Below are 138,699 nucleotides of genomic sequence, written 5' to 3'. Positions count from 1 at the left end.
TTTAAAGTTTATATGGAGAGGTAAAAGACCCAGAATAGTCAACACAATCTTGAAGGAGAAGAACAAAGTCAGAGGACTGATGCTTCCCAACTTCAAAACTCACTTTAAAACTACAGTAATCAAGATAGTGCGATACTGGAACCAATCAGATAAGTGTACACATTTGCATGTGGGCTGATGTCCACAGTGGAATGTGTGTTTTAAACATGTATAATATTGTTATAATAAAAATATACTAACAAATGAAACAAACAAAATGATAAGATGGATACAAGTCAGCCCTCCCTGACTGTGTTAGATGCCACAGAAACAAAGGACACAGTTCTCTCAGAGCATTTATCCAGTTTTCTTCTAGAGTGAGCATGGTATTAATATCTCTGCTTTTTAAAAATTATTAACTAAACTTCATGATTTATTTGCATTTCATTTTTCCATGAATGTCTTTTTGCTGCTCCAGGTTCCCATCCAGGATATCATATTGCATTTAGTTGTCATGTCTCCTTAGGCCCCTCCAGGAGATTCCTGCATTTTAAACAGGGCTTAACCATCTGTCATTGGACAGTGATTCCTGACAAAGAACCTGGGCCACCCATCCCCATGGAAGGTTGAAGACACTCACCCTGGGTCCTGGGTTCCGAGGACTTGTCTGATCTGCTGTTGCGAGCAGCACCGATTTCTCTGTTCCTCTTCCTCCTTTCTGGGCAATACCGATGGTCTTTGCACCTGAGCTTTCGCACAGCTGTCACCTAGTGGGCAGCGCTGCAGAGCCTGGGGCAGCCAGGCCCATCTGGTAGCTCTGCATTTAGCACACGCCTGGAGACTTCTCTGTCACTTGGGGGTGACTGACCTCTTGAATGAGAGGTCTCAGATGGCAAACAGGCTCCACCTGACTTTCACAATCAGCAAGAACCAGGAGCCCAGTGCTCTCCTTCTTGTCTATCGGCCTCAAGTAGAAAGAAAACATCCAGACCCTCTTGCCAGCCCAGGGGAATGGGCTGGGGAGGACCCTCCATCTGAAGGTCCCGTCATTGCAGGGGGCTGTGTGGTGTGCCCACTCCAGGCCTCTATTTCCTGGTATTATCAATGTTTAACCACGGAGCAGGGAGCCAAGCCTGGCCTTTTACAGCCTCTGCTTTCTCCCAGTGAGGGTCATGGCCTTCTCTGAATTCCTCACAAGATGCTATAAAATAAGACCTTTGGAGAGTCAGGGGTGGGGAAGGCAAGGCACATGAGGCTGTGTGAGTGACCCAGAGAGGAGGAAGCGGGCCAGGTTGAACAGCGTTGAGTGGGAAGGGTTTGGTGGGGAAGCAGGAGTGAGGTGCTCCCCCAACCAGGCCACATGTATTCAATTCTGATCATCAGTGGGCTTTTCTACCCCCGCCCCCCAGGCTCCTTGCATCTCCAGCATCCCTTGGAGTTGGCTCAGTAAGGAGTAGGGTTCCCATTTCCCAAATGAGGAAGCAGGTTGAGTGACGTCACATGACAGGTGCAAGCTCCTCTACGAGTTAATATTCGTCAACGGTGTGAACGACAGAGAAAAGGAGATGCAACAGGGAACCTAGGGCCAGAATGGACTCCAGCTTCTCATCGTTTCGCAACTCATTCATTCAATAAATATTACTTGAACCCTAGCTGTGTGGACACAAGGTAAACAAGACAGGCAAGGACCCTGGTCTCCTGAAGCTCATACTCTAGGGGACAGACAGGCAACAAAAAAGTAAGTAAAACATAAGATAATTTCAGGTACTGACAATTTCTGTGAATAATTTAAACAACGAAATGATGCAGAAATAGATGGGGGGCTGTGATTACTATATTACTTTACTAAAACTGAATGACAAAGAATTAACTATGCAAAGACCTGGGGCGGCAAGTGAAAAGGCACTGAAGAAATAATGAGCTTAATTAGTTTGAGAAACAAAAAAAAAAGGGCAACGTAGCTGAAGCACAGTGATATGGGGAGGTGGCATGGGATAAAGTTGGAGGCTAGACAGAAACAGAACGTGCAGTAAAACAGAATAAGGAGTATGGATGTAGAGAGAAGCCACTGGAGGTGACATGATCTGACTGATATTTATCCAAGATCACTTGGCCTGCTGGGTGGGGAATGGTTTGTAAGGGAGCGAGAGAGGAGATGGGAGACATTGGGAGGCTCTTGCATTCATCCAGGCAATTGACAGTGGTGGTTTGGACCAGGATAATGACAGCAAAGATGGGGAGAAGTGGTCAGATTCAGGGTACATTTTGGAGAGAAAGGCAGTTGATAGATTTCGGAAGAAAGGAACTCTAACTCTCTTAAGCACAAAAGGAATTCGAAAGGAATTCATTGGCTCATATAACTGGGAAGCGCAGAGTGGAGCTGTCCTTACGGATAGCTGGAACCAGGAGTCTGAAGATCCTTTGCTCTTTCTCTCTAGGTCTCTTCCTGCTTCTCTCTGGGTATCAGGCTCATTCCCACAGGCTGGCCATCTCCTGGTAGCTGGACCAGACTGCAGGAAATCCAGGCTCACACCCTTACAGCTAGAGGAGGAAGGAGTCCCTCTTCTCAACTCCAGTTTGGCAGTTCCTGGGACAGGACCCTAATTGTGCTGGCCTGGGTCACATACCCACGTTTTGGATCAGTTGTTATGGCCAAGGGTGAAGTACTATGGATGCTAGCTCAAATCTCATACCCATCGAGTAGCCAAGAGAGAAAGGCTGTGAGCTGGATAGCCATGCCAGTGTGGGTCCCTAAAGTGACCCCTTGACTACAATCCTCCCAGTCTGCCCTGGGGGAGTGTCACTGGGCTCTTAAGGGGGATTGTGTCCCCTTCAAGAGGCGCCTGCCCCATCCCAGGTTTTCCACTCTTCTACCTGTTTCTCTTTTCTTCCTCCTCTTACTTTAGTTCTCTCTGCTATAGCTCATCCAATAACTATTACTCCGTGTCTGCTCTGTGCCAGGATTCTGCTACTGATGAACAATCACAGTCATTGTCCCTGACTTCATGGAGACTGCAGTCTCATGGGAGTCACACAGGTGGTCACACCAGGGATCACGTAATTGATTGCTGTGTGATAAGGGCCATGAAGGAAACAGAGATGAGAGAACATTACCAACCCCTCCCTTCCTCATAGCTTCAAATATCACTTCTGGACAAATCAATCCTACCTTGGACTCTCCTTTCTTGACCTCTCAAGTTCCTTGTCTCCCTCCCTGGGCAATTAGTAGTGGAATGGAGTAGAAAGAGCTTTGGACTTTCCCCTGCTATTCTAAATCTACCACCTCATAATCCTTCTAATCTCAGTTTAAATATCATCCTGTCAGGGAAACCTTCCATATCAGTTAAGACTTGTGATTGGTTCTGGGTAACAAAGACCCAATTTCAATGGTTAAAATACATAGGGTTTATTTTTTCATATAAGAATTTCAGAGGTAGGGACTTCCCTGCTGGCCCAGTGGGTAAGACTCCACACTCCCAGTGCAGGGGGCCCAGGTACGATCCCTTGTCAGGAAACTAGATCCCACATGCATGGCGAAACTAAGAGTTCACATGCCACAACTAAGAAGCCTGCACGCTGCAACTAAAAAAAAAAAAAGATCCCACAGGCCTCAGCGAAGATCCCGCATGCCACAACTAAGACCTGGTGCAGGCTAAATAAATAAATAAATAATTTTTTTTTTTTTTTAAAAGAAGTTCAGAAGTAGACAGTTACTGATGTCAAAAGCTCAAAGAAATCAGTGCTGATTTCTGAGAATTCCCTCATGGTCCCAAGAAGGCTAATGCAGCCCCTGCCATGATGTCCAAGTTCCAAGCAGACAAAAAGGAAAAAGGGAAGAAGGACAAAAAGATGTGGCTATTAAGTATAATGGACAAATAACCTGCAAGAGAGTAAATTCAGACAACACGGAGAACTACAGAGAAGGACGGCATTCCCATAGAACAGTAGCGGGGCAGCCAGTGGGCTAACCAGGAAACTTTATTGTCAGGGGATTGCCACAGGTCATGCCCAGCAGGATTTGATAACCGTCATGGACCATTGATGGCTACGCAGACTGTAACAGAGCCTGCTAATTGTCCCCTAGAATACATTCTTCCCTTCCTCCTTTTCATAAAAGAACCCTCTGAATTTGAGCGTCATATGGCCACCCAGCTAGAGACTGTATTTCCCAGATCGCTTGCAGTTTTGGGTGGTCCTTTGACTAAGTTTTGGACAAGAGATGAGAGTAGTATACTACTTCTGAATTACTCTCTCCTTTTTTTTTTTTTTTTTGCAATTATGTAAACTTTTAAATTGAAGTATAACCTACATGCAGAAAAGTAAACAAATATTAAGATCTGGCTTAGTGGATTTTTACATGTGAACACACCCATGTGTGGGAACATACACCCTCTAGATCAAGAAATAGAACATTGTGAGAACACAGAGTCTTCTTGTGTCCACTTCTGGTTACTACCCCCCACAAAGACAACCACTATCCTGACTTTTAATACCATAGGTTAGTTTGCCTGTTTTTATATTTTATGTAAATGGAATCAATCGATATGTAATCTTTTGTGTCTGCCTTCTTTGCTCAACATTATATTGTGGTATTCACCCATGTTGTGTGTAGTTGTGGCTCATTCATTCTTGTTTTCAGAATATTCCATCATGTGATTATGCCACACTATTTTTATCTATGGATCCTATTTTTATAAGAGAAATTTCAACCCATCCCTTCTTTCCTCTGTCTGGAACATGAGTATAATGGTAGAAAGAACATCTAAAGGCAAGAGTCATTAAATTACAACATATGGGCCAAATCTAACCTGCAGCCTGTTTTTGTAAATACAGTTTTATTGGAACATGGCGGTGCTCATTTGCTTATGTAATGTTTATGGCTGCTTTTGCATTACATTAGAAGAAATGGGCAGTTGTAGCAATGATTGTATTGTCTGCAAAGCCTAAAATACTTACTATGTGGCCCTTTACAGGAAAATTCTGTGGACCCAGACAATAAGTTAGAAGGGCCTGGTTCCCTGGATGACCTCATGGAGCACAGCAGCCTACCTGCCCTGGAGCTGTCCACCTCTGGAGTGTTATGTGTGAGAGAGGTAAACTTTGGTATGATTTGAGGCACTGTGTTTGAGATCTCTTTGTTACAGAAACTTAGTCTGTACTGTAACTAATACATACATTATTTATGCTCAGTGACTGCTGAATTAGTGAATGCCATGCTATCAGAAGAACTAAATTCTAGTCTAGTTCACCTTTGCTATGACCAGCCATAGGGCCTTGGACCTTGAACCTCTTTTTCTTACCAAACCATATAAGCTTCAAAGAGGAGTAAAAAGGAAACGTATCTAAGAAATTATTACCACGAGGGGTCAATTGTGTAATGACAAAATCCAGGCCCTTTAAACTCAGGGGGTTTTTCACCTGGGGTTAACCAGTTAGCTTTTCTGCTAAATGAATAATAGGTAAAACTCAATATGAAGGGAGGAACCCTTTTCCTAAGACAAGGTAGGGAAACACCCATTGAGCTGTCCAAGGTCTTGACCTCTCAGTTCAGGGCACTTTAATCTGATGCCAGGGTTAAAGTGCCAGGTAGGATCCTACCCTAAGCTCCAGGGACCTAAGGGTAAGCATCTTCCTGCTCCTCAACCTCCTGCCTCCCCACTTCGAAGGTGTGATGTTTGCTAAAGCTGACAGCCAGCAAAGGCTTCGAGGTGCTGGAGACTGCTCTATATTTCCAGGTCAGGCTGTTCTGTTCCTTGGGGTGGGTCATTCACTGTCAGCTGATGCCAAGTGGGTGGACAAGCCCTTGGCTTACTGTTTGTTCTTTCCTTCATTTTCACAAACATCACTTACACTCAGAAGCCAATTTAATCGTTCAGTTTGAACAATAATTCTGCCAAGTTCCCCAAAGCAGCACATTCTCTTCTCAGTAAACTTCATAGAAAATGAAATGAAATCCAAAAGTGGTGATATAAGAAAATGACAACACACAGGATAACCCAGCAGAGATACATGTACAAGGATGTTCACTGGAACATTGTTTAAGGAGGTTAAAAAAAAATCTAAATATCCAAGAACAGGGGAGGGGTTAAATTATAGTACATTTGGAACCAATGTTTCTTCTAGGGGCCAATTTTTTTAAATTAATCAATTTATTTATTTATGGCTGTGTTGGGTCTTCATTTCTGCGCGAGGCCTCTCTCCAGTTGTGGCAAGCGGGGGCCACTCTTCATAGCGGTGCGCGGGCCTCTCACTGTCGCGGCCTCTCTTGTTGCGGAGCACAGGCTCCAGACATGCAGGCCCAGTAGTTGTGTCTCACGGGCCCAGTTGCTCCGCGGCATGTGGGATCCTCCCAGACCAGGGCTCGAACCCGCGTCCCCTGCATTGGCAGGCAGATTCTCAACCACTGTGCCACCAGGGAAGCCCTTTAAGGGCCAATTTTTATATTAAACCCAGAGGAGGGAAACATAGTAGAATTAGTGAGGAGATTTTCTGAAAAGGTGTGGCAATTTAGTCCAAAATTATTGGTGCTTAAGCACTTGACTTGATGCCTCCACCTGTGGTAGGGTGGTTGAGAAAAAAGATGGGTATCCAAAGGGAAGACATCGTTGTACTGAAATAAAATCATCTCAGTGATCAGATGCATTTTCAACAGACATAGATTTTGCTGGAAGCATTTCAGAAACATTTGCAAGGTATTGGAAGTTTGGGCAGAAACTGGTGTGAAACAATGGTACAAAGCATGTACTTTCTCCAAGAAAGGACATTCTGTAGCCATCACTTTTTTTCTTTTTCTTTTTTTTTTTTTTTTTGCGGTATGCGGGCCTCTCACTGTTGTGGCCTCTCCCCTTGAGGAGCACAGGCTCCGGACGTGCAGGCCCAGCGGCCACGGCTCACAGGCCTAGCCGCTTCGCGGCATGTGGGATCCTCCCGGACCGGGGCACGAACCCATGTCCCCTGCATCGGCAGGCGAACTCCCACCCACTGCGCCACCAGGAAAGCCCCCATCACTTTTATCTTAGTTATAACATTAGAAACGTTCTATGTCATTGACCCTTATTTACAATCCTTAATTCTGTATCTTTGACCCCTTTTTCCTGGTTATAGGATAACCAAATATCTTCTTCAGTCCCTGACTAAATCAAAGTCCAAGAGTAGAATAAAATCAAAGTCCAGCCTTTCATTTTAATTATATGAGGTACTTGAAGTTTAATCATTCCCCTACACATCACTCTTTGAATAGCTTTGTCTTGAAGAGAGTTGCTCAGTAATGTGTTTGAGGAATGTCTAACAACTTGGTCAATAAGCATTGTGTGTTACTTTGTCTGAATTTTGTTGTTCTCACCTTTACAAGCAAGTTAGCATTTTTTCAGAGGAACTAAGTGGCATACAATTGACCCTACTGTTAACAAGAACACTTCAGACAATTTAGTTAGGACTGCAGTTAAAGTTTTTTTACAATCTTGCTGTAAGGGGAAGGGCTTCTGGTAGTCCCAGTTTAGAAGTTCACTTCTGGTGGGTGATTAATCATTGTGAGACTAGATTTAAAACAAAAACAAAAACCATGTCCAATTAAAAAGTCACTAAGACTCTTGACTGATGTCAGTTGGGTGAGTGGGTGACTAAGTTTTTCAGAATAAGTCTTAATCCTCTTAAATGTATCAGAAAAATTTCTGAGCATTTTAATCAGGAATCATAATTTCTTTCCAGAAGGTTATGAATTAAATCATTCAAAAATAAAAAAATTCTGTCCTCGACCAGATTTGGGACAATTTTTCTTTTGAACAACTCCTCCTTTGGGCTCAGATAATTTTTAAAGATCTGTCTTCATCAAAAAAAGGAACTCTATTTTCATTAAATTTCTTGCCTAGTTGATCACTTTTTACTTTTTTTAAAAAATGGAGGCAAGTAGCCATACAAGAAAATATATAATCATCATTGACAGAAGTATTTATATCCACATTAATATTATTCCTTTAAACCAGCTTCCTATATTGGGAAAGAATTTGTTTAAAAAAATCTTTTTTCCTCAACATATAATTGATTTTTAAAAAAATTTTTATTGGAGTATAGTTTTTTGGTTTTTTTTTCTTTTGTCTGCATTGGGTCTTAGTTGCAGCACATGGGATCTTTTGTTGTAGTGCGCACACTTCTCTCTAGTTGTGGTGCATGGACTCCAGGGCGCGTGGGCTCAGTAGTTGGGCACGTAGGCTTAGTTGCTCCGTGGCATGTGAGATCTTAGTTCCCTGACCAGGGATCGAACCTGTGTCCCCTGTGTTGGAAGGTGGATTCTTAACCACTGCACCACGAGGGAAGTCCCCTCAATGTACAGTTGATTTATAATGTTGTGTTAGTTTCTGCTGTATGGCAAAGTGATTCAGTTATACAAATATGTATATATTCTTTTTCATATTCTTTTCCATTATGGTTTAATCACAGGATGCTGAACATAGTTTCCTGTGCTGTACAGTAGGATCTTGTTTATTCATTGTATATATAATATTTTTTATACACACACATACACACTACATCTTTTTTAAATTTTATATTATTTATATTTTTATACAGTAGGTTCTTATTAGTTATCCATTTTATACATATTAGTATATACATGTCAATCCCAATCTCTCAATTCATCACACCACCCCCCCCACCACTTCCCCCGCTTGGTGTCCATACGTTTGTTCTCTACATCTGTGTCTCAATTTCTGCCCTGCAAACCAGTTCATCTGTACCATTTTTCTAGGTTCCACATACATGCGTTAATATACGATATTTGTTTTTCTCTTTCTGACTTACTTCACTCTGTATGACAGTCTCTAGATCCATCCACGTCTCTATAAATGATCCAATTTCATTCCTTTTTATGGCTGAGTAATATTCCATTGCATATATGTACCACATCTTCTTTATCCATTCGTCTGTCAATGGGCATTTAGGTTGCTTCCATGTCCTGGCTATTTTAAATAGTGCTGCAATGAACATTGGGGTGCACGTGTCTTTTTTTTTTTTCTTTTTTTGCGGTACGCGGGCCTCTCACTGTTGTGGCCTCTCATGTTGTGGAGCACAGGCTCCGGATGCACAGGCTCAGCGGCCATGGCTCATGGGCCCAGCCACTCCGCGGCATGTGGGATCTTCCTGGACCGGGGCACGAACCTGTGTTCCCTGCAACGGCAGGTGGACTCTCAACCACTGCGCCAGCAGGGAAGCCCTGCATGTGTCTTTTTGAATTATGGTTTTCTCTGGGTATATGCCCAGTATTGGGATTGCTGAGTCATATGGTAATTCTATTTTTAGTTTTTTAAGGAACCTCCATACTGTTCTCAATAGTGGCTGTATCAATTTACATTCCCACCAACAGTGCAAGAGGGTTCCCTTTTCTCCACACCCTCTCCAGCATTTGTTGTTTGTAGATTTTCTGATGATGCCCATTCTAACTGGTGAGAGGTGATACCTCATTGTAGTTTTGATTTGCATTTCTCTAATAATTAGTGATGTTGAGCAGCTTTTCATGTGCTTCTTGGCCATCTGTATGTCGTCTTTGGAGAAATGTCTATTTAGGTCTTCTGCCCATTTTTGGATTGGGTTGTTTGTTTTTTTTAATACTGAGCTGCATAAGCTGTTTATGTATTTTGGAGATTAATCTTCTGTCTGTTGATTCATTTGCAAATTTTTTCTCCCATTCTGAGGGGTGTCTTTTCATCTTGTTTGTAGTTTCCTTTGCTGTGCAAAAGTTTTTAAGTTTCATTAGGTCCCATTTGTTTATTTTTGTTTTTATTTCCATTACTCTAGGAGGTGGATCATAAAAGATCTTGCTGTGATTTATGTGAAAGAGTGTTCTTCCTATGTTTTCCTCTAAGAGTTTTATAGTGTCCTGTCTTACATTTAGGTCTCTAATCCATTTTGAGTTTATTTTTGTGTATGGTGTTAGGGAGTGTTCTAATTTCATTCTTTTATATGTAGCTGTCCAGTTTTCCCAGAACCACTTATTGAAGAGACTGTCTTTTCTCCATTGTATATCCTTGCCTCCTTTGTGATAGATTAGTTGACCATAGGTGTGTGGGTTTATCTCTGGGCTTTCTATCCTGTTCCATTGATCTATATTTCTGTTTTTGTGCCAGTACCATATTGTCTTGATGACTGTAGCTTTGTAGTATAGTCTGAAGTCAGGGAGTCTGATTCCTCCGGCTCCATTTTTGTCCCTCAAGACTGCTTTGGCTATTCAGGGTCTTTTGTGTCTCCATACAAATTTTAAGATTTTTTTGTTCTAGTTCTGTAAAAAAATGCCATTGGTAATTAGATAAGGATTGCATTGAATCTGTAGACTGCTTTGGGTACTATAGTCATTTTCACAATGTTGATTCTTCCAATCCAAGAACATGGTATATCTCTCCATCTGTTTGTATCATCTTTAATTTCTTTCATCAGTGTCTTATAGTTTTCTGCATACAGGTCTTTTGTCTCCCTAGGTAAGTTTATTCCTAGGTATTTTATTCTTTTTGTTGCAATGGTAAATGGGAGTGTTTCCTTAATTTCTCTTTCAGATATTTCATCATTAGTGTATAGGAATGAGAGAGATTTATGTGCATTAATTTTGTATCCTGCAACCTTACCAAATTCAATGATTAGCTCTAGTAGTTTTCTGGTGGCATCTTTAGGATTCTCTACGTATAGTATCATGTCGTCTGCAAACAGTGACAGCTTTACTTCTTCTTTTCCAATTTGTATTCCTTTTATTTCTTTTTCTTCTCTGATTGCCGTGGCTAGGACTTCCAAAACTATGTTGAATAATAGTGGTGAGAATGGTAATGGGATAAATCCCACTTGATTATGGTGTATGATCATTTTAATGTGTTGTTATATTCTGTTTGCTAGTATTTTGTTGAGGATTTTTGCATCTATATTCATCAGTGATATTGGTCTGTAATTTTCTTTTTTTGTAGTGTCTTTGTCTGGTTTTGGTATCAGCATGATGGTGGCCTCATAGAATGAGTTTGGGAGTGTTCCTTCCTCTGCAATTTTTTGGAAAAGTTTGAGATGGATGGGTGTTAACTCTTCTTTAAATGTTTGATAGAATTCACCTGTGAAGCCATCTGGTCCTGAACTTTTGTTTGTTGGATTTTTTTTTTTTTTTTTTTTTTTTTTTTTTGTGGTATGCGGGCCTCTCACCACTGTGGCCTCTCCCGTTGCAGAGCACAGGCTCCGGACGCGCAGGCTCAGCAGCCATGGCTCACGGGCCCAGCCGCTCCACTGGCATGTGGGATCTTCCCGGACCGGGGGACGAACCCATGTCCCCTGCATCAGCAGGTGGACTCCCAACCACTGTGCCACCAGGGAAGCCCTGTTGGAAGATTTTTAATCACAGTTTCAATTTCATTACTTGTGATTGGTTTGTTCATATTTTCTATCTCTTCCTGATTCAGTCTTGGAAGGTTATACCTTTCTAAGAACTTGTCCATTTCTTTCAGGTTGTCCATTTTATTGGCATAGAGTTGCTTGTAGTAGTCTCTTAGGATGCTTTGTATTTCTGCAGTGTTTGTTGTAACTTCTCCTTTTTCATTTCTAATTTTATTGATTTGAGTCCTCTCTCTCTTTTCCTTGATGAGTCTGGCTAATGGTTTATCAATTTTGTTTATCTTCTCTAAGAACCAGCTTTTAGTTTTATTGAGCTTTGCTATTGTTTTCTTTGTTTCTATTTCATTTATTTCTGCTCTGATCTTTATGATTTCTTTCCTTCTGCTAACTTTGGGTTTTGTTAGTTCTTCTTTTTCTAGTTCCTTTAGGTGTAAGGTTAGATTGTTTATTTGAGATTTTTCTTGTTTCTTGAGGTAGGCTTGTATAGCTATAAACTTCCCTCTTAGAACTGCTTTTGCTGCATCCCATAGGTTTTGGATTGTCGTGTTTTCATTGTCATTTGTCTCTAGGTAGTTTTTGATTTCCTCTTTGATTTCTTCAGTGATCTCTTGGTTATTTAGTAACATATTGTTTAGCCTCCATGTGTTTGTGTTTTTTACGTTGTTTTCCCTGTAATTCATTTCTAATCTCATAGCATTGTGGTCAGAAAAGATGCTTGATATGATTTCAATTTTCTTAAATTTACTGAGGCTTGATTTGTGACACAAGATATTATCTATCCTGGAGAATGTTCCGTGCGCACTTGAGAAGAAAGTGTAATCTGCTGTTTTTGGATGGAATGTCCTATAAATATTAATGAAATCTATCTGGTCTATTGTGTCATTTAAAGCTTGTGTTTCCTTATTAATTTTCTGTTTGAAAGATCTGTCCACTGGTGTAAGTGAGGTGTTAAAGTCCCTCACTGTTATTGTGTTACTGTCGATTTCCTCTTTTATAGCTGTTAGCAGTTGCCTTATGTATTGAGGTGCTCCTATGTTGGGTGCATATATATTTATAATTGTTATATCTTCTTCTTGGATGGAACCCTTGATCATTATGTAGTGTCTTTCCTTGTCTCTTGTAACATTCGTTATTTAAACGTCTATTTTATCTGATATGAGTATTGCTACTCCAGCTTTCTTTTGATTTCCCTTTGCATGGAATATCTTTTTCCATCCCCTCACTTTCAGTCTGTATGTGTCCCTAGTTCTGAAGTGCGTCTCTTGTAGACAGCATATATATGGGTCTTGTTTTTTTATTCATTCAGCAAGCCTGTGTCTTTTGGCTGGAGCATTTAATCCATTCACGTTTTAGGTAATTATCGATATGTATGTTCCTATGACCATTTTCTTAATTGTTTTGGGTTTGTTTTTGTAGTTCCTTTTCTTCTCTTGTGTTTCCCACTTAGAGAAGTTCCTTTAGCATTTGTTGTAGAGCTGGTTTGGTGGTGCTGAATTCTTTTAGCTTTTGCTTGTCTGTGAAGCTTTTGATTTCTCCATCGAATCTGAATGAGATCCTTGCCAGGTAGAGTAATCTTGGTTGTAGTTTCTTCCCTTTTATCACTTTAAGTATGTCATGCCACTCCCTTCTGGCTTGTAGAGTTTCTGCTGAGAAATCAACTGTTAACCTTATGGGAGTTCCCTTGTATGTTGTCATTTTTCCCTTGATGCTTTCAATAATTTTTCTTTGTCTTTAATTTTTGCCAATTTGATTACTGTGTGTCTCAGTGTGTTTCTCCTTGGGTTTATCCTGTATGGGACTCTCTGCACTTCCTGGACTTGGATGGCTATTTCCTTTTCCATGTTAGGGAAGTTTTTGACTCTAATCTCTTCAAATATTTTCTCCGGTCCTTTTTCTCTCTTTTCTCCTTCTGGGACCCCTATAATGTGAATGTTGTTGTGTTTAATGTTGTCCCAGAGGTCTCTTAGGCTGTTTTCATTTCTTTTCATTCTTTTTTCTTTATTCTGTTCCACAGCAGTGAATTCCACCATTCTGTCTTCCAGGTCACTTATCTGTTCTTCTGCCTCAGTTTTTCTGCTATTGATTCCTTCTAGTGAAGCTTTCATTTCAGTCATTGTATTGCTCATCTGTTTGTTTGTTCTTTAATTCTTCTAGGTGTTTGTTAAACATTTCTTGCATCTTCTCGATCTTTGCCTGCATTCTTTTTCTGAGGTCCTGGATCATCTTCACTATCATTATTCAGAATTCTTTTTCTGGAAGGTTGCCTGTCTCCATTCATTTAGTTGTTTTTCTGGGGTTTTATCTTTTTTTTTTTTTTTAACATCTTTATTGGGGTACAATTGCTTTACAATGGTGTGTTAGTTTCTGCTTTATAACAAAGTGAATCAGTTATACATATACATATGTTCCCATATCTCTTCCCTCTTGCGTCTCCCTCCCTCCCACCCTCCCTATCCCACCCCTCCCTGGGGTTTTATCTTGTTCCTTCATCTGGTACATAGCCCTCTGCCTTTTCATCTTGTCTGTCTTTCTGTAAATGTGGGTTTTTCTCCACAGGCTGCAGGATTGTAGTTCTTTTTTTTTTTTTTTTTTTTTTGTGGTACGCGAGCCTCTCACTGCTGTGGCCTCTCCCTTTGCGGAGCACAGGCTCTGGACGCGCATGCTCAGCGGCCATGGCTCACGGGCCCAGCCGCTCTGCAGCATGTGGGATCTTCCCGGACCGGGGCACGAACCCGTGTTCCCTGCATCGGCAGGCGGACTCTTACCCACTGCGCCACCAGGGAAGCCCCTGTAGTTCTTCTTGCTTCTGCTGTCTGCCCTCTGGTGGATGAGGGCATCTAAAAGGCTTGAGCAAGTTTCCTGATGGGAGGGACTGGTGGTGTGTAGAGCCGGCTGTTGCTCTTTTGGGCAGAGCTCAGTAAAACTTTAATCCACTTGTCTGCTAATGGGTAGGGCTGGGTTCCCTCCCTGTTGGTTGTTTGGCCTGAGGCGACCCAACCCTGGAGCCTACCCAGGCTCTTTGGTGGGGCTAATGGCAGACTCTGGGAGGGCTCACGCCAAGGAGTACTTCCCAGAACTTCTGCTGCCAGTGTCCTTGTCCTCACTGTGAGACACAGCCACCCCCCGCCTCTGCAGGAGACCCTCCAACACTAGCAGGTAGGTCTGGTTCAGTCTCCTATGGGGTCACTGCTCCTTCCCCTGGGTCCCGATGAGTACACTACTTTGTGTGTGCCCTCCAAGAGTAGAGTCTCTGTTTCCCCCAGTCCGCTCGAAGTCCTGCAATCAAATCCCGCTAGCCTTCAAAGTCTGATTCTCTAGGAATTCCTCCTCCCATTGCCGGACCCCCAGGTTGGGAAGCCTGACGTGGGGCTCAGAACCTTCACTCCAGTGGGTGGGCTTCTGTGGTATAAATGTTCTCCAGTTTGAGAGTCACCCACTCAGCAGTTATGGGATTTGATTTTATCGTGATTGTGCCCCTCCTACCCTCTCATTGTGGCTTCTCCTTTGTCTTTGGATGTGGGGTATCTTTTTTGGTGAGTTCCAGCGTCTTCCTGTCAATGGTTGTTCAGCAGTTAGTTGTGAATCCAGTGCTCTCGCGAGAGGGAGTGAGAGCACATCCTTCTTCTCCACCATCTTGAACCAATCTCCCCCCATTCTATATATAATATTATAGTTTGCATCTGCTAACCCCAAACTCTCACTCCATCCCTCCCTCAGCCCCCTCCCCTTTGGTAACCACAAATCTGTTCTCTATATCTGTGAGTCTGTTTCTGTTTCATAGATAAGTTCATTTGTGTCATATTTTAGATTCCACATATAAGTGATATCATGGTATTTGTCTTTCTGACTTACTTCACTTAGTATGATAATCTGTAGGTCCATCCATATTGCTGCAAATATCGTTATTTGGTTCTTTTTCATGGCTGAGTAGTGTTCCATTGTATATTTATACCACATCTTCCCTTTTTTAAAAAAATTTATTTATTTTTTTGGCTGTGTTGGGTCTTCGCTGCTGCATGCAGGCTTTCTCTAGTTGTGGCAAGCGGGGGCTACTCTTTATTGCAGTGCGCGGACTTCTCATTGCGATGGCTTCTCTTGTTGCGGAGCATGGGCTCTAGGTGCACGGACTTCAGTAGTTGTGGCACGGGGGCTCAGTAGTTGTGGTTTTCAGGCTCTAGAGCACAGGCTCAGTAGTTGTGGTGCATGAGCTTAGTTGCTCTGCAGCATGTGGGATCTTCCTGGACCAGAGATTGAACCTGTGTCCCCTGCATCGGCAGGCGGATTTTTAATGACTGCACCACCAGGGAAGTCCCCACATCTTCCTTATCCATTCATCTGTTGACGGACACTTAGGTTGCTTCCACGTCTTGGCTATTGTGAATAGAGCTGCTATGAATATAGGGGTGCATATATCTTTTTTTTTAAATAAATTTATTTATTTTTACTTATTTATTATTTTTGGCTGTGTTCGGTCTTTGTTGCTGTGCGCAGGCTTTCTCTAGTTGCAGCGAGCGGGGGTTACTCTTCATTGTGGTGCGCGGGCTTCTCATTGCGGTGGCTTCTCTTGTTGCAGAGCACAGGCTCTAGAGTGCGTGGGCTTCAGTAGATGTGGTGCGTGGGCTCAGTAGTTGTGGCTCGTGGGCTCTAGAGCGCAGGCTCAGTAGTTGTGGCTCACGGGCTTACTTGCTTCGCGGCATGTGGGATCTTCCCGGACCAGGGCTTGAACCCGTGTCCCCTGCATTGGCAGGCGGATTCTTAACCACTGCGCCACCAGGGAAGCCCTGCATGTATCTTTTTGAATTACACTTTTATCCAAATATATGCCAGGAGTAGGATTGCTGGATCATATGGCAACTGTATTTTTAGTTTTTTGAGGAACCTCCGTACTGTTTTCCATAGTGGCTGCACCAACTTACATTCCCACCAACAGTGTAGGAGGGCTGGGAGGAATTTCTAAACAAATATTGTATGGTATTTCAGTCTGGTGGTAACTATCTCATGCAGTTTATGAGCCTGAATCATGTAAGTGTTATTCTGTGTGTCATGTTTTAATTCAGGGGTGCAACGAGTGGCATCTATAAATGCACAAAGCCTCTTTGCTGAATGGTGAACAAAATTAGACCTATAAGGTTAGAAGCAGAAAGTTAACTTTTGCCTGTAAATGTTACAAAGCCGTAGGGTTGAGTTTCCATTTCTTCCACCAGAAGTGCTTTCTACTGAACTTATCAGTGTGTTTGCTCTGAGGACAGAAATCAAGCACAATCTAATTCACCTCACCAGGTTTGGTCATCAGTTTCCACAACTCTTCTCCAGCTCCCTGAAGTTTGTGAATGTTTCTGGCCTGTCTAGAAGTGTCAGCCTTTACTACCTGTAAGGTTGTGACTCCATAAGCCATTTCCTTGAGGGTTTTACAGCATCATTTCCATATATAAAATGCAGTCCTTGTTTCCTATCCATGGGAAGGTTTAAAACTCATAAAAAGAAATTCATCTCTAAATATGACCCTCCTGGCTGGACTTGGTTACTCATTTGGATTTTCCAATCATACTTTGGTGGGAAGGAGAACCAATTCTTATTGATCTTATGCCAATAACCTCCCTGGAAAGCAGGGGCCTTCCTGACCTCCATTATGGATAGTGCTACAGAGAAGGACATTTTATACCTCCTGGACTCTCATAGGGTATGACAATGTGGGCAGGTATTCTGAGGCATTTAGTCCCTGGCTTCGAAAAACTGGATGATCTGAAGTACACAATATTGTTTCTTTCATGAATCTTGAGGGACCATCTGAAATAAAATACCAGCTAAAGGGAGGATTCACAAAGCTAATAATCAAGGAGATTTAGGGTAATAGTTCCTTTAACTACGCGTGTTGAGAGAGAGCGTTTCTTTCAGTTTGAAGAGTTAAAGCCTGCTAAACTGAAGGTTAGAGATGCAATAAAAAGGCCCTTAATCAATCATATGCCTAGCAGAATATAGAACAGTAGAAAAGTACCAAAAACATTCCAAGACAACGCAATCTACATTCTGTCACTGGTTTCATTCAGTCCTACATGATGAATTCTCTGTAGGCAAATATTGGGTCAGCTGTCCATGTTTAAAAATTTATCTGCTTCTAGATAAAGGAGTTCCAGAAATTCTGGGATTTAAGTGCTGTGGTACAGCCTGCCAGGCAAAGTCAATTCATACCAAAAGGCCAGAACTCATGAGTTAATTCCCTGAAGTATCAGGAAAGATTGCTGGCACGCTGTCATACACTGCTGGTGGGAATATAAAATGGTGCAGCCACTTTGGAAAACACCTTGACAGTTCTTCTAAAAGAAGAATGTGAAGTTACCATTTGACCCGGCAATTCCACTCCTAGGTCTATACCCAAGAAAACTGAAAACATATGTCCACACAAAACCTTGCACATGAATGTTCATAGCAGTATTATTCATAATAATTAACAAGTAGAAACAACCCAATGGCCCTCGACTGATGAATTGAATAAGCAATGGAATATTAATCAGCTATAAAAAGCAATGAAAGGCTTCCCTGGTGTCACAGTGGTTAAGAAACTGCAGTGCAAGGGACACGGGTTCGAGCCCTGGTCGGGGAAGATCCCACATGCCGCGGAGCAGCTAAGCCTGTGCGCCACAACTACTGAGCCTGTGCTCTAGAGCCCTCGAGCCACAACTACTAAGCCCGTGTGCCACAACTACTGAAGCCCTCGCGCCTGGGCCCGTGCTCCACAACAAGAGAAGCCACTGCAATGAGAAGCCCGTGCACAGCAACTAGAGAAAGCCCGCACAGCAACGAAGACCCAATGCAGCCAAAAATAAATAAAAAATGAACAAATTTTTTTTTTAAGTCTTATATAGAAAGATTTCTGAGGGCTAGTCTAATATCTATTTGGATATCTTTCATTTCCTATGATGTCTTAGTAACCAGACACCTTTTTTTTTTAATTAATTAATTTATTCATTTTTGGCTGGTTGGGTCTTTGTTGCTGTGCGCGGGCTTTCTCTAGTTGCTGCGAGTGGGGGCTACTTTTCGTTGTGGTGAGCGGGCTTCTCATTGCAGTGGCTTCTCTTGTTGCAGAGCACAGGCTCTAGGCACACGGGCTTCAGTAGTTGTGGTGCGTGGTCTCCGTAGTTGTGGCGCACGGGCTTAGTTGCTCCGCGGCAGGTGGGATCTTCCCGGACCAGGGCTCGAACCTGTGTCCCCTGCACTGGCAGGCGGATTCTTAGCCACTGCACCACTAGGGAAGTCCCAGACACCTTCTATTAACTAAAATGTATTGTTCTTTTTGCACACTTGTTTCTTTCTTCCTCCTTTTATTTTCCCAAGAGTTCTTGAAACCCTTGTTCTAAATTTATGTAAGTGATAACCAGCCTCTAGACTAGTCAAATTATGAGCTCCATTAAATGTGAGAGGCTTTACTATCTTGTCAATTTCCTTGTGGATAGGCAAAGGTAGTTTATAAAAAGAAATTGTACTCTCCCTTTGTTAATATAGCACAGCTCTTTTGCTTGGGGGGAAGGGGCTGAGAAACAACCAAAGATTTTATGATTTGATCTCTTTAAGCCTATTTTGATATTTCTCTTGCTTTACTAGGTTGACTATGGGCAGCAAAAAGAAACTTTCTTAACCCTTTCTCTTATCCCTAGACTGCTTCTCATTCCTATAATACCACATCTGGCTTCCCTTCCTGGGTCTCTGGCATCCTTCAGCTGTCATGTAACCTCTCCAGTCTCTCTCCTCAAGGACACCCAGTCCTGTGGGCCCACACTGCCTCTTAAGCTCTTCCCTGGGACGCATCCCAGGCCACCCTGGTGGGAGAGAGTCTGTTGCATAGAACTGCCTCTTTAACATTTGTGTATTATCTGTAAGAGCTGAGGCGGGTGTTAAGAGATGGGGGTGGCCAGCATGTCCCGGTCCTTCCCTAGCGGGTGGCCTTGCTGCTTTACAGAGCAGCTGGACAAATTGGGAAGTGATATCTACTGAGACCACAAAGGGCCCTAACAACACAGACGGTCAGACAGACAAACGGGAGTCAGAAGCTCTGAAGCGTGTGTAATTGTTCACCACGCTGTGATGGGAAATTAGTGCGCAGCGCCCCCTTGTGGGCTTCTGTTGCAACCACAGGCAGTAGATGGCCGTATATGGAACTTCGCACTAAGGGGCCGCATCCCAGAAGGCATCACTGGCCTGCGTCCCTCCGTTCAGTTCCTGCCGCTGACATTGGCGCGATGCCTGTGTATGGCAACTCTCCCCCTGGTCACATGTGGCATTGCTTCCCAGGGCACATGCAGGAATTCTGTGGACTCAAGCATCAGCCACATACCAACCAGAATCCCCCCCCCCCCCCTTTTTTGGCCTCACCGCGCGGCATGTGGCACTTCCCCGACCAGGCATTGAACACTTGCCCCCCGCAGTGGAAGCGCAAGTCTTAAACACTGGACCATGGGGGAAGTCCTTCTGACCACTTTCCTCTCATGCCCCTGCTTCATCTTTCCCAGGGCTCCGGCTGCTCCCCTTTTTGACTCTCAACACCAACGGGCTAATTACACACACACACACACACACACACACACACACACACACACTCTCTCTCTCTCTCTCTCTCTCTCTCTCTCTCTCTCTCTCTTTCTGTGGCAGGTCTCCCGACTCCTCAGAAATCATACACACATAGGTTTAGGGTGGGATGATGGGGAATAGGGAGAGGGGATGTTTCCTGCTTCCTCACACTCCAGGATCAGCTCTCTCACCCGCCCTAGTCATGGAAGCCAGTCTCACATTCTAGATTTCTACCAGACATCTCCACTTGCTTGTCTCATCACTTCAGTTTCAAAGCAAAGCTGAAAGTCATCATGGTTACCACCAAGCAGTTCTTCCTCTCTGTCAACCTCTTGTCACCCAGACTCAGAAACTGGAGTAATTTCACTGATTCAAATGCACACATACTCCATTCATCAGGGGAGAGAAATTTCTGGAAACTGGAGCACCAGCCAAATTAGCATTATCTGGGTTCTATTATAGCCCAGTCCTCTTGGATGTGCTTTCTGGGCGTCTTAACTTCTTACCTAAATTCCTTGCCGTTAGGAGCTAACGTCCTCATTTTCTCTGTGTGCTTTATAGTAGCTCCAGACGTGGATTTGTCTGGGCTTGGAAATGGACTCCCCCACCCCCAATACAAACCCAATTTACCACCAAGAGTTTCAGAAAGATTTCCATTTTAGCATCCTGGGAAAACTTAAGCCGTTACAATAAAATCATGTTCAGTTTTAAAAAAATAAGTTTACTAAAAATCAAAAGACCACCCACTAGAAAATTAGATGTCGGCGGTAGGAGCCAACTCTATGGAGGAAAGAAAGCAGACTGGCGTTGGCCCTTCAGACTGAGCCGTCGGTATGTGCTCGGCAGAGGGCGCTGTGAGTGGCTCAAGGCAGCTCTGTGGGGCGGGGCTACCTGTGGAGAATTTGGGCTGCCAAAAATAAATTGTAGCATAATTCAGGCTCTCTAACTCAAGGAGAGAAATTACATAAAGACAAATACGAAGAGTCACTCTTTAGACAGCAGCCAGAGTCTAAGGCGAAAACCTAAATGAGTATTTGGGTTGTATTTATAGATCATGTTGTATGGGAAAAGACCATTTTTAAAATATTAGAATCATATTTCACTTACCCTAAGAGAGGATACTAAAAGAGAACTTGATTGTAGGAATAGAAGGTTGGGATCTCAGTTAGCTCCTCATCTCATATATGATCAGATGAACAGAATCACTGGAAATACACTCCCTCCCTTCCTCTTTGCCTCTCTCTTTTCTATTCAACACACAGGTGAAATTGTCAATGTCTATGCATACATTAGACAACTCCCTCAGTAATTCCAAATTGTGTGAGAAGCAGAGGTCCCCACAGAGCATTAAAAGGGCACATAGAGAAAGACATTAAGTCCATGCAAGTCTTCAGGAAGGATGTCTGACCTTGGCATTGAAGAATGGATAGCATTTAGAGAGGAAGAGAGGTGGAGAGGGCAGTAAAACTAGAAGAGAATCTGGTCTCCACTCAACAGCCAGGATGTGTGACCATCCTCAAGGAGAAGGCCACTGCATAGGCCTCAGGAATACAGAATCTAAGCACTAAAGATCTTTAGAGGTCTTCTGAGGACAGCTTCCCCTGCCCATTTTCCTTAAGAGTCTCTTCTATGATATCCCTCGGTGTGGGAGGGAATCCACGGGGTACGGGCAAGAGCAGGCCTTTGATTCACCAGAGTGACTACGAACAAGAATTAAGCCTCCGTTTCCTCAGGGGCAAAAAGGGGACATTGACTTCCCTAGTACATAGGATTGCTATGAAGGCCAAATGGTTAGGATCACAGAGTTTGGAGCTACATGGGGCTAGCTGTGAGGATCCTACATAGGTAATTACCTTAATTTCACGGAGCCTCAGATCCTCTTCAGTAAAATGGTTGTAATAATATCTACCTGGTACAGTTGATATGAGGATTAACTAAACTAACAGATATATAAAATGCTTAGCCAAAGCATGGCTTCTAGTAAATATTAGTTATAATGGCTGAGAAAATGATACAGAAATAAATAAATAAATGAGATTTCGTCGTCTGAAAACTCATATGATTTGTTCCAAAAGAGTTGTTTGGGGAGATTGGCTAAATCGTGCAAACAAATGCAACAAAAGTCACGGGGACACTTGAACCGGCAAATTCCTTCATCTGCCGCGCCTGCAATCAGGCAAGCCCCGCCCCAGTCGCTGAAAGACCTCGCCCATCGCGTTTCCTCCCCGGCCCCGCCCCTCCTGCCTAGCTCCTGCTCCGCCCACCACAACGCGCGTGCGCAGGGTCGGCCGCCCGCGGAGGCAATGAGGGTTCTAGTACGCTGCTGCTGGGGGCCCCTGCCAGGCGGCGGCGGCAGCAGCGGCGGCGGCGGCGCGGGCAGGAGGCCGAGCCCTCAGTGGCGAACCCTGCTCGGCCTGAGCGGATCCTCTGGCGGGGAGGACGGCCGGGGCGCTCGAGTCCGCGAGAAGCCGCCTTGGCGGGTGCTCTTTTTCGGCACTGACCAGTTCGCCCGCGAAACGCTGCGGGCGCTGCAGGCCGCCAGGTACCGGGGCCAGGGATTGGGAGGCCCGGGGGTCGAGGACGCGGCTGTGGAGCCACTGCGGCCGGCCTCGAGGGTTTAGACTCCTAGTCGGGGAAAGCAGCTGCGCCGGAGGGGTGTGGGCCCAGATCTCGGCGTCTCCGGGCTCCCGGAAGGTGCTCGGTCAGCCCTTGGGCGCCCGCCTGGTCCTGTCCGGTCTACACGCCCGACTCCTTCCGCGCTCTGAGCGCCACCGGGCGCCCCGCGGTGCCAAGGCCGCGCTCGTTGCTTTACCTGCATCATCTCCGTCCAGTCCCACCACCTCCCTGCCCGTTTAGCATGTAAACCGTAGCCCAGAGAGGTTAAGAGATTGCCCAGGGTCATCAGCTGAGCAGGTTGGTACTAAAACGGGCTCTGACTTCAAAGACCTCCCCTTTCCACTTCTTCCTACTCACCTGATTTGTATCATCTAATCCTTTGGGCTTCTTCCCAGGCACAGGCATCCATCCCTCTGCACACGCTTGCCTCACGCCTTCGCTCCCCATCGCCTCCCTGTATACAACCGGATCCAGTTTTCTGAGACTGAAATGAAGACATAGTACAAAAACGAACTGTTTTCCTATGAATAAATTTATAAATCAGAACTCTTAGGTATACATTTAGTATTTCTAAAATTTAACAAATTGTGTTTCCTGGACAAAAATAATTGAGATCCAGCCTGTCCTGAAAGTCCATGGTATGTGGTGGCTATGCCCATATATCCTGCTCTGTCTCCTTTCCCCAGCCTCCATTTTTTATTTCCCCACTCCGTTTTTTCCTGATGCACCCTCACACTCATTTCTGTCATCTCCCTCCATCAAGTCTTCTCTACAAATACTTCCCAGCAGACCCTGATGTTGACTCATTCATGAATCCCCTTGTATTTCCCCCTTCACACACTCCCCTCTGTAACACACCCTGAAACACTTCCTTCACACATGTTCCCTTTGCACACCTCCGTAATACACTCTCTACATGCTACTTTCCGTGTATGGCCTCCTGCATCTCTCACTGCATGTATCCTGACGCTTCTGCTGATGCTTCACTTGGCAGCTCCAGTACTTCTGCACTTTTTCTTTTGGGCCCTCCTGTCTATTCCTTTTCTCATAAATCCTCAACATTTATGATGATGTACCTGCATGATGCAGTACCTGCTAAATAAATAAATAAACAGCCCCAGGCACTGGAATACTTTGCAGCAGGTTAAAAAAATGAGGTAGTGCTACATATAATGTCATGGAATGATGCCCATGGTGTGTGTGTATATATATATATATATATATATATATACACACACACACATATATATGTATATATATATTTTTTTAAGTATTGTTTGAATAACGTCGTTATAGTAAAAAATTCAAAAGATATAAAATGGAAAGTCAGTTCCTTCCATCTCTTTCTCCCAGTCCCCAGTTCTCTTCAAAGATAGCCACTGTTTTCAGTTTCCTGTTCTAGAAATGTTTGATGCATATACAAACAAATGTATATTTAACCCATTTTTTAAAAAGACTCACATAATAGCATACATAGTGTTAAGAGAAAAAAACAAAATGCAGGAGAGTATATATAATATTACAATTGTGTAAAATGTCTGTACTGTATATGTTTCTGCATGCACAGGAAATTTCTACAACCATAACAGTCCAAACAGTAGCCAGTAGCCACTTGTGGCTCTTTAAATTTAAAACAATTAAAATTAAATAAAAATAAAACTTTAGTCTCTCAGTTGCACTAGTTTTAATCATTTACCCTTAAATGCTTTCTTAATTTAATCATAAAAATGCCTTAGAAATGTGTGAAGTAGTTTAGCTTTCCGACATTTTCTTAACACTGTCACATTTTCTTCTAATCTTTCCATTTTAGGGAAAACAAAGGGGAAGAGTTAATTGAAAACTTGGAGGTGGTCACAGTTCCCTCCCCATCACCAAAAAGACTGCCGGTGAAGCAATATGCTATCCAATCTCAGCTTCCAGTGTATGAGTGGCCAGATGTGGGATCTGGAGAATATGATGTTGGAGTGGTAGCTTCATTTGGCCGGCTTTTGAGTGAGGCTCTTATTCTTAAATTTCCCTAGTAAGTTTTATTTGTAAGGAAAAACAGTGTAGAGACCTCGGTCTTTATATATGGATCTGGTATCTATAAAGTGCATTAACTTGAACTTAATTCTGCTTTCTTTAGTATTTTCTCTTAAAATAAAAGGTTTTATTAGTGGCATGAATTGTTAAAATGTGTGATACTCTTTATCACTATCTATGGGCTCTCACCCACCCTCATTTAAATTCCATATGTATGCTAATAACTGCCAGATGTGTCCCTCCAGTTCTCTCTCCCTGAACTCCAGGCCCCTGATACCCCCTGCCTCCTCCGCAGCTCTGCTTGGATGTCTGATAGGCACCTTACATGTAAGATGTCCAAAACAACATTCCTGAACTTTCACCCCAAAACCTGCTCCTTCCCAAAATCTTCATCTCAGTACATGGTAACTCCAGCCTTTAAGTTGCTCGGACCCAAAGCCTTGGCATTATTCTTAATTCCTTATCTCACACCACGCATCCAATCTATCAGGAAATCCTATTGGCTGTGCCTTTGAAATCTCTCTAGAATGTCTGATTCTCATCACTTCCTCTGCCACCACTCTTGGCTGTCATACTGCAGTAGCCTCCTAAGTGGTCTCCACTTTTGTCTTTGGCCCTCTCAGTCTTTTACCACCCAACACCAAAGTGATCCTTTTAAAACATAAGTCAGGTCATGTCACTCTGCTCAAAATTCTCTGGTGGTTTTCCATCTTGCTCAGAATACAAGTCAGGTCCTTATATTGGCCTGTGAGGGCAGAATTTTTTTTTTTTCTGTGTGGTTCACTGTTGCTTATATCCCCAGCACTTAGTGCCAGAACATGGATTGTGCTCAGTAAATATTTGTTGGAGGAATGAGACTGGGCTGAACAGTGGAATTTAGAATATATGTATACACATAGGCACTGTCAAGTGTATACTCATGCTGATGGAGACATTAAACTAATGACAGATGAGTAAATTATTAAAATTGCTCACTAATGGGTAAAAGGTGTATAGGGATAAACAGCAAAGGTGAATAAATCATTAGATGGGGATTTAAGAAGCTTGTCTTAGGAACTCTATATACAAACTAAGTGAAGTGAGGGTAATTATGTAACTAAGCTATACGTATAATTCACATCGTCCATGAGATGCTCGATTGGATTTGAGTGGTTTTTCTCATATAGTAAAAAACACATTTTTTGTCTTTAAAAACTCCCAGACATTGCGAGCTATGTCTCAAATTGCGAAGCTGGAACATCTTCAGAACAATGAATAGTTGTTCCTGCTCTTTTTTTAATTGAGTTTCATTGGTCTCTTATGGTAAGAAAGTTGAACTTAGCTCTGACTCCTGCTTCAGTTGGTATGAGACTAGATTTAACTGTTTTTCAACATTTCTGGGCAAGTTTAATGATGAAAAGTGCATATTAGTTTAGGTAGCAGTAAATTAAATGGTAAAAAGCCCACTTGCATACTAATTTCCTGCCTTTTCTAACTCAGTGGCATCTTGAATGTCCATCCCAGTTGCCTCCCGAGGTGGCGTGGTCCAGCCCCTATAATCCATACGGTCTTGCACGGAGACACAGTTGCTGGAGTAACGATTATGCAAATTAGACCTAAAAGGTAGAGCATATTTTCTTGAGACTTTTTGTGATGTTGAATGTTGATGTCAGTCTGCCTGGGGGGAAGTGGAGGTGGATGAGTGGGTACTAATCACTCTAATTTATTACTAATTTCTAACTCCTAATTTCTAATCAGGAGTTAGAAATTAGTAATAAATTAGAGTGTACTAGAGTACTAATTTCTCTAACTCCTGGGTTTCTTCCTGGTTTCTAACATAAACCACATGTGTTTTGGCATTTACACAGTGTCTCTTTAAACTTGTTAATTGAAATAAATTATTAACAACTGGATTTCTATAAACGATGTTGTGTAGATGAGAGATGGATTTTTGTATATTAGTTATGAATCTCTGTTCTGCTGGCTTTGGTTTCTATGGTCAAAAATTTTTTCGAACCTGAAGTAAGAATACATTGTATACCAATGTGTTATATAATTGTCTTAAATGTTTTTTAAAATTATACCTACAATCTAAGAAACAATTATTTTAAATTGTTTTAGGAGTGTATTATGCCTCTGCCTATTATCACCTAACGTCCCCATAGATAAGAAAAATTCACCAGTTCACAAGACCAAGTCAATATCTGGGATTTGCTTTAACTTACTTCAAAAAAAAAAAAAAAGGGGGGGGCAGATGAAACAAGAGTGGCGAAACTTTGGTAATTCTCAAATCTGGGCGATGTGTATATGGCAATTCCTTAGACTGTTCATTCTGTTTTTGGAATGTTTGTAACTTTTCATAATAAGCATTTTATTAAAGCTCATAGGTTAAAAATAGAGTTAACAGAACACAAAGTTAAGTATTTAAAACAAAATATATTTCTAATAAAAGCTGATGGCCAATATTTGCAGAGCTTGATATAAAATATTGAATATAAGACTTATGGGAATGCAAATACCCTTGCACCTACTTATAATCACTATTGATTATAATTCAGGCAAAACTCTTGTCCTTTGAGAAAGGAAATACAGGAAGGAATGATTGTAAATTCCTAGTTGTACTTCCTTGGAAAACATATTCTTTGCTCTGTACTTTCATTATATAATTAGAGATTTTTTTTGTACTATTTACTACTAATGATAGAATTATTTGTAGTTGCAATTAAATCCCTGATATGCAACCTTTTTCCTTTCTGAAATAATAAACCTAAAATCTAAATATAGGCCAGATTTTGCTCTCCCTTCTTTCTTTTTTTTTAATTTTATGGATTTTAATTTTTAAAATTTTAATGGCTTAGTAAAATGACTGTATTAGAATTTAATTTTGTTAAGCTCAAGTATTGACTCCATAAATGACCAGAAAATGGTACTTGAGAATAAAGCAGATGAAAATGCAGAGAATGGTGAAAAGTTAATGTGCTTAAACTATCTAGTTGATAGACTAAAGTGATATTAGTAACATGCTAATGTTGCTCTCCCTTCTTTCAGACTTACATTTCTCCCTTGCCAATGGCTAATAGTCACATTCATGGCCACCGTTAAACTATCCTTGTGGGGGAATTTCCTGGCCTTCCAGTGGTTAGGACTCTGCACTTCCACTGCAGCGGGCCCGGGTTCGATCCCTGGTCAGGGAACTAAGATCCCATAAGCTGCACTGTGTGGCCTAAAAAAACAAAACAAAACAAAACCCACCTGAACGAACAAAAAAACTATCCTTGTGGTATATAAACATTCATGTAGACAAACATATTGACCTTAAGAAATAGTCAGTAATCATGTTATTATTTGCTTTTGATTTTTTGGTAGGTTTGATGTAGGCCCAATTCTCAAACAGGAAACGGTTCCTGTACCACCCAAGAGCACCACAAAGGATTTGGAAGCAGTGCTGTCAAGACTGGGTGCCAACATGGTACAGTTTTCCAATATCCCCCTGCTTATTTCCTAAGTGGTTATGATGAAAAGAACAATTTTATGATGTGTGATTCTAAGCTTCTCTTTAAAAAGTGGTTTCTATCCCTGGCTTCCTAAAAATTAGCATGGCTTTTGTGATCTTATGTTAGTCTTTGAGAATTTACACAGAGTATATACTTAATCAAAGCTTTTGAATGAAATATGTGATTTTATATGGTCTGTTACATTTCATGGTGAGGCTTTTAGACTATTCTTCCCATTTTCACTCTCCTTAGTCTCATAGACGTACCATTCACCCCTGTCGAACTGAACTAACATCATTTCCTAAGTAAGTCTCTGTTTTCCTCCCACTTCTGTCCCTGTGTTCCAGTCATTTGCATCTGTACCATTGGAATTCTGCTGACCCCCTAGCTGTGAATGAACTCTGAGACTTTTTTTTGAGTCTGCATACAATAGGGTGTGAATAAAGGTTTAATGACCCAATTAATGATTTTCATCTGAACTAAATTTTCTGTAGAGGAACCCCCCTCCACCCCACCCCACCCCCCGCTGTATAGATGATGCTTCCCATTCTAGGCACTCACCTCGGAAATTCTGTTATTATAGTGTCTGTCGTTTATTGAGCACTGGCTTGTGTGCCAAGACTGTTTTAGATACTTTCATAGACTTATTTTTTTTTTACCTTCTCAAGAAACCTTTGAGGTAGCTATTGCTTTCACCTGTTTTATAGATAATGACATTGAAGGCCACAGACAAGTAAAATAACTTTTCCACAGTGACACAGCTAGCAGGTGGTAGAACTGGGATTTGAACCCAGAACTATGTGACTCCAGAGTACGAAGTCCCCACTGCCTTCCTTCAGAGTGAGAGTGAGAGTGTGGATGGCCAAGCACCGGCTGTTCTGATAGCCAGTCGAGGCTCAGTATTCTCTGGAAGGAAATCAATGACCTGTACTCTACAGAGAGCAACATCTCCACTGAAACTCCACCAAGTAGATGGATCCTCACAGCTTAAGCCAATTTACTGCTTTACCCTGCCACACAGCTCTTAAAGCTGTAATTTCATGGTACTGAATTGTAATGTATTTCTGCTTTCGTTCTTTTCATCCTGAATATACTCTCTTTTTTTTTAAGCTTATTTCAGTTTTGAAAACTTTGCCTGACAGTTTGAACAATGGAAGGCAGCAGCCAGCCGAGGGGGTGACACATGGTAAGTGCAGACGGCAGAGACTCTTACATGTTTCCTAAGGTTTTGTTTGTTGTGATGGCACCTGAACACTGTGGCTTCCTCACTTGCAAGTTTCCCTTAATTTTGACTAAAGATTCAATGTCCACTTGCATGTCCTTTTCCAGAGAATGATTGGTAAGGGGTCTCTCTCCCTCTTCACATTTAGCCTTATGAAAGATTAGAACCATTTTCTCTATTCTTTATATTGAAAAGTACCAAACACAAAGGTAAGTTGAAAGAGAGTGAATACCTGTTTAACCCAGAGTCAACAATTATTAATGTTTGGCCATATTTTCTTTATATATGTGTTTATGTAGCATATATATTTTAATTTTTGCTATACCATTTGGAAGTATGCATCATGACCTTTCATCCCTAAATATTTCAACATGCATCTCCTAGGAAAAATGAACAGTTCCCTAATAGCATCGAATAGCCAGTCCATATTTAAATTTTCCTGACACTCTAAAAACATATTGTATAGCTGTATATTTTTTCAAACTAGGATCCAATTATAATTAGTCGTATGTCTCTTTAGTCTCATTAGAGTAATTCCTCCACTATTTTTTTCCCTCCATGTCATTAACTTTTTGAAGAGACCAGGCCAATTGTCTCTTTCCTTCCAGTGTTGTTTAATGTATTTTTCTAGCCCTTAAAGTTCCTGTAAATCGGAAGTTCTAAAGGCTTGATGAGATTCGGGCTTAAAGTTTGTGGAAAGAGTATTTCATAGATGATACTGCGTTCCAGTGATATTTGTTTCAGTTTGTTTTTTAACCTTAAGGGTTGCTTTTTATTTTTATTTATGATGTAATTTTTTTTCTTGACTATGTAAGACATTTACACGACTCGAAAGTTAAAACTGTTTAAAGGATCTACTCGGAGAAGCCCCCGCCTCCGTCCCCTACAGTCTTAGGGAGTCATATCAGTAAGCCATAATACCAGGTTGCATCAAGGCTAGTGAAGCTAAATTTGATCACTTGGTGGAGGTGGTGACCACCAGATCTTTCCAGTGTAAAGATGTGTTTCTCCCTTTGCAAATGGCAGGTAATCCCTGCGGTAATACTTTGGCACTATGCAAATATCCGGTTCCCCACTAGCCTTTCACGTAACAATTTTAGCATGGATTGATGCTCCTTCCCTGAATGAATTATTTCAATGAAAATCAAAATGGTTATTTTCCAATTCCTTTTATATTTAATAGTTGGCATTGTTCTGTAAAGAAGAGCTTTTCCTTATTAATTGCGGATGAATTTTAATTCATCCTAAAATGGCAGGATAAATGCTTAATTCTTTCTCTAATTATCAATTTTTAAAATAGGGAGTTGGTGCCATAGTCACCTTCAATTATGGTGGCGAGTGAGTTTTTTTAGTCATTTGACTTGTGGATTTTTATTTACTGTGTTTTATAGTTAATTACATTCATAATGCTTTGTGCTGTTCAGGTTGTCCCAAATTTAGCTAGAGGTAGCCTCTTAAAGTTGGCTCCTGAATCCTTTTGATATCCCTCCACCCCCAGCTAGTTTTTGAGCTCTTCCTTGTTTCTATCGCAAAATGTCCCAGGCTCACCTTGTAAATTCTCTGTCCCATGTTGGAATCAGCCACCTCTCCCTTGTTTATTTTAGTTGAGGGATAGTATTTAGAAACCGTCTAATACAATGATGTGTTCCAAAATGAAGTGTTAGTGGTGAAGGGTAGGCATTATATTTTTTAAAAATGTTTGAGTTCAGGGACTTCCCTGGCTGTCCAGTGGTTAAGACTTCACGTTCCAATGCAGAGGGTGCAGGTTCCATCCCTGGTTGGGGGATCCCACATGCCTCAGGGCCAAAAAAACAAAACATAAAACAGAAGCAGTATTGTAACAAATTCAGTAAAGCCTTTAAAAAAATATATTTGAGCTCATATTGTTTCTGATTCAAATTTTAAAGTACAGCGTTTTTCTGGTATTTTCTCTTACACAGAAAATCTTTTTTAAATCAATGCTGACCTGTTTTTTATTTGCTGTGCATAAAATAATTTTAAGATTACAACACCAATATCACTACAGAAAGTGTAACTACTAAGTGAGAGTTAATATTTTTCTGCAGTTTTTTTTTTCCTGCAGTTTTTAAAAATATATTCTACGAAGGGTATATAGTCAGAGTACTGTGTTCAAAACTTACTGGAGATAATTATTTTTTCCATGTGGTTTTGTTATCTAGTTTGATATATAGTTAAGTTCCTTTGTTTCAGTTTGTTTTTAATTTTCAGGGTTGCATTTTCCTCTTTACAACTAATTATTATTATTATTATTTGCGGCACGCGGGCCTCTCACTGTTGTGGCCTCTCCCGTTGAGAAGCACAGGCTCCGGACGCACAGGCTCAGCAGCCATGGCTCACGGGCGCAGCCACTCCGCAGCATGTGGGATCTTCCCGGACCAGGGCTCGAACCTGTGTCCCCTGCATCAGCAGGCGGACTCTCAACCACTGCGCCACCAGGAAAGCCCTGAAGAGCTTTTCATATGTTTAAGGACTATTTGCATTTCTTTTTTTCTGAGAAGGGTCTGTTATATCTTTTGCCCATTTTTCTATCTGGTTTTTGGTCTTTTCTGTCTCAGTTTTTAGGAGTACTTTGTGTAATAGATATAAATAAACCTATATAATAGATACAAAGTACTCCTAAATATAATATAAATATATATAACACATATATAGTAATTACATATAAATATTTATATTTATTATAGATATATCTCTCATGGAATATATATAAACAGATATAAAGTACTGTGATATAAGTTGCAAATAACTTGTTTGTCATTTGTTTTTTGGCTTGATTTATGACACTTCTTTTTGTCTTACAAAAGTTTAATTTTTTGTAGTCACATTTATCATTCTTTAATTGCTTCTGGATTTTGAGTCATAGAAGAACTTTTTCTATTCCTAGGTTATAAAGAAATTTACCCATGTTTTCTTCTAGTACTTTTATTTACTATGTATGTATGTGTATACCTTATATTATGGAAAATTTAAAACATGCAAAAGTTGAGAAAATAATATAATGAATTCTCTTGTATCTGTCATTCAGTATCAGTAATTAACAATTTATGGTCACTGATCTGATATTCATTCTTGCTATTGGCTTTATCTTATAGCCCCTAAGATTTCTGCTGCTACCAGCTGTATAAAATGGGAGGAACAAACTTCAGAGCAAATATTCAGACTTCATCGTGCCATTGGAAATATAGTAAGTTGGAAGTCAAATTGCAGTTTTACCTAATTGTGTGTGTGAGTGTGTGTGTGTGTGTGTGTGTGTAATTTACTTTTGAAATATTTTAATTTAGGAATAAATCTCATAAACAAAACCAAAGGATCCTGAAGTTCATTTATTTTTAAATAACTATTTTTTGGTTCTTTTGAAGCTAGGGGCAGGACAGGAATAAAGACACAGTAGAGAATGGACTTGAGGACAAGGGGAGGGGGACAGGTAAGCTGGGAGGAAGTGAGAGAGTAGCATTGACATATATACAACACCAAATGTAAAATAGATAGCTAGTGGGAAGCAGCTTCATGGCACAGGGAGATCTGCTCTGTGCTTTGCGACCACTAGGAGGGGTGGGATAAGGAGGGTGGGAGGGAGATGCAAGAGGGAGGTGATATGGGGATATACATGTGCATATAGCTGATTCATTTTGTTATGCAGCAGAAACTAACACAACATTGTAAAGCAATTATACTCCAATAAAGATGTTAAAAAAAGAAACTATTTTTTATTGGGATAAAATATATATAACATAAAATTTACCATTTAAACCATTTTTAAGTGTATACTTCAGTGACATTAAGTACATTTACATTGTTATGCAACCATCACCAGTATCCATTTCCAGAACTTTTTCATCATCTCAAACTGAAACTCTATACCCATTAAATAACAACTCCTCATTCCCCCTGCCCCACAGTCCCTGGTAATCACTATTCTACTTCCTGTCTCTATGAATCTGCCTTTTATAGGTACCTCATATAAGTGGAATCATACAATATTTATCCTTCTGTGTCTGGCTTATCTCACCTAGCATAATGTTTTCAAGTTTCATTCATGTTGTACCATGTATCAGAATGTCATTCCTTTTTTAGTCTGAATAATATTCCATTGTATGTATGTAGCACATTTTGTTTATGCATTTGTCTATCAATGGACATTGTCTATCAATGGACATTTCTACCTTTTAGCTAATGTGAATAATGCTTCATGAACTTGGGTGTACACATATCTGAGTCCCTGTTTCAATTCTTTTGAATATATGACATTCATTTTTTAAATATTCTTTAAACTTCAAGTTTTCATAGGGGCCTTAGAATTCACAAGGTACTTTAAACTAGATATTTTGCCATCTCCCATAGCCAAATTTTATTATCCTGTTTCATAGATGAGGAGAATGAAAATGAAGTGACTAACTTCGGGTGCCCAGTCTCTGAATAATGAACCTAAATCTTCTAACTCCTAGTCCAATGCTTTTACTAGTATGTCTTTCTGCCTTTGGCCCATTTTTTACAACTGAATTCTTAAATCCTTGATTTTCACATATGGCATATAAAATCTAGTTGTAATAACTTGTTAAAATATCTGAATTAAATTCTCAGTTCTTTGACAAATTTATTGGGGTTTTTTTCCCTTCATTTTGATAGCATCTTATGTTGTTGGAACTCTGAGTCTACCAAGTGTGGGGTTTTTAATGGACCTCCTCTGTAGGTTAAAATGGAGAACTGCCATTGAATATCTGTAGCATGCCAGGTTCTTCGGTGAGGATTACAGCCTCCTGTTATGGGTATTATCCCATTTTAAGTTGATGAAATTGAGGCTTAAAGAAGATACTCAGTGAATGGCTGTTGAATGTTGCTCAAGGTCACATTGCTAGTTAGTGAGAGTCAGGTTTTGAACCAGATCTGCCTGACGTCAAACCCTGTACTTTCCCCACTGTAAGAGAACGGCATAGGGCAAGGAACATTGACTTTAGAGCCAGACGGAGCAGGGTTCCATCTTCTCTCTGCTACTTCCTAGCTTTGTAGACTTGAGAAGGTTATTTAATCTCTGAGCTTTAGTTAATTCATTTGAAAATTAGAATGATATAATGTATATAAAGCATCTAGTACAGTATCTGAGTAGGTACTCACTAACTGATATCTGCTCTTATTCATTCATTAAACAAAATATTTATTGAAAGCCTATTATATGTCAGGCATTGTTCTAGGTATTAGAGGTGATGTGAGAAGATGGAAACAAATAAATAAATAAGAAAAATATCAGAAGGTGTGATAAGCTCTTTGATGAAAATTAAAATAACGTGATAGATTAACTGGTGGCTATTTTAGCCTGAATATCTAAATGGGGACGGCCACTTTGAACTGACATTTAAGCTGAGGTCGGAAAGACAATAAGGAGCAAGTCATGCCAAGGTCAGGAAAAGACCATTCCAGGCAGAGGGAGCAGCTAGTACAAAAGTCAAGTAAGCTAAACCAGATAAAGATCTTACAAGAAAAGAAAACTACAAATCAATAGCCCTTATTAATATAGAGGCAAAAATCCTTAACAGAATTAGCAAAGTGAATCAAACAACATGTAGAAAAGGATTATACACTATGACCAAGTGGGATGTAGCCCAGGAATGTAAGGCTGGTTCAACATACAAAAATCAATCCACGTAATATACCATATTAATAGAATAAAGGACAAAAGCCACATAATTATCTCAGTAGGTGCAGAAACAGCATTTGAAAAATCCAGTACCTTTTCATGATAAAAATGTTCAACAAACTAAGAATAGATGGGAACTTCCTCAACCTGATGAAGAATATCTACAAAAAAATCCAAATCTAACATCATATTTGATGGCGAAAGATTGAAAGTGTTCCCTCTAAGATCAGGAACAAGACCAAGATGTCCACTCTCACCACTTCTATTCAACATTGTACTGGAGGTTATAGCCGGGGTGATTAGGCAAGAAAAAAGGAACAATGTAAAACTATATTTGCAGATGGTGTAATCTTATATACAGAAAATTATAAATAATTCCACCCCCCAAAACTAATAGGGCTAATAAACAGTAAAGAAGACCTAAGTAAATGGAAGGGCCTCTGTGTTTATGGATTAGAAGACTTAATATTGTTAAGATGGCACTATTCCCCAAATTGATCTACAGACTGAACACCATTCCTATAAAATTCCTAGTTGACTTCTTTGCAGAAATTGACAGGCTTATCCTAAAATTCGTATGGAATCCCAAGAGGCCCAGAATAGACAGAAAATCTTGAAAAAGAAGAGCGAAGTTCCAATTTCAAAGTTCCTATGAAATCAGGACGCATAGTTCCTGTAATCAAGGCAGTGTGATACTGACAAAGCTCAGTGGGATAGAATTCAGAGTCCAGAAATAAACCCATACATTTATGGTCACTTGATTTTTGATAAGGGTGCCAAGGCAATTTGATGGGGAAAGAAGAATCTTTTTACCACATGGTGCTTGGACACCTGGATATCCACAATCAGAAGAAATGGATTTGGATCCCTACCTCATACCACATATAAAAATGAACTCTAAATGGATCAGAAACCTAAATGTAAGAGCTGAAACTATGAAAACTCTTGGAAGAAGATATAGGGGCATATCTTCATGACCTTGAAGTAGGCAGTGGTTCTTAGATATAATGCCTGAAGCATAAGCAACGAACTAAAAATAGAGATGTTGGACTTCAAAATTTAAAACCGTTGGGCTTCAAAGAACACTAACAAGAAAATGAAAAGACAACCTACATAATAAATGAAGATATTTGCAAATCATATATCTGATGAGGGTCTAGTATCCAGAGTATATAAAGAACTTTTATAGCAAAAAGATAAATAACATGATTAGAAAATCAGCAAAGGATCTACATAGACATTTATCCTAAGAAAATATATAAATGGCCACTACGCATATGGAAAGATAATTTCATTTGTCATTAGGGAAATGCAAATCAAAACTATACTGAGATACCACTTCACAGTCACTAGGATTACTGTGATTTTTAAAAACAGACAATAACAAGTGTTGACAGGGATATGGAGAAATTTGGAACCCTCATTCATTGTTGGTAGAAATGTAAAATGGGGCAGCTGCTTTAGAAAACAGTTTGACAGTTCCCCAAAAAGTTAAACACTGCATAATAATTCTGATCTTCTGCAATTCACCTTTCCTCTCCACTGAGAAATTCTTGTGCTACAACAGAAGGAGTTCCTATCTTGGAGCCAGAAGGTGAAATTTGATTCCTAGAGTTGGCATGTATTAACCAAGAGCAAGATCCTTATCTTCCCTGAACTTCCGCTTTTCTATCTCTAAAATGGGGTTAATGACCTGGTCCACAACTGTCAAGATCAAAGGAGATAAACTGTGAATTTAAATCCACGCCAACATATGATTTTGACAGTAATGACAGTGGGCACAGAAATGACTGTTTTCTTACCATCACTTTCCTTTCTTCAGTGCTCTGATGATAAGGTGAAGATGAGCTTTACCTCAAGAACAAGAAGGGGATATTCTGATTCTATACCTATCATATTTATAGTTCTCAGTAAATATAAACATTTTTCAAACAGTAATTATGTTTCAGAAGTATTTTGAGTTCTTTGAAAGAAAAAAGTTGCACACATGAAAGTCATTTCATAACTTTTATTAGAAGCAGATGAAAGAAAAACAAGCAAATTATAGAAGAGGATATTTTACCAAAGTATGACATATATAAGGTTGTGAATACTTTTCTTCAAATTTACTTAATTCTGATTTCTTTAATTCTCTGATTAATCGTTCACATCTTTGAAATAACCTAACTGTTCTGAAAGTAAAATGTCCTCTTTAGAGAATGTCATCAAAAGAGCACTGAGCTGAGAATGAGAAAGCATAGCTTCTGATCCTTGGCTCTGCCACTAACTAGCTGTGTCACCTTGGGAAAACAGCTGCATTTCTCTGGGCCTCACTATCCTCGTCTATGAAATAGAGGAGTGAACTGCAGTCTGAAAATCTGTTTCTTTACTTCAGAAATTTGAGAGAACTTATTTCCTGGTGTGTATTAATTTCTGTTAGCCTATTTAAATCAAAATGTAATAAAGGTAGCATTTCACACTGAGTGGAAGGGTGAGATGGATTATTCAATAAATAGTGTTGGGACAGCTGGTCAGCCTTTAAAAGGGGGAACCCTCAAGTCTCACCTTTTCAAATCAAAATAAAATCTAGATGGATCAAGGATTTAAGTGTTTTCAAAAAATGAAACCACAAAGAACTGGGAAAAAGAACAGTTGAATAATTTTATAATATTTGATAAACGTGGATAGGGCTTTTTAAGCATGACATGAACCAATGAAGTCATGAGAGAAAAGAGTGATAAATATTACTCCATAAAATTAAAAAATTATGCATGGAAAAAAATTACCCAATATTTAAAGTCAACAAACTAGAAAAATATTCATAATACATCTGAGAACTAAAGGGCTAATTTCCTAAAAATATAAAAGCCTTTCACAAATTAATAAGAAAGAGATGAATAACTCAGATTTTGTTGTTGTTGTTTTTGTTGTTTTTTTTTTAATGGGCAAAGGGCATAAATAGGCCTAAGAAATAAATAAAATGTGCAGGTAGATATGGACTGCTCCTCAGCCTCACTAATAATAAACAGCAATAGACTGTCATTTTTCTTCTCTTATCAAGGCAGTTTAACAATAAAATGTTGATACTCTTTAACCCTGATGGTCCACTTAAAAAACAACTATTCTCCAGAAATATAAAAGTCCTCAAAGATATATCTACCAGGCTATTTATCACATTTAAAATTTTTCATAATTTTGTAATGTGTTATGAAATATCCATCATAAAGGCATTTGTTGCATAAATTATGGTACATTTTATAAAATGGAATACTGTGCAGCAGATTAAAGAGTGAAATAGATAAGTGTGTACTGATGAAAATTTGTCCACAGTTTATGGTTAAGTAAAAAAAGTTCCTTGTCAAACAGTATGTTCTAGATTTTTGTGATAATTATATTTGTAGGAGAAATACAAGGATATACACATTGAACTATTAGCAGTGGTTACCTCTGGGGATGGGAGTACAGAATACTTTCACATTCTAATTTTTTTTTAATATAGTTGTTGTAATGGTTGCATTTTTTAAAATGAGCATGATTTTTAACTAGAAGTATTAATGAAGATATAAACATTGATTTTAAAATAGTGTTTAATTTTAAGATCTAATGAATCCTGGAGGCTGATGTAGAGGGTCATGTTATGTTCTATTCTGTAAGGTTTAGAGACTGAGTTCCCAATTCCTCTGTAATTGGGAGAGAAGTCAGACCGGATTAACACAAAATAGTAGTTGAAAAGGGTTTCAGGGTTGAGTGTATTTATTTATCATCCTTCTTTCATTTTGTTTGCAGATTCCGTTGCAGACACTCTGGATGAATAGTACCATTAAACTCCTGGATGTGGTAGAAGTCAATAGTTCAGTCCTCACTGGTACTTATTTTTGAATAGCTGACATGGAAAATGTTTTCAGTATAGTCTATTTGAAAATGTGTCTGTTTTTTTCCATAGGTCCCATTTACTAAAAATAAGGATTCTTTTAGCTTGTTTCAGTTCAATAATGGTAATACTTTACATTCATTTATAGTCTTATTCTTTACAGTGTCCATTCACGTGTATTTTCTCTTCTGATCATCATAAGAACCTGAGAAGTAGGCAGATCAGTGTTACTATCCCATTTTAAGCTCTGTGATTCCCTATATTAAGGTTTTCAGGGAATGCAGAGTTCCTAGGTTGATTTTATTCTGGTGAATATCATAATGAAAATCTCTGGGCACCCCAGTGAGAATCTTAGGCCAGGGTGTAGCATTTCATGACCCTGGTCCATTCAGAGGCCCATCAGTGCCCTCCCATTCTGGTGGACTGAAGGAATGTGAGCCACAAAGGCAGAGAGTTCCCCAGAAATCTGGGAATTGGGACTTGTTTAGTCATGGATGGAAGGGCCAGCTTAGATCCTAAGTCTCCTGTATGTCTCTCCACTGGTAGCTAGTTATTTCCCCCAAATGGTCAAAACTTCTAGATTCAACATTTTAGGTTGATCTCTGGGACACTGGGTAAAGGACTCATAGCTTCTTGTGTATATGGAAAGCTTCCCTTTGGGTTCAAGATACACACAGAGCACCACAGCTCTATCGTAAGTTTTAGATTACAAAGTCAGGGCGTCAGCAGATGTGTACCCTCCGATATTAGTACTGTCTTGCAGAATGTTTTTTGATTTTTAAGAAGCATCGTGAAGTTGCATAATTATTTATTCTCTCTCTCATATCCCTCTTTTCCCCTCCCCTGTCTTTAGATCCAAAATTAACAGGACAGGCTGTTATTCCAGGATCAGTAATATACCACAGACAGTCACAAATACTGCTGGTTTGTTGCAAGGTACATTTTCCTTTAGTTTCACATTATCACACTTGTTTTACTGAGTTTATAGTTGGTATCATTTGTCATTTTGAGCTGAGACTTCACTCAACTGCCTGCCCATCAGATTGAGCCAATGGACAGTTTAATTTTCTTAAGAAATAGTAGAATCTCTAGTATAATTTTTTTCAAGAGATGAAGTTTTACCAAGGCGTTATTATTACTCAGACCATGAAAGAAGATTCAGTAACTTTAGTTCTTTCTCAAAAGAAACTTGTATATTCTTAGTAATCCAATTTAATTAACAAGTCATCTTGTTAATAGGACTATCACAAAAAAATAGTAATGTCAGAGTATCTCACTGAACTACAACAGTGCCTGTATCCTACTTGCTTCTACTGTTTAATGTGGCTAGAGAGGAGATTTCTTAACTATTTAAAATGACTTTGAAACCATTATCATTTTTAAGACAATGGCATTATCCTGAGAAGTGTTCCATGTTCCTTCCATTTCCTGAGTATTTTCCTTCATGTGGTATTTATGTGCAATGTTCCATGCTCAAGAAAGAGTATTTAAAATGTGTGATAGATTGATCTGACCTACACAAGACTGTAGATACAGAATGCCTACAGCAACCTCTCTTCAACTTATTCTGGAATAGCACTGGGTGCATACGTCTGGGTCTGTATACATCTATACTGCAAATCCATAGTTTGCTCTCATAGAAGAAGTGGGTTGTCTCAACATGTGAGTTTAAGTCCCACCAGTTATGTCACCTTGGACAAATCACTCACACTCTCTGGGCATCAGTTTTCTCTTGTAAAATCAGTTTTCTCTGGGGATAATATTGGATCTGCCTACTTTTTAGAGTGCTTGTATTTTGACAGCCAGTAACAATAAGATACATGCACATACTCTGAAAACTGTCAAGCACCACACAAATACAACGTACCTTTTTATTCTTCCCTGTCTATGTTTAAATAGATTTAAGTAGGTCTATACATTTGTTATCACTCCTCGGTAATAAACTTTTAGAGTCAAAGAATCGTATATGTTACTTAGTGCTGTTTGTAGCCTGGCATTTAGTAAAGATTTGTTGGTTTATTTTTTTCATGATAAAAATTTTATAAACTAAAATTTACCACCAGTTTTGCCAGCACCGCGTATTCACTATTTGTCTTTTGCCCTTTAGGATGGCTGGATTGGTGTTCGATCAGTGATGCTCAAGAAAACACTAACAGCTACTGATTTCTACAATGGATATTTACATCCCTGGTACCAAAAAAATTCCCTGGCTCAACCAAGCCAGTGCAGATTTCAGACTCTCAGACTTCCACTGAAGAAGAAGCAGGAAAAAAAAATTGTTGCTATGCAATAGTGCACCAAGTAGGAAGAAGATGGACAAGTACCTACTACATATTTGTAATTTGTTAAAAGCCTTATTTACAAGGAATTACCTTGACTTTCAGAGAAGATGACACTGTTGGAAGGAAAGGTTATTGTCAAAAAGATGAATTACCTCACTTTCCACTTTTCATTTAACAGTAGTTAAAAACAGCTTTTTCTATTTCAATAACAAAAGAAACTTGAAATTAAATTTTTATTTATAATATCAGATTCATGGAGATTGTATCCTTCCCTAAGAGCAAGTACAACTAACTGTTATGTGTATATACTGAAGAGAGGTTCTTTTAAAAAGTGCATCTATTAAATTTTAAAAATCATGTGTCCCCATTGACTGTTACCATTTCAGTAGTATTTAATCTGCATTTTGGATTTCCAACAAGGAGTAAAGTCAGCTCTTTAAATTTAGCTACCATCTAGTTCTCACCAAGTCATAAACATTCATAATGTGTAATAATCTGTGTCACATTGGTCTGTCCAATAAATTCAGATTTTACATCTAGATTTTCTTAAAGTACGAATACAGTAACATTCTTCAACGTATTTGTGCAGTAAAGGTTATTGAGCATCTGGTCTGTGCAAACTCATCTCCGTCTCCAGGAGAGTCAGGCACTTCTGGAGGAGGAAGGAGGTGCAGTGGCCAGCTGTTGAATTTTTTAATATCTTTACATAATCAGCTTTTCCTGCCTAGATTCTATCAGTTAAAATCTTTCTGCAATCATTAATTCGTCCATTCAACAACATTTATTGATAGCGTGATCAGATAATTGGTCATCTAAATTAGGACATGGTCATGAGTAAAAAGAAGCAGGTTATATTAATTATTTCTGGACAACAGGCATAAACAGGACTCTCCCAGGCAAACCAGGTTGTGTAAACATCCTATTTATTGAACACTTGCAGTGTACCCAGACTTTATGCTGATTGCTGGAGATTCAGAGATTAAATAATATTTGGTGTGTTCAATCTCCTGGGGAGGCAAGCATAAGCAAATATAATACTGTTATAAATGCCATAATGAAGGTATAGTGGAAGCAGTAAGTCACCCTCAAGGGAGTCATTAGAGGCTTCCCAGAGGAGGCAAAGCTGAATCTGAGGTTCCAAATGATGAGTTCATTATGCAGACTAAGGCCTGGAAGAAGATTCTAGCATGTGCAGAGGAACAGAGGCATACAAGAACACTATCCCATAGGGGGTTGGTAACGTGGTTCTTAAACTGGGAACATGATTGCCTTTTATTATCATTCTTTAAACCATAAATCTGCTATGCCCTCCTCCGCGTATGAGCTAGTTATACACTTACGTAAGTGTATATGTAGATGGCTTGGAGAACGCTAACGGTGGATCATGGAAGAGAAACAAATGGCATGTTAAACACAGGAAAAAAGAGCTGTGTTTTAAAGAAACTGGAAGAATTGATAGAAATGGAGTAGGACGATGGAAATGAGTCTGGAAGACCAGATCATGGAGGGCTTGAAGACCATGAGAATTTGGACCTTTGTCTTGTAGTGCAATAGACAATCAAGGAAGTGACACGACTACAGATTTGCATTTTGGTAAGTTAACTCTGGTGGTGGAGTGGAAGGTAGGTTGGAGGTAAAACCTGGGGCAGGAAGATCTGTTGGGAGGTTAGAAACATGAAGATATGAACTATGGCAGCAGTTAATGGGGGTGGGGGAAATGGTTTAAAAGATTTTGCTGTGGAAGTAAGAACTTGAGTTATCAGTTGGTTATTATATTCTTATGAAGAGTTTTGGCTTCACCACTGATTAGCTCTTTGATCTCTAACAAGTTACTAAACATCACTGAACTTTAGTTTCCTCATATGTGAAATGGGGCTGAAGATAAAAAAGAACACTCCCAAAATAGTTTTGAGAATCAATGACTGTGTGAAAGTGCCTTTTTGTTGTTGTTTTTCAGTTGATGTGTATTGAGCACTCGCTCCTCTCTCCAGGCACTAAGCTCACGTTATGGATTTCAGAGAGAGCGAGAGTCAGTGTCGCCTGGGAGCTTACTGGTGATTTCTGCAGGGAATCTCGGGAGGTACCCACTCAGACATTGCCACGGGGAGTGGGGAACCTTAGTGAGGGCACAGATTTCTGCTATAAGTTCTCATCTCTTACTACATGGTGGTAAGTGGTCTCAGGTCTGCCTCCCTGCATTCTTGGTGGAGCCTATCTGATTGTTTAGCCTATTACCATTGCCCTTGCTGGGCAGAATCTTTTTGCCAGACCACCCCTAGCCCTTGGCCAGACAGTGAGTCAAGGCCTACCCCAGTCCAGTGATGCCACCTGCATAAACAATTCAGCCTAATGCCAAGTAGGGGGCTGTGGGTGAGACTGTGTGAGCTGGAAAGGGAAGCTGGTCATCATGATTGACATGGTTGGTACACTTAGGACAACATGAAATACCGTTTATACGTATGAAATCTTGAGTCAGGAGTGCAAGGCCCATCTCATAGAGGGCAGTTTCCCATCCAGGGAGCCTCAAGCCCATCATGGGACTGGAAGACAAACACCAGGTTTAGAATGCCATCTCTATGTTAACAGCCAATTCTTTGAAAAATTAAATGGTGCACATCCCAGATAGGCCTCAGGAAATGAGATGACCCACTCTTTCAGGCCCCCTGTAGAGACCACAACCCAGTATGACTGAGCAGTTTCTCATCTGAACCAGAATCACCTGGAGTACTTGTTTAAAATGTAGATTCCTGGGCCCTACTCCAGCGGTTGAATCAGAATCTCTGGATATGGGAATCTGCATTTGATCACACTCAACAAATAATTTGTATGTTAGAGTAGTAACAGCTTTAACTAGCAAGAGGTACACATGGGGCCACATGTTGGGCCTTAGGTCCGGGGTCCTCCCAGAAAGGGTGGAACACAGCCTTTCCTGCACTCTGGCTGAAAGGATGGATTTGCAAACACATTGCCTCCTTGTACAAGATGCTTCTCTTTTGATTCTTGTCATTGCTGAAAAAACATCAGACTCAAAACAGTTCAGTTACTCATGGCTAATTGGGTGACCCAGGACAAATTTAAAAAAATTTAAATTCTGGGAATTCCCTGGTGGTCCAGTGGTTAGGACTCCGTGCTTCCACTGCAGGGGGCACGGGTTCAATCCCTGCTTGGGGAACTAAGATCCCGCATGCCGTGTGTGGCACAACCAAAATAAATTTTTTTTAATTCTGATTTCTCAGTTTAAAAACAAGGGTAGAATGTAAAAGCATTCTATCTTGCAGAATAGAAATACATATAGAATATGCCCAGGGAAGCACGGGGCAAACGGTAGACAATAAATGGTAGCTATTTTTGTCACCACAGTCTAACACTGCTATAATGACTTCTTTGGGCCTGCAACAATATTTTCTCCTCTGGATGGCAGCAGCAACTTGCTGAGTTGCCTTTAGACTAACAGGAGGAAAAGAATTTTAGAGCGGGAAAGGCTCAATGATTTAGTACTCAAAATTTCAGTTTGGAGATGATGAAACGGGGGTCCAGCAGCAGCTAGCTAGTGACAATATTAGAACCCAAAGACTACCGTAGATTTTGTTTAAAAAGGATTTTATTCTTGGTTCGATTTGAGGGACAAAAGAAATGTTCCTGAGCATAAAATTGAGCTCTTGAAAAAGCCTGCTGAAAGAATGTTTATTGCTTTTAAACGTTGTGTTAAAGGAAGTACAACCTATTTTCACCATTTTTCTTTATATTTATCAAACAATTTCAAGGTAAAGAGATATGATTTTGAGAGGTAGAGTCTTAGATTCAACAAACATGGCATGAGCCCTGCCACTGACCTTAAGCTGAGGCTGATTACACACCCTCTCTGAATCTATTTCCTTATCTATGAAATGAAAATTGTACCTGCTTTGCAAGGATTCTCATGAGGAATAAAAATAGTATACGTAATGTACCTAGCACAGTGCCTGGAACACAGCAGGCTCTCAATACCATTATTATTAGCCAACATTTATTGATTGCTAGTCTCGTTGATAAGGACTCGACCTGAACTATCTCATTTTATATTTACGGTAATCCTATGAGTTAGGTAATGTTATTGATCCTCATTTTTCCAGACTGTTAGATAGCTAATAAGTGGTAGAGCTAGAATTCACACTCCAGTAGTCTGACACCAGTCTGTGGGCCTAACCACTTTCGTACCCTACCTCTATTGCAAATGTTTTTATCCTTGATCAAGGAATTTAATATATTAGGCTTTTGTGCTCAGAAATGTAGAAGTAGGAGCACATGTTAATTGAGTGCCCATCATATGCATGCACTAGGCTAGACAATTTCAAAAAGATTTTCCCATTTTAGTTACTATTTAATCACTGTCTTTATTACCTCTAAGAATTCATAAAGTTTTCTAGAGCCCTACGGATAGAAGCTGCTTTATTGTATAGTATAATAGTGCAGCTCTTGTTTCCCAGGATTTTTAAATTGCAGCTCTTTTTCCGGAAGGTTATCGCATTGTTATTTATGGAAGAAACATTAATGAGATGCTAGGTTGGCAGATGATACAAAAGATGTGGTACCTTTGCTTAGGAACTTTTATTTTACCAAGTTGATAATGGTCAGACATTAACTTATCAAAGAAGTCAAAATACTGTTTCCATAAGCAGGCATTTTTGTGTGCAGGATACTTTTTTTTTGCAGTACGTGGGCCTCTCACTGTTGTGGCCTCTCCCACTGCAGAGCACAGGTTCCGGAGTTGCAGGCTCAGCAGCCATGGCTCACGGGCCTAGCTGCTCCGCGGCATGTGGGATCTTCCCGGACCAGGGCATGAACCCACGTCCCCTGCATCGGCAGGCAGACTCTCAACCACTGCGCCACCAGGGAAGCCCCAGGATACTTTTTTTTTTTTTAATATTTGTTTTATTTGTTTATTTATTTGGTTACGCCGGGTCTTAGTTGTGGCAGGCGAGCTCCTTAGTTGCAACTCACTGGCCAGGTTACTTTTTTTTTTTTAAGTTTGATTGGAAGGGAGTGACGGTGGGGGGATTATCAGAGAAGAACAGCTTTGAGGAAAGGCTGTTGTAAAGATTCTGTAATGTAGCTCTCAGAAGTACATAGAATCTAAAATCTTAGAATTGGAAAGAACTTAGAGATCATTTAGTCTTAACTTTGGACTCATTTTACAGAAAAGAAAACCACACCTAGAGAGAGGAAATGTCTTGCCCAAGGATAGAACTCAGGTTTCTTAACTCCCGAATGATAATAAATTATTAATTATAAATAACTGTATATAACTTGTTTGATAGGACCTTTAGGTAGCAAACTATAGAAGAGTCATGTTGGTATCTTTCTTGGGCAGTTTTAGAATCCCCACTCTGTGTCTGATCCCTCTAATCCAGTATAGTATGTGTATGTCACAGACTGGGTCTGGCAATGAGGAAACAGCATTCATTTTCAATCTTGGTTCTTAGCATAATTTGATATATAACACTACAGTCGATTGTACCCTGGAAAGCTTAAAAGGCTGGTATTCCAAGAATTGGTATTAGTGTGAAAAACTAAGTGTTTTGCTCCTCTTTTACTTGTTCACACATGGTTCCTGGGAGCAAAATAGGGGAGATTCACTCTGGTGGAGGGGGGACACTCTGAGTGGAGGGAAGAGCATACACAAATGCCTAGAGGTTTGAGACCTCATAGGGTGTAATGGGCCCTTTGGGAGAGTCAGACCTGCTGTAGCCCATACACTTTGGACTTTAGCTTGAAGGCAATGGGGAGCTATTGAAGGATTTAGAGCAGGTTTACAGCAGCATTTAAAGCACAAATATAGTTGCTTTTAAGTAATTTTTTGTCACACAATAACATATGGATACATGCTTATATAAATTCAAATACTAACTCTAAAGTCAGCCTCTCCTTCAACACCCCTTCTATTCCCAGTTTCCCCTCAGAGGTAACCACTACTCTGTTTGGTATGTATATGTGCATAAGAGAGATACCTAGGCTTATTTTGCACATGTGTTTTTAAAACAAATATTATCCTGTCAAAAGATAAATTTGAGGAAAAGAGCTTGGGTTTGGGCAATTTTGAGAACCAGCTGGCCACCTGTTTACTTTGCTCGGTGTTCACAGAGTATTTTGTGAACATTCCAGTTTGTAAAGTGAGATTCTCACACAGGGACTGGTGCTGTGGGAACCATCTAGCAGGCCCCAACCATGACAGCTGCAAACCCTCCCAGCCATATCCACCAGGTCTGCCTGCACTGTGGCCTGCCCTGGGTTAAAAGTTTGCTTCTTGCAGTTGTGCAATTACAGGACAGCTGGAATTCACAGATACTAAATGTTTCTTGTTCAGATTAGGGAATGGACAATGTGCTTGCTATGTGTTATGGACCAGCCGAAGATCCAAACATGACCATGGGTTCCTTTTCTAAGGGAAACAAAACATTATTTTGGGTTTGATCTTTTAATAAAAGTATACATATAACAAAACATATCTACATAGCGAAATAGTTTTCCATTATCAACAGTCAAGTTAAGAATTATTATTACCAAACTAACAGAATAAGGACTTCTAATACATTTGGGCACATCCATAGTTCATGTCTCTTCAGGGCTGATACTCAAGTGAGGTCTGGAAGTATGGGATATAAGGAATACAGCTTTAGGAATACAAGCAGATAAATTTCTTTATTTGCTAATTAGTTCATTCAGCACACATTTAGTACTTATTATGAACCAGGTCATAATAGCTAAGGCACTGGTTAAATCACTCCGTTCACTTTGCTCTAAATGAAAGCTCCCAGCCCACTGGGGGAGACAGATAAACAATGTAATGAGTACCCATGATGGATTTTACATAAATACAACCAGTGATTTGCCAGGTATTCCATTCATTAAACCTCTCCAAGTTTTTTAGAAAAAGCCCCAAAGTTAAAAATCTTCCACAAAAACATTCCCTGTATAGCAGCTATGTGGTGCTTATAATAGAAGACCATTTTCTGTTACTGACTCAAAATTCCGAAAAGGTGATTTGGGGGAAAAAAAGGCGGATACGTTACTGTGCTCTTGGGAAATTCGTTTGGGATTTGTCCAAGTTCTAGACTGGGAACCAAGGCTCCTGAGCAGGAGGGCAGATGTCATGATTTAGGATGCAGTTTACTTGGATTCTCCCCTGACCTTAATCCCCAAAACAGTTGCCAGGGTAAAGGCAAAGGCCTTTAATAGGGTACACGTTTTCCCTAACACAGATTAGGGAGAGGCATTTTCAGCAGGATCTTGTTGAAGGATCATTAAAAAACTTCCAACAAGGAGATTTACATGTTATTCAACCTTTTCATACCTCCAAATATTTTACTGAAAAGGAGAGTCGTGACCTCTGCAACATCTTAAGAAAAATGATTATAAATAGATTAATATTCTCTATTCCTTTAAGGGAAAGTGATGAAGGAGCTGGAGGCTCAGTGGGAGCTGTTCCCGGAAATCCCCAGGACCTCAGCACAAGTCAGGGAAGGGAGGTGGGGGCGTTACAGTGGAGGATTAGGGAGGGCGTCTGTAGCTGTGCCAAAGGAAAAAAATCTTGCCAAGAAAAGAGAGTATACAAAGCCCTGTTCATCAAAGCCTGTAACCCAAAGGGATCCCCTCAAAGCTTTACACGGCGGAGAGAAAAGGTCGGCATCTGCTTCCTCCAAGAGGGCGCGAACTGCAGGCGGAGGCAGATCTCAAGGGTCAGGCGCCCCTTTCTTCCAGTCCCACGACCTCTCCCTAGGTGCTCACGTCACATGGGTGACCTAGAACTGACCCAGAGGCTCCTCGGACCTCTTCCCTGCGCCCGCCGCCACCGCCAGAGCCGATGCCGACTCCGCACCCGGCAGGATGTACGCGCCGGAGTCTCACCCTGTGGTCCAACCCTCCCCGTCGCCATGGTGACCGCCGGAGTCACGCAGCTCCACCCCTTCCTCGCTGCGTGGCCCCGCCCCTCCGAACGCGGAAACGCGAGGCTTGAGCCAGCTGCGCGAACCATTCGGGAGGAGGGAGGGCGGTGGCCGAGGCTCGGTTGGCTGCGCTCCCCGCCCCTCGAAGGCCGGCCCTCCAGCGCGCCCCAAAGGTCCACAGCGCTTGCGGTTACTGAGCGCTCAAGCCGCCGGCCCCGACCCAGGCCCAGCAGCTTCCCAGGCCCGCACCCGTAGTGGAGGGAAGAGCCGCCTAGGGGAGGAGGGAAAGGGACTTGGGGGCGGCCACGGCAGGTGAGGGGTGAGCGAGGCCCTGGGAAGCGGGGGATGTGGGTGTGTGACGCGTTTGTGGCTGCAGGTGAGTATGGTTTGTAGTGTGCGCGGCTGCCTCTGTCGGTGTGACTTTGTGAGTGTGGCCCTGAGTGGGTCGGTTCATGTGACCATGCACGTGATTGCACGTCCCTGTGTGTGTCTGAGGTCGAGTCTGAGTTCATGGGGGTGATTGGTGTGCCTGTGCCCCTGCCTTTGTGTAGCTGTCATCAGTGGGACTGGGAGAAGGTGGAGGTCTGTGTGTGGGTCGCCTGGGGTGGGCAGTGGAGCGCTTGACCTGGGCATACAACTGTAATACCATTTTTGGGCTACAGTGCTGCAGCCCAGGAACATATTTTTCCTGTAAACTTTTAAGAACTCTGAGCAGACTAGTTATTTTGGAGATTGCACCTCAGCCTGAAAGTGATAAATGCCTTTGTCATTGCTGAGTACGGGCCAGGTGTGAGGCTTGTGAAGGAGGCATGAGGAGAGTAGCAGGGCTAGGCTGTCTCACTTTTCCTAGGGAGTCATAAGTTCTGCATTTATGCTGCTTCTTTGTCTCCACCTACAATGTTCCAGCTCCTGTTGGCACAAAGCTTCAAGAGACTGAGGGGTGATAGAATAGCTGTGTGCAAATTTTCAAAAGCTTTTATACTAAGACAGAGTACAAGATGAGGTGTCACCGTCAAAATGTCAAGTAGTCAGCTTTTCCTCCCATGAGGTTTAGAAGATAATGGAATAAGTTTCTGAAGAAAGGAGGGGTAAATCTCCCCCTGAGGAAACTTAAAAAAAGAATAGCTCTGTACTGGTGTGGTGAGGTATGGAGGCTTGCATTAAAAAGCCAATGGCATTGCCCAGAGACTCTCAGGTTCTAATATTTCGTTATTGCTGGTGTTAATAATAATCACAGATTGTCCATACGAAGATCATATGATTGAGATAAAGGATAAGAAAACATCTGACTAGTTAAACTGGTTAGATGACTTACACATTTGTAAAGGCAATTTCACTGATTGTAAATTGGCAGGGTCTGTTGAAACCCTGAGGGATAAGTGGACTGTAAACTGGCTGGTTCTGCTGAAACCTTGAGGAATAAGTACATGTAATTCTTGGTGCACACTCACAACTAGCAGTTTAATTGTCGAGCAGTACAAGGGCCAGAGAGGCCCCGGTGTCCAGAGCACTCCCTGAGGAGGGGTTTTCTTAGGCAGGATTAAGGCAAAATTCCTGCAGCCCTTTTCCCAGCAACATGAACAGGTGCTTTTGTTTTTGTGAAGAATTGTGAGAGATCAAATCAGCATTGAGTTCGTGGTCCACATTCTTTCTTATTTAATACTGACCAGTTGAGTTACAGTCTCAGTGAACCTTTTTTTTTTTTTTTTTTTTGCCCTATGCAGAATGTTCCCCTTGTGACTTGGAAAAGTATTCCCCTGAAGTGGATGAAAGAGAGCTGGGAGAACAAACTTCCTTTTCATACCACTCACAGCTGCTTTCCCTTTGCAGCAGTTTTTTTTTTTTTTTTTTCACTTAAACGTCAGTTGGTCAGATGCAACATTTGGTATCTATCTTAGCTTTCATGTACTGCCAAACTAGCACAAGTGTTAAAATCACTTGCCTCTACAAAAATTTAGTCACAGTTGGGTGGAATCTCTCCATCCAGCAAGATTAGTTATAAAATATTATAATATTAGGTGGTAGTGGATAATACTGAGGACTGTGGTGAGGAACATCTTTCTACTTACTGCTGAGGGAAGAAGTGGATGACAGTGAATGTGTGTGCCTGTGAATGATGTGTGTATATGTATTTGTATGGTAGTTTGTTTTGTAGATTGCAACTGATTCAAACTATGAATACTTTATTTTATCCCAAGTTTGGTGAATCTAGAAGCATACTTTCTGGCTTTAATTAGCTAAAGTGTTTTATAAATCTGTTGAGTAGGTTTTTTTCTAAACATGTTTTTGATATTTCCTCCTGTCGAATAGTGATTGTTTATAGTATTGCAATACTAGAAAATGTCTCCATTAGGCAATATTTAGATGATATAGAAATATTTCAAGTCTGTCTAGGTAGAAAATATTCTGGAATTAACTATATGGGCTAGTTGCTTTCAATTAAAAGCAGTGACCAGCTCAGAGAAAGGCTGTAGTTCAAATGGCTTCAATTTTTAACATGTTAATATTTGTTAAGAGAAAATGAATATGCAAAGAATGATTTTCTTTATTTCAGTATGAATAAGAAATACATCTGTGCACACTGATTTTCAGCATAAGACTGGCTGATAATTTTCTTGATATTTTAGAGCCACTTAAGATTTTAATAAACTTTTCTAAGTACCATCCTAGCCTTGAGAGAAGAGACCATTATTACAGTGTCAAGGTTGTAAACCTAGTTTAATATTGGATGTCTACATTTACCATCTCCTTGGGGTTCAGTTTAGTAACCCCCAAGGTTAGTTTGCAGTTGAGATTGCTCAGTGCCCTGCGTACTTGAGGGAGAAGATTTGGAGGGCCAAGGAGGAAGATTCGTTGGTTTTAGAATCCCCAGCTCCTGACCAGTCCAGAGAAGCAGCCCCTCTAAAATGGCAGTTCAGAGTCATCGCAGGATTTAAGTCCTAGGGTCTCAAACTCATCCTAGCCCTGCTAGGAAAATCCAGGCTTGTGCTGGGGTAGAGGACATGATGCAAACAAGCATTTGAATCCTTCCAAACTGATGGGTGGAAGTTCTCCATTGGGCAATAAGAATCTGCAACAAGGAACTATAATTTTCAGGTTCCTGTTACAACACAACATAGATCCCTGAGCAAAGAGGGGTAGACTTTAAGTTGAAGATGCCCAGCTAATGGAAAGCTCATAGGTACCCGGGTTAAAAGGGACTCTAGGATTGCCTAGTTTGGCCTGCTTAGGATGTAGTCATTTATTTAGTCAACAGATAATGCCTGCTGTGTACCAAGCACTGTCCAACGCTTTGGAGAGAGAGTGGTGAAATAGTCACAGATGAGAAAACAGCCCCAAAAGGGTCAGTGACTTTTCCAACGTCACAGAGCTATAAAAGCTGGAAATCACTAATCTCACAACAGAAGACCACACATTTTTTCTAAAGGCACATGTTTTGTTTTGTTGCTAGTTATTGTGCCTTCAGGTCTATTCTGGTATCTTATCATGGATCTTTCAGAGTACATTATATCACTTTTAACCACATCCATATGAACAGCAAGTTTTCCTGTATTTTGCATTAAAAACTATGTGTGAGTTTCTGAAGCTATGTTCCCCTAGAGTGAGATTTACGGCATTTTATGAATTTATGAGGAGGCAGGCTTACATTAACTCCTTTTTCTAGTATGGACTGTTCTCTAGAATTTTATCAGACAGGAATATCTTTATTAGCATAGATTCTTAAGATCTTGTCAAAAGATAGGTTATGCTACTGCATTTGGAATCATTTAACTAGGACAGACAGTCAGGTGTCAGAAAAGGCTGTCCTGTGTCTGGTCCTGGTTTTGCAATAGCCGTGGAATCTTGGGTAAGTCATTAAAATTTTCTAGACCAGACTCTTCTTCTGGAGGAACTAAGAGGGTTGGAATAATTCTCTCTTGGGGCCCTTCCTGCTCCATGATTATAGGTTTTCACCAAATTGTTTTCTGTAGTTTAAGTATACGCCGACAAGGTGAAATAGCCCATTTCCTCAGTTTTATCCTTTAAAGTATTGTTGGTAGAGCTAGACCAGACTCTACATTTAGTGCTGATGTAAACATGAATTCTTGACATGAAACATCACATGCTTTTATTTCAGGGTTAACCTCCATTTCAGCTAATCATGGGAGAGATTAAAGTCTCTCCTGATTATAACTGGTTTAGAAGTACAGTCCCCCTTAAAAAGGTATGTATGGTTTTACTACACCTCTTATTTGCAAAATCTTGTAATTGTTTTTATGTGTGATTTAGGTGTTATGTCTTAGTAGTGTTCGAGAGTAAAGGTTATTGCCAAGTATTGTGACTGGGTTGGAGAGCCTAAAGTTCACCCCTTCCCTGTCAAGTACAATCAACTTTTGAGACTCATTCAAGAGTAAAAGTGAGAATAACTGTACTCATTATTTTATAATTGTTTTTACATATTCAAGCAAGCAGGAATATGTGTACTCCTCTGTATAGTTTAGTAGAAAGCTGACAGCAACTGCAACTGTACAGTAAGTGCAGTTAGATTCTATTAGAAAGCATTTTCCTGTTCCTCAGATTTAAGATTTACAGTGAGTCACATTATAGGTCCTCTGTTTGCCATGATATATACTCATTCTGCCATAGTCATCTTTTGGAAACTTTATATGCCTGGGATGTCTAAAAACGCTAAACACTTCTATTGAAGTTTGTTGACTCTGAGTCCCAAGTTAATCCCAAATGTTTGGGGATCACACTAGACAAAAGTTGTGTCAGAATAAAATCTTTGCTGATCCCCTTGCAGAAATATTAGAGTACTATGATCTGAAGAACATCTGTGTCTCTGTTGTAATTATTTTGTCAGGATAGATAGCTGTGGAAGTATCATGCAAGTTTGAATTGATAACAGAATTACACTTCATATAGAAATTTGAGATACAGTCTCCAAGTATAGACAGAATACCTGCTATATACCTGGCACTGTTGTAGGAAGTCCCCAAATATCTTATTTAATTCTTTCAACAGTTTAACAAAGTGGATAGTGGTGTGCCCACTTAGCAGATGGGAAAACTGAGGTTCATGGAGGTTAACATGTTAAAGTCACACAGTCTAGTTGAGTTTAAATTAAAATCAAATTAATCTGGCTTCACAGCCAGAACTGGGCTTCCCTGGTGGCACAGCGGTTAAGAATCCGCCTGCCAGTGCAGGGGACATGGGTTCGATCCCTGGTCCAGGAAGATCCCATGTGCCGCTGAGCAGCTAAGCCTGTGCGCCACAACTACTGAGCCTGCGTGCCACAACTACTGAGGCCCGTGCGCCTAGAACCCATGCTCTGCAACAAGAGTAGCCACGGCAATGAGAAGCCCACGCACCACAATAAAGAGTAGCCCCTGCTCTCCGCAACTAGAGAAAGCCCGCAGTCAGCAACAAAGACCCAACGCAGCCAAAAAATTAATTAACTTCTTTAAAAAAAAGAAAAAATTCCTTAAAAAAAAGCCAGAACTAATTGGCAGCTTACCAAAGGGAACCCGCCTTTCTTCTTGCTACCCCAGGAACTACTGCCCATGCTAGGAGAATTGCCCCCAGAGTCCCTCTGCCTTGTCCCATCCCCTCAAGTGATTCATGTGAGCTCCTCTTGATGGACTCACTCAGCAAGCTAATCACCAGACCCAAAACAACACAAACTTACCTAAATATTCTTGGAAGTAGTAGTTTCATTGATGTAATTTTCTCCTTTGGTCAGTTTGGCCCACAAGACGTGAAAAGTTTGCTTGAAATTTCATAGTGCTAGATTTTCATTTCAGAGATCTGAATATCTTATCTCATATGAATTTTATTATTATAAGGTTGGAATTTACCGCATACCACTGTCAGAGGTTACTGAGATTTTGTTTACTACAATCATAGCAAAAAGAAACAGGAAAAGCAAAAATGTGAGTGGCAAATACAAAGGGCAAAAACATAATCATGAGATATACTGTCACCCGAGGAAGTCCAGAAGGTGTTGGTTAGGGCCCTTTGGGCTTTGCCCTGCCCTGTTTGTCTGCTCCCAGTGATGCCAGTGGCCGCGGTTAGTGTGCCGCCACCCACATTGGCACCATGGGCCCCACAGCACTGCCAGTTAGGAGCTGTCAGAAAATAGAACCTTGAACTTTTTAATGTAAAAAGGATAAGTGTTGATTTGCATTGGCAAAAGTTCAAGCAGTTAATGTACTTTTCCAAATACCAAAAAGTCAGCCAAAGAGAACAAAAATTAAACTATCATGCAGTGCATACTGTAGCTAACACTCTTGACACTGTTGAACACTCAGTATCTGCCAAACTCTGTGCTAAACACCTGATTTGTCTCGGTTCATGTAATGCTCATCTGTTTCCCTTTTTGGGTCAAGAACCACTAAATCAGGAAGGTTTCTGATGACCTTCCTCCTTCTTACCCCCTTTTCCCCCAAAAGCCAGTTTTTCCCTGAGCCCATTCCCCACACTGACTGAATGGTTTGAAACATTCTCTGGGGACAGTGATGCCTATACCTGCCTCGTCCCTCCTCTCTAGCAGAGGTCTCCCCTTCAGAGTCTTGGTCTAGAGCAGGCTCCTGAAGCATCTCTTTGAGAGGTCCCATCTCTACCCAGTTTCTCCCTGGAGGCTGGAGTCGTTTCTTCCCCTCACTTCCCCTGGTCACACACTGACCCTGCTGATCCCAGCCCGCCCTCTGGGCCAGCACCCAAGGATGACTCTGCAAATTGTCCTCCTCCTATGTGCACACATGCATGTGCACATGCACGCGTGTGCGTGCGCGCACGTGCGCGCGTGCACACACACACACACACACAGAGGCAGAAGTATGGGGAAGAAATCAGATGCCATGTACAGAGTTTACTGTTTAATGGTAAATGATAAATTTCATATAATCATGGCTGGGGAGGAAAATTCAAAACTGATAGAGAAAACAGCTCTTGGGAGAAGTATAAAGCAGTTCCATGGACTATGTCAGCACTGAAGAGGGAAGTGGAGACAGCCGTTCTTTATATGTGCTAGTCTGGTGTGATCCCCTCATTAGCTTGTAACAACCAAGGCAGTAATATTAAAATTGTCAGTGAAACTATAGTGCTGAAATAACTATATAAAACCCAATGCATGAGGTTTTTCATTTTGTTTCTTATAATTTTCCCTCCAGATTATTGTGGATGATGACGACAGTAAGATCTGGTCGCTCTACGATGCAGGCCCCAGAAATATCAGGTGTCCTCTCATATTTCTCCCTCCCGTCAGCGGAACTGCTGATGTATTTTTCCGGCAGATTTTGGCTTTGACTGGATGGGGTTACCGGGTTATAGCTGTAAGTATTATTGATTCAGGATTGAAATTAAGTCCACATTTTCTGGTTTTCTGTGTGTGTGTGTGCATGTGCGCTTCTGTTTCTGATTAACTGTAGTAATAGGCGTGTTTTTTTATTGAGGTAAGATACTGTTTTCCTTTGTTAAAATGTGAAAGGGAGTTTTTTGAAGGAAGGTGGTGTGGTTCACCAACATACAGAGGCTCAGAGGGGACAAACCTCTATTGGAAGCCTTCTTTACCCTCAGCTTGAACATGCATTTTCTGAATAGGTCTGACCAGCAGGAAGCATTGTCCTTGTTTATAGTTAAGGAGACTGAGGTCCGGACCGTTTTAGTGATCACCGAGGGTCACACAGCCAGTAGGCCATGGAGGGAGAGCCCAGCTCAGTCTTCTGACCCCATTCACCCTCCCCTTTTATTACATCACTGCTTCGGGGGCAGCAGAGGGATCAGCTGACATCCAGGGGACTGAAAGCTTGCTTTAATGTGAGTCTTTGATAGGTGAGGTGAGGCTCATTAATTAGCTCATATCCTTCGCATTTGGTTTTTTGTTTCTAATCTTTATCACTGAGTTCGGTCCAAATCTAGTTTCGCATTGATCATTCTCTAAGCTTCTTCTCTGGGAGGTGGGCGTAGGTAGGAAGGCACTGTTTGTTTTTTTGTTTTTGTTTTGGCCACACGGCGTGGCAGCGAGATCTTAGTTCCCTGACCAGGGATTGAACCCATGCCCCGTGCAGTAGAAGCACAGAGTCCTAACCACTGCACTGCCAGGGAATTCCCAGGAAGGCACTGTTGCTCACAGTGGAGTGTTTGGTGTGCCTCGATCGGATCAGGACAATGGATGTTGGTTTCCTAACTTCCCCTGGAAGGAGAGGCTCTGGCTTTGGAGCCAGCAGTTGTTTTTGGGACCTGGAATGTTAACATGTAAACATTACTCCCCTTGGAAGTACTGCTGTTAGTATACATTTTATTTACTGCCTAGAAGAGAGAAAACGTGGACCAGATCTCTTCTCTTGGTTGATAACTGAAAATTCCAATGGGGTTACCACTAATTGGGGTCATAAAAGACAAATCCAATTCCTCTTCATCCAGGCAGCCCTTCTCTTTCTTGAAAAAACTAGTTATTATCGGTGGCCTACTGCCTTCCGCCCCCAGGTCTTTTCTTCTCCAGCTAAATTTCTCCAGATTCTTTAACCATTCCTCGTATTGTGTGTTTGAATCCCTGCAGCATAATCCTCCCTTGTTCTGGGTTTTCAGTAATCCCTCTCAGTGGACAGCATTGCAGGAGAGCAGAGTGGTAACCGCCCTCATTCCAGTCCACTGCAGCCTAAGTCGTGACACTTTCTGTCCTTGTGGTCCCTGTTGATCAGCCAGGGAGGGGGAACCTGAGCAGCCCCTGGGTGTCTGTCTCACTTTAGAGTGCTGTCCAAAGCGAACAGTGTGGTTATCACTCTAAACTGACAGGGCACATAGCCTTGCCTTCTGGCTGGATGTTTCTTCTTGCTTCTTGATGTAGGCTTTTGCTATTTCTTAGCTAGATAATGAATCAAGAAAAAGGCCAGCAATGTCTTCAAAATTACTTTGTCCTTCTTAAGATTTGATCAGAATGCCCAACCCCAGGAGGTTCTGAAATTTACTAGGTATTTGTTAAATACCTAGCAGTTAAAATGCATGGATCCTCTTTTCATTTACGTATTTATTGAGATAATTATAGGTTCACATGCAGTAAGAAATACTAGAGAGATATCCCTTATATACTTTGCCCAGTTTCTCCCAATAGTAACATTTTATAAAACTGTAGTAGGATATCACAACCAAGACATTGATGTTAATGTAATCCACCAGCCTTGTTCAGATTTCCCAGTTTTACTCGTACTCAGTTGTGTGTGTGTGTATCAAGTCATATACAGTTTTATTACCTGTCTAGGGCACAGATTTTTTAAATTTAATTTTTATTTTATATTATAGTTGATTTACAATGTTGTGTTAGTTTCAGGTGTACAGCAAAGTGATTCAGTTATACATATACATATATCCATTCTTTTTCAGATGGTTTTCCCATATAGATTATTAGAGAATATTGAGTAGAGTTTCCTGAGCTATACAGTAGGTTCTTGTTGATTATCTATTTTATATATAGTAACACTACTATATATATATTTTAATCCCAAACTTCTAATTCATCCCTCCCCCTACCATTGCCCTTTGGTAACAGTAAGTTTGTTTTCGAAGTCTGTGAGTCTGTTTCTGTTTTAAGTTCATTTGTATCTTTTTTTTTTTTTTTTTTTTTTTGCGATGCGTGGGCCTCCCACTGTTGTGGCCTCTCCCGTTGCGGAGCACAGGCTCCGGACGCGCAGGCTCAGCAGCCATGGCTCACGGGCCTAGCTGCTCCGCGGCATGTGGGATCTTCCCGGACTGGGGCACGAACCCGTATCCCCTGCATTGGCAGGCGGACTCTCAACCACTGCGCCACCAGGGAAGCCCCTGTATCATTTTTTTAACTTCCACATATAAATGTTATCCTATGATATTTGTCTTTCTGTGTCTGACTTAACTTCACTTAGTATGATAATCTCTAGATCCATCCATGGTGCTGCAAATGGCATTATTTCATTCATTTTTATGGCTGAGTAGTATTCCATTGTATATATGTACCACATCTTCTTTATCCATTCCTCTCGATGGACATTTAGGTTGCTTCCATGTCTTGGCTGTTGTGAACAGTGCTGCACTGAACATTGGAGTGCATGTATCGTTTTGAATTATGATTTTTTCTGGATATATGCCCAGGAGTGAGATTGCTGGATAAAATGGTAGTTCTTAGTCTTTTTTTTTTTTTTTTTTTTTTTTGCGGTACGCAGGCCTCTCACTGTTGTGGCCTCTCCCGTTATGGAGCACAGGCTCCGGACGCGCAGGCTCAACGGCCATGGCTCACAGGCCCAGCCGCTCTGCGGCATGTGGGATCTTCCCGTACTGGGGCACGAACCCATGTCCCCTGCATCGGCAGGCGGACTCTCAACCACTGTGCCACCAGGGAAGCCTGGTAGTTCTTAGTTTTTTAAGGAACCTCCATACTGTTCTCCACAGTAGTTGTACCAATTTAGATTCCCACCAACAGTGTAGGAGAGTTCTCTTTTCTCCACACCCTCTTTAGCATTTATTGTTTGTAGACTTTTTGATGATGGCCATTCTGACTCATGTGAGGTGATACCTCATTGTAGTTTTGATTTGCATTTCTCTAATAATTAGCAGTGTTGAGCATCTTTTCATGTGCTTTTTGGCTATCTGTATGTCTTCTTTGGAGAAATGTCTACTCAGGTCTTCTGCCCATTTTTCAATCAGGTTGTTTGTTTTTTGATATTGAGCTGCATGAGCTGTTTGTATATTTTGGAGAGTAATCCCTTGTCAGTTGCTTCGTTTGCAAATATTTTCTCCCATCCTGTGGATTGTCTTTTCATTTTGTTTATGGTTTCCTTTGCTGTGCAAAAGCTTTTAAGGTTAATTAGGTCCCATTTGTTTATTTTTATTTTCATTACTCTAGATGGTGGATCCAAAAAGATATTGCTGTGATTTATGTCAGAGTGTTCTGCCTATGTTTTCCTCTGAGAGTTTTACAGTATCCAGTCTTCATTTAGGTCTTTGATCTATTTTGAGTTTATTTTTGTGTATGGTATTAGAGAATGTTCTAGTTTCATTCTTTTACGTGTAGCTGTCCAGTTTTCCCAGCACCATTTCTCCATTGTATATTCTTGTCTCCTTTGTCATAGATTAATTGACTATAGGCACGTGGGTTTATTTCTGGGCTTTCTATCCTGTTCCACTAATCTATATTTCTGTTTTTGTGCCAGTACCATACTGTTTTGATTACTGTAGCTTTGTAGTATAGTCTGAAATCAGGGAGACCGGATCCTCCAGCTCCATTTTTCTTTCTCAGGATTGCTTTGGCTATTCGGGTCTTTTGTGTTTCCATACAGATTTTTAAATTTTTTGTTCTAGTTCTGTGAAACATGCCATTGGTAATTTAATAGGGATTGCATTGAATCTGTAGATTGCCTAGAGTAGTATAGTCATTTTGACAATATTGATTCTTCCAATCCAAGAACACAGTCTATCTTTCAATTTGTTTGTGTCACCTTCAGTTTCTTTCATCAGCATCTTATAGTTTTCAGAGTATAGGCCTTTTTCCTCCTTAGGCAGGTTTATTCCTAGATATTTTATTCTTTTTGATGCATTGGTAAATGGGATTGTTTCTTTAATTTCTCTTTCTGATCTTTCATTGTTAATGTATAGAAATGCAACAGATTTCTGTGTATTAATTTTGTATCCTGCAACTTTACCGAATTCATTGATGAGCTCTAGTAGTTTTATGATAGCATCTTTAGGATTTTCTCTGAATACTATCGCATCATCTGCAAACAGTGACAGTTTTACTTCTTTTCCAATTTGGATTCCTTTTATTTCTTTTACTTCTCTAATTCCCGTGGCTAGGAATTCCAAAACTATGTTGAAAAAAAGTGGCAAGAGTGGACATCCTCGTCTTGTTTCTGATCCTAGAGAAAATGCTTTCAGCTTTTCACCGTTGAGTCTGATGTTGGTGTGGGTTTGTCATATATGGCCTTTATTATGTTGAGGTAGGTTCTATGCCTACTTTCTGGAGAGTTTTTATAATAAATGGGTGTTGAGTTTTGTCAAGAGCTTTTTCTGCATCTATTAGATGATCATATGGTTTTTCTTCTTCAGTTTGTTAATGTGGTGTATCACACTGATTGATTTGTGGATATTGAAAAATCCTTGCATCCCACTTGATCATGGTGTATTATCCTTTTAATGTATTGTTGGATTCAGTTTGCTATTATTTTTTTGAGGACTTTTGCATCTATGTTAATCAGTGATATTGGTTTCTTTCTATTTTTGTGGTATCTTTGTCTGGTTTTGGTATCAGGGTGATGATGGCCTCATAGAATGAGTTTGGGAGTGTTCCTTTCTCTGCAGTTTTTTGGAATAGTTTCAGAAGGATAGGTGTTAACTCTTGTCTAAATACTTGATAGAATTCCCCTGTGAAGCCATCTGGTCCTGGACTTTTGTTTGTTGGAAGTTGTTGTTTTTTTTTAACATCTTTATTGGGGTATAATTGCTTTACAATGGTGTGTTAGTTTCTGCTTTATAACAAAGTGAATCAGTTATACATATACATATGTTCCCATATCTCTTCCCTCTTGCATTTCCCTCCCTCCCACCCTCCCTATCCCACCACTCTAGGCGGTCACAAATCACCAAGCTGATATCCCTGTGCCATGCGGCTGCTTCCCACTAGCTATCTACCTTACGTTTGGTAGTGTATATATGTCCATGCCTCTCGCTCGCTTTATCACAGCTCACCCTTCCCCCTCCCCATATCTTCAAGTCCGTTCTCCAGTAGGTCTGTGTCTTTCTTCCTGTCTTATCCCTAGGCTCTTCATGACATTTTTTTTTCTTAAATTCCATATATATGTCTTAGCATACGGTATTTGTCTTTCTCTTTCTGACTTACTTCACTCTGTATGACAGACTCTAGGTCTATCCACCTCATTACAAATAGCTCAATTTCGTTTCTTTTTATGGCTGAGTAATATTCCATTGTATATATGTGCCACATCTTCTTTATCCATTCATCCGATGATGGGCACTTAGGTTGCTTCCATCTCCGGGCTATTGTAAATAGAGCTGCAATGAACATTTTGGTACATGACTCTTTTTTTTTTTTTTTTTACTTAAAAGTTTAATCATATCAGGTTATTTTCCCTGTTGACAAATTTCATAACAGAAACAATATGCATTTATTGACTTTCAATAGCCCTAGGTACAATGAAACTATTGTGCTTAATGCTGATGTCTCTAAAGACAGGTCTGTATTAATTAAGACCACAAGCTTAAGCTAGCTCTAATACCAAATATTAATTCAATATTAAATATGTCCCAGATCACACGAACCTGAAATGTATTCTAGTGAGCTTCTTTTATATTTCTGAGAATGTATATAAGCACTCAATTTCTTTTAAGCAAATTAAATACAGCTCATTTACAAGTTAATTTTTTTTTTATATATATACATATGTTCCCATATCTCTTCCCTCTTGCGTCTCCCTCCCTCCCACCCTCCCTATCCCACCCCTCCAGGCAGTCACAAAGCACCAAGCCGATATCCCTGTGCCATGCGGCTGCTTCCCACTAGCTATCTACCTTACGTTTGGTAGTGTATATATGTCCATGCCTCTCTCTCGCTTTGTCACCGTTTACCCTTCCCCCGCCCCATAGCCTCAAGTCCATTCTCTAGTAAGTCTGTGTCTTTATTCCTGTTTCACCCCTAGGTTTTTCATGACATTTTTTTTTCTTAAATTCCATATATATGTGTTAGCATATGGTATTTGTCTCTCTCTTTCTGACTTACTTCACTCTGTATGACAGACTCTAGGTCTATCCACCTCATTACAAATAGCTCAATTTCGTTTCTTTTTATGGCTGAGTAATATTCCATTGTATATATGTGCCACATCTTCTTTATCCATTCGTCCGATGATGGACACTTAGGTTGTTTCCATCTCTGGGCTATTGTAAATAGAGCTGCAATGAACATTTTGGTACATGACTGTTTTTGAATTATGGTTTTCTCAGGGTATATGCCCAGTAGTAAGATTGCTGGGTCATATGGTAGTTCTATTTGTAGTTTTTTAAGGAACCTCCATACTGTTCTCCACAGTGGCTGTATCAATTTACATTCCCACCAACAGTGTAAGAGGGTTCCCTTTTCTCCACACCCTCTCCAGCATTTATTGTTTCTAGATTTTTTGATGATGGCCATTCTGACTGGTGTGAGATGATATCTCATTGTAGTTTTGATTTGCATTTCTCTAATGATTAGTGATGTTGAGCATTCTTTCATGTGTTTGTTGGCACTCTGTATATCTTCTTTGGAGAAATGTCTATTTAGGTCTTCTGCCCATTTTTGGATTGGGTTGTTTGTTTTTTTGTTATTAAGCTGCATGAGCTGCTTATAAATTTTGGAGATTAATCCTTTGTCAGTTGCTTCATTTGCAAATATTTTCTCCCATTCTGAGGGTTGTCTTTTGGTCTTGTTTATGGTTTCCTTTGCTGTGCAAAAGCTTTGAAGTTTCATTAGGTCCCATTTGTTTACTTTTGTTTTTATTTCCATTTCTCTAGGAGGTGGGTCAAAAAGGACCTTGCTGTGTTTATGTCATAGAGTGTCCTGCCTATGTTTTCCTCTAAGAGTTTGATAGTTTCTGGCCTTACATTTAGGTCTTTAATCCCTTTTGAGCTTATTTTTGTGTATGGTGTTAGGGAGTGATCTAATCTCATACTTTTACATGTACCTGTCCAGTTTTCCCAGCACCACTTATTGAATAGGCTGTCCTTTCTCCATTGTACATTCCTGCCTCCTTTGTCAAAGATAAGGTGACCATATGTGCGTGGGTTTATCTCTGGGCTTTCTATCCTGTTCCATTGATCTATATTTCTGTTTTTGTGCCAGTACCATACTGTCTTGATTACTGTAGCTTTGTAGTATAGTCTGAAGTCAGGAAGCCTGATTCCTCCAGCTCCGTTTTTCATTCTCAAGATTGCTTTGGCTATTCGGGGTCTTTTGTGTTTCCATACAAAGTGTGAAATTTTTTGTTGTAGTTCTGTGAAAAATGCCAGTGGTAGTTTGATAGGGATTGCATTGAATCTATAGATTGCTTTGGGTAGTAGAGTCATTTTCACAATGTTGATTCTTCCAATCCAAGAACATGGTATATCTCGCCATCTATTTGTATCATCTTTAATTTCTTTCATCAGTGTCTTATAATTTTCTGCATACAGGTCTTTTGTCTCCTTAGGTAGGTTTATTCCTAGATATTTTATTCTTTTTGCTAAAATGGTAAATGGGAGTGTTTTCTTGATTTCACTTTCAGATTTTTCATCATTAGTGTATAGGAATGCCAGAGATTTCTGTGCATTAATTTTGTATCCTGCTACTTCACCAAATTCATTGATTAGCTCTAGTAGTTTTCTGGTAGCATCTTTAGGATTCTCTATGTATAGTATCATGTCATCTGCAAACAGTGACAGCTTTACTTCTTCTTTTCTGATTTGGATTCCTTTTATTTCCTTTTCTTCTCTGATTGCTGTGGCTAAAACTTCCAAAACTATGTTGAATAAGAGTGGTGAGAGTGGGCAACCTTGTCTTGTTCCTGATCTTAGTGGAAATGCTTTCAGTTTTTCACCATTGAGGACGATGTTGGCTGTGGGTTTGTCATATATGGCCTTTATTATGTTGAGGAAAGTTCCCTCTATGCCTACTTTCTGCAGGGTTTTTATCATAAATGGGTGTTGAATTTTGTCAAAAGCTTTCTCTGCATCTATTGAGATGATCATATGGTTTTTCTCCTTCAATTTGTTAATATGGTGTGTCACGTTGATTGATTTGCATATATTGAAGAATCCTTGCATTCCTGGAATAAACCCCACTTGATCATGGTGTATGATCCTTTTAATGTGCTGTTGGATTCTGTTCGCTAGTATTTTGTTGAGGATTTTTGCATCTATGTTCATCAGTGATATTGGCCTGTAGTTTTCTTTCTTTGTGACATCCTTGTCTGGTTTTGGTATCAAGGTGATGGTGGCCTCGTAGAATGAGTTTGGGAGTGTTCCTCCCTCTGCTATATTTTGGAAGAGTTTGAGAAGGATAGGTGATAGCTCTTCTCTAAATGTTTGATAGAATTCGCCTGTGAAGCCATCTGGTCCTGGACTTTTGCTTGTTGGCAGATTCTTAATCACAGTTTCAATTTCAGTGCTTGTGTTTGGTCTGTTCATATTTTCTATTTCTTCCTGATTCAGTCTTGGCAAGTTGTGCCTTTCTAAGAATGTGTCCATTTCTTCCAGGTTGTCCATTTTATTGGCATAGAGTTGCTTGTAGTAATCTCTCATGATCTTTTGTATTTCTGCAGTGTCAGTTGTTACTTCTCCTTTTTCATTTCTAATTCTATTGATTTGAGTCTTCTCCCTTTTATCTTGATGAGTCTGGCTAATGGTTTATCAATTTTGTTTATCCTTTCAAAGAACCAGCTTTTAGTTTTATTGATCTTTGCTATCGTTTCCGTCATTTCTTTTTCATTTATTTCTGATCTGATTTTTATGATTTCTTTCCTTCTGCTAACTTTGGGGGTTTTTTTGTTCTTCTTTCTCTAATTGCTTTAGGTGCAAGGTTAGGTTGTTTATTCGAGATGTTTCCTGTTTCTTGAGGTAGGATTGTATTGCTATAAACTTCCCTCTTAGAACTGCTTTTGCTGCATCCCATAGATTTTGAGTTGTGTCTCCATTGTCATTTGTTTCTGGGTATTTTTTGATTTCCTCTTTGATTTCTTCAGTGATCACTTCGTTATTAAGTAGTGTGTTGTTTAGCCTCCGTGTGTTTGTATTTTTTACAGATCTTTTCCTGTAATTGATATCTAGTCTCATAGCGTTGTGGTTGGAAAAGATACTTGATACAATTTCAATTTTCTTAAATTTACCAAGGCTTGATTTGTGACCCAAGATATGATCTATTCTGGAGAATGTTCCATGAGCACTTGAGAAAAATGTGTATTCTGTTGTTTTTGGATGGAATGTCCTATAAATATCAATTAACTCCATCTCGTTTAATGTATCATTTAAAGCTTGTGTTTCCTTATTTATTTTCATTTTGGATGATCTGTCCATTGGTGAAAGTGGGGTGTTAAAGTCCCCTACTATGAATGTGTTACTGTCGATTTCCCCTTTTATGGCTCTCAGTATTTGCCTTATGTATTGAGGTGCTCCTATGTTGGGTGCATAAATATTTACAATTGTTATATCTTCTTCTTGGATCGATCCCTTGATCATTATGTAGTGTCCTTCTTTGTCTCTTCTAATAGTCTTTGTTTTAAAGTCTATTTTGTCTGATATGAGAATTGCTACTCCAGCTTTCTTTTGGTTTCCATTTGCATGAAATACCTTTTTCCATCCCCTTACTTTCAGTCTGTATGTGTCTCTAAGTCTGAAGTGGGTCTGTTGTAGACAGCAAATATATGGGTCTTGTTTTTGTATCCATTCAGCCAGTCTGTGTCTTTTGGTGGGAGCATTTAGTCCATTTACATTTAAGGTAATTATCGATATGTGTGTTCCCATTCCCATTTTCTTAATTGTTTTGGGTTCGTTATTGTAGGTCTTTTCCTTCTTTTGTGTTTCTTGCCTAGAGAAGTTCCTTTAGCAGTTGTTGTAGAGCTGGTTTGGTGGTGCTGAACTCTCTCAGCTTTTGCTTGTCTGTAAAGGTTTTAATTTCTCCATCAGATCTGAATGAGATCCTTGCTGGGTACAGTAATCTTGGTTGCAGGTTTTTCTCCTTCAACACTTTCTATATGTCATGCCACTCCCTTCTGGCTTGCAGAGTTTCTGCTGAAAGATCAGCTGTTAACCTTATGGGGATTCCCTTGTGTGTTATTTGTTGTTTTTCCCTTGCTGCTTTTAATATGTTTTCTTTGTATTTAATTTTTGACAGTTTGATTAATATGTGTCTTGGCGTATTTCTCCTTGGATTTATCCTGTATGGGACTCTCTGTGCTTCCTGGACTTGATTAACTATTTCCTTTCCCATATTAGGGAAGTTTTCAACTATAATCTCTTCAAATATTTTCTCAGTCCCTTTCTTTTTCTCTTCTTCTTCTGGAACCCCTATAATTCGAATGTTGGTGCGTTTAATGTTGTCCCTGACGTCTCTGAGACTGTCCTCAGTTCTTTTCATTCTTTTTTCTTTATTCTGCTCTGCAGTAGTTATTTCCACTATTTTATCTTCCAGGTCACTTATCCGTTCTTCTGCCTCAGTTATTCTGCTATTGATCCCATCTAGAGTATTTTTCATTTCATTTATTGTGTTGTTCATCATTGTTTGTTTCATCTTTAGTTCTTCTAGGTCCTTGTTAACTGATTCTTGCATTTTGTCTATTCTATTTCCAAGATTTTGGATCATCTTTACTATCATTATTCTGAATTCTTTTTCAGGTAGACTGCCTATTTCCTCTTCATTTGTTAGGTCTGGTGGGTTTTTATCTTGCTCCTTCATCTGCTGTGTGTTTTTCTGTCTTTTCATTTTGCTTATCTTACTGTGTTTGGGGTCTCCTTTTTGCAGGCTGAAGGTTCGTAGTTCCTGTTGTTTTTGGTGTCTGTCCCCAGTGGCTAAGGTTGGTTCAGTGGGTTGTGTAGGCTTCCTGATGGAGGGTACTAGTGCCTGTGTTCTGGTGGATGAGGCTGGATCTTGACTTTCTGGTGGGCAGGTCCACGTCTGGTGGTGTGTTTTGAGGTGTCTGTAGACTTTTGATTTGGGCAGCCTCTCTGCTAATGGGTGGGGTTGTGTTCCTGTCTTGCTAGTTGTTTGGCATAGGATGTCCAGCACTGTAGCTTGCTGGTCGTTGAGTGAAGCTGGGTGCTGGCGTTGAGATGGAGATCTCTGGGAGATTTTCGCTGTTTGATATTATGTGCAGCTGGGAGGCCTCTTGTGGACCAGTGTCCTGAAGTTGGCTCTCCCACCTCAGAGGCTCAGCACTGACTCCTGGCTGCAGCACCAAGAGCCTTTCATCCACAGGGCTCCTTAATTTGGGATGATTTGTTGTCTATTCATGTATTCCACAGATGCAGGGTACATCAAGTTGATTGTGGAGCTTTAATCCGCTGCTTCTGAGGCTGCTGGGAGAGATTTCCCTTTCTCTTCTTTGTTCTCACAGCTCCCAGGGGCTCAGCTTTGGATTTGGCCCCGCCTGTGCGTGTAGGTCGCCGGAGGGCGTCTGTTCTTTGCTCAGACAGGACGGGGTTAAAGGAGCCGCTGATTTGGAGGCTCTGGCTCACTCAGGCCGGGGTGGGGGTGGGGGAGTAGGGAGGGTCACGGAGTGTGGGGCGGGCCTGCGGCGGCAGAGGCCGGCATGACGTTGCTAGCCTGAGGTGTGCCGTGCGTTCTCCCGGGGGAGTTGTCCCTGGATCCCGGGACCCTGGCAGTGGCGGGCTGCACAGGCTCCCCAGAAGGGGGTGTGGACACTGACCTGCGTTCGCACACAGGCTTCTTGGTGGCGGCGCAGCGGCCTTAGCGCCTCATGTCTGTCTCTGGGCTCCGCACTTTTAGCCGCGAGCCGCCCGTCTCTGGAGCTCTCTTAAGCAGCGTTCTTAATCCCCTCTCCTCGTGCACCAGGAAACAAAGAGGGAAGAAAAAGTCTCCTGCCTCTTCGGCAGGTCCAGACTTTTCCCCGGACTCCCTCCTGGCTAGCCGCGGTGCACTAACGCCCTGTAGGCTGTGTTCACGCCACCAACCTCAGTCCTTTCCCGGTGCTCCGACAGAAGCCGAAGCCTCAGCTCCCAGCCCTGCCCGCCCCGGCGGGCGAGCAGACAAGCCTCTCGGCTGGTGAGTGCCGGTCGGCCCGATCCTCTGCGCTGGAATCTCTCCGCTTTGCCCTCTGCACCCCTGTTACTGTGCTCTCCTCCGCGGCTCCCAAGCTCCCCCACTCCGCCACCCAAAGTCTCCGCCCGCGAAGGGGCCTCCCAGTGTGCGGACACCTTTCCTCCTTCACAGCTCTCCCGCTGGTGCAGGACCCGTCCCTATCCCTTTGTCTCTGTTTATTTTTTTCTTTTGCCCTAACCACATACGTGGGGGCTTCCTTGCCTTTTGGGAGGTCTGAGGTCTTCTGCCAGCATTCAGTAGGTGCTCCGTGGGAGTTGTTCCACGCGTAGATGTATTTCTGGTGTATCTGTGGGGAGGAAGGTGATCTCCGCGTCTTACTCTTCCGCCATCTTCCCGGAAGTCGCATGACTCTTTTTGAATTATGGTTTTCTCAGGGTGTATGCCCAGTAGTGGGATTGCTGGGTCATATGGTAGTTCTATTTTTAGTTTTTTAAGGAACCTCCATACTGTTCTCCATAGTGGCTGTACCAATTCACATTCCCACCAGCAATGCAGAAGTGTTCCCTTTTCTCCACACCCTCTCCAGCATTTATTGTTTCTAGATTTTTTGATGATGGCCATTCTGACTGGTGTGAGATGATATCTCATTGTAGTTTTGATTTGCATTTCCCTAATGATTAATGATGTTGAGCATTCTTTCATGTGTTTGTTGGCAGTCTGTATATCTTCTTTGGAGAAATGTCTATTTAGGTCTTCTGCCCATTTTTGGATTGGGTTGTTTGTTTTTTTGTTATTGAGCTGCATGAGCTGCTTGTAAATTTTGGAAATTAATCCTTTGTTAGTTGCTTCATTTGCAAATATTTTCTCCCATTCTGAGGGTTGTCTTTTGGTCTTGTTTATGGTTTCCTTTGCTGTGCAAAAGCTTTGAAGTTTCATTAGGTCCCATTTGTTTATTTTTGTTTTTATTTCCATTACTTTAGGAGGTGGGTCAAAAAGGATCTTGCTGTGATTTATGTCATAGAGTGTTCTGCCTATGTTTTCCTCTAAGAGTTTGATAGTTTCTGGCCTTACATTTAGGTCTTTAATCCCTTTTGAGCTTATTTTTGTGTATGGTGTTAGGGAGTGATCTAATCTCATACTTTTACATGTACCTGTCCAGTTTTCCCAGCACCCCTTATTGAAGAGGCTGTCCTTTTTCCACTGTACGTTCCTGCCTCCTTTATCAAAGATAAGGTGACCATATGTGTGTGGGTTTATCTCTGGTCTTTCTATCCTGTTCCATTGATCTATCTTTCTGTTTTTGTGCCAGTACCATACTGTCTTGATTACTGTAGCTTTGTAGTATAGTCTGAAGTCAGGGAGCCTGATTCCTCCAGCTCTGTTTTTCGTTCTCAAGATTGCTTTGGCTATTCGGGGTCTTTTGTGTTTCCATACAAATTGTGAAATTTTTTGTTGTAGTTTTGTGAAAATGCCAGTGGTAGTTTGATAGGGATTGCATTGAACCTGCAGATTGCTTTGTGTAGTAGAGTCATTTTCACAATGTTGATTCTTCCAATCCAAGAACATGGTATATCTCTCCCTCTATTTGTATCATCTTTAATTTGTTGGAAGTTTTTAAATCACTGTTTCAATTTCAGTACTTGTGATAGGTCTGTTCTTATTTTCTATTTCTTCCTGGTTCAGTCTTGGAAGATTGTACCTTTCTAAGAATTTGTCCACTTCTTCTAGGTTGTCCATTTTATTGGCATATAGTTGCTTGTAGTAGTGTGTTATTATCCTTAGTATTTCTGTGGTGTCCATTGTAACTTCTTTTTCATTGCTAATTTTATTGATTTGAGCCCTCTCCCTTTTTTTCTTGATGAGTCTGGCTAAAGGTTTATCAAGTTTGTTTATCCTTTCAAAGAACCAGCTTTTAGTTTCATTGATCTTTCCTATTGTTTTCTTCACCTCTATTTCATTTATTTCTGCTCTGATTTTTATGATTTCTTTCCTTCTACTAACTTTGGGTTTTGTTTGTTTTTCATTCTCTAATTGCTTTAGGTGTAAGGTTAGGTTGTTTGAGATTTTTCTTGTTTCCTGAGGTCAGATTATATTGCTGTGAACTTCCCTCATAGAACTGCTTTTGCTGCATCCCATCAGTTTTGGATTATCGTGTTTTCATTTTCTTTTGTCTCTAGATATTTTTTGATTTCCTCTTTGATTTTTTCAGCAATCCATTGGTTGTTTAGTAACATATTGTTTAGCTTCCATGTGTTTGTGTTTTTCAGGTTTTTTTCTTGTAGTTGATTTCTAATCTCATAGCATTGTGGTTGGAGAAGATGCTTGATATGATTTTAGTTTTCTTAAATTTACCAAGGCTTGCTTTGTGGCCCAGCATGTAATCTGTCCTGGAGAATGGGACATATGCACTTGAGAAGAATGTATATTCTGCTTTCAGATGGAATGTTCTATAAATATCAATTAAGTTCATTTGCTCTAATGTGTCATTTAAGCCTTGTGTTTCCTTATTTGATTTTCTGTCTGGATGTTCTGTCCACTGATGTAAGTGGGGTGTTAAAGTCCCCTACTATTATTGTGTTACTGTTAATTTCTCCTTTTATGGCTGTTAGCATTTGCCTATATATTGAGGTGCTCCTATCTTGGGTGCATATACATTTACAATTGTTATATCTTTTTCTTGGATTGATCCATTGATCATTATGCAGTGTCCTTCTTTGTCTCTTGTAACAGTCTTTATTTTAAAGTCTGTTTTGTCTGATATGAGAATTGCTACTCCAGCTTTCTTTTAATTTCCATTTGCATGGAATACCTTTTTCCATCCCCTCACTTTCAGTCTGTATGTGTCCCTATGTCTGAAGTGGGTCTCTTGTAGACAGCATATATATGGATGTTGCTTTTGTATCCATTCAGCCAGTCTGTGTCTTTTGGTGGGAGCATTTAATCCATTTACATTTAAGGTAATTATCGATATGTATGCTCTTATTGCTGTTTTGTTAATTGTTTTGGATTTGTTTTTGTAGGTCTTTTTTCTTCCCTTCCTCTTTTGTTCTCTTCTCTTGTGATTTGATGACTATCTTTAGTGTTTTGTTTGGATTGCTGCTGCTTTTTTGTGTGTGTATCTATTGTAGATTTTTGGTTTGCAGTTACCATGAGGTTTTGTTATAGTAGTCTATATATACAAGATTGTTTTAAGTGCTGGTCTCCTAATTTCAAATGCATTTCTAACATCCTGTATTTGTACTCTCTTCTCACGATTGCTGGTGTTATCTATCTATCTGTTTGTTTATTTATTTATTTATTTTGGCTGTGCTGGGTCTTAGTTGCAGCACACGGGATCTTTGTTGCAGCATGTGAGATCTTTTAGTTGTGGCATGCAGAGTTCTTAGTTGCAGCATGTGGACTCTTAGTTGTGGCATGCTTAGTTGTGACATGCATGTGGGATCTAGTTCCCCCACTAAGGATCGAACCCGGGCCTCCTGCATTGGTAGCACAGAGCCTTACCCACTGGACCACCAGGGAAGTCCCATGATTGCTGGTTTTCATATCATATTTGTGTGTGGATGATTTCCTACCTTTACTGTATGTTTGCCTTTACTGGTGAACTTTCCCGTTTGTAATTTTCTTGTTTCTAGTTGTGGCCTTTCTTTTCCATCTAGAGAAGTTCCTTTAGCATTTGTTGTAAAGCAGGTTTGGTGGTGCTGAATTCTCTTAGCTTTTGCTTGTCCATAAAGCTTTTCATTTCTCCGTCGAATCTGAGTGGGAGTCTTGCTGGGTAGAGTATTCTGGGTTGCATCACTTTAAATATATTGTGCGACTCCCTTCTGGTCTGCAGAGTTTCTGCTGTAAAATCAGCTGATAACCATATGGGGAGTCCTTGTATATGATTTGTTGCTTTTAATATTTTGTCTTTAATTTTTATAAATTTGATTAATGCATTTCTTGGTGTGTTCCTCCTTGGGTTTATCCTATATGGAACTCTCTGGATTTGAGTGTTTCCTTTCCCATGTTAGGGAAGTTTTTGGCTATTATCTCTGCAAATATTTTTTCAGGCCCTTTCTCTCCCTCTTCTTCTGGGACCCCTATAATGTGAATGTTGGTGTGTTTAATGTTGTCCCAGAGGTCTCTCAGACTGTCCTCATTTCTTTTCATTCTTCTGTCTTTATTCTGTTCTGCAGCAGTGATTTCCACCAACCTGTCTTACAACTCACTTATTCGTTCTTTTATCTCATTTATTCTGCTATCAATTCCTTCTATTCTATTTTTCATTTCAGTTGTATTGTTCATCTCTGTTTGTTTGTTCTTTAAAGCTTCTAGCTCTTTCTTAAACATTTCTTGTATCTTCTCGATCTGTGCCTCCATTCTTTTACCAAGATCTTAGATCATCTTTACTATCATTACTCTGAATTCTTTTTCAGGTAGCTTGCCTATCTCCACTTCACTTAGTTGTTCTTCTGGGGTTTTGTCTTGTTCTCTCAACTGGAACATATTTCTCTGCATCTCATTTTGTCTAATTTTCTGTGTTTGTGGTCTCTGTTCCTCAGGTGTCTCGTTATGGCTTCTTTGTCTTTGGGTATAGAATATCTTTTTTGGTAGGCTCAAGTTTTTTTTGTCAGCAGTTAGTTGTGATTTTGGTGTTTTCATAAGAGGAGGTGAGCTCAAGTCCTTCTCCACCATCTTGTCTCCAGTTTTTTTTTTTCCCTTTGTGCTTCCAGTCTCACTTGCTCATAGAGTCCTGCATGCAGAGGCCTTCCACCTGGTACTTCAAGCCAGAGTTTCTAGTGTGAAATGGCTGTGCTTGACACCTCAGCTCTGCTACACTCCGTAAGGCACAGACATTTTTAAATTAAAGGATTCATAAAAATGTCATCTCCTTTCTTTTAGGCTGTCATCTGACTCAAATTCTCAAATTTGCAGCTAGGAGAGTCTGTTCTCCATCCTGCTTCAGAAAAGTGGAATCCTATCCACAAGTGGAATTTTAGTAGTAAAAGTAACATATTACATCATATCTGAAATTATCCCATAATTTACATGGCAGTATCTATCCCAGTGATATGTCAATGGCAAAATGAATCTAAGTGCTTAAAACAGCAAGCCTTTAAGATGGGTTTTACACGTATTAAAGAGAGGGGAACTCTTAGGTGACAAGCCTGAGCCTCCTAGAAAGGAATTAATGACTTGTGTTTCTTTTTCTTCATTATTGTCAACATTAATAGTTTACTTAGGGTCAAGCATCTGAAATTTTTGGTCACAAACAAAAGTACTACAAGAAATCAGTTAGAATGACTAAGTCATTAAAAGTAGAGGAACAATTTTATTGAATACTGCCTTAAAGAAATGCTACCAAAAAGAGAGGAAACTCTCCTTAGAACAGATTTTATTTCTAGTTCTCCTGAGCCATAATTCAGAACGAAATTGGTTTAAAGGGGAAAAAGAATTTCTTCATTTGAATGGGTTCTGCTCTGTTCATCCTTGAACCTCAGAGTTTCTTAGCTATTTGGAAAGGAAATTGATGTGACTTAAAATTGTGTACATAATATCACTAAAGTGTGCTTTTTTTATTTTTATTTTTTAAGTTGTTCTATTAGATAAAATGTGAATTTTGAAGTTTAGGATAAGATGAGAGCTTATTTTCCACATATTTTGAATGAGGAGCAGAGATTAAGCAAATGAGAAATGCTATTATGAAAGTCCTGAATTTTTCATATATATATGAGTTGTATTTTACCTCTGCAGTTTTTAAAATAAATTTTAAATTTATTGTTATTATTCTAGTTGCAGTATCCAGTTTATTGGGACCATCTTGAATTCTGTGATGGATTCAGAAAACTTTTAGACCATTTACAGTTGGATAAAGTGAGTCCCTTGAAACTAATTACTCACATGTGATTTTAATGCAACATTTATTGATACATTGTTAAGTCTGGTGTTGTCTTTTATTTTTTAATAACAGCTCTTTTGAGATAGAATTCACATACTGTACAGTTTACCCTTTTAAAGTGTAGAATTCACCGTTTTTTAATATATTCACAGTATGTACAACCATCACCACAGTCAATTTCTGAACATTTTTCCACCCCTAAAAGAAACCCCATACTTAGCAGTCACTCCCCACCCTTCCTCCCTGGAGCCCTGTTTCTATGGATTTGCCTATTTTGGATATTTTATGTAAATGGAATAATGTAATCTGTGGTCTTTTGTGACTGGCTTTTTTCACTTAGCATAACACTTTCAGGGTTCATCAGTGTTGCAGATTATATCACTATTTCATTCCTTTTTATTGTCAAATAATATCCTATTGTATGGATATAACACATTTTATTTATCCATTCATCATTTGGTTTGTTTCCATTGGTTAGGTATTATGAGTAATGTTGCTATGAACATTCTTATACAAGTTTTTGTGTAGACAGATGTTTTCAGTTCTCTTGGGTACGTGTCTAGGAGTGGAATTACCGAATCATAGTTTTCTGAAACAGAAATGACAAAGTAGTTTAATTTTCTAATGTAATCTATGAATAATATTTTTTAACTTGTGTAATTTATATGCACAGTTGTATTTCTTCTTGACAGGGTGTAGACATTGCATTTAAATACAGTATTTTCTAAACTTCTAACTGCTGTAAATATTTCAGTCTAATGACTGGTGATGACATTGTATTCTGTGGTTGGTGATAATTAAAACAATTTTTTTTGATACTTCAAGATCATTGTTTTTAGGATCCTTGTGTTTGTTTCCAATTAGGTTCATCTCTTTGGGGCTTCTTTGGGAGGCTTTTTGGCCCAGAAGTTTGCTGAATACACTCACAAATCTCCCAGAGTCCATTCTCTCATCCTCTGCAATTCCTTCAGTGACACTTCTATCTTTAACCAAACATGGACTGCAAACAGGTAAGAATGTAAACATTCAACCAACATTTTTTTATTTTCAGTGGAATTTTGAAAATGTTGGCTTTTGGTTTTTCAATGCATTAGGGAGGGAGAGGCCATCTATACTTGTGTCTTTTGAAACCACCCTGGCTTTTAAAATTAGAAACAATCACCTTTGGAAAAGAAAAGAATTGAAAGAGTTCTAAACTCAGTTGTTTCCACTACTCTAAATCATTGTCTAGCTTTATTTACTATATGTTCACATGCCTTTACAGTTTAGTGCATATGTAACTGATACTGTGTTCTGCTTGATCCACTTAGTATTTTGTGTACACAGTCCTGTTGTAGTTTTTTAAGGCCTTTGGCTTCTCCCAATTTTTCATCATGTTCTACTGTAAATCTTTGTATAAATTACTTTTGTTCCTTCCCTTTCTGAGTTATTTTCTTGAGACATGTTCCCCAAAAGGGAGAGATTAGAGCATTTAGTCTGTCAGCAGATGTTCTGCACATCTTGACACTTTTACAACGTTAGTCTGCTTTTTAGAAAGATGGAAATGGTGGAATGCTTTGTGGGGCAACTAGTGGGGTACCTGTTTCCTCTGAGCCATCCCTTTATTGATTTTATCATTTTAATTAACTTGATAGATGTCTAATGGTACCTTAAAGCTGACTTCATGATATTTCTTTCATTGCTAGCAAGGCTAGGCTCTACCGCAGAAAGCAACCTAGTAACTAAACCTACCTGTGTGATCAGATTGGTTTTCATATAATGTTCTAGGTAAACATTGTTTTCATGGTTTTCACATCTACTCAACATTCACTCTGATTTTTAAAATATTTCTCCTGATATTTTCTCAGTTGTTTACTCAGCATTCGTGCAGCAATTTCTTGTATGCATCAGACACAGATACTTCATGTCCAGATAATGCACTAAGTCATTGATTATTTTTGATGATTTTTCATGTTTTAATTGTCAGAAGCCAAGACTTCCCCCACTTCGTTTGTGCTCTTGCCTATCAGCTACTTTTTATCAAATGTCTGAGTGCTTACCGTGTGCCACACAGAGGCTGCAGGGGCAAACAGAGCCAAGAGGATGCGCCCTCTACAGAGCACACCTAGGCAGCATCACCTTTAGAATATAAGGAGCTGTGGGGTAGAGAACTTAGAAACATCCCTGAAGGTGACTGGAAGATGGCTGTCTGGTCCTTGTGAGGGAAGCCCACTGAGAATATGCATCAGAAGGTGGTCTGCACGTGTTTTGTGGTTTTTTGTTTTGTTTTGTTTTGTTTTTCGGCTGCGGCCTGTGGGATCTTAGTTCCCCAACCAGGGATCGAACCCATGTGCCCTGCATTGGAAGCATGGAGTCTTAACCATTGGACCACCAGGGAAGTCCCTGGTCTACACCTTTTATAAGTCATTTTCAGCATAGGGTAGAGAAATTCATGTTTACCCTGTATAATGGCTCTCAGTGTAATTAGTGGAGTAAATACTAATGACAGATCACATATAGAAATACATAAAGATTGAATTGCCTTGAATTAGCCCAATTGAACCCAGTAGTAGCAATAGGCGGTATAATAACTCTGATTTTCCTATTTTGAAATCTATCTTTAATCAAAAGGTGAAATAAACCTTAAGGCTGATATGGTAAGCGTTCAGTTTACCGCAAATAGGTTAGCCATTGGAATAAGACCAAATAGAAAATAAAATCTTGGAATCATCAGAATGTCTACCTCTGTAAAGGCATTTTTGAAATATTGCTTATAATTATTCCAAATCCCCCAAAGTTGGATCATATTAAACCATAACTCGGAGCTTGAGAAAATGTATACAAAAACTAGGTGCTTCAAAACTAGCTCTTTAAAGGGAAGGGACTAGGTTTTTTTTAATCTCTAGGTCCCAAGTACCTAGCTAATACGAAGCTCCAGTGTTGAATGAATATTTGCCATTTATGTGCAGTCTTGGAAATTTAAATTATCAGGTCTTTTTTTTTTTTTTTTTAACAGCTTTTGGCTGATGCCGTCATTTATGCTCAAAAAAATCGTTCTTGGAAACTTTTCATCTGGCCCAGTGGACCCTATGATGGCTGATGCCATTGATTTCATGGTGGACAGGGTAAGGATCATGGCCTTGGGGTGGGGACACCTTGTACTCGGAATTTTCATGTCTGCTTGGTTCCTGAAGAAATACCTGTCTCACTGTGTACCAGAGGTATTTGTTAAGCATTCTTCCATATTAACTTTACTACATCCAGACAGATATTCCTGCTGCTGAGTAATTCATCAGAATCACTTGGGGGAGCTTTTAAAAATACAGATTCTAAGGCCTCACACCAGACCATTGAACTAGAATCCCTGGCCGAGGGCGCTGGGTATCTGTGTTTTTACCTCACCCCTCCTCTTCCACCTCCCCAGGTAAGTGTGATGGAGCAGGTCTGTGGACTTGCATTTAGGGACTACTGGGATAGACGTTTTTCTTTGGAGGCCTCTACTTAAATGTCTCCCTGTCCTCTTGGAGCTGCTGGAATTGGCTTGGCGCCCACAGGCACCTGGTGGAAGCGTCGGCTCAGGCTGAGGGCTGTGGAAGGCCAGGTGCCCAGAATAGAAAAATGTCACCACTTGCAAGGCCCAGTTATGGTCTCAAATACACTGTGTTTCCTCAGTGGTGACCATACTGGCCCCACCACACATAATACCACCTTTCTAAGCACAGACATTATCTGTGGATTTAATGTAAATGTACAAAACAAAATTAATTTTTTAAAAATTCACCTTTGTTTGTTTCTTTCTGCAGCTGGAAAGTTTGGGGCAGAGTGAACTGGCTTCAAGACTTACCCTGAATTGTCAAAATTCTTATGTGGAACCTCATAAAATTCGGGACATCCCTGTAACCATCATGGACGTAAGTTTTCTTTTAAGTAAAATAGATGCTTTGCCTTTTCTATATGTATATGTCAAGATCCACCTTGTAATTATTTTATGATTTTTCAGTGTGCCTCTTCAAATACTGCCTTGGATTTTCTTTATTTTTACCCCCCAGCTTTTTCAAATCCAAAATAATCTTTTATTGCTTATCCTGTATTTTTCCTGGCAGGAATAACACCATTGAAATCAAAGTAAATTTAAACAAACATGGTAGTCCTGACCCATTTTGGTTTGCTTTGCTATTCTCATCAACAGATATTGCTCTTTAGCCGAAATTACAAATCTGGGCAGTAAAGTGAAGGTGCCTCGTGAGTGCAGAGAATCAAGAATTCCATAAAGTCTAACACAAAAACTTGCTTCTTATATATTTTTTAATTGTAGTGAAATATACATAACAAAATTCACCATTTAAATCACTTTTAAGTGTACAGAGCAGTGACATTAAATACATTTACAGTGTGGTCCAACTGCCACTGTTATCTATCTCCAGAACTTTCCATCATCCCAAACTGAAACTCTGTACCCATTAAACAATAATTCCCCATTCCCCCCCCAATCCCTACTACTAACCTTTATCTTACTTCTTTTCTCTATGACTTTGCCTATTCTAGATACCTCATACAAGTGGAATCATATAATTATCTTTTTGTATCTGGCTTGTTTCACTTACTTAGCATAATGTTTTCAAGGTTCATCCATGTTACAGTATCATTCCCTTTTAAGGTTGAATTATACTCCATTGTACGTATATACCACCTTTTGTTTATCTTCTCATCTACTGACACATTTGAGTTGTTTCCACCTTTTGGCTATTGTGAACATTGGTGTACAAATACCCATTTGAGTTCCTGCTTTCAATCCTTTTGGGTAGTGCATACCTAGAAGTAGAATTGCTGAAATGTTTGGTAATTCTATATTTAACTTTTTGAGGAACTGCCTTATTGTCTTCCACAGGGGCTGTACCATTTTACATTCCCACTAGCAATGCATAAGGTTTCCAATTTCTCCATATCCTCTCCAGCACTTGTTATTTTCTGTTTTTCTTGGTAGTAGTAGCCACCCTAATGGATGTGAAGTGGTATCTCACTGTGGCTTTGACTTTTTATTTTAATCACATAACTGTTCTGTCTCATAATGGATTTATTCCTAAGTGCAAGTAACATGGTATGTTTAAGAACTGATTTTTATCAGGAAATTATCCATTACAAACATGTACAAGAACTTATCATTCTCCACTATAATTCCAACATTTACCATGACACAGAGCAGACTTTTCAGTACTCTCAGTGAAATATATGGTCCTCACAGGGCATTTGCTCTGCCTGCCCTTTCAAAGTTATGTTCACAACTTAGGTACATAGTCACTTAAAACTGTCTACAAGTTTTAGCAAGGTGGAGATGCACCTATTTTTATTTTCATGGGTTCTTTTGTTTCTTTTAAATTACTTTGAATAATTTTTTGCACGTGCATAAACATAAATTTGTATGAATACTGAAAGATTCTAGAGTCATATATTCCAAACTTCTAACAGTGGCTCCCCCAGAAAAGGGTTTGGGCTTCTTATCTTATACTATAAAAAATTTTTTTTGAATTCTTTTTCACTGAGTATATGCTACTTATATAACTGTTTTAATTTTTTTAATAAAATTTTCTTTTTTCTCTTTTTTTTATAAATTTATTTATTTATGGCTGCACTGAATCTTCATTGTTGTGCCCAGGCCTAGTTGTGGCAAGCGGGGGCTACTCTTTGTTGCGGTGCGTGGGCTTCTCATCGCGGTGGCTTCTCTTGTTGCGGAGCACAGGCTCAGTTTTTGGCGCATGGGCTTAGTTGCTCTGTGGCATGTGGGATGTTCCCAGGCCAGGGCATGAACCCATGTCCCTGCGTTGGCAGGCGAATTCTTAACCACTGCGCCACCAGGGAAGTCCCTTTTGGGGTTTCGTGATCTTTTTGAAATTAGTGTTTTCAATGATTGTTCATGGGACTTCCCTGGTGGCTCAATGGTTAAGAATCCGCCTGCCAATGCAGGGGACATGGGTTGGATCATTGGTCCGGGAAGATCCCAGCCCTGCGCCACAACTCCTGTGCCTGCGCTCTAGAGCCCGTGCTCCACAAGAGAAGCCACTGCAATGAGAAGCCACACACCACATCCCGCTCGCCGCAACTAGAGAAAGCCCACACACAGCAACGAAGACCCAACTCAGCCAGAAAAAAAAAAAGATTGCTATTAATATTCTGTTAATTTACTTATGTTTGAGGACAAAGGAAATTCATGGTAGAATTTTTTCCGCTAAACAGTGCAAGAGACATTTGGCAAAAAAATCTGTATTAATGTTTGACATTGGAGTTAGAGTCTAGAGCAAGAGGGCTCTAGAAGGGTTCAGCCATGTCTGTTGAAAGGAATGCGTGGCGGGTGGGGGGTAAGTATTAGGGTAAGGGTTACGGAACGGGTACAGTTTAGGGTACAGGTAAGTGTACGAAAACGGGTTAGGGATAGGGTACGTGTTAAGGTACGGCTTAGTGTTAGGTTAAGGGTTAGTGTTAGGGTACAGGTTAGGGTACAACAACGGGTTAGGTTTAGGGTATGTGTTAGGGTATGGGTTGGTGTTAGTGTACGGCTTAGGCTTAGGGTATGGGTTAGGGTTAGGGAACGGGTACGGTTTAGGTTACACGTTAGGGTACGACAACGGGTTAGGCTTAGGGTACATGTTAGGGTACCAATGTTAGGGTACCAACTAGTGTTAGGGTACGGGTTAGGATTAGGGTGCGGTTCGGGTAAGGGTTTTGGTTAGGGATAGGGAACGAGTACAGTTTAGGGTACAGGTTATTGCACGACAACAGGTTAGGGCTAGGGTACATGTTAGGGTATGGGTTAGTTTTAGTGTACAGGTTAGAATTAGGGTAAGGGTTAGGGTACGACAACAGGTTAGGCGTAGGGTATGGATTAGTGTCAGTGTACGGGTTAGGGTAAGGGTGAGGGTTAGGGTTACGGAACGGGCACGGGTTAGGGTACAGGTTAGAGTACGTGTTAAGGTATGGGCGTTAGTGTATGGGTTAGGATTAGGGTATGGGCTAGGGTAAGGATTAGGGTAAGGATTAGATTTAGTTTTAGGGTTAGGGAACGGGTACGGTTAAGGTTACAGGTTAGGATACAACAACGGGTTAGGGTATGTGTTAGGGTATGGGTTAGTTTTAGTGTATGGGTTAGGATTGCAGTACTGGTTAAGGTAAAGGGTTAGGGAATGGGTACGGTTTCGGGTACAGGTTAGGGTACGAGAACGGGTTAGGCTTAGGGTATGTGTTAGGGTAAGGATTAATGTTAGTGTACGGGTTAGGATTAGGGTACCATTAAGGTAAGGGTTAGGGTAAGGGTTAGGTACGGTTTAGGGTACAGGTTAGGGTACGACAATGGCTTAGGGTACCCGTTAGGGTACGGACTAGTGTTAGTGTACGGTTTAGGATTAGGGTACGGTTAAGGTAAGGGTTAGTGTACGGGTTATGGTTAGGGCTAGGGAACGGGTACGGTTTCGGTACAGGTAAGGGTACCAAAACGTATTAGGGTTACACTATGTATTAGGATTAGGGTAAAGTTAGGGTATGTGTTAGGGTACATGTTAGTGTACGGATTAGGTTTAGGGTATGGGTTAGGTTTAGGTTTAAGGTTAGGGAACCAGTAAGGTTTAGGGTGCAGGTTAGGTTATGACAACGGGTTAGAGTTAGCGTACGTGTTAGGGTATGGGTTAGTGTACAAGTTAGGATAGGGGTATGGGTTAGCGTAAGGTTTTGGGTTCGGGTTAGGGTTCAGTTTGGGGTACAACAATGGGTTTGGGTTAGGGTCCGTGTTAGGGTAAGGGTTATTAGTATTAGTATATGGGTTAGGATTAGGGTACTGTTTAGGGTAAGGGTTAGGGAACAGGTACAGTTTAGGATACAGGTTAGGGTACAACAAAGGATTAGGGTTAGGGTACAGATTAGTGTTAGTGTACGGGTTATAATTAGGGAATGGGTGCGGTTTAGGGTACAGGTTAGTGTATGACAACGGGTAGGGTTAGGGTACGGGTTATTGTTAGTGTACGGATTAGGATTACGGTACAGGTTAGGTTAGGGTTAGGGAACGGTTACAGTTTAGCATGCAGGTTAGGATACGACAACGGGTTAGGGTTACTGTACGTGTTAGGGTATTCGTTAATGTACGGGTTAGGATTAGGGTATGGGTTAGCGTAAGGTTTAGGATACAGTTTGGGGTACAATGGGTTTGGGTTAGGGTAAGGATTTGTATTAGCATATGGGTTAGGGTTAGGGTACTGGTTAGGGTAAGGTTAAGGTTAGGGAATGGATTAGTGTTATTGTACGGGTTAGGGTTAGGGAACGGGTATGGTTTAGGGTACAGGTTAGGGTACGACAACGGTTTAGGGTTAGGGTACATGTTAGGGTATGGGTTAGTTTTAGTTTACTGTTTAGGATTATGGTGTGGGTTACGGTAAGGTTTAGATTAAGGGTTAGGGTTAGTGTTAGCGTTGGGTACGGTTACGGTTTAGGGTACTGCAGCGGGTTAGGCTTAGGGTACGTGTTATGGTACGGATTAGTGTTAGTGTACAGGTTAGGATTAGGGTACAGTTAGGGTAAGGATTAGGGTAAGGGTTATGGTTAGGGTTAGGCCTAGGGAACAGGTACGGCTTAGCATATAGATTAAGGTACGACAAAGGGTTAGGCTTAGGGTACATCTTAGGGTACGAATTAGTGTTAGTGTACTGGTTAGATTAGGGTACGGTTAGGGTAAGAGTTAGGATAAAGATTAGAGTTAGGGTTAGGGAACGGGTATGGTTTAGGGTACAGGTCAGAGTAGGACAATGGGTTAAGTTTAGGGTACGTGTTAGGGTGCGGGTTAGGATTAGGGTATGACTTAGGGTAAGGGTTAGGGTATGGGGTTAGCATTAGTGTATGGGTTAGAGTAAGGGTGAGGGTTAGGGTTATGGAGCGGGTACGGTTTAGGGTATGGATTAGGATTAGGGTACGAGTTAGCATAAGGGTTAGGATAAGGGTTAGGGATAGGGAACGGGTACCAGATAAGGTACAGGTTAGGGTATGACAACTGTTTAGGGTACGCGTCAGTGTTAGTGTACTGGTTATGATTAGGATACGAGTTAGGGTTAGGGGAATGAGTACAGGTTAGCATATGATAACTGGTTAGGTTTAGGGTACGTTTTAGGGTATGGATTAGTGTTAGTGTACAGGTTATGATTAGGGTACGAGTTAGGGTAAGGGTTATGGTACGAAAACGGGTTAGGGTACGTGTTAAGCTACGGGTTAGTGGTGTTTTACGGGCTAGGATTAGGGTACCAGTTAGGGTAAGGGTTAGGATAAGGATTAGAGTTAGGGTTAGAGAATGGGTACAGTTTAGGGTACAGGTTAGAGTACAAAAACGGGATAGGATTAGGGTACGTTATAGGGAATGGGTTAATGTTAGTGTATGGGTTAGGGTAAGGGTTAGGGAACAGGTATGGTTTAAGGTACAGCTTAGGGTACGACAACGGGTTAGGGTTAGGGTATGGGTTAGTTTTAGTGTACGGGTTACAATTAGGGTACGGGTTAGGGTAAGGATTACAGTAAGGATTAATTTTAGGGTTAGGGCCAGGGAATGGGTACGGTTTAGGGTACAAGTTAGGGTACGACAACGGGTGAGGGTTAGGGTATGTGTTAGGGTATGGGATAGTTTTAGTGTACGGGTCAGGATTAGGGTAAGGGTTAGGTTGAGGGTTAGGGAATGGGTATGGTTTAGGGTACCATTTATGGTACGACAATGGGTTAGGGTACGTGTTAGTGTATGGGTATTAGTATGTGGGTTACGATTAGGGTACGGGTTAGGATAAGGCTTAGGGTTAGGGTTAACGTTAATGAACGGGTGTGGTTTAGGGTACAGGTTAGTGTATGACAACGTGTTAGGGTTAGGGTACATGTTAGTGTTAGCCTACAGGTTAGGATTAGGGTATGGGTTAGGGTGAGGGTTGGGGTTAGGGAACGTGTACGGTTTAGGGTACAAGTTAAGGTAGTACATCATGTTAGAGTTAGGATACGTGTTAGGATTAGGGTACGCATTAGGGTAAGGGTTAGGGAACGGGTACGGCTTAGGGTAGGACAACGGGTTAGGCTTAGGGTACGTGTTGGGGTACGGATTTACTGTTAGTGTATGGTTTAGGATTAGGGTATGGTCAGGGTAAGTGTTAGGGTAAGGGTTAGGGTTAGGGAATGGGTAGGGTTTAGGTTACAGGTTAGGGTATGACAACGGGTTAGGGTATGTGTTATAGTACGGGTTAGTTTTACTGTACGGATTAGGATTAGCATACGTGTTAGGGTTACAGAACAGGTACGGTTTAGGGTACAGGTTAGGGTACGACAACATGTTAGGGTTCAGGTTAGGGTATGGGTTAGGATATCGGTACGGATAACGGTAAGGTTAAGGGTTAGGGTTGGGGAACAGGTATGGTTTAGGGTACAGGATAGAGTATGACAACAATTTACTGTTAGCGTACATGTTAGGGTATGGGTTAGTGTTAGTATACAGGTTAGGATTAGGGTATACGTTAGGGTTAGGGTCTGGGTTCAGATTAGGATTAGTGCACGGGTTAGGGTAAGGGTTAGGGATCGGGTACGGTTTAGGTACAGGTTAGGGTAAGATAACGGGTTAGGCTTAGGGTACTTATTAGGTTACAGATTAGTGTTAGTGTACAGGTTAGTATCAGGGTGTGGTAAGGGTAAGGGTTATAGTTAGGGTTAGGGAACGGGTACAGTTTAGGGTGCAGGTTAGCGTACGACAACAGGTTAGGGTACGTGTTAGGGTACGGGTTGGTGTACAGGTTAGTATTAGGTTACGGGTTAGAGTAATGGTTAGGGATTGGGCTCAGTTTAGGGTACAGGTTAGGGTATGACAACGTGTTAGGTTTAGGGTACTGTTAGGGTAAGTGTTAGTGTATGAATTAGTATTAGGGTACGGGTTGCAGTAGGATTAGGGTAAGGGTTAGGGTTACGGAACGGGTACGGTTTAGGGTACAGGTAAGGGTACATGTTACAGTATGGGTGAGTGTTAGTGTACGGGTTAGGTTAAGGTTAGCGTTAATGTTAGGGAACGGGTACAGCTTAAGTTACAGTTTAGGGTACAACAATGGATTAGGGTTAGGGTAGGTGTTATGGTATGGGTGTTAGTGTACCGGTTAGATTTTGGTACGGCTTAGTGTAAGGGTTAGGGTAACGGTTAGGGTAGGGAACGTGAACGGTTTAGGGTACAGGTTAGGGTATGGGTTAGTGTTAGTGTATGGGTTAGGATTAGGTTACGGGTTAGGGTTGGGGGACGGGTACGGTTTAGGGTACGAAAACGGGTTAGGGATAGGGTACGTGTTAAGGTACGGCTTAGTTTTAGTGCATGGGTTAGGATTAGGGTACGGGTTAGGGAACGTGTACGGTTTAGGTTACACGTTAGGGTACGACAACGGGTTAGGCTTAGGGTACGTGTTAGGGTACTGACTACTGTTAGTGTACGGGTTAGGATTAGGGTACAGTTTAGGGTACAGGTTAGAGTACGTGTTAAGGTATGGGTGTTAGTGTACGGGTTAGGATTAGGGTATGGGCTAGGGTAAGGATTAGATTTAGTGTTAGGGTTAGGGTTAGGGAACGGGTACGGTTTCGGGTACAGGTTAGGGTACGAGAACGGGTTAGGCTTAGGGTATGTGTTAGGGTACGGATTAATGTTAGTATACGGGTTAGGATTAGGGTACTGTTAAGGTAAGGGTACGGGTACGGTTTAGGGTACGACAATGGTTTAGGCTTAGGGTACCCGTTAGGGTATGGACTAGTGTTAGTGTATGGTTAGGGTAAGGGTTAGTGTAAGGGTTAGGGTTAGGGCTAGGGCTAGGGAACGGGTATGGTTTCGGTACAGGTAAGGGTACCAAAACGTATTAGGGTTAGGGTACGTCTTAGGATTAGGGTAAAGTTAGGGTACGTGTTAGGGTACATGTTAGTGTACGGATTAGGTTTAGGGTATGGGTTAGGTTTAGGTTTAGGGTGCAGGTTAGGTTATGACAACGGGTTAGAGTTAGCGTACGTGTTAGGGTATGGGTTAGTGTACAGGTTAGGATAGGGGTACGGGTTAGCGTAAGGTTTTGGGTTCAGGTTAGGGTTCAGTTTGAGGTACAACAGTGGGTTTGGGTTAGGGTCCATGTTAGAGTAAGGGTTAGTATTAGTATATGGGTTAGGATTAGGGTACTGTTTAGGGTAAGGGTTAGGGAATGGGTATGATTTAGGGTACAGGTTAGGGTACTACACTGGGTTAGGCTTAGGGTACTTGTTAGGGTATGGGTTAGTGTTAGTGCATGGGGTAGGATTAGGGTACCGTTAAGGTAAGAGTTAGGATTATGGTTAGGGAATGGTTTAGGGTACAGGTTAGGGTACGACAACGTGTTAGGATTAGGGTACTGGTTAGTGTTTGGGTTAGGATTAGGTTATGGGTTAGGGTAAGCTTTAGGGTAAGGGTTAGGGAATGACAAGGGGTTAGGGATAGGGTACGTGTTAGGGTACGGGTTAGTGTATGGGTTAGGATATTGGTGCAGGTAACGGTAAGTTTAAGGGTAAGGGTTAGGGTTGGGGAACGGCTACGGTTTAGGGTACAGATTATGGTAGAACAACAGGTTAGGTCTAGGGTATGTGTTAGGGTACGGGTTAGGATTAGGGCACCATTTAGGGTCAGGTTAGGGTGAGGGTTAGGGTTAGGGAACGGGTACACTTTAGGGTACAGGTTAGGGCACGACAACAGTTTAGGGTTAGGGTACGTGTTAGGGTACATGTTAGTCATAGTGCTTCGGTTACGATTAGGTTAGGGAACGGGTACAGTTTAGGGTACAGGTTAGGGCACGACAACAGTTTAGGGTTAGGGTACATGTTAGGGTACCGATTAGTGTTACTGTATGGGTTAGGATTAGGGTATGGTTACGGAAAGGGTTAGGGCTAGGGTACGCAAATGGTGTAGGGTACAGGTTAGGGTATGACAACGGGTTTGGGTTAGGGCACGTGTTAGGGTACGGATTAGTATTAGTGTACACATTAGGATAGGAGTAAGGTTAGGGTAAGGGTTATTGTTAGAGTTACGGTTAGGGAACGGGTATGGTTTAGAGTACAGGTAAGGTTATGACAACAGGTTAGGGTACAGATTAGTGTTAGGGTACGGGTTGGGGTAAGGGTTAGGTTTATGGGTAGGCAATGGTACGGTTTCGGGTACAGGTTAGGGTACGAAAACGGTTTAGGGTTAGGGTACGTCCTAAGGTAAGGTTAGTGTACGGGTTAGGGAATGGGTACGGTTTAGGGTGCAGGTTAGGGTATGACAACGGATTAGGGTTAGGGTACGTGTTAGGGTAAGAGTGTTAGTGTTTGGGTTAGGATTTGGGTACGGGTTAGGGAACGTGTACGGTTAAGGGTACAGGTTAGGGTATGACAACCTGTTAGGGTTAGGGTACGGGTTAGTGTTAGTGTACGGTTTAGGATTAGGGTAGGGGTTAGGGTAAGGGTTAGGGTTATAGATAGGGAAAGGGTATGGTTTAGTGTACAGGTTAGGGTACAAAAACGGGTTTGAGTTAGGGTACGTGTTAAGGTACGGTTTAGGTTAGGGTACCGGTTAGGGTAAGTGTTAGAGTAAGGATTAGATTTAGGGTTAAGGTTCGGTTAAGGTACGGTTTAGGTTAGGGTACCGGTTAGGGTAAGTGTTAGAGTAAGGATTAGATTTAGGGTTAAGGTTCGGTTTAGGGAACGGAAACGGTTTAGAGTGCAGTTTACGGTATAACAAGGGAGTAGGGTTAGGGTATGTGTTAGGGTAAGGGTTAGTGTTAGTGTACGGTTAGGATTAGGGTACGGGTTAGGGTACGACAAAGGGTTAGGCTTAGGGTACATGTTAGGGTACGGATTAGCGTTAGTGTACAGGTTAGGTTAGGGTACAGTTAGGGTAAGGGATAGGGTAATGGTTAAGTTTAGGGAATGGGTATGGTTTAGGGTAAAGGTTAGGTTATGACAATGGGTTAGGGTACGTCTTAGGATATGGGTTAGTTTTTATGAGCTAGGATTAGAGTATGGGTTAGAGTTAGTGTTAGGGTTAGGGTACGGGTACAGTTAGGGTGTGACAATGGGTTAGGCTTAGGGTACATGTTAGGGTACAGATTAGTGTTAGTGTACGGGTTAGGATTACGGTACAGTTTAGTGTACAACTGGTTAGGTTTAGGGTACATGTTAAGGTTAGGGTAAGGGTTAGGATTAGGGTTAGGGCTAGGGAATGGGTAGAGTTTGGATACAGGTAAGGGTACGACAACGTGTTAGGGTTAGGGTACGTCTTAGGATTAGGGTAAAGTTAAGGTAAGGCTTAGGGTAAGGGTTAGAGTTAGGGTTAGTTTTAGGGAATAGGTACGGTTTAGGGTACGACAATGGGTTAGGGTTAGCGTACATGTTAGGGTATGGGTTAGTGTTAGTGTACAGTTTAGGGTGAGGATACGGGTTAGCATAAGGTTTAGGGTTCAGGTTAGGGTTAGGGAATGGGTACGGTTTAGGGTACAGTTTGGGGTACAACAATGGGTTTGGGTTAGGGTACTGGTTAGGGTAAGGGTTAGTATTAGCATATGGGTTAGGAGTAGGGTACGGTTTAGGGTACAGGTTAGTGTACGACGGTGCGTTAGGCTTAGGGTATATGTTATGGTATAGGTTAGTGTTAGTGTACGGTTTAGGGTAAGGGTTAGGTTAAGGGTGAGGGTTAGGGTTTGGGTTATGGAACGGTTTAGGGTACAGGTTAGGGTATGACAGCAGGTTAGGGTTAGCAAACGGGTACGCTTTAGGGTACAGGTTAGGGCACGACAGGTTAAGGTTAGGTTACGTGTTAGTGTACGGTTTAGGATTAGTGTACGGTTAGGGTAAGGGTTAGGGATCGGGTACTGTTTAGGGTACAGTTGAGGGTACGACAACGGGTTAGGGTACATTTTAGGGTATGGGTTAGTGTTAGCATATGGGTTAGGATTAGGGTACAAGTTAGTGTAAGGGTTATGTTTAGAGTAAGGATTAGGGAACAAGTACGGCTTAGGGTACAGGTTAGGGTATGACAACAGGATAGGGTTAGGGTACGTGTTAGGGTACAGGTTAGGATTAGGGTATATGTTAGAATAAGAGTAAGGGTTAGAGTTAGGTTTAGGGAATGGGTGTGGTTTAGCGTACCGGTTAGGGTATGACAAAGGGTTAGGTTTTGGGTACGTGTTAGGGTACACAGTAGTGTTAGTGTATGGGTTAGGATTAGCATATGAGTTAGGGTAAGGGTTTGGGTTAGGGTATGGTTTAGAGTATGGGTTAGTTTTGGTGTACAGGTTAGGAATAGTGTATGGGTTAGGGTAAGGATTAGGGTAAGGGTAAGGGTTAGGGATTGGGTATGGTTTAGGTACAGGTTAGGGTACGGTAATGGGTTAGCCTTAGGATATTTATTGGGGTACGGATTAGCGTTAGTGTATGGGTTCGGATTAGGGTACGGTTCGGGTAAGGGTAAGGGTTATTGTTAGGTATAGGGAACTGATACGGTTTAGGGTACAGGTTAGGGTACGTGTTGTGGTATGGGTTAGTGTATGGGTTATTGTTAGTGTATGGGTTAGGATGACGGTTAGGGTAAGGGTGAGTGTTAGGGTTACAGAACAGGTACAGTTTAGGGTACAGGTTAGGGTATGACAACGTGTTAGGGTACGGTTATGTACGGGTTAGGATATTGGAACGGGTATGTTTTAGGGTACAAGATAGGGTATGACAACAGGTTAGGGTACGTGTTAGGGTATGGATTCGTGTTAGTGTATGGGTTAGGATTGGGGTATACGTTAGGGTAAGGTTTAGAGTCCGGGTTTGGGTGTTAGGGAATGGGTATGGATTAGGGTACAGATTAGGGTACCACAATGGGTTAGGATTAGGGTACGTGTTAGGGTATGGGTTAGGATTACAGTACAGATTAGGGTAAGGGTTCGGGTTAGGGAACGGGTACAGTTTAGGGTACGACAACGGGTTAGGTTTAGGGTACGTGTTAGGGTACGGATCAGTGTTAGTGTATGGGTTAGGGTTAAGGTTAGGGTTAGGGAACGGGTAAGGTTTAGGTTACCGGTTAGGGTATGAGAACGGGTTAGAGTTAGGGTACGTGTTAAGTTACAGGTTAGTGTTAGTGTACGGGTTAGGGTAAGGATTAGGGTATTAGGACTAGGGAATGTATACGTTTTAGGCTACAGAATAGGATATGACAATGGGTTATAGTCAGGGTATGTGTTAGGGTACGGGTCATTGTTAGTATATGGTTTAGGATTAGGGTACACGTTAGGGCACGAGTGCGATTTAGGGTACAGTTTAGTGTATGACAGCAGGTTAGTGTTAGGATATGGGTTAGGGAATGGGCACAGTTTAGGTTACAGGTTAGGGTACTACAACGAGTTAGGTTTAGGGTATGTGTTAGGGTACGTGTTAGTGTACGGATTAGTATTAGGGTAAGGTTTAGGGTAAGGTTACGGTCAGCATTAGGGAACAGGTACGGTTTAGGGTACAGGTTAGGGTACGACAACGGGTTAGGATTACGGTACGTGTTAGGGAACGGGTTAGTGTTAGTGTATGGGTTAGGATTAGGGTATGGGTTAAGGAACGAGTAGTTTAGAGAAAAGGTTAGGGAATGACAATGTGTTATGGTTAGGGTACGTGTTAGGGTATGGGTTAGTGTTAGGATTAAGGTATGGGTACGGTTTAGGATACAGGATAGGGTATGACAACGGGTTAGGGTATGTATTAGGGTATGGGTTAGTGTCAGGGTACGGGTTAGGGTAAGGCTTCTGGTAAGGGTTAGGTTAAGGGTTAGGATTAGGGAAAGGGTAGAGTGTAGGGTACAAGTTAGGGTACAACAACAGGTTAGGCTTAGGCTATGTTATGGGTACCGATTAGTATAGTGTACGGGTTAGGATTAGGGTACGTATCAGGTAAGGGTTTGGGTTAGGTTTAGGGTTAGAGAACTGGTACGGTTTACAGTACAGGTTAGGGTACGACAACGGGTTAGGTTACGTGGTAGTGTAAGGGTTAGTATTAGTGTATGAGTTAGGATTAGGATAAGCGTTAGGGTAAGGATTAGGGTTAGGGAACCAGTAAGGTTTAGGGTACTGGTTAGGGTACGAAAACAGGTTAGAGTTAGGGTATTTGTTAAGTTATGGGTTAGTGTTACAGATTAGGATTAGGGTAAGGGTTAGAGTAAGGAATAGGAATAGGATTAGTGTTAGGGAACGAGTATGGTTTAAGGTACAGGTTAGGCTACGACAACGAATTAGGGTTAGGGTACTTGTTAGGGTACAGGTTAGTGTTAGTGTATGGGTTATGATTAGGGTACGGATTAGGGTTACGGTTAGGGAATGGGTGCGGTTTAGGGTACAGGTTAGTGTAGGGTTATGGTATGTGTTGGGTATGGGTTATTGTTAGTGTACGGATTAGGGTACGGGTTAGGGTAAGGTTTAGGGTTAGGGTTACGGAATGGGTACTGTTTAGGGTGCAGGTTAGGGTATGACAACGGGTTAGCGTATGTGTTAGGGTATTCATTAGTGTATAGGTTACGATGAGGGTACGGGTTAGAGTAAGGTGTAGGGTTCAGGTTAGGGTTAGGGAACGGGTACGGTTTAGGCTACAGGTTATGTACGACAATGGGTTAGGGTCAGGGTACGTGTTAGGGTATGTGTTAGTGTATGGGTTTGGATTAGGGTACAGGTTAGCATAAGGTTTAGGGTTAGGGATAGAGTTAGGAGACGGGTACAGTTTAGGGTATACTTTAGGATACAACAAGGAGTTTGGGTTAGGGCACGTGTTAGGGTATGGGTTAGTATTAGTATATGGGTTAGGATTAGGGTATGGAATAGCGTAAGGTTTGGGGTAAGGCTTAGGTTTAGGGTTAGCGTTAGGGAACAGGTACATTTTAGGGTACAGGTTAGGGTACGACAACGGGTTAGGATTAGGGTACGTGTTAGGGAATGGGTTAGTGTATGGGTTAGGGTAAGGGTTAGGGTTAGGGAACGAGTATAGTTTAGAAAAAAGGTTAGAGAATGACAATGTGTTATGGTTAGGGTATGGGTTAGTGTTAAGGTATGGGTTAGGGTAAGGGTTATGGTAGGATTAGGGTTAGAGATCAGGTACTGTTTAGGGTACAACAGGTTAGGGTACGTTTTAGGGTATGGGTTACTGTTAGTGTTCAGGTTAGTATTAGGGTACGGATAAGGTTTAAGGTACAGGTAAGGTACGTCAATGGTTTAGAGTTAGGGTATGTGTTAGGATTAGGGTACGGGTTAGGGTAAGGGTTAGTGTTATGGGATTGCTGCGGTTGAGGGTACGGGTTAGGGTATGTGTTAGGGTACACGTTAGTGTTGGTGTAAGGGTTAGGATAAGAGTATGAGCTAAGGTTAGGGTTAGGGAACGGGTATGGTTTAGGGCATAAGTTAGGGTATGGCAATGAGTTAGGGTATGTATTGGGGTATGGGTTAGTTTATGGTTAGGATTAGGGTACGGATTAGGGTTAGTGTTAGGATTAGAGTACAGGTTAGGGAACATGTACGGTTTAGGGTACACGTTAGGGTATGACAACGGGTTAGGTTGTGTGTTAGAGCACGCGTTAGTGTTAGTGTATGGTTAGGATTAGGGTATGGGTTAGGGAATGGGTACGGTTTAGGGTACAGGTTAGGGCACCACAATGGGTTAGGCTTAGGGTACGTTATGGGTACCGATTAGTGTACGGGTTAGGATTAGGGAACAGGTTAGTGTGTTAGGGTTAGGATTAGGATAAGCGTTAGGGTAAGGGTTAAGGTTAGGGTTAGGGAATGGGTGCGGTTTAGGGTACAGGTTAGTGTATAACAACGGGTAGGGTATGGGTTATTGTTAGTGTACGGATTAGGATTACAGTACAGGTTAGGTTAGAAAACGGTTACAGTTTAGCATGCAGGTTAGGGTTACCGTACGTGTTAGGGTATTCGTTAGTGTTAGCGTACGGGTTAGGATGACGGTACAGGTTAGCGTAAGGTTTAGGGTTCAGGTTAGGGTTAAGGAACGGGTACGGTTTAGGGTACAGTTTGGGGTACAATGGGTTTGGGTTAGGGTACGTGTTAGGATAAGGATTTGTATTAGCATATGGGTTAGGATTAGGGTAATGGTTAGGGTAAGGTTAAGGTTAGGGAATGGATTAGTGTTATTGTATGGGTTAGGATTAGGGTACACATAAGGTAAGGGTTAGGGAACGGATATGGTTTAGGGTACAGTTTAGGGTATGACAACGGTTTAGGGTTAGGGTACGTGTTAGGGTAAGGGTTAGTTTAGGATTATGGTGTGGGTTATGGTAAGGGTTAGATTAAGGGTTAGTGTTAGCGTTGGGTACGGTTTAGGGTTGCAGCGGGTTAGGCTTAGGGTACGTGTTACGGTACGGATTAGTGTTAGTGTACAGGTTAGGATTAGGGTACGGTTAGGGTAAGGATTAGGGTAAGGGTTATGGTTAGGGCTAGGGAACGGGTACGGCTTAGCGTATAGGTTAGGGTATGACAAAGCGTTAGGCTTAGGGAATGGATTAGTGTTAGTGTACTGGTTAGAGTACAGTTAGGGTAAGAGTTAGGATAAAGGTTAAGGTTAGAGTTAGGGAACAGGTATGGTTTAGGGTACAGGTCAGAGTAGGATAATGGGTTAAGTTTAGGGTACGTGTTAGTGTACGGGTTAGGATTAGGGTAAGGGTTAGGGTATGGGGTTAGCATTAGTGTATGGGTTAGGATTAGGGTACAGGTTAGGGGAAGGGTTAGGGTAAGGGTGAGGGTTAGAGTTAGGGTTATGGAGCGGGTACGGTTTAGGGTACAGGTTAGAGTAGGACAATGGATTAAGTTTAGGGTATGTGTTAGGGTGCAGGTTAGTGTTGGCGTATGGGTTAAGATTAGGATATGAGTTAGCGTAAGGGTTAGGATAAGGGTTAGGGATAGAGATAGGGATCGGGTACCATATAAGGTACAGGTTAGGGTACGACAACGGTTTAGGGTACATGTCAGTGTTAGTGTACTGGTTACGATTAGGATATGAGTTAGGTTTAGGGTTAGTGTTAGGGAACGGGTACAGTTTAGGGTACAGGTTAGCATATGATAACTGGTTAGGTTTAGGGTACGTTTTAGGATATGGATTAGTGTTAGTGTACAGGTTATGATTAGGGTACGAGTTAAGGTAAGGGTTATGGTTAGGGAACTGTTATGGTTTAGGGTACAGGTTAGGGTACGTGTTAAGCTACAGGTTAGTGTTGTTTTACGGGCTAGGATTAGGGTACCAGTTAGGGTAAGGGTTAGGATAAGGATTAGATTTAGAGTTAGGATTAGAGAATGGGTATAGTTTAGGGTGCAGGTTAGGGTACGAAAACGGGATAGGATTAGGGTACATTTTAGGAAGTGGGTTAATGTTAGTGTATAGGTTAGGATTAGCGTACGGGATAGATTAAGGGTCACTGTAAGGGTTAGGGCTAGTGTTAGGGATCGGGTACTGTTCAGGGTATGACAACGGGTTAGGTACGTTTTAAGGTACGGGTTAGTATTAAGTTATGGGTTAGGGTAAGGGTTAGGGATAGGGAACGGGTACGGTTTAAGGTACAGCTTAGGGTACGACAACAGGTTAGAGTATGGGTTAGTTTTAGTGTACGGATTAAGGTAAGGGTTACGGTAAGGATTAAATTTAGGGTTAGGGCCAGGGAACGGGTACGACAATGGGTGAGAGTTAGGGTATGGGATAGTTTTAGTGTACGGGTTAGGATTACGGTACGGGTTAGGGTATGACAACAGGTGAGGTTTCGGGTATGTTAGGGTATGGAATAGTGGTAGTGGACGGGTTAGTATTAGGGTATTGGTTAGGGTAAGGGTTAGGATTACGAAACGTGTGTGGTTTAGGGTACAGGTTATGGTACGACATTGGGTTAGGGAGAGGGTATGTTAGGGTATGGGTTAGTGTTGCGTACAGGTTAGGATTAGTTATGGCTTAGGGTAAGGTTAGGGTTAGGGAATGGATATGGTGTAGGGTACAGTTTAGGGTATGACAATGGGTTAGGATTAGGGTACGTGGGTTAGGATTAGGGTACATTTTAGGATACGGGTTAGTGTTAGGGTTAGGGTTAGGTTTAGTGTAGGGAATGGGTACGGTTTAGGGTACGTTAGGGTATGGGTTAGTGTTAGCATACGCGTTAGGATTAGGATACAGGTTAGGGTACGTGTTAGGGTTAGTGTTAGTGTACGGGTTAGGATTAGGGTACAGTTTGGGTAAGGGTTATGGTTAGGATTAGGGAACGGGTAGAGTTTAGGGTACAGGTTAGTTTTGGTGTACAAATTAGGATTAGTGCATGGGTTACGGTAAGGGTTAGGGATCGGGTATGGTTTAGGTACAGGTTAGGGTAAGATAACGGGTTAGGCTTAGGGTACTTATTAGGTTACAGATTAGTGTTAGTGTACAGGTTAGTATTAGGGTATGGTAAGGGTAAGGGTTATAGTTAGGGAACGGGTACAGTTTAGGGTGCAGGTTAGCGTACAACAGGGTAGGGTTAGGGTATGTGTTAGGGTATGGGTTATTATTAGGTTACGGGTTAGAGTAACGGTTAGGGTTAGGGATCGGGCTCAGTTTAGGGTACAGGTTAGGGTATGACAACGGGTTAGGTTTAGGGTACTGTTAGGGTATGTGTTAGTGTATGAATTAGTAATAGGGTATGAGTTGCGGTAAGGATTAGGGTAAGGCTTATGGTTAGGGTTACGGAACAGGTATGGTTTAGGATACAGGTTAGGGTACAACAACTGTTTAGGGTTAGGGTACGGTTTAGTGTTAGTGTATGGGTTAGAGTAAGGGTTAGAGTTAAGATTAGGCTTAGGGAATGGGTATGGTGTAGGGTACCATTTAGGGTACGACAATGGGTTAGGGTTACAGTACGTTTTAGGTTACGGGTTAGTGTTAGGGTATGGGTTAAGGTGAGGGTTAGGGAACGGGTATGGTTTAGGATACAGGTTAGGGTACAACAACTGTTTAGGGTTAGGGTACGGTTTAGTGTTAGTGTATGGGTTAGGGTAAGGGTTAGAGTTAAGATTAGGCTTAGGGAATGGGTATGGTGTAGGGTACCATTTAGGGTACGACAATGGGTTAGGGTTACAGTACGTTTTAGGTTACGGGTTAGTGTTAGGGTATGGGTTAAGGTGAGGGTTAGGGAACGGGTATGGTTTAAGGTACAGATTACCATACGTCAACAGTTTATGGTTAGGGTACGTGTTGCAGTATGGGTTAGTGTTAGTGTACTGGTTACGATTAGGATACAAGTTAGGGTAAGGGTTAGCGTTAGGATTAGTGTTAGAGAACGGGTATGGTTTAGGGTCCAGGTTAGGGTATGACAACGGGTTACACTTAGGGTATGGGTTAGGGAATGGGTACAGTTTAGGGTACTGGTTAGGGTACCACAATGAGTTAGGGCTAGGGTACGTGTTAGAGTACAGGTTAGTGTTAGTGTATGGGTTAGGATTAGGGTACGGGTTAGGGTAAGGGTTAGGGTTAGGATTGGGGATTGGTACGCTTTAGGGCACAGGTTAGGGTACAACGACGGGTTAGGGTACATGTTAGGGTACGGGTTAGTGTTAGTGTACGGGTTAGGTTAAGGTTAGGGTTAGCGTCAGTGTTAGGGAACGGGTATGGTTTTGGTTACAGTTTAGGGTACAACAATGGGTTAGGGTAGGGAAGGGGAATGGTTTAGGGTACAGGTTAGAGTACAACAGGTTAGTGTTAGGGTATGTTAGGGTATGGTTTACTGTTAGGGTACTGGTTAGGGTTGGTGAATGGGTACGGTTTAGGTTACAGATTAGGGTATGACAACAGGTTAGGGTATGTGTTAGGCTATGGGTTAGTGTATGGGTTAGGATTAGGTTACGGGTTAGGGTAAGCTTAGGGTGAGGGTTAGGGTTAGCGAACGGGTATGGTTTAGGGTACAGGTTAGGCTAGTGTTAGTGTACAGGTTAGGATTAGGGTATGGATTAGGTTAGGATACGACAACAGGTTACCGTTAGGGTACAGGTTAGGGAAAGGGTATGGTTTAGGGTACAGCAGGTTAGGATACAACAATGGTTTAGAGTTAGCGTACATGTTAGGGTATGGGATAGTGTTGGTTAGGATTAGGGTAAGGTTAGTGTAAGGGTTAGGGCAAGGATAGGGTTAGGGTTAAGGTTACAAAACAGGTACAGTTTAGGGTACAGGTTAGGGTACCACAATGAGTTACACTTAGGGTATGTGTTAGGGTATGGGTTAGGATTAGGGTTGGGGAATGGGTACTCTTTAGGGTACAGGTTAGGGTCTGATGGGTTAGTGTACGTGTTAGAGAATGGGTTAGTGTATGGTTTAGGATTAGGGTTCAGGTTAGGGTAAAGGTTAGGTTAAGGGTTAGTGTTAGGGAAGGGTACGGTTTAGGGTACAGCATAGGGTACGACAACAGGGTAGGCTTAGGGTACAGATTAGTGTTAGTGTACGGGTTAGGATTAGGGTATGGTTAGGGTAAGGGTACGACAATGTTTTAGGGTTAGTGTACGTGTTACGGTATGGGTTAGGATTAGGTTAAGGTTAGGGTAAGGGTGAGGGTTAGGTTTAGGAAATGGGTACGCTTTAGGGTACAGGTTGGGGTATGACAACGGGTTAGGGTACGTGTTAAGTTACGGGTTAGTGTATGGGTTAGGATGAGAGTACGGGTTAGCATAATGTTTGGGGTTTGGGTTAGGGAATGGGTATGGTTTAGGGTACAGTTTAGAGTACAATGGGTTTGGGTTAGGGTATGTGTTAGGGTAAGGGTTAGTATTAGTATATGGGATAGCATTAGGGTACGGGTTAGGGTTTCGGTTAGGGAATGGGTATGGTTTAGGGTGCAGATTAGGGTGCAACGTGTTAGTGCTAGGGTATGTGTTAGGGTACAGGTTAGTGATAGTGTACGGGTTAGGATTACGGTATGGGTTAGGGTAACCATTAGATTTAGGATTAGGATTAGGTTTAGACGGGTTATTTTTAGTGTACAGGTTCAGATTAGGGTACTGGTTAGGGTCAGGGTTAGGTTTAGTGTTAGGGAACGGGTACAGTTTAGGGTACGAAAACGGGTTAGGGTACGTGTTAAGGTATGGCTTAGCATTAGTGTATGGGTTAGGATTAGGGTTAGGAACATGTACGGTTTAGGGTACAGATTAGGGTATGACAACAGGTTAGGTTTAGGGTGTTAGGATACAGGTTAATGTTAGTGTATGGGTAAGGGTTAGGGTTAGGGAATGGGTACGGTTTAGGTTACACATTAGGGTACGACAACAGGTTAGGCTTAGGGTACATGTTAGGGTACCAACTAGTGTTAGTGTATGGGTTAGGATTATGGTACGGTTCGGGTAAGGGTTAGGGTAAGGGTTTTGGTTAGGGAACGGGTACGGTTTAGGGTACAGGTTATGGCACGACAGCAGGTTAGGGTTAGGGTACATGTTAGAGTATGGGTTAGTTTTAGCGTACGGGTTAGGGTAAGGTTTAGGGTTAGGGAATGGGTTAGGGTACATGTTAAGGTATGGGTGTTAGTGTACGCGGTAGGATTACGGTACGGGTTAGGGTAAGAATTAGGGTAAGGATTAGTTTTAGTTTTAGGGTTAGGTAATGGGTAGGGTTAAGGTTACAGGTTAGGATATGACAAAAGGTTAGGGTTAGGGTATGTGTTAGGGTATGGGTTAGTTTTAGTGTATGGGTTAGAATTGCAGTACTGGTTAAGGTAAAGGGTTAGGGAATGGGTACGGTTTCGGGTACAGGTTACGGTACGAGAACGGGTTAGGCTTAGGGTATGTGTTAGGGTACGAATTGTTAGTGTACGGGTTAGGATTAGGGTACCGTTAAGGTAAGGGTTAGGGTTAGGGAATGTTTTAGGGTACGGGTTAGTTTTAGTTTACAGGTTAGGATCAGGGTATGGGTTAGGGTAAGGATTAGGTTAAGGGTTAGGGTTAGGTGCAGGTACGGGTTAGGTTACGACAATGCCTTAGGCTTAGGGTACCCGTTAGGGTATGGACTAGTGTTAGTGTACGGTTTAGGATTAGGGTATGGTTAGGGCTAGGAAGCGGGTTAGGGTACGTGTTAGTGTACGGGTTAGGTTTAGGGTATGGGTTAGGTTTAAGGTTAGGGAACCGGTAAGGTTTAGGGTGCAGGTTAGGTTACGACAACAGGTTAGGGTTAGCGTACGTGTTAGGGTATGGGTTAGTGTTAGTGTACAGGTTAGGATAGGGGTACGGGTTAGCGTAAGGTTTTGGGTTCGGGTTAGGGTACGGTTTAGGGTTCAGTTTGGGGTACAACAATGGGTTTGGGTTAGGGTCCGTGTTAGGGTAAGGGTTAGTATATGGGTTAGAATTAGGGTACGGTTTAGGATACAGGTAAAGGTACTACAATGGGTTAGGTTTAGGGTACTTGTTAAGGTATGGATTACTGTTTGTGTACGGGGTAGGATTAGGGTACTGTTAAGGTTAGGGTTAGGATTATGGTTAGGGAGTGGGAATGGTTTAGGGTATATGTTAGGGTATGACAACGTGTTAGGATTAGGGTACTGGTTAGTGTTCGGGTTAGGGTTAGGTTACGGGTAAGGGTAAGCTTTAGGGTAAGGATTAGGGCTAGGGTTAGGGAATGACAAGGGGTTAGGTATAGGGTACGTGTTAGGGTATGGGTTAGTTCTAGTTTACGGTTTATTATTAGGGTATGGGTTAGTGTAAGGGTTAGGTTAAGGATTAGAGTTAGTGTTAGGGTTAGATATGGTTTAGGGTGTAGGTTAGGGTAGGACAACGGGTTAGGCTTAGGGTACGTGTTAGGGTACGGATTAGTGTTAGTGTACGGATTAGAATTAGGGTAAAGTTAGGGTAAGGGTTAGGTTTAGGGAATGGGTACAGGTAAGTATACGACAATGGGTTAGGGTATGTGTTATGGTATAGGTGAGTGTTTGTTAGTGTATGGGTTAGGATTAGGGTAAGGGTTAGTGTTAGGGTTCAGGAATGGGTACGGTTTAGGGTACAGGTTAGGGTATGACAGGGTTAGGCTTAGGGTACATGTTAGGGTACGGATTAGTGTTAGTGCACAGGTTAGGTTAGAGTACAGTTAGGGCAAGGGATAGGGTAATGGTTAAGTTTAGGGAATGGGTATGGTTTAGGGTAAAGGTTAGGTTATGACAATGGGTTAGGATATGGGTTCTAGTTTATGAACTAGGATTAGAGTATGGGTTAGGGTAAGGTTTAGGTTAAGGATTAGTGTTAGGGTTAGGGTATTGTTAGGGTACGACAATGGGTTAGGCTTAGGGTACGTGTTAAGATACAGATTAGTGTTAGTGTACGGGTTAGTATTACGGTACGGTTTGGGTAAGGGTTAGGGAACGGGTACAGTTTAGGGTACGGGTTCGGGTTAGGGCTAGGGAATGGGTACGGTTTGGATACACGTAAGGGTATGACAACGTGTTAGGGTTAGGGTACGTGTTAGGGTACAGATTAGTCTTAGTGTACAGTTTAGTATTAGGGAAATGGTTAGTGTAAGGATTAGGGCTAGGGAACGGGTACAGTTTGGGTACAGGTAAGGGTACAACAATGTTTTAGGGTTAGGGTACGTCTTAAGATTAGGGTAAAGTTAGGGTAAGGTTTACGGTAAGGGTTACAGTTAGGGTTAGTTTTAGGGAACGGGTACGGTTTAGGGTACAGGTTAGGGTACAATGGATTAGGCTTAGGGTATGTGTTAGGGTACGGGTTAGTGTTAGTGTATGGAGTAGGATTAGGGTACTGATTAGGTTAAGGATTAACTTTAGGATTAGGGAATGGTACAGTTTAGGGTGCAGGTTAGGGTACGACAACGGGTTAGTGTACATGTTAGGGTATGGGTTAGTGTTAGTGTACAGTTTGGGATACAACAGTGGGTTATGGTACATGTTAGGGTAAGGGTTAGGGAACAGGCACGGTTTAAGGTACAGATTAGGATATGAAAACGGGTTAGGCTTATGGTACGTGTTAGGATAAGGGAAAGGGTTAGGGAACAGGTACAGTTTAGGGTACAGGTTAGTGTACTGACAGCAGGTTAGGCTTACGGTGTGTGTTATGGTACAGGATAGTGTTAGTGCACGGTTTAGGATTAGGGCACGGGTTAGGGCAAGGGTTAGGTTAAGGGTGAGGGTTAGGGTTTGGGTTACGGAATGGGTACGGTTTAGGGTACAGGATAGGGTATGACAGCAGGTTAGGGTTAGCGAACAGGTATGCTTTAGGGTACAGGTTAGGGCACGACAACAGGTTAAGGTTAGGTTACGTGTTAGTGTATGGTTTAGAATTAGTGTACGGTTAGGGTAAGGGTTAGGGTGAGGAATCGGGTGCTGTTTAGGTTACAGTTTAGGGTACGACAACGGGTTAGGGTACATTTTAGAGTATCGGTTACTGTTAGCGTATGGGTTAGGATTAGGGTACGAGTTAGGGTAATGGTTAGGGACAGGGAACGGGTACGGTTTAAGGTACAGGTTAGGGTATGACAACAGGTTAGGGTTATGGTACGTGTTAGGGTACGGGTGTTTAGTTTATGGATTAGGATAGGGGTTAGGGTAAGGGTTATGTTTAGATTAAGGGTTAGGATTAGGGTTAGAAAACGAGTATGGCTTAGGGTACAGGTTAGGGTATGACAAAGGATTAGGTTTTGGGTACATGTTAGGGTATGTGGTAGTGTATGGGTTAGGATTAGCGTACAAGTTAGGGTAAGGGTTTGGGTTAGGGTTAGGGAACGGGTACGGTTTAGGATACAGGTTAGGGTACGATAACGGGTTAGGGTATGGGTTAGTTTTGGTGTACAGGTTAGGGTAAGACTTAGGGTAAGGATTAGGGTTAGGGTTAGGGATTGGGTACGGATTAGCGTTAGTGTACAGCTTCGGATTAGGGTACGGTTCGGGTAAGGGTTATTGTTAGGATTAGGGAACTGATACGGTTTAGGGTACAGGTTAGTGTATGACAACAGGTTAGGGTTAGGGTACATGTTGTGGTACGGGTTAGTGTTAGTGTACAGCTTAGGGTACAGGTTATTGTTAGTGTATGGGTTAGGATTAGGGTACGGGTTAGGGTGACGGTTGGGGTAAGGGTGAATGTTAGGGTTAGGGTTACAGAACAGGTACAGTTTAGGGTACAGGTTAGGGTATGACAACATGTTAGGATACAGTTATGGTATGGGTTAGGATATTGGTACGGGTAATGGTAAGGGTTAGGGTTGGGGAACAGGTGTGTTTTAGGGTACAGGATAGGGTATGACGACAGGTTAGGGTTAGGGTATGTGTTAGGGTATGGGTTCGTATTAGTGTATGGGTTAGAATTGGGGTATACATTAGGAAAAGGGTTAGAGTAAGGTTTAGGGTTTGGGTCCGGGTTAGTGTTAGGGAACGGGTATGGATTAGGGTACAGGTTAGGGTACCACAATGGGTTAGGATTAGGGCACGTGTTAGGGTATGGGTTAGTGTTAGTGTATAGCTTAGGATTACGGTACAGATTAGGGTAAGAGTAAGGGTTCGGGTTAGGGAACAGGTACAGTTTAGGGTACGACAATGGGTTAGGTTTAGGATACATGTTAGGGTACAGATCAGTGTTAGTGTACGGGTTAGGATTAGGCTTAGGGTTAGAGTTAGGGAACAGGTAAGGTTTCTGTTACCGGTTAGGGTATGAAAACGGTTTAGAGTTAGGATACATGTTAAGTTACAGGTTAGTGTTAGTGTACGGGTTAGGATTACTGTACGGGTTAGGGTAAGGGTTAGGGTATTAGGGTTAGGGAATGTATACGTTTTAGGGTACAGGATAGGATATGACAATGGGTTATAATTATGGTACATGTTAGCGTACATGTTAGGGTAAGGGTTAGGGCACAGGAACAGTTCAGTGTATGACAGTGGGTTAGTGTTAGGGTACGTGTTAGGGTATGGGTGTTAGTGTACGGGTTAGGGAATGGGCACGGTAGGGTACTACAACGAGTTAGGTTTACGGTATGTGTTAGGGTACATGTTAGTGTACGGATTAGTATTAAGGTACGGTTTGGGGTAAGGTTTAGCATAAGGCTAGAGTTAGGGTTAGCGTTAGGGAACAGGTACTGTTTAGGGTACAGGTTAGGGTACGACAACGGGTTAGGATTACGGTACGTGTTAGGGAATGGGTTAGTGTTAGCGTATGGGTTAGGATTAGGGTACGGCTTAGGGAACGAGTACAGTTTAGAGAAAAGGTTAGGGAACGACAACGTTTTATGGTTAGGGTACGAGTTAGTGTTAAGGTATGGGTTAGGGTTAGGGTACGGGTTAGGATAAGGCTTCTGGTAAGGGTTAGGTTAAGGGTTAGGGTTAGGATTAGGGAAAGGATAGGGTTTAGGGTACAAATTAGGATACAACAGGTTAGGCTTAGGGTATGTTATGGGTACCAATTAGTATAGTGTACAGGTTAGGATTAGGGTATGGATCAGGTAAGGGTTAGGGTAAGGGTTTTGGTTAGGTTTAGGGTTAGAGAACTGGTATGGTTTACAGTATAGGTTAGGGTACAACGGGTTAGGGTACATGTTAATGTAAGGGTTAGTGTTAGTGTACGGGTTAGGATTAAGATAAGCGTTAGGGTAAGGGTTAGGGTTAAGGTTAGGGAACTGGTAAGGTTTAGGGTACTGGTTAAGGTACGAAAACGGGTTAGAGTTAGGGTATGTGTTAAGTTACGGGTTAGTGTTAGTGTACAGATTAGGATTAGGGTGTGGATTAGGGAAGGGTTGGAGTAAGGATTAGGAATAGGGTTAGTGTTAGGGAACGAGTATGGTTTAAGGTACATGTTAGGCTACGACAACGGATTAGGGTTAGGGTACTTGTTAGGGTACAGGTTAGTGTTAGTGTATGGGTTATGATTAGGATACGGGTTAGGGAACGGGTGTGGTTTAGGGTACAGGTTAGTGTATGAGAACGGGTTAGGGTTATGGTATGTTTTAGGGTATGGGTTAGGTTAGGGTAAGGTTTAGGGTTAGGGTTAGCGTACATGTTAGGGTGTTCGTTAGTATTAGTGTACGGGTTAGGATGAGGATACGAGTTAGTGTAAGGTTTAGGGTTCAGTTTAGGGTTAGGAAACGGTTTAGGGTACAGTTTGGGGTAGAATGGGTTTTGGTTAGGGTACGTGTTAGGGTAAGGGTTTGTATTAGCATATGTGTTAGGATCAGGGTACTGGTTAGGGTAAGGGTTAGCGTTAGGGTTAGGGAACGGGTATGGTTTAGGCTACAGGTTATGTACAACAACGGGTTAGGCTTAGGGTATGGATTAGTGTTATCGTATGCGTTAGGATTAGGGTACAGATAAGGTAAGGGTACAGGTTAGGGTACAACAACGGTTTAGAGTTAGGATATGTTAGGGTATGGGTTACTTTTGGTTTACGGTTTAGGATTATGGTGTGGGTTACGGTAAGGGTTAGATTAAGGGTTAGGGTTAGCATTGGGTACGGTTACGGTTTAGGGTACTGCAGCAGGTTAGGCTTAGGGTACGTGTTATGGTACGGATTAGTGTCAGTGTATGGGTTAGGATTAGGGTACGGTTAGGGTAAAGATTAGGGTTAGGGCTAGGGAATGGGTATGGCTTAGCGTATAGGTTAGGGTATGACAAAAGGTTAGGCTTAGAGTGCGTCTTAGGGTACGGATTAGTGTTAGTGTACTGGTTAGGTTAGGGTACGGTTAGGGTAAGAGTTAGGATAAAGGTTAAGGTTAGGGTTAGGAAATGGGTATGGTTTAGGGTACAGGTCAGAGTAGGACAATGGGTTAAGTTTAGGGTACGTGTTAGGGTGCGGGTTAGTGTACGGGTTAGGGTTAGGGTACGGGTTAGCGTAAGGGTTAGTGTTAGGGTTAGGGAACAGGTACGGTTTAGGGTACAGGTTAGGGTATGACAACAGGACGGGCTTACGGTATGGGTTAGGATAAGGGTTAGTGTAAGGGTGAGAGTCAGTGTTAGTGTATGCGTTAGGATTAGGGTACGGTAGGTTAAGGGTTATGGTTAGGGAATGGATGTGGTTTAGGATACAGGTAAGGGTACGACAATGGGTTAAGGTTAGGGTACATGTTAGGATATGGGTTAGTGTTAGTGTACAGGTTAGGATTAGTTTATGGATCAGGGCAAGGGTTAGGTTTAGGGTTACAGTTAGGGAACAGATATGGGTTACAGTTAGGGTATGTGTTAGGGTACGGGTTAGTGTACAGATTAGGATTAGGGTATGGTTTGGGTAAGAGTTAGGGTAAGGGTTTTTGGTTAGGTTTAGGGTACAGGTTAGGGTACGACAAAGAGTTAGGCTTAGAGTACTTGTTAGGGTATGGGTTAGTGTTAGTGTAAAGATTAGGATTAGGGTACCAGCTAGGATAAGGGTTAGAGTTAGGGTTAGGGAATGGATACGCTTTAGGGTACAGTTTAGGGTACGACAACAGGTCAGGCTTAGGGTACGCATTAGGGTACAGATTAGTGTTAGTGTATGGATTAGCGTAAGGTTTAGGGTTATGGTTAGGATTTTGGTTAGGTTTAGGGTACAGGTTAGGGTACGACAAAGAGTTAGGCTTAGAGTACTTGTTAGGGTATGGGTTAGTGTTAGTGTAAAGATTAGGATTAGGGTACCAGCTAGGATAAGGGTTAGAGTTAGGGTTAGGGAATGGGTACGCTTTAGGGTACAGTTTAGGGTACGACAGCAAGTCAGGCTTAGGGTACGCATTAGGGTACAGATTAGTGTTAGTGTATGGATTAGTGTAAGGTTTAGGGTTACGGTTAGGATTAGTGAACAGGTATGGTTTAGTGTACAGTTTAGGGTACAAAAAGGAATTTGAGCTAGGGTACGTGTTAGGGTATGGGGTAGTATTAGTATATTGGTTAGGATTAGGATACAGGTTAGGGTATGGGTTAGGGTTTGGGTTAGTCTACGGGTTAGAATTAGGGTACGGGTTAGTGTATGTGTTACGGTAAAGGTTAGGATTAGGGTAGGGAACGGATACGGTTTAGGGTACGACAAGGGGTTAGGATTAGGGTACATGTTAGGGTATGGGTTAGTGTACAGGTTACGATTAGGGTACGGATTAGGGCAAGGGTTAGGGTAAGGGTTAGGGAACGGGTACGGTTTACGGTACAGTTTAGGGTACGACAACGGGTTAGTGTTGGCGTATGTGTTAGGTACAGGTTAGTGTTAGTGTATGGGTTAGTTTTAGGGTACGAGTAAGGGTTAGGATAACGTTTAGGGTTAGGGAATGGGTACGGTTTAGGGTACGGGTTAGGGTTAAGGTTAGGGTTAGGGTTAAGGTTAGGGTTAGGGAACTTGTCAGGTTTATTTAGAGTACTGGTTAGGGTATGAAAATGGGTTAGAGTTAGGGTACGTGTTAACTTACGTGTTAGTGTACAGATTAGGGTAAAGGTTAGAGTTAGGATTAGGTATAAGATTAGGGAAGGAGTACAGTTTAGGGTATGAAAACGGATTAGGGTAGGAGTTAGGGTACGGGTAAGTGTTAGTGTATGGTTTAGGGTTAGGATACGGGTTAGGATGAGGATTAGGGTTAGGGTACTGTTAGACTACGGGTTACTGTTAGTGTACGAATTAGTATTAGGGTACGGGTTGGGGTAACGGTTAGGGGTACGAGAATGGGTTAGGGTACGTGTTAGTATACGGGTTAGATTATGTTACATGTTAGGGTAAGGGTTAGAATTAGGGTTAGGGAACAGGTAATGGTGTAGGGTACAGTTTAGGGTACGACAATGGGTTAGGATTAGGGTACGTTTTAGGGTATGAGTTAGGGTTAAGGTAAGGGTTAGAGTTAGGGTTACAGCTAAGGAGTGGGTATGGCTTAAGGTACAGATTAGGGTACAACTGTTTAGGGTACGGGTTAGTGTTAGTGTACTGGTTATGACAAGGATACAAGTTAGGGTAAGGATTAGGGTTAGTGTTAGGGAATGGGTATCGTTTAGGGTACAGGTTAGGGTATGACAACAGGTTAGGGTTAGGATAGGGTTAGGGTATGGGTATGGTTTAGGGTACAGGTTAGGGTACGAAAATGGGTTAGGTTTAGGGTACGTATTAGAGTATGAGTTAGTGTTAGTGTACGGGTTAGGATTAGGGTACAGTTTGGGTAAGGGTAAGGGTTATGGTTAGGATTAGGAAATGGGTAGAGTTTAGGATACAGGTTAGTGTAGGACATGGGTTAGGGTTAGGGTATGTGTTAGGGGTACGGGTTAGTTTTGGTGTACAGATTAGGATTAGTGCATGGGTAAGGGTTAGGGATCGGGTACGGGTTAGGTACGGGTTAGGGTAAGAGAATGGGTTAGGCTTAGGGTACTTATTAGGGTACAGATTAGTGTTTGTGTATGGGTTAGGATTAGGGTATGGTTCGGGTAAGGGTACGGGTTAGTGTTAGGGTACGTATTAGGGTACGGGTTAGTGTTAGTGCACAGGTTAGTATTAGGTTATGGGTTAGAGTAAGGGTTAGGGAACTGGTGAGGTTTAGGGTACAGGTTAGTGTACGACATCGGGTTGGGGTTAGCGTACATGTTATGGCATGGGGTTCGGGTTAGGGTAAGGGTTAATGTTAGGGTTAGGGAACAGGTATGGTTTAGGGTACAGGTAAGGGTACGACAATGGGTTAGGGTACGTGTTAGTTTTAGTGTATGGTTTAGGATTAGGTTACAGCTTAGAGTAAGGGTTAGGGTATGGGTCCAGTTTAGGGTACAGGTTAGGTTATGACAACGGGTTAGACTTAGGGTATGTGTTAGGGTACAGCTTTGTGTTAGTGTAAGGGTTAGGATTCGGGTACGGATTAGGGTTGGGTTAGGGAATGGGTACAGGTTAGGGTTCAACAACAGGTTAAGCTTAGGGTACGTGTTAGGGTACGGATTAGTGTTAGTGTACGGGTTAGGATGAGGGTACGGTTTGGCGTAAGGTTTAGGGTTATAGTTAGGATTAGGGAAGAGGTGCGGTTTAGTGTACAGTTTAGGGTACAACAAGGGATTTGGTTTACGGTATGTGTTAGGGTATGGGTTAGTATTAGTACATTGGTTAGGATTAGGGTACGGGTTAGGGTAAGGTTTAGGGTAACGATTAGGGTTAGCGTTAGGGAACGGGTATGGTTTAGGGTACCGGTTAGGCTATGAGAATGGAATAGAGATAGGGTATGTGTTAGTGTTTGTGTACAGGTTAGGATATTGGTGTGGTTTACAGTATGGTCAAGGGTTAGGGAACGGGTACAGTTTAGGGTACAGGATAGGGCATGATGATGGGTTAGGGTTAGGGTACGTGTTAGGGTACGGGTTAGGGTAAGGGTTAGGTTTAGGGTAGGGAACGGATACGGTTTAGGGTACAGGTTAGCGTACGATAAGGAGTTAGGGTACGTGTTAGTGTACAGGTTAGGATTAAGGTACGTGTTAGGGTAAGGGTTATGGTAAGGCTTAGGGTTAGGTTTAGGGTTAGCGAATGGGTATGGTTTAGGGTACAGGTTAGGGTACGACAGCGGGTTAGGGTATATGTTAATGTACAGGTTAGTGTTAGTGTATGGCTTAGGATTAGGGTATACGTTAGGATAAGAGTTAGGATAAGGCTTCGGGTTAGGGTTAGGGTCATGGTTAGGTTTAGTGTTAGGGAACGGGTATGGATTAGGGTACAGGTTAGGGTACAAGAACGGGTTAGGATTAGGGTACATGTTAGGGTATGAGTTAGTGTTAGTGTATGGGTTAAGATTAGGGCACAGGTTAGCGTAAGGGTTAGGGTTAGGGAACATGTATGGTTTAGATCACAGTTTAAAGTACAACAACGGATTAGAGTATGTGTCTGGGTACAGGTTAGTGTTAGTGTACGGGTTAGGATTAGGGTATGTTTAGGGTAAGGATTAGGATTATAATTAGGGTTAGGGTATCAGTACAGTTTAGGGTACCAGTTAGTGTATGACAACAGGTTAGGATTAGGATACGTGATATGGTACGGGTTACTGTTAGTGTATGGGTTAGCATTAGGGTACAGGTTAGGATAAGGGTTAGGGAATGGGTACGGATTAGGGTACAGCTTAGGGTATGACAATGGGTTAGGGATCGGGTACGTGTTAGGGTATGGGTTAGTGTTGCTGTACAGGTTAGGATTAAGGTACAGATAAGGGTAAGGGTTAGGGTAAGGGTTAGGTTTGGTGAACAGGTGCGGTTAAGGTACAGGTTAGGGTATGACAACGGGTTAGGGTATGGGTTAGTATTAGTGTACAGGTTAGGATTAGGGTACGGGTTAGGTCAAGTTTAGGTTAGTGTTAGGGTACGGTTTAGGGTACAGGTTAGGGTCCGACCACGGGTTAGGTTTAGGATACGTATTAGGGTACCAGTTAGGGTTAGGGAGCGGGTACTGTTTAGGGTACAGTTTAGGGTATGATGACGGTTTAGAGTTAGGGTATGTTTTAGGGTACGGGTTAGTGTTAGTGTACGGGTTAGTATTAGGATACAGGTTAGGGTAAGGGTTAGGGAATGGGTAGGGTGTAGGGTACAGGTTAGGGTATGACAGCAGGTTAGGGTTAGCGAACAGGTACGCTTTAGGGTACAGGTTAGGGCCCGACAACAGGTTAAGGTTAGATTACGTGTTAGTGTACGGTTTAGGATTAGTGTACGGTTAGGGTAAGGGTTAGGGATCGGATACTGTTTAGGGTACAGTTGAGGGTACGACAACGGGTTAGGGTACATTTTAGGGTATGGGTTAGGATTAGGGTACGAGTTAGTGTAAGGGTTATGTTTGGAGTAAGGGTTAGGGAACAAGTATGGCTTAGGGTACAGGTTAGGGTATGACAATGAGATAGGGTTAGGGTACGTGTTAGGGTACAGGTTAGTGTACGGGTTAGGATTAGGGTATATGTTAGAATAAGAGTAAGGGTTAGAGTTAGGTTTAGGGAACGGGTATGGTTTAGCGTACCAGTTAGGGTATGACAAAGGGTTAGGTTTTGGGTACGTGTTAGGGTACACAGTAGTGTCAGTGTATGGGTTAGGATTAGCATATGAGTTAGGGTAAGGGTTTGGGTTAGGGTACGGTTTAGAGTATGGGTTAGTTTTGGTGTACAGGTTAGGAATAGTGTATGGGTTAGGGTAAGGATTAGGGTAAGGGTAAGGGTTAGGGTTTGGGTATGGTTTAGGTACAGGTTAGGGTACAGTAATGGGTTAGCCTTAGGGTACTTATCGGGGTACAGATTAGCGTTAGTGTACAGGTTTGGATTAGGGTACGGTTTGGGTAAGGGTAAGGGTTATTGTTAGGGTTAGGGAACTGATAGTTTAGGGTACAGGTTAGGGTACGTGTTGTGGTATGGGTTAGTGTATGGGTTAGGATTAGGGTATGGGTTAGGGTGACGGTAAGGGTGAGTGTTAGGCTTAGGGTTACAAAACAGGTACAGTTTAGGGTACAGGTTAGGGTATGACAACATGTTAGGGTATGGTTATGGTACAGGTTAGGATATTGGAACAGGTAAGGGTAAGGGTTAGGGTTGGGGAACAGGTACGTTTTAGGGTACAGGATAGGGTATGACAACAGGTTAGGGTATGTGTTAGGGTATGGATTCATGTTAGTGTATGGGTTAGGATTGGGGTATACGTTAGGGTAAGGTTTAGGGTCCGGGTTCGGGTTAGCGTTAGGGAACGGGTATGAATTAGGGTACCACAATGGATTAGGATTAGGGTACATGTTAGGGTATGGGTTAGTGTTAGTGTATGGGTTAGGATTATGGTACGGATTAGGGTAAGGGTTCGGATTAGGGAACGGGTACAGTTTAGGATACGACAACAGGTTAGGTTTAGGGTACATGTTAGGGTACGGATCAGTGTTAGTATATGGGTTAGGGTTAAGGTTAGGGAATGAGTAAGGTTTAGGTTACCGGTTAGGGTATGAAAACAGGTTAGAGTTAGGGTATGTGTTAAGTTACGGGTTAGTGTTAGTGTACGGGTTACGATTACTGTACGGGTTAGGGTAAGGGTTAGGGTGTTAGAATTAGGGAATGTATACGTTTTAGGATACAGGATAGGATATGACAATGGGTTATAATTATGGTATGTGTTAGGGTATGGGTCATTGTTAGTATACGGTTTAGGATTAGGGTACGCGTTAGGGCACGGGTGCAATTTAGGGTACAGTTTAGTGTATGACAGGTTAGTGTTAGGGTATGGGTTCGGGTACGGGTTAGGGAATGGGCACGGTTTAGGTTACAGGTTAGGGTACTACAACGAGCTAGGTTTAGGGTATGTGTTAGGGTACGTGTTAGTGTACAGATTAGTGTTAGGGTAAGGTTTAGGGTAAGTTTAGGGTTAGCATTAGGGAACGTACGGTTTAGGATACAAGTTAGGGTACGACAATGGGTTAGGATTAGGGTATGGGTTAGGGAACGGGTTAGTGTTAGTGTATGGGTTAGGATTAGGGTATGGGTTAGGGAACGAGTACAGTTTAGAGAAAAGGTTACGGAACGACAACATGTTATGGTTAGGGTACAGGTTAGTGTTAAGGTACGAGTTAGGATTAGGGTATGGGTATGGTTTAGGGTACAGGTACGGTGTAGGGTACAGGATAGGGTATGACAAGGGTTAGGGTATGTGTTAGGGTATGGGTTAGTGTTAGTGTACGGGTTAGGATTAGGGTACGGGTTAGGGTAAGGCTTCTGGTAAGGGTTAGGTTAAGTGTTAGGATTAGGGAAAGGGTAGAGTTTAGGGTACAAGTTAGGGTACAACAGGTTAGGCTTAGGGTATGTTATGGGTACCGATTAGTATAGTGTATGGGTTAGGGTTAGGGTACAACAACGGGTTAGGGTACATGGTAGTCTAAGGGTTAGTATTAGTGTATGGGTTAGAATTAGGATAAGCGTTAGGGTAAGGATTAGGGTTAGGGAACCAGTAAGGTTTAGGGTACTGGTTAGGGTACGAAAACAGGTTAGAGTTAGGGTACCTGTTAAGTTATGGGTTAGTGTTACAGATTAGGATTAGGGTAAGGGTTAGAGTAAGGAATAGGGATAGGATTAGTGTTAGGGAACGAGTATGGTTTAAGGTACAGGTTAGGCTACGACAACGGATTAGGATTAGGGTACTTGTTAGGGTACAGGTTAGTGTTAGTGTATGGGTTACGATTAGGGTATGGATTAGGGTTAGGGAACGGGTGCGGTTTACGATACAGGTTAGTGTATGAGAATGGGTTAGGGTTAGGGTACGTGTTGGGTGTGGGTTATTGTTAGTGTACGGATTAGGGTACGGGTTAGGTTAGGGTACGTTTTAGGGTATGGGTTACTATTAGTGTTCAGGTTAGTATTAGGGTACAGGTTAGGGTTAGGGACAGGGAACGGGTGAGGTTTAAGGTACAGGTAAGGGTACGTCAATGGTTTAGAGTTAGGGTATGTGTTAGGATTAGGGTATGGGTTAGGGTAAGGGTTAGTGTTATGGGATCGCTACGGTTGAGGGTATGGGTTAGGGTTAGACAATGGGTTAGGCTTAGGGTATGTGTTAGGGTACGTGTTAGTGTTGGTGTAAGGGTTAGGATAAGAGTATGAGTTAAGGTTAGGGAACGGGTATAGTTTAGGGCATGAGTTAGGGTATGGCAATGAGTTAGGGTTAGGGTACGTATAGAGGTATGGGTTAGTTTTAGTTTATGGTTAGGATTAGGGTACGGGTTAGGGTTAGTGTTAGGATTAGGGATAGGGTTAGGGAATGTGTACGGTTTAGGGTACACGTTAGGGTACGACAATGGGTTAGGTTGTGTGTTAGAGTACGTGTTAGTGTATGGTTAGGATTAGGGTACGGGTTAGGGCACCACAATGGGTTAGGCTTAGGGTACGTTATAGGTAACGATTAGTGTAGTGTACGGGTTAGGATTAGGAGACGGGTTAATGTAAGTGTTAGTGTTAGGGTTAGGATTAGAATAAGCGTTAGAATAAGGGTTAGGGTTAAGGTTAGGGTTAGGGAATGGGTGCGGTTTAGGATACAGGTTAGTGTATGACAACAGGTAGGGTTAGGGTATGGGTTATTGTAAGTGTACGGATTAGGATTACGGTAGGGGTTAGGTTAGGGTTACCGTATGTGTTAGGATATTCGTTAGTGTTAGTGTATGGGTTAGGATGAGGGTACAGGTTAGCGTAAGGTTTAGGGTTCAGGTTAGGGTTAAGGAACGGGTACGGTTTAGGGTACAGTTTGGGGTACAATGGGTTTGGGTTAGGGTACGTGTTAGGGTAAGGATTTGTATTAGCATATGGGTTAGGATTAGAGTACTGGTTAGGGTAAGGTTAGGGAATGGATTAGTGTTATTGTATGGGTTAGGATTAGGGTACAGATAAGATAAGGGTTAGGGAACGGATATGGTTTAGAGTACAGGTTAGGGTATGACAACGGTTTAGGGTTAGGGTACGTGTTAGGGTAAGGGTTAGCTTACTGTTTAGGATTATGGTGTGGGTTATGGTAAGGGTTAGATTAACGGTTAGCGTTAGCATTGGGTACGGTTTAGGGTACTGCAGTGGGTTAGGCTTAGGGAATGTGTTACGGTACAGATTAGTGTTAGTGTACGGGTTAGGATTAGGGTACGGTTAGGGTTAGGGTTATGGTTAGGGCTAGGGAACGGGTACGGCTTAGCGTATAGGTTAGGGTATGACAAAGGGTTAGGCTTAGGGTACGGATTAGTGTTAGTGTACTGATTAGAGTACAGTTAGGGTAACAGTTAGGATAAAGGTTAAGGTTAGAGTTAGGGAACGGGTATGGTTTAGGGTACAGGTCAGAGTAGGACAACGGGTTAAGTTTAGGGTACGTGTTAGGGTGCAGGTTAGTGTTAGTGTACGGGTTAGGATTAGGGTATGGTATGTTAAGGATTATGGTTAGGGAACGGGTATGGTTTAGGGTACAGGTCAGAGTAGGACAACGGGTTAAGTTTAGGGTACATGTTAGGGTGCAGGTTAGTGTTAGTGTATGGGTTAGGATTAAGGTACGACTTAGGGTAAGGGTTAGGGTATGGGGTTAGGATTAGGGTACGGGTTAGGAGAAGGGTTAGGGTAAGGGTTAGGGTTATGGAGCAGGTACGGTTTAGGGTACAGGTTAGAGTAGGACAACAGGTTAAGTTTAGGGTATGTGTTAGGGTGCAGATTAGTGTTGGTGTACGGGTTAAGATTAGGGTATGAGTTAGGGTAAGGGTTAAGATAAGGGTTAGGGATAGGGATAGGGATCGGGTACCATATAAGGTACAGGTTAGGGTATGACAGCAGTTTAGGGTATGTGTTAGAGTACGTGTCAGTGTTAGTGTACTGGTTATGATTAGGATACGAGTTAGGGTAAGGGTTAGTGTTAGGGAACGGGTACAGGTTAGCATATGATAACTGGTTAGGTTTAGGGTACGTTTTAGGGTATGGATTAGTGTTAGTGTACAGGTATATTAAGGGTAAGGGTTAAGGACTGCTATGTTTAGTGTTGATTAGAGTAAGAAGGAAGTTAGATTAGAGTTAGGGAGGGAATGGGTACAGTTTAGGGTGCAGGATTAGGGTACATTTTAGGAAATGGGTTAATGTTAGTGTATGGGTTAGGATTAGGGTATGGGATAGTTAAGGGTCATTGTATGGGTTAGGGCTAGTATTAGGGATCAGGTACTGTTTAGGGTACAGTTTAGGGTATGACAACGTGTTAGGGTTAGGGTACTGGTTAGTGTTTGGGTTAGGGTTAGGTTACGGGTTAGGGTAAGCTTTAGGGTAAGGGTTAGGGTTAGGGAATGACAAGGGGTTAGGTATAGGGTACGTGTTAGGGTATGGGTTAGTTCTAGTTTACGGCTTATTATTAGGGTATGGGTTAGTGTAAGGGTTAGGTTAAGGATTACGGTTAGTGTTAGGGTTAGGTACAGTTTAGGGTGTAGGTTAGAATAGGACAACGGGTTAGGCTTAGGGTACGGATTAGTGTTAGTGTACGGGTTAGAATTAGGGTAAAGTTAGGGTAAGGGTTAGGGTTAGGTTTACGGAATGGGTACAGGTAAGTGTAGGACAATGGGTTAGGGTGTGTGTTATGGTATAGGTGAGTGTTTATTAGTGTATGGGTTAGGATTAGGGTACGGGTTAGCGTAAGTGTTAGGGTAAGGGTTAGTGTTAGGGTTCGGGAACGGGTACGGTTTACGGTAGAGGTTAGGGTACAACAACGGATTAGGGTACCCGTTAGTTTTAGTGTATGGGTTAGGATTAGGGTACAGGTTAAGATAAGGGTTAGGGTTAGGGAACAGGTGCAGTTTAGGGTACGACAATGGGTTAGGCTTAGGGTAAGTGTTAGAGTACGGGTTAGTGTTAGTTTGTGGGTTAGGATTAGGATACATGTTAGCGTAAGGGTTATGGTAAGGGTGAGGGTTACGGAACAGGTATGGTTTAGGGTACAGGTTAGGGTATGACAGTGTGTTAGGATTAGGGTACTGGTTAGTGTTAGTGTTCAGGTTAGGATTAGGTTATGGGTTAGGGTAAGCTTTAGGGTTAGGGAATGACAAGGGGTTAGGGATAGGGTACGTGTTAGGGTACAGGTTAGGATATTGGTGCAGGTAACGGTAAGTTTAAGAGTAAGAGTAAGGGTTAGAGTTGGGGAACAGGTACAGTTTAGAGTACAGATTATGGTAGAACAACACGTTAGGTTTAGGGTATGTGTTAGGGTACAGATTAGTGTAAGTGTACGCGTTAGGGTGAGGGTTAGGGAATGGGTACACTTTAGGGTACAGGTTAGGGCACGACAGCAGTTTAGGGTTAAGATACGTGTTAGGGTACATGTTAGTCTTAGTGTTTCGGTTACGATTAGGGTTCGGGTTAGGGTACGTGTTAGGGTACCGGTTAGTGTTACTGTACGGGTTAGGCTTAGGGTACGGTTAAGGATTAAGGTTAGGGCTAGGGTACGTGAATGGTTTAGGGTAAATGGTATGACAATGGGTTTGGGTTAGGGTATGGATTAGTGTTAGTGTATGTGTTAAGATAGGAGTAAGTTTAGGGTAAGGGTTATTGTTAGAGTTATGGTTAGGGAACGGGTACGGTTTAGGGTACAGGTAAGGTTCTGGCAATGGTTAGGGTACGTATTAGTGTTACTGTACAGTTTAGGGTACGGGTTGGGGTAAGGGTTAGATTTATGGGTAGGCAACAGTACGGTTTCGGGTACAGGTTAGGGTACGAAAACGGTTTAGGGTTAGGGTACGTGCTAAGGTAAGGATTAGGGTTAGTGTTCGGGTTAGGGAACGGGTACGCTTTAGGGTGCAGGTTAGGGTATGACAACGGATTAGGGTTAGGGTATGTATTAGGATAAGAGTTAGTTTTAGCGTACAGGTTAGGATTAGGGTACAGGTTAGGGTAAGGGTTAGGGATAGGAAACAGGTATGCTTTAAAGTACAGATTAGGGTATGACAATGGTTTAGGGTTAGGGTACGTGTTAGGTAATGCGTTAGTGTTAAGGTACAGGTTAGGATTAGGGTACAGGTTAGGGAACGGGTATGGTTCAGGGTACAGGTTAGGGTATGACAACGTGTTAGGGTTAGGGTACGGGTTAGTGTTAGTGTACGATTTAGGATTAGGTTATGGGATAGGGTAAGGGTTAGGGTTATGGATAGGGAACGGGTACGGTTTAGTGTATAGGTTAGGGTATGAAAATGGGTTTGAGTTAGGGTACGTGTTAAGGTATGGGTTAATGTACAGTTTAGGTTAGAGTACCAGTTAGGGTGTTAGAGTAAGGATTAGTTTTAGGATTAAGGTTCAGGCTAGGGAGCAGATACGGTTTAGAGTGCAGTTTACGGTATAACAAGGGAGTAGGGTTAGGGTACGTGTTAGGGAAAGGGTTAGTGTTAGTGTACGGCTAGGATTAGGGTACGGGTTAGGGTTAGGGAATGGATACGGGTTAGGGTACGACAAAGGGTTAGGCTTAGGGTACATGTTAGGGTACGGATTAGTGTTAGTGCACAGGTTAGGTTAGGGTACAGTTAGGGCAAGGGATAGGGTAATGGTTAAGTTTAGGGAATGGGTATGGTTTAGGGTAAAGGTTAAGTTATAACAATGGGTTAGGGTATGGGTTAGTTTTAGTTTATGAACTAGGATTAGAGTATGGGTTAGGATAAGGTTTAGGTTAAGGGCTAGGGTATGGGTACGGTTAGGGTACAGGTTAGGGTGCGACAATGGGTTAGGCTTAGGGTACGTGTTAGGGTACAGATTAGTGTTAGTGTACGGGTTAGGATTAGTGTACGGTTCGGGTAAGGGTTAGGGAATGGCTACGGTTTAGAGTACAGGTTAGTGTACGACAACTGGTTAGGTTTAGGGTACAGGTTAGGGTAAGGATTAGTGTTAGGGTTCGGGTTAGGGCTAGGGAATGGGTACGGTTTGGATACAGGTAAGGGTATGACAACGTGTTAGGGTTAGGGTACGTGTTAGGGTACAGATTAGTCTTAGTGTACAGTTTAGTATTAGGGAAATGGTTAGTGTAAGGGTTAGGGCTAGGGAATGGGTACAGTTTGGGTACAGGTAAGGGTACAACAACGTGTTAGGGTTAGGGTACATCTTAAGATTAGGGTAAAGTTAGGGTAAGGGTTAGAGTTAGGGTTAGTTTTAGGGAACGGGTACTGTTTAGGATACAGGTTAGGGTACAATGGATTAGGCTTAGGGTATGTGTTAGGGTTAGGGTTAGTGTATGGAGTAGGATTAGGGTACTGATTAGGTTAAGGATTAGCTTTAGGGTTAGGGTTAGGGAACGGTACAGTTTAGGGTGCAGGTTAGGGTATGACAACGGGTTAGTGTACATGTTAGGGTATGGGTTACTGTTAGTGTACAGTTTGGGGTACAATGGGTTACGGTACATGTTAGGGTAAGGGTTAGAGAACAGGTACAGTTTAGGGTACAGGTTAGCGTATTGACAGCAGGTTAGGCTTAGGGTGTGTGTTATGGTACAGGGTAGTGTTAGTGTACGGTTTAGGATTAGGGCATGGGTTAGGGTAAGGGTTAGGTTAAGGGTGAGGGTTAGGGTTTGGGTTACGGAATGGGTACGGTTTAGGGTACAGGTTAGGGCACGACAACAGGTTAAGGTTAGGTTACGTGTTAGTGTACGGTTTAGGATTAGTGTACGGTTAGGGTAAGGGTTAGGGTGAGGAATCGGGTACTGTTTAGGTTACAGTTTAGGGTATGACAACAGGTTAGGGTACATTTTAGGGTACGGATTAGTGTTAGTGTATGGGTTAGGATTAGGGTACGAGTTAGGGTAACGGTTAGGGATAGGGAACGGGTACGGTTTCAGGTACAGGTTAGGGTATGACAACGGGTTAGGGTTACAGTACGTGTTAGGGTATGGGTTTTTAGTTTACGGATTAGGATACGGGTTAGGGTAAGGGTTATGTTTAGATTAAGGGTTAGGATTAGGGTTAGAGAATGAGTACGGCTTAGGGTACAGGTTAGGGTATGACAAAGGATTAGATTTTGGGTACATGTTAGGGTATGTAGTAGTGTATGGGTTAGGATTAGCGTACAAGTTAGGGTAAGGGTTTGGATTAGGATTAGGGAACGGGTACGGTTTAGGGTACAGGTTAGGGTACGATAACGGGTTAGGGTACGGGTTAGTTTTGGTGTACAAGTTAGGGTAAGACTTAGGGTAAGGATTAGGGTTAGGGTTAGGGATTGGGTACAGATTAGCGTTAGGGTACAGCTTCAGATTAGGGTACGGTTCGGGTAAGGGTTATTGTTAGGGTTAGGGAACTGATACGGTTTAGGGTACAGGTTAGTGTACGACAACAGGTTAGGGTTAGGGTACATGTTGTACGGGTTAGTGTTAGTGTACGGCTTAGGGTACAGGTTATTGTTAGTGTATGGGTTAGGATTAGGGTACGGGTTAGGGTGACGGTTGGGGTAAGGGTGAGTGTTAGGGTTAGGGTTACAGAACAGGTACAGTTTAGGGTACAGGTTAGGGTATGACAACATGTTAGGGTACAGTTATGGTACAGGTTAGGATATTGGTATGGGTAACGGTAAGGGTTAGGGTTGGGGAACGGGTATGTTTTAGGGTACAGGATAGGGTATGACGACAGGTTAGGGTTAGGGTACATGTTAGGGTATGGGTTCATGTTACTGTATGGGTTAGAATTGGGGTATACATTAGGGAAAGGGTTAGAGTAAGGTTTAGGGTTTGGGTCCGGGTTAGTGTTAGGGAATGGGTATGAATTAGGGTACAGGTTAGGGTACCACAATGGGTTAGGATTAGGGTACGTGTTAGGGTATGGGTTAGTGTTAGTGTATAGCTTAGGATTACGGTACAGATTAGGGTAAGGGTTCGGGTTAGGAAACAGGTACAATTTAGGGTACAACGGGTTAGGTTTAGGGTACGTGTTAGGGTACAGATCAGTGTTAGTGTACAGGTGAGGATTAGAGTCTGGTTAGGGTAAGGGTTAGGATTAGGGTTAAGGTTAGGGAACGAGTAAGGTTTACGTTACCGGTTAGGGTATGAAAACGGGTTAGAGTTAGGATACGTGTTAAGTTACAGGTTAGTATTAGTGTACGGGTTAGAATTACTGTATGGGTTAGGGTAAGGGTTAGGGTATTAGGGTAAGGGAATGTATACGTTTTAGGGTACAGAATGGGTTATAGTTATGGTACGTGTTAGGGTAAGGGTTAGGGCACAGGTACAGTTCAGTGTATGACAGCGGGTTAGTGTTAGGGTACGTGTTAGGGTATGGGTGTTAGTGTACGGGTTAGCATTAGGGTATGGGTTAGGGTAAGGGTTCGGGTACGGGTTAGGGAATGGGCACGGTTTAGGGTACAGGTTAGGGTACTACAACAAGTTAGGTTTAGGGTATGTGTTAGGGTACGTGTTAGTGTACGAATTAGTATTAAGGTACGGTTTGGGGTAAGGTTTAGGATAAGGCTAGGGTTAGGGTTAGCGTTAGGGAACAGGTACTGTTTAGGGTACAGGTTAGGGTACGACAACGGGTTAGGATTACGGTACGTGTTAGGGAATGGGTTAGTGTCAGCATATGGGTTACGATTAGGGTACGGCTTAGGGAACGAGTACAGTTTAGAGAAAAGGTTAGGAAACAACAACATGTTATGGTTAGGGTACATGTTAGGGTACGAGTTAGTGTTAAGGTACGGGTTAGGGTTAGCGTACGGGTTAGGGTAAGGCTTCTGGTAAGGGTTAGGTTAAGGGTTAGGGTTGGAAAGGCTAGGGTTTAGGGTACAAGTTAGGGTACAACAGGTTAGGCTTAGGGTATGTTATGGGTACCGATTAGTATAGTGTATGGGTTAGGATTAGGGTACGGATCGGGTAAGGGTTAGGGTAAGAGTTTTGGTTAGGTTTAGGGTTAGAGAACTGGTATGGTTTACAGTACAGGTTAGGGTACAACAACGGGTTAGGGTACATGTTAGTGTAAGGGTTAGTGTTAGGGTACGGGTTAGGATTAGGATAAGTGTTAGGGTAAGCGTTAGGATTAAGGTTAGCATTAGGGAACTGGTAAGGTTTAGGGTACTGGTTAGGGTACAAAAACGGGTTAGAGTTAGGGTACGTGTTAAGTTACGGGTGTTAGTGTACAGATTGGGATTAGGGTGCAGATTAGGGTAAGGGTTAGAGTAAGGATTAGGAATAGGGTTAGTGTTAGGGAACGAGTATGGTTTAAGGTACACGTTAGGCTACGACAATGGATTAGGGTTAGGGTACGGGTTATTAGTGTATGGATTGGGATTAGGGTACGGGTTAGGTTAGGGTAAGGTTTAGGGTTAGGGTTACGGAACGGGTACAGTTTAGGGTGCAGGTTAGGGTATGACAATGGGTTAGGGTTAGCGTACGTGTTAGGGTGTTCGTTAGTGTTAGTGTACAGGTTAGGATGAGGATACGGGTTAGCGTAAGGTTTAATGTACGGTTTAGGGTACAGTTTGGGGTACAATGGGTTTTGGTTAGGGCACGTGTTAGGGTAAGGGTTTGTATTAGCATATGCATTAGGATTAGGGTACTGGTTAGGGTAAGGATTAGCGTTAGGGTTAGGGAATGGGTATGGTTTAGGCTACAGGTTATGTACGACAACAGGTTAGGCTTAGGGTATGGATTAGTGTTATTGTATGGGTTAGGATTAGGGTACAGATAGGGTTAGGGTTAGGGAACGGGTATGGTTTAGGGTACAGGTTAGGGTACAACAACGGTTTAGGGTTAGGGTACACGTTAGGGTATGGGTTAGTTTTAGTTTACGGTTTAGGATTATGGTGTGGGTTACGGTAAGGGTTAGGGTTAGCGTTGGGTACGGTTACGGTTTAGGGTACTGCAGCAAGTTAGGCTTAGGGTATGTGTCACAGTATGGATTAGTGTTAGTGTACGGGTTAGGGTACAGTTAGGGTAAGGATTAGGGTAAGGGTTAGGGCTAGGGAATGAGTATGGCTTAGCGTATAGGTTAGGGTATAACAAAAGGTTAGGCTTAGAGTACGTCTTAGGGTAGGGATTAGTGTTAGTGTACTGGTTAGGTTAGGGTACGGTTAGGGTAAGAGTTAGGATAAAAGTTAAGGTTAGAGTTAGGGTTACGAAACAGGTGTGGTTTAGGGTACAGGTCAGAGTAGGACAACAGGTTAAGTTTAGGGTACGTGTTAGTGTACGGGTTAGGATTAGGGTATGGTAGGTTAAGGATTATGGTTAGGGAACGGATATGGTTTAGTGTACAGGTAAGGGTATGACAATGGGTTAAGGTTAGGGTACATGTTAGGGTATGGGTTAGTGTTAGTATACAGGTTAGGATTAGTTTATGGATCAGGGTAAGGGTTAGGTTTAGGGTTACAGTTAGGGAACGGGTATGGATTAGGGTACAGGTTAGGGTATGATGACGGGTTAGGGTTAGAGTACGGGTTAGTGTACAGATTAGGATTAGGGTATGGTTTGGGTAAGAGGGTAAAGGTTTTTGGTTAGGTTTAGGGTTAAGGAACAGGTAAGGTTTAGGGTACAGGTTAGGGTATGACAACGAGTTAGGCTTAGAGTACTTGTTAGGGTATGGGTTAGTGTAAGGATTAGGATTAGGGTACCAGTTAGGGTAAGGGTTAGAGTTAGGGTATGGGTAAGCTTTAGGGTACAGTTTAGGGTACGACAACAGGTCAGGCTTAGGGTACGTGTTAGGGTACAGATTAGTGTTAGTGTATGGGTTAGCGTAAGGTTTAGGGTTATGGTTAGGATTAGGGAACAGGTACGGTTTAGTGTACAGTTTAGGGTACAACAAGGGATTTGGGCTAGGGTACGTGTTAGGGTATGGGGTAGTATTAGTATATTGGTTAGGATTAGGATACAGGTTAGGGTATGGGTTAGTTTGCAGGTTAGAATTAGGGTACGGGTTAGTGTATGGGTTAACAGTAAAGGTTAGGTTTAGGGTAGGGAATAGATATGGTTTAGGGTACGACAACGGGTTAGGATTAGGGTACATGTTAGGGTATGGGTTAGTGTACAGATTAAGATTAGGGTACGGATTAGGGCAAGGGTTAGGGTAAATGTTAGGGTTAGGGAACGGGTATGGTTTACGGTACTGTTTAGGGTACGACAACGTGTTAGTGTTGGGGTATGTGTTAGGTACAGGTTAGTGTTAGTGTATGGGTTAGATTTAGGGTACGAGTAAGGGTTAGGATAACGTTTAGGGTTAGGGAATGGGTACGGTTTAGGGTACGGGTTAGGGTTAGGGTTAGGGAACTTGTCAGGTTTATTTAGAGTACCGGTTAGGGTACGAAAACGGGTTAGAGTTAGGGTACGTGTTAACTTACGTGTTAGTGTACGGATTAGGGTAAGGGTTAGAGTTAGGATTAGGTATAAGATTAGGAAACGAGTACAGTTTAGGGTATGAAAACGGATTAGAGTTAGGGTATGAGTTAGAGTACGGGTAAGTGTTAGTGTACGGTTTAGGATTAGGGTACGGGTTAGGATGAGGATTAGGGTTAGGGTAGTGTTAGGCTACGGGTTACTGTTAGTGTACGAATTAGTATTAGGGTACGGGTTGGGGTAAGGATTAGGGTTAGGGGTACGAGAATGGGTTAGGGTACGTGTTAGTGTACGGGTTAGGATTATGTTACATGTTAGGGTAAGAGTTAGAATTAGGGTTAGGGAACGGGTAATGGTGTAGGGTACAGTTTAGGGTACGACAATGGGTTAGGATTAGGGTACGTTTTAGGGTATGGGTTAGGGTTAAGGTAAGGGTTAGAGTTAGGGTTACGGTTAGGGAATGGGTATGGTTTAAGGTACAGATTAGAGTACAACAGTTTAGGGTATGGGTTAGTGTTAGTGTACTGGTTACGACTAGGATACAAGTTAGGATAAGAGGGTTAGTGTTAGGGAATGGGTATTGTTCAGGGTACAGGTTAGGGTACGACAACAGGTTAGGGTTAGGATAGGGTTAGGGTACGAAAATGGGTTAGGGTATTAGGGTATGGGTTAGTGTTAGTGTACGGGTTAGGATTAGGGTACAGTTTGGGTAAGGGTAAGGGTTAGGATTAGGAAGGATTAGGATTAGGAAATGGGTAGAGTTTAGGATACAGATTAGTGTAGGACATGGGTTAGGATTAGGGTATGTGTTAGGGGTATGGGTTAGTTTTGGTGTACAGATTAGGATTAGTGCATGGGTAAGGGTTAGGGATCGGGTACGGTTTAGGTACGGGTTAGGGTAAGAGAACGGGTTAAGCTTAGGGTACTTATTAGGTACAGATTAGTGTTAGTGTATGGGTTAGAATTACGGTATGGTTCGGGTAAGGGTACGGGTGTTAGTGCACAGGTATTAGGTTATGGGTTAGAGTAAGGGTTAGGGAACGGGTGAGGTTTAGGTACAGGTTAGTGTACGACAACAGCTTAGGGTTAGGGTATGTGTTAGGGTACGGGTTACTGTTAGTGTACAGGTTAGTATTAGGTTACGAGTTAGAGTAACAGCTAGGGTTAGGGATCAGGCTTGGTTTAGGGTACAGGTTAGGGTACAACAACGTGTTAGGTTTAGGGTACTATTAGGGTACATGTTAGTGTATGAATTAGTATTAGGGTACAGGTTGCGGTAAGGATTAGGGTAAGGGTTATGGTTAGGGTTACGGAACGGGTACGGTTTAGGTTACAGGTTAGGTTACAACAGCTGTTTAGGGTTAGGGTATGGGTTAGGGTACGGGTTAGTGTACAGGTTAGGTTTATGTTACAGGTTAGGGTTAGAGTTAGGATTAGGCTTAGGGAATGGGTATGGTTTAGGGTACAGTTTAGGGTACGACAATGGGTTAGGGTTACGTTGCGTTTTAGGTTACGGGTTAGTGTTAGTGTACGGGTTAGGGCAAGGGTTAGGGTTAAGTGTTATGGTTAAGTAAGGGTCAGGATTAGGGTTACAGTTAGGGAACGGGTATGGTTTAAGGTACAGGTTAGCATACGACAACAGTTTAAGGTTAGGGTATGTGTTATGGTATGGGTTAGTGTTAGTGTACTAGTTACGATTAGGATACGAGTTAGGGTAAGGGTTAGCATTAGGGTTAGTGTTAGAGAACGGGTATGGTTTAGGGTACAGGTTAGGGTACATCAATGGGTTAAATTTAGAGTATGGGTTAGTGTTAGTGTATGGGTTAGGATTAGGGTCCGGCTTAGGATAAGGGTTAGGATTAGGTTTAAGGTTAAGGTTAGGGAACGGGTAAGGTTTAGGTTACCGGTTAGAGTACAAAAACGGGTTAGAGTTAGGGTATGTGTTAAGTTACGGGCTAGTGTTAGTGTGCGGGTTAGGATTATGGTAAGGGTTAGGGTAAGTGTTAGGGTTAGGGAACATATACATTTTAGGGTACATGTTAGGATATGACAACGGGTTAGGGTACATGTTCGGGTACGGGTTAGTGTTAGTGTACGGGTTAGGGTAAGGGTTAGGGCACGGGTGCGGTTTAGGGTACAGGTTAGTGTATGACATCAGGTTGGGGTTAGCATACGTGTTATGGTACAGGGTTAGTGTTAGTGTACGGGTTAGGATTAGGGTACAGGTAAGGGTACGACAACGGGTTAGGGTATGTGTTAGTTTTAGTGTATGGTTTAGGATTAGGTTACAGGTTAGAGTAAGGGTTAGGGTATGGGTACGATTTAGGGTACAGGTTAGGTTATGACAACGGGTTAGGCTTAGGGTACGTGTTAGGGTATGGGTTAGTGTAAGGGTTAGGATTCGGGTACGAGTTAGGGTAAGGGTTAGGGAACATGTACAGTTTAGGGTACAGGTTAGGGTACGACAACAGGTTAAGCTTAGGGTACGTGTTAGGGTACGGATTAGTGTTAGTGTATGGGTTAGCATGAGGGTACGGTTTGGCGTAAGGTTTAGGGTTATAGTTAGGATTAGGAAACAGGTGAGGTTTAGTGTACAGTTTAGGGTACAACAAGGGATTTGGTTTACGGTATGTGTTAGGATATGGGTTAGTATTAGTATATTGGTTAGGATTAGGGTACGGGTTAGGGTTAGCGTTAGGGAACGGGTATGGTTTAGGGTACCGGTTAGGCTATGAGAATGAGATAGAGATAGGGTATGTGTTAGGGTATGCGTTAGTGTTTGTGTACGGGTTAGGATATTGGTGTGGTTAACAGTAAGGTCAAGGGTTAGGGAACGGGTACGGTTTAGTGTACAGGATAGGGCATGACAATGGGTTAGGGTACGTGTTAGGGTAGGAGCTAGTGTATGGGTTAAGGTAAGGGTTAGGTTTAGGGTAGGGAACGGATACGGTTTAGGGTACAGGTTAGCATACGATAACGGGTTAGGGTACGTGTTAGTGTACAGGTTAGGATTAAGGTACGTGTTAGGGTAAGGTTATGGTAAGGGTTAGGGTTAGGTTTAGGGTTAGCGAACGGGTACGGTTTAGGGTACGACAGCGGGTTAGGGTATGTGTTAATGTACAGGTTAGTGTTAGTGTATGGTTTAGGATTAGGGTATACGTTAGGACAAGAGTTAGGCTAAGGGTTAGGGTTAGGGTCATGGTTAGGTTTAGTGTTAGGGAATGGGTATGGATTAGGGTACAGGTTAGGGTACGAGAACGGGTTAGGATTAGGGTATGTGTTAGGGTATGAGTTAGTGTTAGTGTATGGGTTAAGATTAGGGCATGGGTTAGCGTAAGGGTTAGGGAACGTGTACGGTTTAGATCACAGTTTAAAGTACAACAACGGATTAGGGCATGTGTCTGGGTACAGGTTAGTGTTAGTGTACGGGTTAGGATTAGGGTATGTTTAGGGTAAGGATTAGGGTTATAGTTAGGGTTAGGGTATGGGTTCGGTTTAGGATACCAGTTAGTGTATGACAACAGGTTAGGATTAGGATACGTGATATGGTACGGGTTACTGTTAGTGTATGGGTTAGCATTAGGGTACAGGTTAGGGTATGACAATGGGTTAGGGATCGGGTACGTGTTAGGGTATGGGTTAGTGTTGCTGTACAGGTTAGGATTAAGATACAGATAAGGGTAAGGGTTAGGGTAAGGGTTAGGGTTAGGTTTGGTGAACAGGTGCGGTTAAGGTACAGGTTAGGGTATGACAAGGGGTTAGGGTATGGGTTAGTATTAGTGTACAGGTTAGGATTAGGGTATGGGTTAGGTTAAGTTTAGGTTAGTATTAGGGAACGGGTATAGTTTAGGGTGCAGGTTAGGGTCCAACCACGGGTTAGGTTTAGGATACGTATTAGGGTACCGGTTAGTGTTAGTGTACGGGTTAGGATTAGGGTACGGTTAGGGTAAGGGTTAGGGAGCGGGTACTGTTTAGGGTAAGACAACAGTTTAGAGTTAGGGTATGTTTTAGGGAATGGGTAAGGTTTAGGGTACAGGTTAGGGTATGACAACGGCTTAGGGTTAGGGTACGTGTTAGGGTACGGGTTAGTGTACGGATTAGTATTAGTGTATGGGTTAGGGTAAGGGTTAGGGAACGGGTAGGGTTTACGGTACAGGTTAGGGTATGACAATGGATTAGGGTACATGTTAGGGTACAGGTTAGTGTTCGGGTACAGGTTAGGATTAGGGTACAGGTTAGGATAAGTTTAGGGTTAGGGAACGGGTATGGTTTAGGGTACAGGTAAGGGTACGACAACTGGTTAGGGTACGGGTTAGTGTTAGTGTACAGGTTAGGGTAAGGGTTAGTGTTAGGGTACGGGTATGGTTTAGGGTACAGGTTAGGGTATGACAACGGGTTAGGGTACGGGTTAGTTTTTGTGTACAGGTTAGGGTTAAGGCACGGGTACGTGTTAGGGTACGGGTACGGTTTAGGGTACAGGTTAGGGTATGACAACGGGTTAGTGTTAGTGTATGGGTTAGGATGAGAGTAGGGGTTAGCGTAAGGTTTGGGCGGGGGGGGCGGCACTTTGCTGAACATGCAAAGAACACACTGAAATAACAGTTTGGGCCTCATGTTCTGTTAAAGGTGTTTGACCAGAGTGCACTTTCAACTGAAGCTAAAGAAGAAATGTACAAACTGTATCCTAATGCCCGGAGGGCTCACCTGAAAACAGGAGGCAATTTCCCTTACCTGTGCAGAAGTGCAGAGGTGAATCTCTATGTACAGGTAGGTCCTAGGTTGGATCCCAGAGCACTTTGAACACAGAATCTGGTTTGAAACATAAAGTTTCTTTTATTTTTTGGTCGTCGAGTAAGAGAACTACAGAATTCTCTGTAGGAATGAAGCATTGACTTGATACATTGCTCCACATTAGTAACTTACAGGAGAATTCAAGCATATTAGAGCCACCTGAGGGACTCTATGCCCACTCTCCCTTTTCTAAGAACCACAGGCCTGAACTCACACACTGAAGCAGCCGTTTGGTACAATGGGACCTTGGCTCCTGGATGTAATGAATTCAGCCAGAGCAAGACACCAGACTTAAATGGAGTCAATCTGAATCCCACGAAGTGACTTCTTGGTCTAATTTTAATGCATTAAAACACACGCACACAAACAAACACTACTTCTTCTAATACCTGCCTAAACGGATATTAGAATAGTGGTGAGAAATGGTTGCTTTGCAATTTGGCAAGTACTATCAAGAGGCTTAAAAAACCAGTCATGTTCTTTGATCCTGTTTTCCACATGTGGCAACAGATCCTGAGGAGAGGATCATAAATACAAAAAAACTTGATTCCCAGAGATAGTGATTACAGTGTTAGAACAGCAAAGGATGGGAAGGACCTGATTCCTAGCAGCAGAGGGGAAGGATTAACACCTACTGGTGAAGCAGCATGTGGCAATTTAAGATGTTAATAACAATTTGTAGTTACCTGGAAAGACTGGTTACATATTAAGTGAGGAACAAAGATCCCAAATAGTGGTTTTGTGGTTTTGGTTTGTTTTTGTGTTTTTTTGTTTTTTGCCTGCATTGAGTCTTTGTTGCTGCATGTGGGCTTTCTCTGGTTGCAGCAAGCAGGGGCTACTCTTCATCATAGTGTGCGGGCTTCTCATTGCGGTGGCTTCTCTTGTTGCAGAGCACAGGCTCTAGGCATGCAGGCTTCAGTATTTGTGGCGCATGGGCTCAGTAGTTGTAGCTTGCGGGCTCTAGAGCACAGGCACAGCAGTTGTGGCACACGGGCTTAGTTGCTCCACAGCATGTGGGATCTTCTCAGACCAGGGCTTGAACCCATGTCCCCTGCATTGGCAGGCGGATTCTCAACCACTGCACTGCCAGGGAAGTCCCCAAATTGTGGTTTTTAAAATTTTTTTGACTTTTCTGTTTTCTAGTTTTTCTAATTAGTATGTATTACTCTAATGTTTTACTGTATATATTTTTATTGAGGTATAGTTAACTTATAATATTAGTTTCAGGTGTTCTATATAGTGATTCAACAATTTTATAGATTATACTACATTTAAAGTTACTATAAAATATTGGCTGTATTTCCTGTGCTGTACAATATATTCTTGTAGCTTATTTTATACATGGTAGTTTTGTACCTTTTAACCCCCTGACCTTATCTTGCCCATTCCCCCAGGACTCTGTAATTTTAGAACTAGAAACCATTAATACACAACAGTGATGTTTGTTTAAAATAATTATTCTGCATTTCTGCAGATACATTTGCTGCAATTCCACGGAACCAAATATGCGGCCATTGACCCATCGATGGTCAGTGCTGAGGAGCTCGAGGTGCAGAAAGGCAACCTTGGCATCAGTCAGGAGGAGCAGTAGCTGTTAGAGTTGGCTCTTAGTGATGAGTGATCCAGTGTGTCCGTACAATCAGTGACATCAGTGCCCACCAGTCGGCCTCTCTCTTCGGTTTGTCAGGTTCACCGGTTATCACTGTGTTTGGAACTAGGACTGATTGATTGTCATCTTCGTGACAGGCGGCAGCTCTTCTAAGCCAGTGTAACTATTCCCTCTTCAGTTTTTTTAGCTTTTGAACTTAACGAAGTACTTTTGAAGATTCCCATTTTAAGAATTGTGAAAATTTTGCTACCAAAAGTCTTCACCACTGTGTTGTTAAGTGAATATTAATTTCTGAATTGGGGGATTCTGTGGATTTTTTTCCTTTCCTTTCTGTTATTTGCTGTAAATGCTGCACATCCACATTGTGTATCAGAAGGACATTGGTTATTTTTATGCTTTCTTGGTTATAACTTATCAGAGTGCCAAGGCTGTCACCCACTGTTTGCTCTCCTGCAAATGAACTACTTCTAATTTCCAGTTAAGCAGATTGTTTTCAGTTTGGGCTGTTGTCTTTATACCCATTACAGTCTTTGGAATAAAAATTCAATTTGAGTGAGTGGCTTTTGTGATTATCATAGCTGCCAACTGGGCTACCTACACATAGGACTCTCTGAGAATCAGACTGATGTTTGCCAAGCCCGTGTGTCTTTAGATTAAGTTACTTAACCTCTCTAAAGTGCAGTTTGCTCATTGTTAGATTACAGAAACAATCCTTTATTGAGCTGCTGCTATGTGCAAGGTACTTTTCATACCTGCTTTTTTTTCCCCCTCAGTGGAAGATTTTAAACACACATAAAGTAGAGAAAATAGTATAATGAACTACATCCACATTACCCAGTTTCAAAAATTATCAACTCATGGACTGTGTTGTATCATCTCTTATCCAACCCTCACTTTTTCCACACATACTCCTATGAATGAATTATTTTAAGGCAATTCTGATACCTTACTTCATCTGTACATTTCTATATGTACCTTCAAGAGAGAAAATAATGCCATTATCACACTAAAAAATTCACCAATAATTCCTTCATACTAACATCCAGTCAGTGTTCTCATTTGTGATTATCTCATAAATGTCTTTTTACAGTTGACTTGTTCTAATCAGCTTCCAAAGTTGACACTTTGGAAAGACCAGAACCTACCAAAAAGGTCTTCTACAACTAAAGATAATATAAAGAAGGAACCACAACAAGATGGGCAGGAGGGGCGGAGTCACAATACAGCCAAGTCCCATACCCCCAGGTGGGGGACCGACATACGGGAGAATTGCAACTGCAGAGGTTCTCCCAAAAGAGGGTTCCAAGCCCCAAGTCAGGCTCCCCAGCCCAAGAGTCCTGCACTAGCAAGATGAGCACCCAGAGCATTTGGCTTTAAAAGGCAAGAGGGGCTTACTTTCAGGAGTACCAGAGGGCTGGTGGAAACAGAGACTTCACTCTCAAAGGGCTCACAGAAAATCTCACATGCTCCAGGACCCAGGGCAGGAACAGTGATTATATAGGAGCCTGGGCCAGACCTACCTGCTGCTCTTAGAGAATCTCCTGGAGAGGCAGGAGGCAACTGCAGCTCACCCTAGGGATATAGTCACTGGCAGCAGCCATTCTTGGGAGCTCATTCTACCATGTGGACACTGGTGCTGGCAAGTCATTGTGGAATCCTCCCTCTGGCTTATTAGCCCCAGCACCCAGCCTGGCCCTGGCCCAACAGCCTATAGGCACCACTGCTGGGATACCTTAGGCCAAGCAACTAACTGGGTGGGGACACAGCTCCACCCACCATCAGATAGGCTGCCTTGAGACCCCCTGAGCCCCCAGCCACCTCTGGACATGGCCTTGCCCAACATAGGGCCCAGCTCCACCCACTCAAGGGCAGGCACCAGTGCCTGGGCCACAGTCCCACATTCCAAGGAGTCTGCTCTAGCCTCCAGACCAGTCTCACCCACCAGGGAGCAGACACCAACAGCAAGAAAACCACAGCTCCACGGCCGCTGGACCCGGACACTCCACCAGCAGGCCAGATCCTGCACTAGGACCAGCTGGGCCTGGCCCCACCCACTAGCAGGCCATCACAAACTTCAGGATGCTCTGGACTCTGCACTCAACCATGTCAGGAATGGGCCTCACCCACCAGCGACCTAACACCAGCTCAGGGACCCCTGGCACTGGGACTAGATTCCAGGATCTGGCTCTGCCTACCAGTAGGCTGGCACTAGCCCCAGGACCTGGGTTCCCCCACCAATGGGTGGGCAACAGCCCCAGAGTCTCCTTGACCTTGACTCTGCCCACCAGTGCCTAGCACTAGTCCCGGGCCTCCTGGGTTCCACAGTCAGCCACCACGTGACCTGGTCCCACCAACCAGAGGTTAGCACCCCCCACACAAGGCAAGGCCTGGCAATCAACTGAACCCGGGGCCAATCAAGCCTACCAAACTACCCACACAGCCTGCCACAACAGAGGGACCCATGCACCCCTCATAGGGTGAACCCCTAGAGGACATACAGCTTGGGTAACAAGAGGGGGATGCGTTGCTGGGATGCATAGGACATCTCCTACAGAAGGCCGCTTCTCCAGGATGGGGAAATGTAACCAACCTGCCAGATACATTAAAAAAAACAACAAATCGGCAAAATAAGGCAACAAAGGAGTATTTTCCAAACAAAGGAACAAGATAAAACTCCAGAAGAAAAACTAAGCAAAGTGGAGATATGCAGTCTACTCAAGAAAGAGTTCAGGGTAGTGATCGTAAAAATGATCAAAGAAAACGGGAGAAGAGTGGATAAACAGTGAGAGAAGTTGGAAGTTTTAAACAAAGAGTTGGAAAATGTAAAGAACCAAACAGAGATGAAGAATACACTAACTGAAATGAAAAATATACTAGAAGAAACCAACAGTAGACTAAATGGGACAGAGGAATGGATCAGCGAGCTGGAAGATGGAGAAGTGGAAATCACTGAAGCTGAACAGAAAAAATAATGAAAAGAAATGAGGACAATTTAAGAGACCTCTGGGACAACATCAAGTGCACTAATACAGAGGTCCAAGAAAGAGGAAACAGAGAAAAGGGAGCTGAGAACAAACTTGAAGACATAATAGCTGAAAACTGGCCTAAAATGGGACAGGAAACAAACAGCCAATCCAGGAAGTACAGAGTCCCCACAGGATTAACCCAAAGAGAAACACACCAAGACACATTGTAATCAAAATGTCAGAAATTAGAGATGGAGAGAATATTAAAAGCAGCAAGGGAAAAACAACAAATGAAATACAAATAAAGTCCCATAAACCTATCAGCTGACTTTTCAGCAGAAACTCTGTAGGCCAGTAGGGAATGGCACAATATATTTAAACTGATGAAAGGGAAAAACCTACAACAACCAAGAATACCCCAGCAAGGCTCTCATTCAGATTTGATGGAGAGATCAAAAGCCTTACAGACAAGCAAAAGCAAAAAAAAGTTCAGCACCACCAAACAAGAAAGGTTAAAGGAACTTCTCTAAGCAAAAAAGAAAAGGCCATAACAGGAAACCCGAAAATCATGAAAGGAAAAATCTCATTGGTAAAGGCAAACAGTAAAGGCAGGAAATCACACACACACAAAGCTAGTGGGAAGGTTAAAACACAAAAGTGGTAAAATCTACATCCACAGTAAGCAGTAAAGAGATACACAAAACAATTGATGTAAAACATAATATCAAAAACAGTAAACATGAGGGGAGGAGAGTACAAATGCAGGGTTGTTAAAAGGCATTGGAAATTAAGAGATCAGCAACTTAAAACAATCACATATATATATCAATTGATATATAAAAACCTCATGGGGGACTTCCCTGGTGGTCCAGTGGCTAAGACTCCATGCTCCCAATGCAGGGAACCCAGGTTCGATCCCTGGTCAGAGAATTAGATCCCACATGCATGCTGCAATGAAGATCCCACATGCCGCAACTAAGATGTGGTGCAGCCAAAATAAATAAATATTAGAAAAAAAAACCTCATGGTAATCATACACAAGATCTGTAATAGACACACACACTCAAAAAGAAAAAGGAATCCAAACATAACACTAAAGATAGTCATCAAATCACAAGAGAACAAAAGAAGAAAGGAACAAAAAAGACCTATAAAAATAACCCCAAACAATTAACAAAATGGCAATAAGAACATACATATCCGTAATTACTTTAAATGTAAATGGACTAAATGCTCCAATCAAAAGACAGAGTAGCTGAATGAATAAAAAAACAAGACCCACGTATATGCTGGCTACAAGAGACTCACTTGAGATGCAGAGACACACACAAACTGAAAGTGAGGGGATGGAAAAAGGGGATGAAAAAATTTCCATTCCATGCAAATGGAAATCAAAAGAAAGCCAATGTAGCAATAGTCATATCAGACAAAATAGACTTTAAAATAAAGACTGTTACAAGAGATAAAGGAGGACATTACATAATGAACAAGGGATCAATCCAAGAAAAAGATATACCAATTGTAAATATATATGCATCCAACATAGGAGCACCTAAATACATAAAGCAAATATTAATGGACATAAAGGCAGACATTGATAGTAACAATAGGGGACCTTACCACACTTACATCAATGGACAGAACATCCAGAGAATCAATAAGGAAACACTGGCCTTAAATGACACATTAGATCTAATGAACTTAATAGATATATATAGAACATCCCATAAAAAGCAGTAGAATACACATTCAAGTGCTCATGGAACATTCTCCAGGATAGATCACATGCTAGGCCAGAAAACAATCCTTGGTAAATTTAAGAAAACTGAAATCATATCAAGCATCTTTTCCAACCACAATACTATGAAACTAGAAATCAACTACAAGAAAAAAAACCTGCAAAAAACACAAACAGGTGGAGGCTAAACAATATGCTACTAAACAAGCACTGAATAAATCAAAGAGGAAATAAAAAATACCTAGAGACAAATGAAAATGAAAACACAATGATCCAAAAATATATGGGATACAGCAAAAGCAGTTCTAAGAGGGAAGTTTATAGCAATACAAGCTTATCTCAGGAAACAAGAAAAATCTCAAACAACCTGACCTTACACATAAAGGAACTAGAAAAAGAACAATAAACAAAACCCCAAGTCAGTAGAAGGAAAGAAATTGTAAATCAGAGCAAAAATAAATGAAATAGAGATTTTTTAAAAATCAATGAAACTAAGAGCTAGTTCTTTGAAAGGATAAAATTGATAAACCTTTAGCCAGACTCATCAAGAAAAAAGAGGGAGGGCCCAAATCAATAATATCAGAAATGAAAAAGGAGAAGTTACAGCCAACAGCACAGAAATACAGAGGATCATAAGAGACTACTACAAACAAGTATATGCTAATAAAATGAACAACCTAGAAGAAATGGACAAATTCCTAGAAATATACAACTTCCCAAGACTGAACCAGGAATAAATAGAAATTATGAACAGATCAATTACCCATAATGAAACTGAATCAGAAACTTTAAAAACTCCCAACAACACCAAAAATTCCAGGACCACGTGGCTTCACAGGAGAATTCTACCAAACATTTCTACAAGAGTTAACACCTATCCTTCTGAAACTATTCCAAAAAACTGCAGAGGAAGGAATACTCCCAAACTCATTCTATGAGGCCAGCATCACCCGGATACCAAAACCAGACAAAGATACCACAAAAAAAGAAAATCGCAGGCCAATATCACTGATGAATATAAATGCAAAAACCCTCAACAAAATATTAGCAAACCAAATCCAATGATACATTAAAATAATCATATAATATAATCAAGTGGGATTTATCCCAGGGATGCAAAAATTTTTCAATATTCACAATCAATCAATGTGATACACCACATTAACATACTGAAGAATAAAAACCGTATGATCATCTCAATAGATTCAGAAAAAGCTTTTGATAAAAACTCAATATCCGGGCTTCCCTGGTGGCGCAGTGGTTGAGAGTCCGCCTGCTGATGTAGGGGACGCGGGTTCGTGCCCTGGTCAGGGAGGATCCCACATGCCATGGAGCGGCTGGGCCCGTGAACCATGGCCGCTGAGCCTGAGCATCCGGAGCCTGTGCTCCGCAACGAGAGAGGCCACAGCAATGAGAGGCCCACGTACCGCAAAAACAAACAAACAGAAAACCTCAATACCATTTATGATAAAAAACTCTCCAGAAAGTGGGCATAGAGGGAAACATAACTCAACATAATAAAGGCCATATATGACAAGCCCACTACTAACATCATGCTCAACAGTAAAAAGCTGAAAGCATTTCTTCTAAGATCAGGAACAAGACAAGCATGCCCACTCTTGCCACTTTTATTCAACATGGTATTGGAAGTTCTAGCCACAACAATCAGACAAGAAAAGAAAAGCAATCCAAATTGAAAAGGAAGAAGTAAAACTGTCATTGTTTGGATAAAACATGATTCTATACATAGAAAATCCTAAAGACACCACCAGAAAACTAACAGGGCTCATCAATTAATTCACTAAAGTTGCAGGGTACAAAATTAATATACAGAAATCTGTTGCATTTCTAAACACTAAGAATGAACTATTAGAAACAGAAATTAAGGAAACAATCCATTTACTGTCACATCAAAAAGAGTAAAATAGGAATAAACCTACCTAAGGAGGTAAAAGAAATGTAGTCAGAAAACTAACTGTAAGACGCTGATGAAAGAAGTTGAAGATGACACAGACAGATGGAAAGATAGACCACATTCATGGATTGGAAGAATTAGTATTGTTAAAATGACCATACTACCCAGGTGATCTACAAATTCAATGCAAACCCCATCAAAATACCAAGGACATTTTTCACAGAACTAAAACAAACACTTTTAAAGTTTGTATGGAAACACAAAAGACCACAAAAAGCCAAAACAATCTTGAGAAAGAACAGAGCTGGAGGAATCACACTCCGTGGCTTCAAACTATACTACAAAGATACAGTAATAAAAACAATAAGGTACTGGCATAAAAACAGACACATAGATCAATGGAACAGAACAGAAAGCCCAGAAATAAACCAACACACCTATGGTCAATTAATCTATGCAAAAGGAGATGAGAATATACAATGGAAAAAAAGTCTCTTCAATAAATGGTCCTGGAACAAATGGGGCCTAATGAAACTTAAAAGCTTTTACACAGCAAAGGAAACTATAAACAAGATGAAAAGACAACCCTCAGAATGGGAGAAAATATTTGCAAACAAATCAACAAAGGATTAATCTCCAAAATATATAAATAGCTCATGCAGCTCAATATTTTAAAAAATAAACAACCCAATCAAAAAATGGGCAGAAGACCTAAATAGACATTTCTCCAAAGAAGACATACAGATGGCCAAGAGGTACATGAAAAGCTGCTCAACATCACTAATTATTAGAGACATGCAAATCAAAACTACAATGAGGTATCACCTCACACCAGTTAGAATGGGCATCATCAGAAAATCTACAAACGACACTGCGGAGCAACTAAGCCCATGCGCCACAACTAAGCCTGCGCTCTAAAGTCCGTGGATCACAACTACTGAGCCCATGTGCCACAACTACTGAAGCCCTCGTGCCTAGAGCCCGTGCTCTGCAACAAGAGAAGCCATCGCAATGAGAAGCCCGTGCGCCACAACGAAGAGCAGCCCACACTCGCTACAACTAGAGAAAGCTCACGTGCAGCAACAAAGACCCAACGCAGCCAAAAATAAGTAAATTAGTAATTAAAAAAAGAATATCTATGATTTACATGGATAACAAGAGTCACAGGTTCTGCTAATACTATTGTGGTTTGCTGCCTACATTCATAATAGAAGGAAATGCTAATTTTCAGTTTCACCAGTATACATTTTTTTCCCACTCAAGTTCATGGACCTACTGCATTACACCATGGACTCAAGTTCAAGAACTCCTTTTCTAACGAAGCCTTCTCCTGCCAGCACCAGATCGGATGAACCACTCTGGGCCCCAGCCACACTCTGTTTAAAATGCTGGCTTAGCACCTTTCACACAGCCTGCCTTGTTAACATCTCTAAATCACTGAGGGACTCCAGTCTTCTTCCTTTATTTATCTTCGCTATCTTAGACAGGTATGGCCCCTTTGATGCACTTAGCAAATCCCCATCAGCAGTCTGTGATGCACACAGGCGAACAGAGCTCTCAAAATCAGCCTGGAGCTAGTGAGTAGGTAATGCAAAGACACTGACCAGGAGGCTTCTGCCTTCCCTTACTTGTTTTCCCCTTAGATCCAAGCCCCAGGGCAAATTCAGACAAACAGATACACCTGCTTGGGATGTCCACTCTAAGATGCTCCCTGGACTGTGGCACTTCAGGAGCTCAGGTGTCCACCTTTCCTCTAACCACCTATCCTGGATCTTTGCACAGCCTGCTCTGCCAGGCACCTGTCTCACACCATGTGTGCCCTGCCCTGCACTAGGATCGCTCTCTCTGAAGCAAGTGTGGAAGACTGGGTCACCTGCTGACCTCCTATATGGAGGATAAAGGGCAAAGGAAAGCAGAGGCCAGATCTGTAACAAGTGCTCCACAACAATGCCTTTCAAACTCAACTCTTCACGATCCTCCAGGACTGCGCTTTGCAAACTTTAGTTTTTAAAAATCACCACAAGAGATTGCTAAAACAGACTGCTGGATGCCACCTCCAAAGATTCTGATGCAACAGCTCTGCAGTGGAGCCCAGGGATCTGTATTTCTAACAAGTTTCCAGGTGATGCTGATACACCTGCCCCAAGGACCACCCTTTAAGCAGCAAGTGCTAAGATACTCTTTGCTGATTTCCAAGGTTTCCAGGGGCTTCTAGTTTGTACAGAATTTCCTTCTGGTTCCTCCTCATGTCCCTGACCTCCAAGAGTTAGGGCTGCCTCAAGATTCAGTCCAGAAAGTTCTTCTCTATCTCGACTCATCACTCTCTTGGTGAACACATTCAACTTCATGACTTCAAAGTGCATCCATATGCTGACGACTCAATGCCAACTTGACGGCTCCAGTTGGGTGTCTAAAAGGTGTCTCAAACATGCCCCAAACTAAACTCCAC

The 138,699-nt window shown here is 41.9% G+C and overlaps 2 protein-coding genes across 4 annotated transcripts; both read left to right on the top strand.

Annotated features, from left to right (window-relative positions):
• Window positions 1–22,196: 22,196 nt before the first annotated feature.
• On the top strand, window positions 22,197–41,456 carry MTFMT (mitochondrial methionyl-tRNA formyltransferase; the record flags this gene model as incomplete). The annotated part of the gene is made up of 9 exons (XM_082647732.1): window positions 22,197–22,435; window positions 24,320–24,529; window positions 26,011–26,133; window positions 27,877–27,979; window positions 29,115–29,190; window positions 32,340–32,431; window positions 38,645–38,723; window positions 39,583–39,665; window positions 40,837–41,456. 9 exons carry the CDS (start codon window positions 22,197–22,199, stop codon window positions 41,020–41,022), a joined length of 1,191 nt encoding a protein of 396 aa, XP_082503858.1. The 3' UTR covers window positions 41,023–41,456.
• A 7,571-nt stretch (window positions 41,457–49,027) lies between these two features.
• On the top strand, window positions 49,028–130,183 carry SPG21 (SPG21 abhydrolase domain containing, maspardin). Of its 3 annotated transcripts, none has more exons than XM_082648007.1 (9): window positions 49,028–49,245; window positions 53,051–53,137; window positions 56,085–56,246; window positions 74,450–74,530; window positions 75,420–75,565; window positions 77,551–77,659; window positions 78,338–78,445; window positions 127,858–127,998; window positions 129,497–130,183. In XM_082648007.1, exons 2-9 carry the CDS (start codon window positions 53,075–53,077, stop codon window positions 129,611–129,613), a joined length of 927 nt encoding a protein of 308 aa, XP_082504133.1. In that variant the 5' UTR covers window positions 49,028–49,245; window positions 53,051–53,074; the 3' UTR covers window positions 129,614–130,183. The 3 variants fall into 3 exon arrangements, with proteins under 3 accessions (XP_082504133.1, XP_082504134.1, XP_082504132.1); XM_082648008.1 differs by having other exon boundaries at window positions 49,028–49,252; XM_082648006.1 differs by having other exon boundaries at window positions 49,028–49,309.
• Window positions 130,184–138,699: the final 8,516 nt, after the last annotated feature.

This window comes from Grampus griseus (assembly GCF_964374135.1).
Source record: "Grampus griseus genome assembly, chromosome: 2".
NCBI lineage: Eukaryota > Metazoa > Chordata > Mammalia > Artiodactyla > Delphinidae > Grampus > Grampus griseus.
This window is presented reverse-complemented; position numbering and strand designations above follow the sequence as displayed.

What these genes read in the sequence shown, in the direction of transcription:
- SPG21 (XM_082648007.1), top strand. Translation starts at nt 53,075, where the DNA reads ATGGGAGAGATTAAAGTCTCTCCTGATTATAACTGGTTTAGAAGTACA. An exon ending in GTACAGTCCCCCTTAAAAAG is followed by an intron (nt 53,138 to 56,084) that starts GTATGTATGGTT and finishes TTTTCCCTCCAG; the next exon opens with ATTATTGTGGATGATGACGA. An exon ending in TCCCTGTAACCATCATGGAC is followed by an intron (nt 78,446 to 127,857) that starts GTAAGTTTTCTT and finishes GTTCTGTTAAAG; the next exon opens with GTGTTTGACCAGAGTGCACT.